General features: G+C 36.5%; 1 protein-coding gene, 1 non-coding gene and 1 pseudogene across 2 annotated transcripts; 2 read left to right on the top strand and 1 right to left on the bottom strand.

The window, feature by feature from the left end:
- The first annotated feature begins 30,361 nt into the window (after positions 1-30,361).
- CATSPERB (cation channel sperm associated auxiliary subunit beta) lies at positions 30,362-130,758 on the top strand. The gene is made up of 26 exons (XM_069493087.1): positions 30,362-30,440; positions 38,363-38,451; positions 40,346-40,486; positions 47,025-47,085; positions 52,902-52,997; positions 58,539-58,688; positions 65,333-65,428; positions 65,576-65,694; positions 66,930-66,962; positions 69,307-69,373; positions 69,712-69,758; positions 70,523-70,675; positions 72,720-72,878; positions 79,563-79,707; positions 90,915-91,069; positions 100,559-100,713; positions 114,530-114,720; positions 116,679-117,008; positions 119,847-119,986; positions 121,711-121,908; positions 123,735-123,845; positions 124,876-124,986; positions 126,273-126,408; positions 127,809-127,909; positions 128,664-128,738; positions 130,555-130,758. The coding sequence occupies exons 1-26, from the start codon at positions 30,362-30,364 to the stop codon at positions 130,756-130,758; spliced, it is 3,342 nt and encodes a 1,113-aa protein (XP_069349188.1).
- Positions 50,725-52,527, bottom strand: LOC138380921 (pyruvate dehydrogenase (acetyl-transferring) kinase isozyme 3, mitochondrial pseudogene; annotated as a pseudogene).
- LOC138380980 (U6 spliceosomal RNA) lies at positions 67,794-67,900 on the top strand. Its single transcript, XR_011232938.1, has one exon. It is a non-coding gene; the product is annotated as a U6 spliceosomal RNA (small nuclear RNA).
- Positions 130,759-135,767: the final 5,009 nt, after the last annotated feature.

Below are 135,767 nucleotides of genomic sequence, written 5' to 3'. Positions count from 1 at the left end.
GGAAACTCTTAAGAAACTTCAGAAATAGAAAACTACATTTGGCAGGAATAAATGAAAACACCAGAAGTTTGGAGTTTAATTGGAAACCCAGAATATACATATTTTGCTGTTTTGTTCCCTCGAATATTTTACTCTTTGTTTTATTTGGAGTTGAAATAAGAGTATCATCCATATGGTCCATCCTAATTAGTAGAATTAAATGAGCTTAAGTAGAAAATTCAATCTTTTATGATAATCACTCCCTTGTTTTTAGTTTTTAAAATTTAAATTATTCTAGAATCCATAGTGTTTTAATATTTTCCCACATTTTTTCACAACTATACCTGATAACACTGTGTAACAAATAAATATTTTGTATTCCAGCTTTTTGTTCAGGTACTTATTAGAACTCAGTATATGGAGATAATTTCCAGCTTAGTTAGCCATAAGAGCTGTGGCCAAAAAGAGCAGCTCTTTGGAGAAACAAATGGCCCATCTCTGATCTTGAAAATTTGACTTTATTTTTGCCAGTAAGTAGACAGAGTGCTGTGTGTTCTAGGTTTTCCATTTTTCTTGCTTTATTACTTTGTCCCATACATGCCAAGAGATAGGTGGTGATATTTTAGGCCAGAAGTATATAACTTGCTATAACCTAAGCATGCTCTCTTCATTCCAGTTTCTATGTTCTATATATCTCATTAAAATTTTCCCAAATAAACACTTAATTCTCATTTTCCTGGGTACCATTTCCTCAAGCTACAAAATGTACATATTTTACATCCCCTTTGTTTCTATTGCCTAGATTTTATGGTATCAGTGGAGTTGACAAGTACTTCTTCCACTGGACATTTTAAAGTATTTTTGTTTTAGATTTGTTAAAAGTGGCATATTGGCCCAGGCGCTGTGGCTCACGCCTGTAATCCTAGCGCTTTGGAAGGCCAAGGTAGGAGGATTGCTTGAACTTAGGAGTTTATGACCAGCCTGGGCAAGAGTGAGACCCTGTCTCTACCAAAAATAGAAAAAAATTAGCTGGGCGTGGTGGTGCACACCTGTAGTCCCAGCTACTCGGGAGGCTGAGGCAGAAGAATCGCTTGAGCCTAGGAATTTGAGGTTGCAGTAAGCTGTGATAACACCACTATACTCTATCCCGGGTGACAGAGGGAGTCTCTGTCTCAAAAAAAAAAAAAAAAAAAGCATACTGTTCAGTACTCACATGGACTTCTAATAGAAATCATCTTATGTGATAATGTTTTGAATCTTTGAGACAAATGCAACTATTTTTTTTTTTTAGTTGTTTGACTTTTTAAAAAAAAGTAGATTTTATTTTTTAGAGCAGTTTTAGGTTCACAGCAAAATTGAGAAGGTATGGAAACTTTCTATATACCACCCTCCTCCCAACACATGCACAGCCTCCTGCACTATTAACATTTTGCACCAGAGTGGTACATTTACTAAAATCAGTAAACCTATGTTGACATATCATTATCACACAAAATTCATAGTTTACAGTAGAGTTTCCTCTTGGTGTTATGCATCCTCTAGGTTTTGGCAAATGTATGACATGTAACCACCTTTGTAATGTAGTGTAGAGTAGTTTCACTGCCCTAAAAGTCCTCTGCAAATGCAACTACGTTAATATAGATACCAAAGAAGTAAATGTATTTACTGGCTTTTGGATAATAAATAACAGGCTTTTTAAAAAAACTAGAATTTTATTTTAGCAGTTTTCAGTGTTCTATTAATGCTTTCAATTCCTAAATTTATTATGTAGTCATGTATATAACTCAGTTTTTAATTATTTTATTTAATTTTCAATATTCTTACAATATGTATATAATGTGTAATTTGAGGGAAAGCTGTGACTTCTTGGTTTCTTAGAATCCTAGGTAAATAAAATAATAAAAAGAAAATCTTTTCATTTAAGAGACTTTTCAGGTAGAGAAGTATTGATACAACTAAGATCCCAAATGTTTTAATTCTATGATCCCTAACCCCCAGGCCATGGACTGGTACCTCTCCGTGGCCTGTTAGGAACTGAACCACACAGCAGGAGGTGAGTGAAGCTTCATCTCTTTTTACAGCTGCTCCCCATTGCTGAAATTAGATTCTCATAGGAGCTTGAAATCCTCCTGTAAAGTGTGCATGTAAGGGATCTAGGTTACACGTTCCTCATGGGAATCTAATGCCTGATGATCTGAGGTGGAGCTGAGGCGTGATGCTAGCACTGGGGAGCAGCTGCAAATACAGATTATTGTTAGCAGAGAGGTTTGACTGCATGATAAAATGTAATGTGCTTGAATCATCCCCAGACCATCTATCATCTCCCAACCACCCCCTGTCCCCCTACCCTCCCCCCCACCCCCCCAGTCTATGGAAAAATTGTCTTCCAGAACTGGTCTCTGGTGCCAAAAATGTTGGGGACCATTGTTTTAATTAGTGTTTACTTAAGCTTTTTTCAGGTGAAGGGGTAATGAACACAGCTGATATGCTGGTTGTTTCCTTGAAGCTTTATATGGAAATATAAATAGATATACACACTTATGTTAATAGGTACTCATATTGTGAGAAAAACATTAGGAGCTGGTAATAAAAAATGAGATACTATGCCAATATCATTTCTTTTTATATTTGCTTAAGCATTTCTTGACTTTTACCCACTTATAACAAGGAGAACAGAGCCAAAATGATACTGGGTGACCAGAGGAAACCATGGAAGAGTTCACATTAATAGCTGATAGTTTGCACAGTGCTAATCTCTAACAGTGCATTTATTTATAAGCTTTCAGATGAACACAATTAAATAACTGCAGCTTATGTCAAACTATAATGCCACTCTCTGGCTTTCATTTTGTTTTGCATGACTTTTTAAGGCAGAACTCCTAGAGAAATGACCAGCGAAGTATATCAGTTCCAGCTCTTATCAGACTGTTAAGAAGGAACGGTGGGATTTGGAACATCTGTTATGTGATTATAGTCTGAAAATAACCTGAACTGAAATTCTGTTTGACTATAGTTATGTGAATTTCTCTGATACTAATGTACTGAACAGCCAGGTGGAAACTGTATTTCCCAGCAAAAATTTCCATTGCTTGTTTAATCAAATATTTGCTTATTTATGAAGGATTTCAGAAATTTACAATAAATTTCAACTTTTCATATCATGGCAGTAACAGATATTTCAAAAATATATATTTCCTTTCCATGTATGGTTGAGTATACTGACGAAAGTAGCAGATAAAATTTCTATGTCTTCGATATTTAATGAGGACACTTTCTAATGTTCTCTTGAAGCATAAGCTGTAATTTTTTTTCAGAATTAAATTTCAAATGTTTGCAGTTTTGGCTGAAACATTGAGTTGAAAGGAAGTGGCCCATATGAAGTACGGTGTCCATTTTGAAATACAGATTTAAGATTTAAAAAGATATTAAAAGAGTTAATGTAGCCCTTCCAAAATTGGATTTTATTTTGTGGGTAATGCATTATCTTAAGATGAATGCTGGCTACAGTTTTAGTAATTTCCTAGGGTACGTTTTTTTTAAAACTTGGTTACTTTTTGGTTTTAAATTTCTTCATCTGTAGAAAATATCTCTAAAAACAATGATTGCAATCAATGATTATGTTAAGCCATAGGACTCTGATAATGACAGTAGATGTCTGGAAAGAAAGTTCTATATGTCTTTTCAGATGGTTAAAAGCTATCTGATTCTAAGCTGAACTAAATCACTGAATGAGATACGTCATTAAAATAATACTGATGTTTATTTGGTATTGATTTTCATATCCTCATATTGTGGGATTTGTTTCTGGGTCACCATTCTTTAGTTCTGAGTTTAATCTCTACTGATTAAAATAATTGCTCTTCATAATAGGATTAAATTTATTTTAGCAGAAATAAATCTTGTTGACTATGCTCTAAATTGTCTTTTAGTTTAATTTCTGAGTCTTTCATCTTTCTTGATTAATGTATAGATTCTTAATCTTGAAAGAAGTAAATTTTTAAATTAGCCAATTTATATGATATATTTAATAAATGAAAAAATATGTAGTATTTCATGCAAAGAACTGTACTGGGTGCTTTTAGGGATGCAGGATGAATAATCCTTCATTGTTTACCTTGAGGTCTTATATTTTAGTGGGGAAATAAAACAATATAAAGCAAGGTTGTAGTAAAAACAGGATTTGAGGTATGGACAAATTGCTTGAGGCTCAAATAAAGAAAGAATTAAATGGAGCTGAAGGAATTAGGAAAGGTTTGGTAGATCTCTGACTTGAAAAGCACAAAATCAAGCAGATCAGTATTACTATTATTCATGATCACTGACTCTGCCTACCTAGCAATCTTTCTTCATTTGTTGTGCCATCTGATCACTGTGAAAATACTTCCTTCTGCTCTCTTCTGACCTTTAACCCACCTGCTCCTTTCTTTGCTCTTAGTAGATCTTATTTCATGAATCACAAAGAAAATAGTTAGGTGTTCCTTCAACTTCCTACCACCAAATCCACAAACTTGTTTTTACCCATATCCATCCTCTCTTCCATTATGTTAGAAAGCCAGTCCTTCCTTGTGAATTTGGAATCCATCCTCTCTGCTTTTTCTTTTTCTTTTTTTTTTTTTTTTTTTCTGAGACAGTCTTGCTTTATTGGCCGGGCTATAGTGCAGTGGCATCATCATAGCTCACAGCAACCCCAAACTCCTGAGCTCAGGCGATCCACCCACCTTGGCTTCTGAGAGTGCTAAGCTTGAGCCACCAGGCCCGGCCTCTCTCTACTTTTTATGGGATTCATTCCAATTTTTTTGCCCATTCTTTCCTATTCCTTGAGCCTCTCCTGCTCTACAGGATTCTTTGTTTCATCATTCAACCTCCTTGGGGCATGGCTGTCTCAAAATTGGTGGGTGATGTGTTTGATGGAAAGAATTCTACAAACATAATTTTGAGGGTTAGGTTTTTATTAATATATTGATGAAGGAACCTATGAAAACTGCAATGGGCCTAAGGTTTATGTGCCCCCAAAATTTGTATGTTGAAATCTTAATCCCCAAAGTGATGATTTTAGAAGGCGGGGGCTTTGAGAAGTGATTCAGTCATTAGGGCATTAAGGGATTAGTTCTCTTATAAAAATGACCCCAAAGAGATCCCTTGCCCCTTCCATCAGGTGAGGTTACAGTGAGAAGATGGCTGTCTATGAGGAAGAGGGCCCGCACCCCAAACCGAATCTGCTGGCACCTTGATATTGAACTTCCCAGCCTCGAGAACTGTGAGGAATGTTTGTTTTTTATAAGCTACTCAGTTTATGGCATTTTGTTATATCAACCTGAACTAAGAAACACTACATAAAGCAGGAGACAATGCAGCATGCTCCCATAGAGGTGTGTCTTTCCAGGTCCCCAAAGTTTCCCCTGGGTTGTGTTACCGTATTACCGTGGATGAGTCTGCATTTAGCCAGTGAAGATTCCCTTTGGCACCAGAAGCTCTTTTTTAGTTCTTTACAGGGGTTTTTATTCTTTCCTCACTTTCCTTCTTCCACCTAACTATTCCCAAGCATAACTTTCATATCTGCTTGCTCTACAGGCGTTAGTAATTGGTAGAAAACAATCCCACCAAATTCCTGAGTAATTACTATGAGTTTAAGTGTGCCCAGCCTATATCACAGCTTGGAACTCATGCTCTCTTATCTCCCATACTCAATCACCCTATTCAGGATATGCATCCTAAATAGACGTAGTAGAATCCACCCACTTGTTCATCTCTACTGTAACTTCTCTTGTCAAAGGCAGTCTCATTTCCCACCTGTTGTACCGTACTCTCCCCATAATTGGTCTTTCTGCCTCCTTTTTCCCTTCCTGTCCCTTCTCCACCCAGCAGCCAGAGTGATACTTTTAAAATCTGATTGTCGTACCTTAGTTCCCGTTGCTGTTGGTGTGAAGTCCAAAATCCATAACACAGTCTGCAAGGCCCTTGTTAGGGAAGAAAAACTTTTCCTCTACTCTCTTATGTTCAATAAATGGGGGCCTGTGAATTAAAATAACAAATGATAGATTAACACGAGAAAAGGCACACAATTTTAATTAATATTTACATGCAGGAGAGTTCACAGAAAAGTGAAACTCAGAGGTAATTAGACTCGGGTTTATGTACCCTTTTAGTAAAAGAAAGGAGATTTGGGCTCCAAGGGATGATAAATTGTGGAGAAGTGAGAGGAAATATGTAGGAGAACTAATAGAAGATAAAGGTTATTTTAGTTAGGTCTGTTTATCTAAACTCATCTCTGTGTCAACTCTCCTCTGGTGATAACAGTCACTGCTCTTCCTGGTCTGGGGGCTGGAGGGAACACCTCTCAAAGAGCAATTTATGCCCTGCTTTTAGGCAGATACGGGAAGGCAGAAAGCTCTTTCTACATCTATTGATTCTCAATTGTATTCAGCTCAAAATAATCCTTATGCCAAAGTGGCATATTTTAAGGCGGCATATCCTGATCTCCTTTAGCCTATTGTGTTGTGGGGACTAATTATGTCACTTAAAATGGTTTTGTTTTGTTTTGATGATCAGTCAAATGTGGACATGGAAAAACACCATGGAGAGGCATGTGAAAATGTAAGAGATTTTTTATATTCACAGGTCCTAGAAGAGAGAGGCATAGCATGCCATGCAGGGGGCCATATGGAAGGAATGCCCAGGGAGTGGGCTCAACTGAGCAGAGGAGGAGCAGAGGGAGAGAGGGTGAGGGGGGAACCCATGGGAAAGTGCCTTCATTGGGGTCAGGGTGGAGTACACAAGTAAATGACATGAAGGGATTTCATTGGAGTGTTTGAGTATCACTAGGTCACGGTCATGATGGCAAAAAAGGGGAACCTGTGGCAGGAACCGTCCTTACCACACTGGTGCGCCTGGTTGCCTGGGCAGGGTGTTCATAGCTTGTTCATGGGGATGTTAAGGCATCAGGCACATAAAAAGTTTTACAAATTTACAATACCCCTGCATAATCTGAGCTCTGTCTTTTACTCCAGCCTCATTTTGAGCTATTCTCTTTTGTCTGACTGATCTGTTTTCAGTTCTTAGAAGACAGTACACACCTAACTTCCTCAGGATCTTTGCATATATGGTTTCATCTACATGGAACAGTTTCCCTCTTCACTCTTCCCTTGTTAAATCCTGTTCTTAGGTGCTAGCTTAAGTGTCTGTTCCTGAGAAAAGTCTTTGACTTTTCAAGCAATATTAGATGCTATTTCCATATACTTTATGATTTTCCTTTATAGCCTTTTTCACAAGTACGGTTAAATAGTTAACTTGCATAATTTTTGTTTAATGTCTTTCCTTCTACACTGCAATTTCCATGAAAGCAGGGTCTTTTTTATTGCTGCATTCCTGAGCCTAGCACAATACCTGGCCTGTAGGAGGTACATAGTCAATATTTGCTCATACATTCATTTAACTGATAGGCAGTGTTTTGGGTGTCAGGGATATAACAGTAAACAAACAGAGAAAAATGAATCAACACATAGAGTCAGGTTTTATGGCTCAGTAAAGTGATCGTTAAAGGCCAATATCTTCTTCCTGAGAGAGATAATGCTATAGTATACATTATTACCCTATTTACTTTTAAAATCCATTGTTGCATTTCCTAAGCATAGAGAAGTGAAATATGGTAGCCTTAAATCTTTTTAACTTATATTATCAAGGCTTAGAAGAAAATAATTTTTGAAATTCTAAAGTGTTTATAATACATAATTATTGCTAATTTAGTAGATTGCTCAGATAATCATCAGGCTTTACCTTTTAGCAGCTTAATATGTATCATTACTAAGCACAAAAATTGCATTAATTTATTTAAAACATTTATTTTTTTACAGGGAATGAGTTAAATTTGATTTCTGTATAAAGTAGGAAGGATGCTTATATCATGTCCAGCTTTGAAAATTTCCTATAAGATGTAAATAACTATTAGAATTTAAAAGACCTAAATAAACAAGTACTGTAGTTATTATTTACTGACATAAACAAGATTCATAAGACTTCTGTATGAAAGAAGACTAGTTAAGTTTGGTTAGATGATACTTATACTCGTGGAGGAATAGAATGAGAATTTTGGAGACCTTTCCTGATATAATTTAAGAAAGGGATTCAGGGAAGAGGCTGTAAGAGAAGCAATTCTAACCCCATATACATTTCATTACTAAGGACAATTTCCTCTTCCTCTCCTTATGTAGGGGGGACAGATAATAAGTCTGGAGATAAGGAAGCTGGAGAGGATTGCTGAGTAATGTTTTCTTAACTCATAGTGAAAAAGGAACCATGGGAACAACAGATTGACAGAGAGAGGCCTTTAAGAGAAAGGAAAGTTTATGGAGAACAGTTGAGGATGGAAAAATAAGAAGGTAAGGGTACAGTTGTACAGTGAACCTATATGCTTTCTAAATACTATATACTTTTCTTTTTACATAATACACCTTGTTATATTTCAGATTTCCTTCAGAGGAATGTAAACAAAATTCTTATGTTGTCTTTCCCTCTCCTCCTTTCTCCCATCCTTCCTGCCCTCCTCCTCCCTCTCTCTTCCCTCTTCCTGCTATTTGCTAAAATTCCTGCTGAATTTTTGCATTTCTAATTGACATCTGAAAACTAGTTTGGTCTATGATAATAAAATCATTGGCTCTTGTGCCCCGAACAACCTTAACAGTCTTGTAGTGTAAATGCCTAGCTAACTAGAACATAGGGATATTTATTTAACAAATATTTATTGGGTAGCTACCTTGTACTACACATTTCAGCACTAAACAAGATAGACCTAATAAATCTGCCCTCATAGGGCTTGTATTGTAGTGAATATATCAAAATATATAGAATAAGTCCAAGTAAAATTTAATGGATTTCATGCAATGAATAAGCAAATAGAAGATCAGAAAATCTGTTCCTGGTCTTTTCTTCTGTAGGACTGTTTTATATGTTAATCCTCATCATTTAATCTTCCTCTGTTTTACTTCAAATACTTGTGTTAATAATGTATTAATGGGTTATCCAGATTTTTTTAAATAAACGATACATTTAATGATATTTTCCTTGAACTAAAACACTAAATACATATATTAATATTTTATGTATTCAATCAAGCGATCATTTGATTGAAAAGAATCACCTCAGGATTCTCAACCTAGGGATGTATTGTGATGGTTTTAAGAACAAATCATTTGTAAATCAATTTTTATCTGGGTTACTTGTGTTTCAGTTTTTCTGGCTTTAAAAGATGGTAGAGATGAGGTTGATTTTTTTAAATGTTATTTTGTTTTTATTGACTTTGGATAAAAGAAGACAATGGACATCTGTGTATTGTAGGAGATTATTTTTAGAGTATCTGGGAAGGCTAAAGAGAGAAAATGTTGAATTTTCTGCATTGACTTCCTTCCCTGTGCTTGTGTGTACATATTTATACTCCCCAATGTAGTCGCATATGTTAATCTTTTTCTGTCTTTTAAGGTGGGAGTGAAAGGAAAGAAAGGTAACAGGGATCAGAAGCATTTTCTTATAATGTTAACACTAGATTATTCATTAACCAAATACAGTTTCTTCTCTAGTATACTGAAGTCTTTTCTGAAAACATGTTATTTCTTTTTTTCTTTAAAGGCATTTTGATTTTTTGAAACGTGGGCAAGGTAAAAGGAAGGGTGAAAAGTAAACCAACGAGATTTGAAGCATCTACTCTTCAAGATGCCTAAAGATACTAGAAGTTTACAGGGAAATGGTGGCATCAAAGGTCAAGAAAATTACAATAGGTGGTAGAATTTGGCTTATGATAATGTGTGTGTATGTGTGTATGTGTGTGCTTGCGTGTGTGGGTACATACACAGCACATGTGCCCTTTATCTTGTAGAATTAGAAAAACGACATCTGTTTTCTTGAAAGTGAGGGAAATAAATGATTAACAGGGTTGGAAGTGTGACCGAAACATTATGACAGATTTGATCACAGTCAAATTTGTTTCTTTTCCTAGTCCAGAAAAAAATAAGCTTGAGAAGTAACAAAGGGGAAAAATTTTCCCTTTTCTAGTTCAGAAGAAAGTAAGTTTTAGAAACAACAAAACAGTAAATTGTTTGGAATGATGCCATTTGTTTTTTTGGCTTAGATTATATATGGTTCTACAGGGTAAGATCTGCCCATTGTGTCTAGCACTCTACCTCTGCTCTGTAGATATAAATAATAAATGTTCTAGGAGTTTCTATTTCTGCTTTCCTTCTTGAAATCTGAAAAGGTTTAAAGAATTCTTTTTGAACCTATGGTTTTGTCTGGGTATATGAAACAAAGTAGTGCTTGACCTTTTTTCTTCCCCAACATATCTGAGGGAGTTTAAGACACTTCTATCGCTAATAGTCATAGTAGCAATAATTTGCACCCAGGTTGTGCATCTTGAAAAAATCCCCCTAGGTGATTTTGTCATATCTCTTATGGAACTATTAGATAGGAGGTAAACTACAGTGAAATTTATACACATGCTTAGGCTATATAGTTTTATCTTTAGGCAGTGCACACATTAAAATGTAATTAATTATTTGGAATTTCTTGATCACTTTTTCCTGATTTCTATTATTGCTTAGATATTTTCCATGTCCCAGGAGTGAGGACAATGAGCTAGGTATATTTAGTTTATTCTTAAAATCAGGATATTGGAAGATGTTAATCTTTTAATCTTTGGACCACAGTTGGAAAACATTGGTTTAATCAAACTAGTCTTTTGTAAAGCAGAAATAATGATTCTTTTCAGGACCCTGTGTGATTGTTGTTTCTTGCCATAAGACAGTAGATAAATGATAAACTTGGTTGTTGTTTGAGAAGGGAGGTGGAAATAACTTGGGGAGACCAAGACTACTGAGGATGGCTCCAACTGAGTGAAGTCATTGAGTGCAGGGTCTGGGCCTACAATTTTTCAAGCCTTGAATTTTAATTTCATCAGGATGCTAATAAATTACAGGAATTGCTTCAGCTAATAAAACTTCCCAAAATCTGATGTGCAAACTATAATACCAATTTACTAATTTATGAAGGGAAGATAGTCCATTCCAATGACAGAAATATTTATGTCTGCTTTCACAACACCTCTGTTTTGTGTCAGGGCATACATGAAATTGAATTTTAGAAGCCAGGCTATTGTTTGGGGAGTGAAATCAAAGCAGCGGGAAGTGGACTATAGACAGAGGGACGTATTATCCAGCCTACCGTGTGGCCAGTGGAACATACTGCCCCAAGCGGGAGTCTGCTGAAGATCCTTACTGTCAGATGCCCAAATTTACTGTCTTTCTCCTGGAAAGTACGAGACTCACGCTGTTTATTCTTTCTTTGACCTTCCCTTTTGCTATATTTCATTTTAACCATCTCCACCTGTTTACAGAATCTTTGGCCAGGCAAGTTATCCTTTAACTGATGAGATTTCAGCTTACTAAATTATAATCCTATTTTATGATGTCTCCCAGACATTATACCCAGGTCATCCTAAGTACAGTTTTAAGAAGTCTCTCCACTCTTTGATAATAAATAAATGTATGTCTAAAGTCTCTAGGTTTGTAATTTTTGATCTAGCAATAACATTTAAAGTATTTGACATAGTTTATTATTCCTTCCTGAATACTTTTTTTCACATCTAAGAAACTTTTTTTTTCGGGGAGTGGTTTCTTTTATTACTGCATTAGCTGGGATGGAAAATATAACATTGTCATCCAAAGGGTAAGCTAGCTAGGCAGGGTTTTATATTGTGGTTGGTTGGTAAGCTTCATACCACAAGGAAGGCAAGAGAAAATTATTAATATAGAATCCCTCTCTGGCTTGTTAAAGAATATCTCAGGTCATCATCATAGTCATGTGAATCTGCATCCCAAGAATATGTCAGTTTGGAATTTGGATGACTGGAGTTGAGAGTTTCCAAATAGTGATCTGTTTCTAGAGACACAGGGAAATTGTTGTTACAAAATACCTGTTTCTGTCTTTGTGTGTTCCTCACACACTCTCATAACTTTTTCATTTTTATTGCAGGATCACTTGAAAGTGTTGTAAGTATATTTATGATACAATCTGACATCTTAATGTATTTATCTGAAAGTGACAATGTTTGATCATTTTTCCAGCTTAGGAAGAAAATGATAAGAAACAGATTTTTCATTCCAAGTGTGGTATATGGCTGTTTTGAAAGAAATGTAGTTTTATATCAGTATTATGTTTTAAAGATTTACTAATATTCTCTGTACTGTTACAATATTTTCTGCAAGTTTCAGAAGTAGAGTTTCTTCATTATGAGATTCATAATGTTCATAATGTTACCTAAAATTTAAAGATTCTTTCAGTCAGTGCTGTCTTTTCACCTTTTGTGGGGCTGATGGTGCTAAAAAGTTCTAAAAGTAACTCATCATCTTCATTTTTAACCGAAGTGGCAGAATGATTGTCATCAATTCAGCATATATTACAACAGTATTTGCTAGAGAAAGTTAAAAGTTCTTAGAGCTAAAGCTGCTGAGGAATTTACTTAATCTGAGATTAACCTTTTTACTTTCTGTCTCTAGGATATAATCACAATGACAGAAACCATTAATAATGGGGTTTTGGGGGGGGCAGGAGAGGTTAACATTCTGTTCTCATATAGAAAACAACTGGATGTTTACATTTATGGAAAAGGGTATATATATTAACATCCCAAATAATTTTGTCATAGAGGTGGAAGTAATAAGGAGGAAACCAGTATGGACAAAGTTCAAGTTTCCAGGCAAAAAAATAAGAGTAAAATATCATTTCTCATCACCAAGTCAATTGGTCATAAGTAAAATCATGTCCATTTGAAGATATTAATTTAATGTCTATACCCAAAGACAATAATAAGCACATGAGAAATGATAAGTGACTTAAAATTAATCCAGCCTAGATACAGCTTTCAAATCAACCAATGCATATTGGATGTCTGTTATGTATGGAGTCCAGAGAAGACTGTATTTTTGTATTTTTTTGTTTTATGATTAAGTCTATGATTCAGTCAGTGTCCATTATCAACCTTACTATCATATCAAGCTGTGCCAGTCATTGAAAATTTTTAGTTTTTCATTTATTCAGCATGTATTGCCTCACATACATGTCCATGAGAAAGTGGTGGGAAAAAACTCTCAGCTGATTCTTGTGTAACTGAATGACTATTGGTGGTTGAGAATCTTCCAAATTCAATCTTACTCAAGTTAAGTAGCAAGTTAATGTTAACCAAGAGAGATTAATTACCTGCCAGAAATCTTTTGAAATAATCTATCGTGAGAAAAAGAGAAGTAATTTGATGACATGTAAATTCATGTTCTTTGGGAATTCTTATTTCTTCTCCTTTTCTCAGGATACAGAATAAGAGACAGACTCTGATAAAATCTCAGTATCTGGTATCATTAGCTTTGGGTCTTGGAATTTATATCTGGGTGCCTCATATGCATTCTTGCCTTTTGGGGCTATGCTGCTGTTATTTCCATTACCTAAAACACTTTTGTCAATGCTTTCCTCTTTCTTCCCCTCTTCCTCCGCTTCACCTACCTAATTTCTACATATTGTAAGAGCGTCAGCTTACAATCACTTCCTCCAGGAAACCTCTGTATTAGTGTTCTCTAGACAGAACCAATAGGAGATATATATGTGTATATATACGTATACATATATATATGTGTATATGCATATATATATGTGTATATATATTTTTTCAAAATGTATTTATATACTGCCTCATATGCATGTCTGTGATAAAGTGGTAGGAAAAATATATATTTATCTCCTATTTGTTCTCTCTCTTTCATGGTAATCTGACTAGTTCATAGCACTTGCAACAAGTTATGATTGCCAAAAATGTCTCCAAACATTGCCAAATGTTCTCTAGAGGACAGAACTGCCCTTGTTTGAGAAACACTACTCTAACACATCATAAGATGTTAGAAAAAGACCTTAGTGATTCCCTGATTTTTATTTTCTTATTTTCCATGTGGCCATGATTCACTTTTAGGTCTTATGGCTTCTTAATCACAGAGGTGAGACTGGAACATAGGTTTCCTAACTTTCCAGTTAGTTGTTTTCCTACCTCACCATGCTTTCTTGGTTTGAGTTTAAGATACCCTGAGCCTCTACTTATAGGCTTGTCCAGCTACATAAGTTCTATTGTAGCATAGGCAATCATTCGGTAACCCACTCCATGCTATGTACATAAAGTCTGTAGTTCTCCTTAAGTATCCACTTGTACATGTTGTTTTCAATTATTTTCCCCAGAAGCAACCCTAAAGTGAAGATTTATATAAAAGTGGTTTATTAGGAAATATTCTCAGGAAAAATTGGTAGGGAACTAGGGAAGTAGATGGAAAGGAGAAGGAAACCAAACAAGGGTACAATGTTAGAGAGCTCTGGAGATAGTATATATCATATCTAAGAACTATCCCGATTAGGTACAAGAGAAAAAAACTGGACTATTTATACTTCCTTGCCCATCAATCATCATTTAAGATAGAGTTTCTGAACTTTGATACTATTGACATTTTGGGGGCAGTTCTTTGACCTTTGTTTTGGGTTCAGAGAAAGATTTATTATAAGGAATTGGCATGTGTGATTATGGTGATTGGAAAGTGCAAAAATCTGCAGTGTGGACTGACAGGCCCAAGACCCAGGAGAGCTGGTGGTACAGTTCCGCTCTGAAGGAAGTCTGCTGGAGAATTTCCTCTTGCTCAGGGAGGTTAGTCTTTTCATTCTGTTCAGGCCTTCAACTGTTTGGATGAAGTGGACCCACATTGTGGAAGGCAATCTTCTTCACCCAAAGTTTATCGATTTAATGTTAATCTCGGCCGGGCGCGGTGGCTCACGCCTGTAATCCTAGCACTCTGGGAGGCCGAGGTGGGCGGATCGTTTGCGCTCAGGAGTTCGAGACCAGCCTGAGCAAGAGCGAGACCCCATCTCTACTAAAAATAGAAAGAAATTATATGGACAGCTAAAAATATATATAGAAAAAATTAGCCGGGCATGGTGGCGCATGCCTGTAGTCCCAGCTACTCGGGAGGCTGAGACAGGAGGATCGCTTGAGCTCAGGAGTTTGAGGTTGCTGTGAGCTAGGCTAACGCCACGGCACTCACTCTAGCCTGGGCAACAGAGTGAGACTCTGTCTCAAAAAAAAAAAAAAAAAAAAAAAAATAATGTTAATCTCATCTAAAACACCCTCCAAGTTGACATATAAAATTAACCACACACCTTTCTTTATCTTACCTAAGTTTGGGTTAAGGGGTATGAATGCCTGAATTAATATTGTCACTTTTGCTTTTAGAGAAACATTAGAAATAACTTATTTTATAAAATTAGGAAATCATGGTGTTTCTGGTTTGCAGTCATACTGAGTATTCTAGATGTGATCTGACCAGTTCGTAGCACTTGCAATAAAATTATTCTCTTCTAGATACTGGCTACTATATTTCGAATAATATGACCCAAGTTTTCATCCATTTTATCCCAGTCTTATTATCCTTTGAACTTTACAATTTAACTACTGAGTCTTTTTCTCTACATGAATTATCGTTAGGCCAATTTTCTTTCTCCTCTTCCAGTCCCATTTTTCAGTAGTTGATGGCATTTAACATAAAGTGTAGACTTTTATATTCTAATTCCTATTATAAAATATTATTAGTTATTTAGCCCATATTACTGATTTTAGAACCATAGAACCTTAAAGCCAAAATGGACATTTTATCACAAAAAACTAGGTCCAAAATGTATGACTTTCAGAGGTTTATCAGGTAATTAATGACAGAGCTGGGTGAAGGATTCATATTTCCTGATGTCTAGTTTAGTTTAGCGATCTTTGATTCTACAGACATCAAGTACCTGATACATCTAGAGGTAATGTGTTAAATGCAATATTTTGGTTAAAATCATTTTAGAACTTTATGTCACTACCCATTTCAGTTGGAGAAGAAGAAATATAGAAATATCAAATGCTCTCCAGATAATAGGCATATTGTTTTATATAATTAAAAATTTAGTAATTATTTTGTTCTTTGCCTTAGTTATTGATAAAATTGTTAAAGAAGCCCATGTAAGAATGTTGCTCTACTGCTTGCTCCTAGAAGCTATTCCTTAAAAAGTACATTTTGGATATCATTTGTCTAACAATTTTTTAACTAATTGGAAATCCAGTTGAGTTACATTCATTGCCTATCTCTTCTTTTTGAGTAATGAAATAAGGTTATTTTGATATCACTAGAAAGGAAACATATGTTACTATAAGAGTATGCAAGCTTTTGTTGTCTTAAACCAAATAAAGATTGACATGTCAAATTGTGGAGAAAAATGTAAATCTTGTTTTTATAGGCTTATTTTTTAAATACCATAAGTGGCAGTAAAATAGCTTTCATTTAAATTGGTACCTTCATTTGGCCCCTGTCCCCCACTTCAAGAATAAATGTGTTTTACTTAAACATATTGGAAAATTTGGGAGTAGAGTCTCAGTAAGTGTTAATTCCATTTCCTTTCATGATATACCAGTGTCCCATGAGATGAAAAGCATGATAATATAGGTAAAAATATCATTGCTATTTAGTTTTTTAAATTTTGCATTTAGTGACTATGCAGTATGAATCAGCTTAAAGTATATGCCTTGCTACACTGATCATCAAACTAGCAGTATTATCAAGAGCAAATACTCAGCTTTGAGACCTTGGATCTGAAAAGTCAAAACTTGATGTTTCTATTAAACATGTATTGGGGCCGGGCGCGGTGGCTCACGCCTGTAATCCTAGCACTCTGGGAGGCCGAGGCGGGTGGATCGCTCGAGGTCAGGAGTTCGAGACCAGCCTGAGCAAGAGTGAGACCCCGTCTCTACTAAAAATAGAAAGAAATTATCTGGCCAACTAAAATATATATATACAAAAAATTAGCCGGGCATGGTGGCACATGCCTGTAGTCCCAGCTACTCGGGAGGCTGAGGCAGTAGGATCGCTTAAGCCCAGGAGTCTGAGGTTGCTGTGAGCTAGACTGACGCCACGGCACTCACTCTAGCCCGGGCAACAGAGCGAGACTCTGTCTCAGAAAAAAAAAAAAAAAAAAAAACATGTATTGGTTTGGCAGTTGACAGCAGGTGGTTCAGAGTACCTTGTGGTGGAAGTTGTAGTAGGTGGTTTCTAGGTCCTTCTCCTAATGAGGGAGTCTAACAGATGGCAGGGAGAGGAGAAGGTGCCTCTCCTTGCCTGATTCCTGATGAGCAAGACTTTGCAAAGTACAGGATACGAGCCTCTGCTCGGTCCATCCATCTCAGGCAAATTGCCCAGAAGAAAACCCTGGGGTCTGTCTCAGCTGTCACCCTGCCTTTCAAGTGACAGCAGCTAGTCTTTCAAAGTTTGAAGCACCTTAGAAGATTTTCTGATGTCCATTTTAAAATATTATCAAAGATGAAAGAGGATTCATTGTGTCAGACTTCAAAAATTTTAAGTTTGTTCTTAAATCACTTTCAGAGAAATCAACAATCTAAGAATAAATCTTTTCATTTTAGTCTACCTATTGTGGTTACTGGAACAAGACACCTTTCTGATAATGCAACGGAAAGCTTTTCATTCCTGGAATTTCCTGTTGGGAGTGTAGAGTTTTCTGAGCAGTATGTAACATTGGCTAGTTAGGCAGTATGTTGGAGTTTACTGCTAGCTCTTTGTTTAAAAAGGGTGTGAGAGGTTTTAACCGACAGGAATGTAAAGTCAAAGTTAAGTATGACATCATCTTATTAATACCACCTGTCACATGAATACCCCCGGATTCATAAGCAAATACGTTGTACATTTAAATGTTTTTATCAACTCAGATAAACTGGCTATAAAATAGTTTTCTCTTAGCCTTATGTGTATATGATTTGAGGAAACATTATCTTTTTCCTTCTAGGAAAATGTTAGAGGAGAAAAATTTGTCCCCAAAGTTGTATACAAAGGTTAATGGACGTGTAAGGAAGGTTTCTTCAGTGATTACAGGGGAGCAGGGTGGATCTGGATATATACTCATAGCATATTTAAATCCCAAAACATGGGTGAAAATCAATTCTGAGGAATTTTGTCAAACCTGCTAAAATTCAAGCCCCTGCTCTCTACTCTGTCTTTATCTGCTTGGACAGGTCCTTATTCTTCCATGTACCATTTCATGATCTGTTTAGAATAAACCCTTCCAAAATCTTATACGGGAAAGCATCTGTAGTCTATGCCGTTTTTAAGGATATATTTAGAGACTATGTTTTAGTTTCCTTCAATAACTTATGCCTATTTTTAATAATCTTAATCATCAGGAAGTTCTTAAGTTAATATCTAATCTATCTCTATAAGACAGGGTTTCTCAACCCTGACACTATTGACATTTAGGTTGGATAATTCTTTGTTGACGGGGAGCAGGGGACTTGCCTGTACTTTGTGGGATGTTTAGCAGCTTCCCTGGCCATTGCTAGATGTCAGGAGCATCCTGCCCCCAGTTAATGATGTCTCCAAACATTGCCAAATATTCCGTGGTGGGTAGAATTGCCCTTGTTTGAGAACCACTGCTGTAAGACATCATAGGATGTTAGAGAAAAGACTTAGCAATTATGTCATTTTTATTTTCTCATTTTTCCATATGACTATGATTTACTCAAGATCTCATGGCTCCTTAGTCACAGAGGTTAAACTGGAACTTGGTTTTCTGACTTTCCAGTTAGTTTTTTTCCTACCACACCATGCTTTCTTGGTTTGAGTTTAAGATACCCTGAGCCTCTACTTAGGAGCTTGTCTAACTATGTGAGTTCTGTTTTAATATAGCCAATTATTTAGTAATCTACTCCATACTATGTACATAAAGTCTGTAGTTCTCCTTAAGTATCCACTTGTACATATTGTTTTGGGTTATTTTCCCCAGAAGCAAGCCTGAGATGAGGATTTATATAAAAGTGGTTTATTGGGAAGTGTTCTCAGGAAAGATTGGCAGGGGAGTGGGGAAGTGGAGGAGAAGATGACCAAACAAGGCTACAGTGTCAGACAAACTTCAAGCGAGTAATTTCAGCTCAGTCCCACAGGAGCATTCTGGAGATAGTGTATATCATATCTCAGAACTATCAAGTACAAGAGGAAAAAATGGAGTATTTATACTTCCCTGCCCAGCAGTCATTGTTTAAGGCAGAGTTTCTTAACCTTGATACTGTTGACATTTTAGGGGTGTTTCTTTGTTCTTTGTTGTGGAAGTCTGTCCTGCACATTTTAGGGTGTCTAGCAGCATCTCTTGGCTTCTACCTGCTATGCCTGTAGCATTCCAAACCCCCTTTCCCTGCCCAGTTATGACAACCAAAAATGTCTCTAGACACTTTGAATCCTGGTGGTCAAACTCACCTCCTCACTGAGGACCATTGGTTTTAGAGTTGCCCCTGGGGAGATGTAAGTTCTCAGGAACTTTAGACTATTCAGGCAAAGTGGTCTTGGGAAGCTTAAGAGCAGCCCTCTGACAGAGACATAGGTTCTGGCTGTGAGGGTGAAAGCACACCAGGAGCTTATCTGCATGAAAAGGTTAATGAATCCCAGCGGATATGGGTGGAACACTGACATCATTTGCTACCTGGATATTAACTTATTAAATTTCTCCTTTTCAACCATATGAGCAGTACAAGACTATCTAATATAAAGGCACAGTGTTCTTTAAAGGGCTTTTACTGGACTGACTCAACCAACTGTGCCCCATTTTATAGTCAGTACCACTAGAGCAGTATCTGAATCATCCTACTGTTGCTACTGTATGCCCAAAATACCTCTCCACTGGGGCTAATCTTCATCTCTGTGGAATTGGTTTGATCAGAAATAAGATTTGAGAAAGAATTTAAAAACTTGGAACCATTTCTGCAAGACTGGAGTTCTTGATTTTTGTTTCACTTTAATGACAGAAAAACCACTGTGTTTTGGCTGTGTTTTTCTCATCTTGGGTCTATGTTTGTTGAACCCCTCCCCATCCACTAGTCTTTCATTCAAAAAGTGTTTATTGGGTCCCTAATATGTGCTCAGCCCTTTGCTAGATAATAGGAAGCAACAGGGGACAAAAAAAGGTATGGTTTCTGTGTTAATGGAGCTTCCAGTCTAATAAGGGAGAAAGATAAGAAATTAGTTGTAGTTCAAGGAGCAGGATTGTCTGAAAATGGCCATGAGTTCTCACTGTGGGTTTCCTAGACAATGAGAACTGGGAGGTCCTCTTTTCCCCCATAGGAGGAGCTGTGCCCAATTCTTATGGAACTGGTGCTTTTGTCTTCCTAGTAGAAGTGATTACAACTTTGCAGGGAAGCTGACATTCTTAATGCCAGTAAATAGCCTGCCTGGCTGCCAAAATCAGGTTGTCTGGCATCAAGTGTATTTCTCTAATGTTAAAGCTGTATAAACAGGAAGAATAATAGAGGGGCCATTGTCTCTCTCCTAAAAGCTAATCTTAGTAGTAAGTTGGTTCCTGGAGGAGGAGGATGGGATACCCATATCTTTTGTCTCTCACCAGCCTTGGCCTTACTTGCAGGTTTTTTCTTTAGCCAATAAAGCATGTATTTAACCTATATCATATAATGTGAAATTTTTCTTTAAACCTACATAATAAATGCTGCAAAGAAAAAAGCAGATTTAAAGGAGGTGCAGTGTACTTTGGATTATTTGAGTGATCAAAAAGGCCCGTCTGAGAAAGTAACATTTGTGCTGAGATCTGAGCACTGAGAAAGTAAATCATGTAAAGAAGAGCCTTCTAGGCAGAGGAAGAATACGGAAGATCCTTAAGGTGGATGAGAACTTGATGTGTTTAAGGAACTAAAAGAAGAGTAGTTTGGGTGGCTGGAGCATAGAGATTGAGGGAGGGAAGAATGAAAGTGACATGAGATGAAGTTGGAGAAGTTCAAAATACAGTAGGGGCCAGACTATAATAAATGGCCTCACTGGCCATGGTGAGGAATTCTTACTTTATCCTAAGTGCAATCAGAAGCCACTGAAGAAACCTTCAAGTTTCTGGTTCAGATTTAGGTTTTTAAAAGATATTTAATAATTGTCATTCCTGCATTTAGAATGTTTAGAATGAGAGGAGAAAAATAAAAAAACTGTTGTAGTAGTCTATTTGACAGATGGTGATAGCTTTGGGTAGGGTGGCAACATTGTAAGTAGAAACAAGTAAGAGAGTGAGATAAATTTTGGAAACACAGTCAACCGTACAAATTAGCCAACAGGAAAGAGGGGTGAGAGAAAGAAAAGAATCAAGAGTGACTCCCAAGATTTTGACTTATGCTATTGGGTAGGTATAAGATGAGGGAAATGCTGAGTTTTGTTGTGGTAGAGGGACAGGATGAAGACCTCAATTTTGATCATACTAAACTTGAAATGTGAGACATCCAAATAGATTCAAGAGGGCAACTGGATATATATGAGTTAGAAGTTCAGAGACCAAGTCTGGGCTAGAAATGTAAATGTTGGAGTCCTTGGTATGCGCATAATATTCAAAACCAGAGCCTGGATGGACTTGCTTAAGGAATGAATCTGAATAGGGAGGAGTAGCAAGGCCTGATCCCTGAGGTTCTCCAATAAAAAGAGGTTAGAGAGATAAGGAAAAACCAGAAAAGGGTATTCAGATGATGGGCTATCTCCTTTGCTTTTGGTTAATGTAACAAAAGTTAAAATTGAGGGTTGGGAGAGGAATACTGTGAATTGTTCTTTATATTCAGGCTTGAAACTATAAGGAAAGTTAAAACAAGCACAAAGATCATGAACACATACTTGGGCAATAGAATTGTATGGTAGTCTTTGGTTATCTAGTTATCCAAATGATACAGAAAATGATTATGTTTGTTTTTAAAGATTTTTATAGAAACGAAAACACAAAATTTAAGCATTCTAGGAAGCTTTCCCTATTCTGACAAGACCATTTTTATGCTTCTCCTATGTACTCGTATTACACATATCCTTATCCTAACTACCTTGAAATACTAAATTCTATGATGGGAAAGAATCAGTAGGAATTCATGTACTGTTCCCTCTGCCCTCCACAACCACCTCCTTCATTGCCACCCTTAAGTACACAACTCTTCTGAAGCCCTCACAATCTACCTCTTGTCAATTTGGTACCCATACACATTTGCTTATATCATACTTAATGTCCAAATGAAGACAATAACAAAGTCATAATTCTGCCTAACATGATACAACTATCTGTGCACAGCTGAAATAGGCTAACCCTTTCCTGAAAACTGGATACAAAATCCTTGGGTGATGTTGAGTCTTCTTTGATATCTTGTAACATAAATGCTGTGAGACAAAGTAACAAACATAAGAAGCCAAGTTAACTTATTTCTCTTTGCCAGCATAATTTCACAAAGCCCTTGACTGTGACAATGTGCAGCTCTCTAGAAGGCTGCTTTGAAGACAAAACAGGATGAACACAAGCCCCTCCCACCCCATGTCTCTTGCCTGAGTCACTATATTCCTTAAAAGATAAATGTCCCTAGTCCTTGCCTTTTCCTACACTTAAGATAACATCTGATGGGGTTCGTGATTATGCCTCATAATCTATAACCAGATATACTCTTATATGCAAACCTTGATGTAATTCTGCTTTAATAGAACTTCTAAACAAGTTTGATGTGATTTTACATGCAGTAAGCCTCCACGACTCATATAAACTGTGAGCTAAAACACTGTTTCAGAGGAATCTTATAGAACCTCTCTGAAAGAATTCTCCTGGGCTGTAGTCTTCAGGCTATGATCCTCAGTAAGACCCCTAAATAAAATTAACTTTAATTCTTTAAAAACTTGATTTTTTTCTTTAGTTAATAAGACTGTGATATAAAATTAACTATTATTAACACATGTTAGATAATAAGGGCATGAAAGAGGGAAAACCACAAAAATATTTGGTTTATATATAGAAACATAATCATATTAAAATAAGGAGGAAATACGATTATTTAAGTCTTCACTTCTACAACTGGTAGAATTATTGCTGGTATTTATAACTATCTCCTTCTACAACCCATTCCATATTTTCTTTGTCCTCAGCATGCGCCTTAGCTGGTTGTAGTTTTTTTGTATAGTGGTATGACTCATGCCTTCATTCTTGAAAGGTCTAGAGGCTATTAGCCATCCTTCCTGAATTATATTGTTATAATTTTCCATTGACTTTAATCATAGGAATAAAAGGTGCCCTAGGGGATTCTCCTGTATTCCATACATACTCCTGCCTACTCATATTGTGTAGTACCAACCCAGTTGCCCCTTGGTAGTCAAGATCAATTACCCCAGCCAGTGTAGTAACTCCCTTTGCTGATTCAGAGACATACGAGAGACCAAAGTGACCAGGTAGCAGTTTCAACTTGCAATTCAATAAAATCATTGTTGTGATCCATACTAGCTCTCCATTACTGCATGACGAATTAACATACACTTAGTGACTTAAAATAACGCAGATTTATCATGACCCACAGTTTCCACAGGGCAGGAGTCCAGACACAGGTTAGCTGGTTCTCTGTTCAGAGCCTCACAAGGCTGCAGTCAAGGTGTGGGCTAGGCTGCTTTTTCATCTGAAGGCTCAACTAGGGAAGAATTCACTTCTAAGCTCAGATTGTTAGCAGAATTTATTTCTTAGTGGCTGTGTAATTGAGGACCCCAGATTCTTACTAACTGGAGTCTACTGCCAGCTCCTAGAAGCTGCCGGTAGTTCCCTGCCATATGGCTCTCTTCATAGGCGATTCACAGCATGGATTTTTGCTTCTTCAAAGCCAGTGGGAGAATCTTTCCAGTCTGTTATGTTTTCTTATAGAATGAAACATAATTACAGTAGCAACGTTACATCATCTTTGTCATATAATATAACCTAATCAAAGGAGTGACATCTCATCATCTTGTCTTATTGGTTAGAAGCAAGTGACACTCAAAGTGGGGGGGATTATACAAGGACATGAATCATTGCAGGTCATCTTATATTATGTCTGCCACACTGACTGTGTACATACTGTTCATATCCAGGCCAAATAGTGTTCCAGGATTATATTTTCTTCTGTGGCTCCAATGTCATGACCTCCAGGCCATCAAAAAGAAAATGTTCCTAGCATCAAAATCAAATGGATTTCTTTATTACCCTCTTAGTCTGTTTGTGCTGCTTTAATGAAATACATGAGACTCAGTAATTTACAAAAAACCAAAAATTTATTTCTCATAGTTGTGGAGACTGGGAAGTTCAAGATCAAGTCTTGATCAAGGTTGTCTGGTGAGGGCTGCTCACTGCTTCCAAAATGTCACCTTGCTGCTGCATCCTCCCCAGAGGGGAGGAACTATGTACCCTCACAGGTGGAAGAAGGACAAGGGAGGAGAACACTGCATGAAGTCTTTTTAATAAGGGCTTTAATCCCATTTTGAGGAAGCAGCTCTCATGACCTAATCGCCTCTTAAAGGCACCACATCTTAATATTATCACATTGCCCATTAAGTTTCAATGCCTGAAATTTGGAGGGGATACATTGCAACTGTACAACCCTCCATCAATGGTTTAAATTCATGACACATTTAGGATTTCTGTTTATTGGTTTTAAAAACACATGTTTATTCTCACTCCTTCTGAACTAAACACTAAAGGTAGTTTTTAAGTGACATAAACTCATAAGGACAGAGAAAATTGGAGAATTGACAGTAGGAACACAATTTAGAAAGCTGGAGAGCAGATGGACAAGTGATAACTATTAATAATTTAGTAGACCTAGGAAAGCCAAAACCTAAACTGGTATTGGGGAAAGATTAGAAGCAATGTGATTTGTACTATAGGACTCCCAAAGGGCTTAGGACTTGGCAGCATGAAGTACCTCTTGAAGGGGAGATGAAAGTGGGACTATAGGTGCGTTGTTTGGCTAGCCATATAAGAAATATTTAGCTCTTCTCCCCAGTACTCTATAGCCCACAGGTGCCCTTCCCCCTCTCAGGCAGGATTTGGAAGTTTTCATCTTGGGAAAGGTTAAAACAGGGGGTCTCTCACCTGGTGGGTGTCAAGCATATTTGAGAAAGGGAGTGCCATATTGAAAGCTGAGGAATGGGATGAATACTTACATACTAACATCACAGAATGCTAGCAGCCAAATCTCTACTCTTTAGGAAGGATATGGAAGACATAGGGAGTTTGAGACTGAAAAACTTTGTGATTGTTCCCCAGTGAAACAACTTGTCCAGAATGTGCTACAATGAAACCCACAGTTGATAGGCCTCTCTCAGATCCAGAGCCTCAAATAAGCTTCTTGGTACCTGCTTTTAAATCTGAGTAGACAACTAAGGATCACGAGAAATACTGAAAAAGTCTCAAAGTTGAAAGACTGAGACCAGAAAAAAATAAAAGGAAAAAAAATGACTCAGCGGAATCAAAATATTCAAAATTAAAACAAAAGCAATAAAAACAACAACAAAAACCCTATCATTAATAGTCAAGCAAACTTTGAAAAGATGAGTGTCAAAAATTAGATACTTTGAACATCAATAAGGATAATAACTGTAATGATAGAAGCACATTAAATATATTTAAATTGAGACCTATGAGTTCATAATAATACCGAAAAACATACCTTATCGGTTGCCTCTATGAGGATACTAGGGAATTGATTCATTAATTTCAAAACTGGTAAGTGAAGGAAAAGAATGAAGCTTTTTTTCCCCCTTAGGAATTGTACCTTTGGATAACGAAACTGTTGATGAAGGAAAAGTTATCTTTATAAAAGTATTCCAGCTAATAAGTGATGAATATACCACCATATCACAACCTCTAATGGATTTAACATTTAACAGATCTAGGCAATAAGTAATGGCTGCTACATCATGAAAAGAGAGCAAACCAGACATTATGTGCCTCCTGATGGGAAGTACTCAACACCACCTATGAAGTGTTCTTGACAAAAAAATTAAACCTGAATCTGATCAAGCCTCTAAATCTACTTAACGATTTACAGGAAAAAAAAAGTGACAAAAAAGATACCACAATGATGCAATCAGCAAAATCCAAACTGGGCCATCAGCAAAATCCAGACTGTGGGAAACACATTAAAACTATTCATATTTCTTCAGCTAATAAGTTGCAAGGAAAACACGAGAGAAAATGATGAGGGGGTGTGGGTGAAAGGAAAGTTACTTATAGATTTTAAAATTTCAGAGATACATCAACCAATGGCAAAGTTGGGACCTTATTGGATCCTCATTCGTACAACTATAAAAAATTTTGAGAATGAGATAACTAGGGAAATATAAACAGTCACTGGGTAGATATCCAGGAATCATTATTATTTTTAAATACGAAATGGTATTGTGGTTTTCTTTAATTTAAAAAGAAGTAATTTTTCTCTTAGAAATACATATTAAAATATATAAGATGTCTAGGATGTCTTCAAAATAATCCTGGAGGAGGAAGGTGAGTAGTGGGAGTGTAGATGAAATAAGACATGTTGGGTGATGAATACAAAGTGAGTAATTGTATCACTCTCTACTTTTTCCAATGTAGTACTCCATGGTATACATATAGCACATTTTATTAATCCACTCATGTTTTATTGCCTGTTTTAAACGTCATTATATGTAGTTGGCATAACCTTTTAGCATTTGTGTTGTTCCTCAGGTACGCAATAGTCACATGGTGATTGAAGTATTTTGTAGATAATTACATGTAGGTGTCTGAACCTTCCTAGATGAATGCTATATTAAAGATATTAGGTTTAGACAGACTCCACCTCTCACAGATTTGTAGAGAAAATGACCTTTGGTGCTCTGAAGGAGGCAGTTAGTTGGAAATTCCAACTGCCTGCCCTTTAGATTTTCTAAGCATGCTTTTGTTCTTGGTAGCAGCTGATTGGCTGTTACCAGAGGTACATCGACTGCCAAACCAGTCAACTGTGAAAACTCAGCTCCTGATTTTGGGTCTTCTTTCTCAGTCTACATGAAAGAAAACTTGGGGAAAATGTGAAAAATAAAAGCACAACTAGTCAGGCATCCCATTAAGAGGTAATTACAGTAAGAAATGATAAAATAAGGACTCTGCCAGAGTATCAATTTATAATAATTGCTATTCCATGATCATGGAGTAATTATAAATGAACCAGCTAGGGGATGAGGTAGATTACTTCTTTGGAGCAATTCTTAATGTTTATTTGATGGCAGAGAAGAGAAAATGCCCAGATATGTGTCTTGTATCTGACAATTATGTACAACCCATAATAATTAAATGGGAATGATAACGGGGCTGGGGTGGTTTAGATGCTGAGCGGGTTAGTAGGGGAGTGTGGGTTAGTAGGGGAGTGTGATGAGGATAAAGAAGTCGCTACCATGCATGAAGATACGGATTCAGATGTAATGTTTATCAAGTGCTTAGTCTGTGCAAAGTAACTGTTAGATGTTTTAAGTATTTTTCATTTAATTCTCACAATGACTGTCAGTGGCTGTTATCTTCATTTGATCAAATAAAAAATGGTCTCAAAGAAGTTAAGTAAATTGCTGAAGGTCAAACATTTCAACGGCTAGGGCTTATCTTAGGCTAACATCTGTGCCTTTTCACTAACCATGAGATGATTTTTGAAAGAAGATAGTATCAAATTGAAAAAAGCTGTAATGTTGAAGGAAAAATTAGAAGAATGAGACTTCTAATTGTGGAGTATATGTGAAGAATAATGATGGACAAATTTAGCAGTTTTGGTGATAGGTCAAATCTAATATATACATAATGTCTATTAGTTTTTAAATTTTAATTTTGTGGCATCTTTGCTTACCTGTCAATAAGGTCTTCGCTATTTTTTTAAGTCCCACTCTTCCTTCAAGACTCAGTTATGAAGCTCTCTTTGACAGATTGCCTTTTTTTAAACCTCATTGTATGACGTTGTCATGATCTTTTAGTGTTTATGTATTTTCCGCAGGCACTCAATAATCTAGTATGCCAACTAGATTTATTGAATCAGGAGACCTTGGTTCTAAACCCTATTCTGTCAAAAGCTATTAATAGTAATAGACTTTGAACATGTTACTTAATGTCTCATATAACAACCTTAAAGTATATTCCATCTCTAAATTTAAAAAACAAATATAGGCTGAACTACTAGCATAAGGAGACATGTAACTAGTAGAAAAGCCATAGAGAGTACAAAGATCACTCCTTGGCTCTCTTTCCCTTGAATTAGCACTCTTAGGTTTCTTTTCCTTAATGAAAGTATTTTAAAGTCTTTCAAAGTAAGTTTTTCTTACTTTCTTTGGTCAAAGATAGATAAAACAAAGTCCAATTAAATGAAATTAGAGATCTTATATTTATTTGAAAGAACCGAATTGGAGCAACTTTGAGCATAACTCAATAATAGATCATCTAAACCAGAGACCTGGAGCTTAACATATTTCAGTCAAAGGGATGAGAAAAACTGATAGGTTCCAATAATGGTCTTATGTCATTTAATCTGAATTGTTCAGGAAAGTAATACAAGGTTTTTCTGGCAAGGGCGCTATTTTCAAAGTTTAACTGTGATAACATCTCCAGTTAATGGAAAGTCATTCTTGCACCAAAAATATAATTGAGTATAGCACCATGCTGATATAGTTTTAATGTACTGTTTCCTCTTCCCTTGTGAAAATAAGTCGTTTCCTCAGATGACTAAAATATGAATAAAAAATTTTAAAAAAACCAATTCTGCCTTGGTAGTGTGATAAGAATGATGAATTTAAAATTCCAACAAATATTCGAGGTTTTTATTGTCAATTATATGTATTTAATAAACAAACCAATTTTGAGGGGGGAAAAAAACATCAGTTAAATTTAATTTACTCAGTTTTTAGGAACTACACAAAGATCTGAGATTTTACTGTGCTTACATTTGGCAAGTTAGTCTGTTCTTGTTTTCTTGAATGCTAGCAAAAGGCAGAAGACTCCTAGGTCGGAGACAAAGGACCTTATTATTCACTGCAAAAGCATCAGCCAGAGTGTCAGCATGATGCTCACTTCAGTTCCCCCTGGCCCTCAAGTTCCACAGAGGCAAAATCCATCATGGATGCTGTATTATTTTGCTTCCATAACAAAGTACTATACATTAGGTGGGCTCAAACAACAGAAATTCATTTTCTCACAATTCTGGAGGCTAGAAGTCTCAAATCAAGGTATTGGTAGGGTTGGTTCCTTCAGAGGGCAATGAAGGAAGAATCAGTTCCATGCCTTTCTCCTTGGCTTATAGATGGCCATCTTCTCCCTGTGTCTTCACTTTGTCTTGCCTCTGAATGTGTTCGTGGCCATATTTCTCCTTCTTATAAGGACACCAGTCTTATTGGGTGAGGGCCTATCCTAATGACCTCATTTTAACTTCATCACCTCTTTATAGACCCTATCTTCAAATATGATCACATTCTGAGGTACTGGGGATTAGTACTTCAGCATATGAATTTGGGGGGTACAAAATTCAGCCCATAACAGATGCTTATACACATAGTGGGGCACATTACAGGAGAGGAACACTGAGATTAGGAGATTCACCATGGGAACAAGCCTGCTATTGTCCAGGGTGCCTTACCTCATCCCTCAAGGCTGGTGGTTGCAAACACAACTCTGAGAAAAGGCCTGGATAAGGAGTGGCCGGAGACTTGCATCCTTGGCATAGTCAGCAAGAATGTGCAGGGATGCTCAGGATCATGTGGATTCTCTCCCCCAAAAGAAATGCACTCAAAATACTAGATTAAGTTACAGCTGTATCATCCTTGAAGTCTTTATTAATTTGGGTTCTGTTTTATGTAGCTGTATTATTGATCTCACCTCTCCAACTGTTATCTACGTTGAAGAAAAGCCTGAGCCACATCTGTTTCCCAGGTTGCAATAATTTTACTTAAAAATGTATCTTTGGCCGGGCGCGGTGGCTCACGCCTGTAATCCTAGCACTCTGGGAGGCCGAGGTGGGCGGATCGTTTGAGCTCAGGAGTTCGAGACCAGCCTGAGCAAGAGCGAGACCCCATCTCTACTAAAAATAGAAAGAAATTATATGGACAGCTAAAAATATATATAGAAAAAATTAGCCGGGCATGGTGGTGCATGCCTGTAGTCCCAGCTACTCGGGAGGCTGAGACAGGAGGATCCCTTGAGCTCAGGAGTTTGAGGTTGCTGTGAGCTAGGCTGACGCCACGGCACTCACTCTAGCCTGGGCAACAGAGTGAGACTCTGTCTCAAAAAAAAAAAAAAAAAAAAAATGTATCTTTAATACCAATTAGGGAGTAAATTTAGAGCTTACTTAACTGTTACATTGTCTGCTTTTGTCACATAATGCAAAATATTTTTAAGTTGGAGAGATTTCTTTACTACTTCGTAGATGTTTATAGCAAATAGACTCAAAAATATGTTCAGAATAATTGAATGGAAGTAATTCTTATTTTTTTAACAGATGGAATCATCACTTACATATGTTATAATTTTACTTTTGAAGATATTTGAATTTTCATCAGGAGTAGTATATAATAAAGGTAAGTTTCAGACTCAGTCTCTGTTTCCTCTCAGGAGTTCTCATTGCTATCTTTTCTTCATTTAGAGTTAAAATGTTTTTCTATTAGTATTTTTTCTTTACATTACCTTCCAGTTGTTTCCCAGTATTATCTATTATACTGTGGTCTAGAGGTTTCTAATAATATCACTTTGAACCTATTATTATTAAGTTGTATACATAAAGACTTTTCTCTTTTCTTAATATTTCATCACTTAGAAGTCATAGAATATTTAAAGTTTAATTTTATATTTTCAAAACTTTAAGTATTTGAACAGACATTTTAAAATTCTTTCCTCCATGAATGGTTGTGGGTAGTATGAATTGTAAACCAAATTACAACATTAGTGGATTGAGATTGGAGAGAATTTTCTGAAAGTAATACAGAGATTTAATTAGTCAATAGGACTTTTATGGTGATAAGAAGGATACAGGGAGGGCACCTTTTTCATGGGAAATTTATGTCCTGCTTTAGGTAGAAGGGGGAATGGCAGAAAGCCCTTTTTGCATCTGCTATTTCTCAGTTGCCTTCAGCTCAAAGTAATCATTGTGCCAAAGTGGCACATTTGGGGGTGGCATGTTCTGATCTCCTACAGCAATATTATGTAAAATAGATTAGTGGAGAGAGAGATAGAAGGCACTCTTGCTGCCTCTGGCTTCAATTTCATTGCTGTACAGTAGTCCCCCCTCACCAGCAGGAGATACATTCCAAGACCCCCTGTGGATAACTGAAACCGTAGATATTACCAAACCTTATATATACTGTTATTTTCTGTTACATAAATACCTATGATGAAGTTTAATTTATAAATTAGACACAGTAAGAGATTAATAATAATTAATAATAAACTAGAACAAATATAACAACATACTATAAAAAAGTTATATGAATGTGGTCTCTCTCTGTGCCTCAAAATATCTTATTGTACTGTACTCACCCTTCTTGTGATGATGTGAGATGATACAATGCCTATGTGATGAGATGAAGTGATGAGATGAAGTGAGGTAAATGACACAGGCATTGTCCATCTTTCTGATACAAACCATTTTAAGGGGTGTGAGATCAAAACCACAATGCAATTGTGTTGTGGTTTAGATTTGCATTTCTCTGGTGATTAATGATGTTGTACATTGTTTGTAAACCTTTTGGGCATTCATATGACTTCTTTTGAGAAATGCTGTTCAGATCTTTTGCTTATTTTAAAATTAGTTTATAATTATTATTTTTGCTATTGAGTAGTTTGAGCTCCTTATATATTTTGGTAATTAATCCCTTTTCAGATGGATAGTTTGCAAATATTTTCTCCAAATCTGTGGGTTGTCTCTTTACTTTGTTGATTATTTCGCCTCCTATGCAGAAGCTTTTTAGCATTATGTGATCCCACTTTTCTATTTTTTGCTTTGGTTGCCTGTGCTTTTGAGGTCTTACACCAGAAATCTTTGCCCAGACCAATGTCCTGGAGCATTTCCCTAATGTTTTCTTCCAGTAGTTTCGTAATTTCAGGTCTTAGATTCAAGTCATTAATCCATTTTGATTTGATTTTGTGTATGGTGAAAGATAGGGGTCCAGTTTCATTCTTCTGCATATAATTATCCAATTTTCCTAGCACAATTTATTGAAAAGACTGTCCTTTTCCCACTGTAAGTTCTTGGCACCTTCATCAAAGATGAGTTGGTTGTAAATGTGTGGATTTATATTTGGGTTGTCTATTCTGTTCCATTGATCCATGTGTCTGTTTTTATGCCAACACCATGCTGTTTGGGTTACTATAACTTTGTAATAAATTTTGAACTCAGGTAGTGTGATGCTTCCAGCTTTGTTCTTTTTGCTCAGGATTGCTTTGGATATTTGGGGTCTTTTGTGGTTACGTATAAATTTTAGGATTTATTTTCTGTTTCTGTGAAGAATGTCATTGGAGTTTTGATAGGGATTGCATTGAATTTGTAAATTTCTTTGGGCAGTAGTGTCACTTTAACAATATTAATCTTCCAATCCATGAACATGGAATATCTTTCCATTTTTTATGTCTTCTTCTATTTCTTTTTCTGAGTTGTATAGTTTTCCTTGTATAGATCTTTCGTTTCTTTGGTTAAATTGAGTCCTAGGTATTTAATATATTTTTGTAGCTATTGTAAATGGGATTGCTCTTTCAATTTCTTTTTCAGATTATTTGCTGTTGACATATATAAATGCTACTGATTTTGTATACTGCAACTTTACTGAATTTGTTTATCAGTTCTAACAGTTTTTTGGTGGAGTCTTCAGGTTTTTATAGTTATAAGATCATGTCATCAGCAAACAAGGCTAATTTGACTTCTCCCTTTCCAATCTGGATGCCATTTATTTCCTTCTCTTGCCTAATTGCTCTGGCCAGGACTTCCAGTATTATGGTGAATAATGGCAGTGAAAATGGGCAACCTTGTCTTCTTCTAATCTTTAAAGAAAAGGCCTTCAGTTTTTCCCCATTTAGTAAATGTTAGCCATGGGTTTGTCACAGATGGCCTTTATTATTTTGAGGTATGTTCCTTCTATACCCATTTTGATGAAGGTTTTATCATAAAGGGATGTTGAATTATCAAATGATTTTTTCACATTTATTGAAATAATCTTATGGTTTTTGTTCTTGATTCTGTTAATGTGGTGTATTACATTTATTGATTTGTATATGTTGAACCAGCATTGCATCATTGGAATGAATCCCACTTGATCATAGTGAATTATCTTTTTAATATATTGTTGGATTCAGTTTGCTAGTATTTTGTTGAGGATATTTGCATCTATATTCATTGGGGATATTGACCTATAATTTTCTTTTTTTGTTGCGTCCTTGTTTGGTTTTGGTATCAGGGTAATGCTAGCCTTGTAGAACAACTTTGGAAGTATTCTCTCCTCTTTAATTTTTTTTTTTAAGTATTCGAGTAGGATTGGTATTAGTTCTTCTTGAAATCTTTGGCAGAATTCAGCAGTGAAAGCAGCAGGTTCTGGGCTTTTCTTTGATGGGGGACTTTTTATTACAGCCCCAATATCATTATTCATTTTTGATTTGTTGAGGTTTTCTATTTCTTCATGGTTCAATATTGGTAGGTTGTATGTGTCGAGGAATTTATCCATTTCTTCTAGGTTTTCCAATTTTTTTGGCATATAGTTCATAATAGTCTCTAATAATTCTTTGTATTTCTGTGGTGTCAATTGTTAAGTCTCCTTTTCCATTTCAGATTTTGTTTGGGCTTCTCTCTTTTTTTTCTTAGTATAGCTAAAGGTTTGTTGATCTTGTTTATCTTTTTTAAAAACAACTTTTTGTTTCATGGGTCTTCTGTATTTTTATCTGAATTTTACTTATTTCTGCTTTGATCTTTATTATTTCTTCCACCAATTTTGAGTTTGGTTTGTTCTTGCTTTTCTAGTTCCTTGAGGTGTATCACTAGGCTGTTAATTTGGAGTCTTTCTACTTTTTTGATATAGGCATTTATTGCTATAGACTTCCCTCTGAGTACTGCTTTTTATGTATCCCATAGATTTTGGTGCATTGTATTTTTATTTTCATTTGTTTCAAGAATTTTTAAAATTTCCTTCTTATTTTCTTCATTGACTCATTGTTCTTTCTGGATCATGTTGTTTAATTTCCATGTGTTTGTGTATTTTGTGACATTCCTCTTGTTATTGACTTCTAGTTTTACTCCATTGTGGTCAGAGAAGATACTTGATAAGATTTCTGTTTTTTAAAATTTGTACTGACTTGTTCTGTGGCCTGAGATATGGACTATACTGCAAAATGTTCCATGTGCTGATGAAAAGTATGTGTATTCTGTAGCAGTTGGGTGAAATGCTCTGTAGATGTCAGTTAGGCCTATTAGATCTAATAGCTGGTGTTTCTTTGTTAATTTTCTGTCTGGATGATCTATCCATAACTAAGCATGGGGTGATAAAGTCTACTGCTCTGATTGTATTAAAGTTTATCTCTCCATTTAGGTCTATTAATATTTGCTTTATACATTTGGGAGCTCCAGTTTGGAGTACGTAGATAATGTTATATCCTTTTGCTGAATTTACTCATTTATCATTATATAGTGACCTTGTCTTTTTTTTAAATAGCCTTTGATTTGTAGTCTATTTTATCTGATAAGAGTATAGCTACTCCTGCTCTTTTTTGGTTTCCAGTTGCATATATTAATAATATCTTTTTCCACCCCTTCACTTTCAGTCTATGTGTGTTTTTATAATTGAAGTGGGCTTTTTGAAGGCAGCTTATATTTAGATCTTGTTTCTTTATCTATTCATCCACTGTATGCCTTTTAACTGGAGAATTGAGACCATTTACATTCATTGTTATTATTGATAAGTATGGACTTACTACTGCTATCATATTGCTTGTTTTCTGGTTGTTTTGAGACTCCTCTCTTCCTTTCTTCCTGTCTCCCTTTGCAGTTAAGTGAATATATCTGGTAGTATGTTTTAATTTGTTGCTTTTTATTTTTAGTGAATCTATTATAGGTTTTTTATTATCATAAGGCTTACAAAAGCATTTTATAGATATAGCAAGTTATATTAAAGAGATGACAACTTATCTTACAATACAAATAAAAGAATAGAAATAAACAAAAACAAAAAACACAAAAAATTCTATACTTTAACTCCATCTTTCCCCACTTTGACTCTTAGTTGTCTCAATTTACATATTTTTAAATTATGAATACCTTTGTCTTAACAGGTTGCTGTAGCTATTATTCTTTCTCAAAGATTTATCTTTTAGGCTTCATGCTAAAGTTATGGGTGGATTGCACATCACAAATATAGTACAGTATTCTGGATTTGTCCATGTACTTAATTTTACCAGTGGATTTTATACCTTAAAAATTTTTCTTTTGCACATTAGTATTTTTTTCTTTCAGATGGAAGAGTTTCCTTTAGGATAATATTTCTTGGAAGATGGTCTAGTGGTGATGAATTCTCTCAGCTTTGTGTGTCTGTGAAAGTCTTTAGCTCTCCTTCAAATTTGCATGACAAATAGTCTTGGGTTGCAGTTCTATTCTTTGTGCACTTTGAAAATATTGTTCCACTCGGTCTTGGCCTGTAGAGTTTCTGTGGAGAAGTCTGTTGTCGGCTGAATTGCAGCACCTTTATTTGTTTTTTGCTTCTTATCTCTCACTGCTTTTAGGACCTTCTCTTTGTCCTTGACCTTTGAGAGTTTGATTATTAAATGCCTTGGGGTAGTCTTATTTGGGTTCAATCTGTTTGGTGATCTAAAAGCTTCCTATACATGGGTATCTATATCTTTCTCAAGTTTTAGAAAGTTTTCTGTTATTATTTCTTTAAATCTTTCTACTCCTTGTTCTTGTTCAGTTCCCTCTTGAACATTAATTATTCCTAGATATAATCTTTTGAGGTAACTTTCTATATTTTGTAGGTGTTCTTCATTTCTTTTCATTCTTTTTTCTGTTTTCTTCTCTGGATGTATATTTTCAAATAGCCAGTCTTTGAGCTAATTCTTTCCTGTGCTTGGTTCATCCTGCTGTTGAAAATCTCTTGAATTTTTCATTTCAGCAAATATTTTTCTTAGTTTCAAAATTTCTATTTTTTCCTATTATTTTAATTTCTTTGCTAAATTTCTGAATTGCTTTTCTGTGTTATGTTGGCAATCACTGAATTTTCTTAAAACTGCTATTTCAAATTCTTGGTCCAAGAGCTCACAAATTGCCATTTCATCATGGTGAGTCATTGAATTTTTGCTTTGTCCTTTTGGAGATGTCATGTTTTCCTGTTTGCTGTTGTTTCTTGTGAGTACAAATCTCTGCCTCTGCCTTGAAGGATTAGTTACTTATTCCAGTTTTCTCTGTCCAGCTTGTTTGTGTTTTCTTTGAATATATTTACTTAGCAAATCTTCACTGCTAGGTTGCTGCCTCCTTTTCTAGGTGGTACCTTAAGTGCAGGTTTGCCTTGGTTCTAGCAAATGATCAGAGCACTGCCTATCCCAAATGGGGGAGGTCCCAAAGGGATAATCCTGGCAGTGTGGGAAGGTTGGTTCTAGGGGTTCATAGGGAAAATACCTCCTATAGTCTCTCTTATTTGGAACATCTCCTTTGGCTGAGATAGAGAGTAGAGTTTACAGTCTGGGTCTGGTAGTCTCATCTCCTCTGTTTGTCTCTGCCTATCCCCAGAGATATTTCTACCTTCAGGCGGTCATGATGCTATCCATGGGTTAAAGCAAGGACAGGTCTCCTGACAGGCAATCCAAGAAGGTGGGGAAACTGCTTGACCATCTCAAGAGTTGAGGGGAGGTTTTCCACATGGTTGCTGCCTGGCAGAATGGGTAAGGGTGCTTCACAGATATGGAAGTCTGGATCTTCTATTGTCTGCTCAGAGTTTCTCCACTTCTCTGTGGCCCCAGGAACTGGCTCATCCACATACTTGAGCTCTGATTGTTGCTGGTGAAGATCTTGGTGCTGTATTTTTGTTTTTGTTTTTTTGTCAGGGGAATAGAAGACGACTTGCCTCATGCTGCCATTTTGGAACCAGCAAGTAATTTTATTTTTATCTCTAATTTAAATCCAATCTTTGACATTGTTCTTCCTCTGTCCCTAGATGTATATTTGGGCTGGCTTCAAGACTTACTTGGTTATAAGTAGGTGATTCAAGTGGTTGGTTCTCCAAGCATTTCAGATTTCAAAAAACAGCTTTGCATTGTAATTGTTGTAAAATGTCCAAGCTCATGTAACAGTTAAAACTTAATTCTTGTTTTATATTTGAAGTGTCCTCCCTTCATCCTGTTTGGGCTTCTGTTGGTGGGAAACCTGTAGTTAAAGAAGAAAGGTTAAGATCAGCTTTTCCTTTTCTCCACTTAGTGTTTAGGTTCCTTTTCACTGTCTTGCTAACTTTAGGTTTGACCTTTACTGCTCCAGGGCTGTAGCCAGGGAGGGGTAAGTGGAGGCAGTAGTATAGTTCCGACCTAACTGGTTCTGATGTGACCATCTGACACCTGCACCTTCTGATTCCAGCAGAGGTGTAAAACTGACCTCAGTCTCTGGTCACTTGAGTGAGTTCTTCACAGCCTCCTCCCTTTCATTATGTTATCAGGAATCTCTTATCTACAGTTCTTCTAACAAAGGCAAACTTCTCCATTCTCACTGGTCATTTATTCCTTTGTCAGCTCCTAAAACTCCAGCTTTGCCTTTAAATTCTTTCTGTTGAGATCCAGTTGCCACTAGGAGACACCTGTGAGGACAGGATCCTAGATGACCCCAAACTAGTTCCTTCTCACAAGTGGCCTACATATGGCCACAGGAAGCTTTTGCCCTAGCAAATTTTGGTTGTGCAGGATTCCCAACACAGCCATCTCTTTTTTTTTTTTTTTTTTCAAACCATCTCCTTTTCTCTTCACCAAATCATCTCTTGTCTTTTAGATTTTCTAAGCAGGACTCTGAGTTTGTGTCCCAAACTGCAGGGATACATGTTATATTTTTGAGCGTGCCCTTGATAGCCTCTTTCCTCAGACCCAAGGTAAGGAAAAGCGATACTCTTTCCAACATCTTCATATCAGTAGCTCTCTCTCAAAACATAAATTCTCTCTGCAATCTCCAATTTCTCACCCTTCTATACCCTCATCAAGGGTGAGGAGTTGAAGTATCAAGAACTGGTATTTGTCTAACTCTAAGAATTTTGCATCCTCATCTAGCCTGTGGTATCTCAGTGCTTCAGCCAAGACTTTCTTTTTAGTGTCCTGATACCACATCTTTAAAAAGAAAAACAATGGTGGAAGATTTAAATTTTACCTAAAGTGGATTTAAAGTATATAATTATAATTCCTATTCTTTAAAAATATTTTTTCAGTTCTAAAAATATGATGCTTTTAATGGAAATTCTTCTTATCAGTGACCTAAAAATATATATGTATATATTTTATTATTTAGATGTTACGGAGAAACGCTTTGCTTGTTCTAGCAAAGGGTTCCCCAAAGTGAATGAAATAATCAAGTTGTATCTTTCCTCAGAAAACTTGGTAAGTTCCACTCATAGCATGTATTATGACCCTTCACATTCCTTTGAAGTCCATATGTAAAACTAATTGGGGAGGTGAAACTCTATATAAATAATAATCTTTTCTACCTTGCTATTCCACATCCACTTGGATTAGGTAAAATATTTCATTTAGCCCTGCCTTGGGTGCTTTTGCATTCTTTTTTTTTTTTTTTTAAATGCCTCCTCCCTCCTTTTTTAAAAGATTGGCTATAACAGTCATTTTTTATGGGGTTGATTTGTCCTTTTGAAGTTTGACAGATGTAGCCTATTAGAGAAAAGAAAGTCACCTCACATGACCTTGAGAAAGAATCTTTTCCTTGTATAACAAGTGCCACATTGCAGTTGTCTTTTTGGATAAGGGATGATATGATCCTTTGGTTAAAATAATGGAGATTTCTTCAAGAAACACAGAAGAAAATAAAATAAAGCATACTGTTAACATAGCCATGATAGCAAAACCATAAGTTAATAAAAAATGTATAGATTACCTAAAAATCTATGATAAATATAACAAAAACAAAGAAAAACTCCCCATGAGAACAAATGCATTTATCCCTAAGTCTGCTTTGACTTAGATCCCAATTCTTTCTTGATATGCCAAATATATATTTAAGGTTTGTACTTGCAACTATTATGAAGTGCAAGCCCTTTGAGTCAAAAATGCCATGGTTATTTGTGGTTATATATTGTGGAAAAAGAATGGGCTTTGAATAAAGACAGACTTACAGAGCTGGTGTCAGATCTTGGTCCAGCCATTTATGTTCTGTGTGCCTTGGGGCAGGTTACCTAACCTCTCTGAACATCATTTTTTTCCTCTTAAAAGAGAATTATAACCTATGTTTTGGATAGTTGTGGTGTGATAGTTCTAGTAGTAGTAGCATTAGAAATATTATTAATAGCTAACATTTACAAAGTATGTATATCAAGCATTTTTCAAAGTGTTTTATGTTCATTATGACACTTAATCTTCATATTTAATCTTCCTTGAGGTAAGTACATTGTCCTTTTACTTGATAACACTGTTGAAAATTGTACTCCCCTCCTAAACTCCTATACTTTCAAACTGCCTTCCCTGCTTTATTCTTATAATTTATTCTGCATTTATTTTACTTGTTCTATTTTCTCCTTCGTTCATCTACTAACCATCCACCAATCCATCCATCCTGTTTGTCTCCTTGCCAATCCACATTCAAATGTAAATTCCCCAAGGGTCTGTTTTAGTCACTTCCTATGCCTATCACCTATAACACTGGCAATTCATAGTAAGGACCCAGTAGATATTTTTGGAATGAATGTGTTTCCTTATATTTTAGATAGGGAAACTGAAACTCAGATAGAGAACTTGTCCAAAGTGATCATTACTACTAGGAGAACTAATGGAAATAAAGCTTTTAGTATGTGTTTCATGTTAGTTTTCAGTAAAATCCACTATTTGTGATTGCTACATTTTCACATACCTTCTCAAAATTAGGAAATAGTCCGTAAAAATGAAGTAAGATGAGCTTTGCTTCCTTTTTAATTTATACACAAAATAATATTTTAATAAAATTCAAATTTCTATATGTGATAGCATGTGGCTTTGAGTCTGTGTTTACTTCACATATTATAATAACTATTACCATCTCTATTATCAAAAAGGTTATTATAAGGATGAAACCTTTATGACACTAGCATAATAGGTTACTGAGTTCTGAAAGTATACTTTTAAAATTAGATATTTTTTTCCTAGCTACAGATGGGAATTACTAAAGGTAGCAGTCTTTAGCAGCATCTACTTTTCACAGAGTAGTGTCTTAATTTAAAAGTTTTACTTTTAAATTAATATAATATGTGTCTATCAAATTATTATTACATTTTTTCTCTCTTTCCTAAAGAAAATCCAGTGTTTTTTCCAAACTGAAAATGAGATTTCTTCAAAGGGAATGCTGAGTGTGTTCACATCAGGAGGACTTGCTCCCAGCTTGGGAATCATGAATAGTACATATAATGGCATCTTCCACTTTAATTTATCATTGGTAATTATATTTTATTTTATTCTGTGATATGTTAGTAGCAAGAATCATACTCTTCTTCCTTATAGGATGTTTTCTTAAAAAATAGGTAGTTCGGTAATACTACAACTATGTATGTTTTAAACCCAATAATACAGTGTTATACTTTTTACCTTATATAGTCGTATATTTTTATAGAAATTAAAAGAAGAAAAAATATTTTTTGTCTCGTTTACCTACACATTACTATTTATACTGTTCTTCATTCTTTTCTGTAGCTACAAGTTGCCATCTGGTGTCACTTTCCTTCAACTTGAAGAACTTCTTTTATCATTTTGTACAGTACAGATCTGCTGGCAATGAATTCTCTGGGCTTTTTTCCACCTTGAAAGTGTATTTATGTTTTTGAACAACTTTATTAAGATATAATTCATGTACCATACAATTCACCTATTTAAAGTATAAAATTAAGTGATTTTAGTATATTCATAGAGTTGTGCAACCATCACTATTATCTAATTCCAGAACATTTTAATCACCCTGAAAAGACAGCCCATAACTATTAACAGTCACTCCCCATTGTCTCCTCTACTTCCCAGCCCTAGGAGACCACTGATCTTCTATCTCTATAGATTTGCTTATTCTGAACATTTTATGTAAATGAAATATAATATGTAGTGTTTGTGACTGGCTTCTTTCAGTTGCATAATGTGTTCAAGATCCATCCCTGCTGTGGCATATATCAGTACTGCATTCCTTTTTATGGCCGAGTAATATCACATTGTATAGATAACACATTTTGTTTATCCATTTATCAGTTGAACATTTGGGTTGTTCCATTTTTTGGCTATTTTGAGTAATGTTGCTATGAACATTTATGTAAAGGTTTTTGTGTGAAAATATGTTTTCATTTCTCCTAGATACATAGCTAGGAATGGAATTGCAAAGTCATATGGTAACTCCATCTTTAACTTTTTGAGGAACTACCAGACTGTTCTCTAAAGTGGTTGTGCTATTTTACATTTCCACCAGCAGTTTATTAGGGTTTCAATTTCTCCACATCCTCACCAACACTTTTTTCATCTGTCTTTTTTTTAATAGCCATATCCTAGTATGGATATTAGTAGGTATAAAGTGCTATCTCATTATGGTTTTGATTTCCATTTTCCTAATGACTAATGATGTTGAGTATCTTTTCATGTACTTACTGGCCACTTGAATATCTTTGGGGGAATACCAATTTGGATTCTTTGCCCATTTTTAAAAGGGTCATTTGTCTTTTTATTATTGAGTTGTAAAAGTCCTTTATATAGTCTAGATAGAAGTCCCTTATCAGACATGATTTACAAATATTCTCTCCCATTTTGTGGGTTGTCTTTTCACTTTCTTGATAGTGTCCTTTGATGCATGAAATTTTTTTGATGGAAGTCCATTGCATCTATTTTTAATTCTGTTTCTTGTGCTTTTGGTGTCATACATAGAAAACCATTGCCTGATCCAAGGTCATAAAAATTTATCGCTATGTTTTCTTCTAGGAGGCTTATAATTTTAGCTTTTACATTTAAGTCTTTGATGCATTTTGAGTTCATTTTTGTATAGGATGTGAGGTAGAAGTCCATATTCCTTCTCTTGCATGTGGATATTCAGATGTCCTAGCACCATTTATAGAAAAGACTGTTAATCTTTTTCAATTGAACCATTTTGGCACTTTTGTTCAAAATAAGTTGACCATAAATGTGTGAGTTTATTTCTGGATTCTCAGTTCTATTGCATTGATCCACATGTCTATTGTTCTGCTAGTATCGTGTTGACTTGATATTGTTACTTTGTACTAAGTTTTTTTTTTTTTTTCAGCATATTATGGGGGTACAAATGTTTAGATTACGTATATTGCCCTTGCCCCACCCAAGTCAGAGCTTCAAGTGTGTGCCCCCCTTAGATGATGTGCACCGCACTCATTATGTGTGTTTATACCTATCCCCTCCTCCCCCGTCCCATCTGCCCAACACCTGATGAATGTTATTACTATATGTGCACTTAAGTGTTGATCAGTTAAAACGAATTTCATGGTGAGTACATGTGGTGCTTGTTTTTCCGTTCTTGGGATACTTCACTTAGTAGAATGGGTTCCAGCTCTATCCAGGATAATACAAGAGATGCTATATCACCATTGTTTTTTGAGGCTGAATAGAACCCCATGGTATACATATACCACATTTTCTTAATCCACTCATGTATTGATGAAAACTTGGGTTGTTTCCATAGCTTTGCAATTGTGAATTGTGCTGCTATAAACATTCAAGTGCAGATGTCTCTTTAATAGAATGTCTTTTGTTCTTTTGGGTAGATGCCCAGTAATGGGATTGCTGGATCAAATGGTGTGTATTAAGTTTTGAAATCAGGAAGCATAAGTCCTCCAACTTTGTTCTTTTTTCCCCAAGATTGCGTTTGCTAGTGTGGGTCCCATGAGTTTCTTTATGGATTTTAGGATAAGCTTATCAATTTCTACAAAGTAGCCATCTGGAATTCTGTTAGGGGGATTGTGTTGAATCTGTAGATAAATCTGGGTGATATTATCATCCTAATTATATATATCTATTTATTTTAGCATATTACGGGGGTATAAATTTTTGGTTACATATATTCCCTTTGCCCCGCCCAAGTCAGAGCTACAAGCATGTCCATCTCCCAGATGGTGCACACCACACACATTAGGGGTGAATATACTTATCCCCTCCTTCCCCTCAACCTGCCTGACACCCAATGAATGCTACTACTATATATGCACGTGAGTGTTGATCAATTAATACCAATGTGGTGGTAAGTACAGGTGGTGCTTGTTTTTCCATTCTTGTAATACTTCACTTAGTAGAATGGGCTCCAGCTCTATCCAGGATAGTACAAGAGGTGCTATGTCATCATTGTTTTTTGTGGCTGAGTAGTATTCCATGGTATACCTATACCACATTTCATTAATCCATTCATGTATTGATGGGCACCTGGTTGTTTCCACATCTTTGCAGTTGTGAATTGTGCTGCTACAAACATTCGAGTGCAGATGTCTTTTTTTCCCTTTGGCTAGATGCCCAGTAATGGGGTTTCTGGATCAAATTGTAGTTCTACTTTTAGCTCTTTGAGGTATCTCCATATTTCTTTCCATAGAGGTTGTACTAATTTACAGCCCCACCAGCAGTGTATGAGTGTTCCTATCTCTCTGCATCTATGCCAACATTTGCTGTTTTGGGGACTTTTTGACAAAAGCCATTCTCACTGGACTTAAGTAATACCTCATTGTGGTTCTGATCTGCATTTCCCTGATGATGAGAGATGTTGAGCATTTTTTCATATGTTTGTTGGCCATTAGTCTGTCTTCTTTTGAAAAGTTTCTGTTCATGTCCTTTGCCCACTTTTTGATAGGGTTGCTTGATTTTTTTCTTGCTGATTTTCCTGAGTTCTATATAGATTCTAGTTATCAGCCTTTTATCGGATGTGTAACATGCAAATATTTTCTCCCATTCTGTAGGTTGTCTGTTTGCTCTTGTAATAGTTTCCTTGGCTGTGCAGAAGCTTTTTAATTTGATCAGGTCCCATTTATTTATTTCTGTTGTTGCTGTGATTGCCTTTGGGGTCTTCTTCATAAATTCTTTCCCTAGGCCGATGTCTATAAGAGTTTTTCCAACATTTTCTTCTAGAATTCTTATAGTTTCATGCCTTAGGTTTAAGTCTGTTATCCATCATGAGTTTTTTAAGTCTGTTATCCATCATGAGTTGATTATTTTGCGAGGTGAGAGGTGTGGTGGATCCTGTTTCAGTCTTCTACATGTGGCTATCCAATTTTCCCAGAACCATTTATTGAATAAGGATTCTTTTCCCCAGTGTATGTTTTTGTCTGCTTTGACAAAGATCAGATGGCTATATGAGGATGGTTTTATATCTGGGTTGTCAGTTCTCTTCCATTGATCTATGTCTCTGTTCTTGTGTGCCATCTTAATAATGTTATGTGTCCCAATGTATGAACATTTATTCCCATTTATTTAGATCTTTAATTTCTTTCAATAATGTTTTACATTTTCAGAATATAAGTTTTGTACTTCTTTTGTTAATTTTGTTTCTCACATTTTATTCTTTTTGGTGCTGTTGTAAAGGGAATTGCTTTCTTAATTTCATTTCCAGATTGTGCAGTGCAAATGTATAGAGATACAATTGATTTTTTTCATATTAATCTTGTATCCTGAAAACTTGCTGTACTTTTTATAAGTTCTAATAGGTTTTCAGTGGTCTCCTGAATTTTGTTTCTGAATGAGAAGTCAGCTGTTAATTTTATTATTGTTTCCTGTGCATAATGTGTCATTTTTCTCTGGATGCTTTTAAGATTTTCTCTTTGTAAGGTCATTCTGTAACAAAGGCACATGTACCCAAATGTTTATAGCAGCACAATTCACAATAGCAAAGATGTGGAAACAACCCAAATGCCCATCAATACATGATTGGATTAGTAAACTGTGGTATATGTATACCATGGAATATTACTCAGCTATAAGGAATGATGAAGATACGACATCTCTATGGTTCTCCTGGAGAGAGTTGGAACCCATTATATTAAGTGAAGTATCCCAAGAATGGAAAAACATGCATCACATGTACTCACCAGAAAATTGGTTTCCCTGATCATCACCTAAATACAAATCTGGGAACGACACTAATTGGACATCAGACTGAGGTGGGGGGGTGGGGGAGGGGATGGGGGTATGCCTACACAATGAGTGCATTGCGCACTGTTTGGGGAGTGGTAACACTTGAAGGTGCTGACTCGGGAAAGGGGGGGTGGGGAAAAAATATGAAACTATTGTTTTTAACTTGCACTGTTCACTTAATAATTTATCATGAATAAAATAAATAAATAAATAAATAAATAAATAAAAAATTTAAAAAAAATTAAAAAAAAAGATTTTCTCTTTGTATTTACCCAGTTAAGGTTATCTGGTCTTCTTGAAGTATAAGTTTACCAGATTTGGAAAGTTTCTGCCATTATTTCTCCAAAAATTTTTTCTTCCCTTTTCTCCATTTCTTTTCCTGCTAGGACTCCAATTATGCACATTTTGGAACACATGACATTGTCCTAGAGGTCTCTAAGACTGTTCATTTTTTTAAATCATTTCCTTCTTTTTCATATCAGATAATTTCAATTGCTGTATCTCTGAATTCACTTATTCATTCTTTTGCCATCTCTAACTTGCCATTGAATTTGCTTAGTAAATATTTCACTTCAGTTATTATGCTTTTCAGCCTCATTATTGCCATTTGGTTTTATTATTATATTTTTCATTTCTGTGTTGAGATTCTCTATCCATTCCCATGTAATGACAATATTTTCCTTAAATCTATGTATGTATTTGCAATACTCCTTTGAAGTCTTTGTCTGCTATCTGGACTCACTCTGAGTCAGTTTATTGTCTACCTTTTTTTTTTTCCTGAATATGTTACACTTTCTTGTTTCTTTTCATGTCTTGTTTTTGGTTGAAAACTGACATTGAAGATAATAAGCTGTAGCAACTCTGTGTTCTCTTATGTTATTCTGAAAAATTGCTGTTCTTATTGTTATTCTAAAGGGCAGATAACTTTCCTTGGTAAAAATTGCAAACTATCTTACCTGTGATTTTGACAGCTGATATCTCTCTTCTTTTAGTTCCCACAGCTGATTTTTAAAAACTGGTCTTCTAGGAATGTCCTCTGCACCTTTATTTCCCAAGTATTTGGGCAGAGTTTATATTTAAATCTTGGAACTCATCATTCTTGCAGTTTCCTTACTCCTGGGATTTTCCTCTTAACTTCCCAAATCCTCTGCCAACTCCAAGCTCTGTCTCTGACACTTTATTTTTTTATTTTTTTTTTTTGAGACAGAGTCTCACTCTGTTGCCCAGGCTAGAGTGAGTGCCGTGGCGTCAGCCTAGCTCACAGCAACCTCAAACTCCTGAGCTCAAGCGATCCTCCTGTCTCAGCCTCCCGAGTAGCTGGGACTACAGGCATGCACAACCATGCCCGGCTAATTTTTTCTATATATATATATATATTTTTAGCTGTCCATATAATTTCTTTCTATTTTTAGTAGAGATGGGGTCTCGCTCTTGCTCAGGCTGGTCTCGAACTCCTGAGCTCAAACGATCCGCCCACCTCGGCCTCCCAGAGTGCTAGGATTACAGGCGTGAGCCACCGCGCCCGGCCAGTCTCTGACACTTTAGACCAGTAATACTTCAACTTTGTGCTACCTGACCTTGGTTGTATGGTATTCCATTATGTGGCTATGTTATTATGGATAACTCATGAACATTTTCATTATTTCCAATCTTCTGCTATTATAAACAATGATACAAAAATATCCATGAATATATTTTATTGCATACATATGTGAGTATACTGTAGGAAAAATTCCTGACAGTGAAGTTGCTAGGTAAAGGGTATATGCTTTTTGTTTAATTTTTTACAAGATAGAATAGAATATGAAAATATAAGTGTTGCTATTAACATTGTAAAACATTGTTTTCTGTTGTCTTCTTTATTCAAGTTTAGTGACCGGGTTTTCTGGTTGATTGATATTCCTAGAGAAAACATCACACAAAACACAGGTAAGAGTGATCTGAATTCGTGCTTTTACTCATAGGTCTGAATTAATAAATTTAGCAAATAAAAAATATTTACTGTATTAAAAATTATTTTTTATCCTATGTAAATGTTCCACGTGGTATTGGTGACATGCTTACCAAAATTTATTTGTAATTCAAATTCAAATTTAATTTGGCTTCTTGTAATTTATCTAACAATCCTATTATAGATTGTTCTGACATACATAACATTAACATTATCCTTTATTTAAAGTAAACTTATTTTCTAGAACTTGGAAATTATAGTATTGAGAAGTTTGGACACTAATTAATTTTGCTGAAAAAGAATCAATCTTAAGGCTGTATATATAACATGTTATTTTCTTATGGAGTCTACTATTAAGTGTTATGTGGCAGTGTAGCTTTATATGCTACTGTATATACACAGATGAAAAGAGGAGAAAAATCAAATTCCAAGAGCTGTGAGTATTGATCTATTAATAGTAAAATGAGCTAGTAGATCTTCAGGCAAATGACACATTCCCATAGGTTAAGAATGGTGAAAGCTTTGTTGTTTTAATATGGTAAGTGCAAGAAACAAAAGCCAACTTTACTTCCACTTAAGGAAAAAGAAAAAAATTTATTTTAGAAAACTCTTATAGACTTTGGCCTACACAAAGAATTTATGAAGAAGACCCCAAAGGCAATCACAGCAACAACAAAAATAAATAAATGGGACCTGATTGAATTAAAAAGCTTCTGCACAGCCAAGGAAACTATTACAAGAAGAAACAGACAGCCTACAGAATGGGAGAAAATATTTGCATGTTACACATCCGATAAACGGCTGATAACTAGAATCTATATAGAACTCAGGAAAATCAGCAAGAAAAAAAATCAAGCAACCCTATCAAAAAGTGGGCAAAGGACATGAACAGAAACTTTTCAAAAGGAGATAGACTAATGGCTAATAAATATATGAAAAAATGCTCAACATCTCTAATCATCATGGAAATATAAATCAAAACCACAATGAGATATCACTTATACCTAGTGAGAATGGCGTTTATCAAAATGTCCCCAAACAATAAATGTTGGCATGGATGCAGAGAGATGGGAACACTCATACACTGCTGGTGGGACTGCAAACTAGTGCAACCTCTATGGAAAGCAATATGGAGATACCCCAAAGAGCTAAAAGTAGAACTACAATTTGATCCAGCAATCCCATTACTGGGCATCTAGCCAAAGGGAAAAAAGACATTTTATAAAAAAGACATCTGCACTCGAATGTTTATAGCAGCACAATTCACAATTGCAAAGATTTAGAAACAACCCAAGTGCCCATCAACACATGAGTGAATTAAGAAAATGTGGTATATGTATACCATGGAGTACTACTCAGCCTCAAAAAACAATGGTGATATAGCATCTCTTGTATTATCCTGGATAGAGCTGGAACCCATTCTACTAAGTGAAGTATCCCAAGAACGGAAAAATAAGCACCACATGTACTCACCATCAAATTTGTTTTAACTGATCAACACTTATATAAGATATAATTTACATTCAGTAAAACATACCCTTTTTGGTGTCCAGTCCTATGAGTTTTCACAAATTTATTCAACTGTGTAATCACTACAATCAAGATATAGAACAGCTCTATCACCTAATAAAATTATTCAACCTGTAGTCAATCCCTCTCCCTCTCCCAGGCCAGCCACCACTGGTCTCTTTTCTGTGCGTATTGTTTTATCTATTCCAGGGTCATATAAATGAAATCATAGAATATATAGCCTTTGAGTCTGGCTTCTTTCACCTAGCATAATTCATTGGAGATTTGGCTATGATGTAGTTTCTTCCATTTTCTTACCAGGTAGTATTTCTTATATGGATGTACCATAGTTAATTTTGTTGAAGGGCATTTCGGTTTTTCCAGTTTGGGGCAATTACGAATAAAGCTACTATAAGCAATCTCATACAGGTTTTTGTATGAACATAAATTTTTGTTGCATTTAGCTAATATCAAGTAGTAGGATTATTGAGTTATATGGTAAGGGTAAGCTTAACTTTATAAGAAAAACTGTCAAACTGTTTTCCAAAGTGGCTGTATCATTTTGCATTCTGACCACCAGGTGATCTGCATCCGTGCCAGCACTTAGTATATATAAATGTGTGTGTATAATTGTATATATGTATATGTTTATATATATATATATATATATATATATTTAACTTTAGCCATTCTATTATAATAGATATGTAGTAGCATTTAATTGTGGTTTTAATCTGTATTTTCCTAGTAAGTGATCTTCCCACCTTGGCTACCCAAGTAGTTGAGACTACAGGCACATGCCACCACACTTGGCTAATTTTTCTATTTTTTGTAGAAACAGGGTCTTGCTATGTTGCTCAGGCTGGTCTCGAACTTCTGCCCTCAAGTGATCCTCTTGCCTTGGCCTCCCAAAGTGCTAATATTGCAGGCATGAGCCACTGCACCCAGCCTACTGCTATATATTTCTTTCTAAGCATTGCTTTATCTGCATCCCAAAAATTTTAGTATGTTGTGTTTTCATTTTCTTTCAATTAAAAATATTTTCTAATTCCTCATGGCACTTTATCTTTGACATATGGTTACTTAGAATTGTGTTGTGAAATGTTCAAATATTTGGGGATTTTCCAGATATCTCTTTGTTATTAATTTTTCTGGCTTAATTCCATTATGCTTAGAGAGTATATTTCATATAACAAATTTCTTTAACTTGTGTTTTATGACTTATTTGATAAATGTTCCATGTGCACTTGAATCAACTTTTGATTTATGTATTTTGAAGCTCTATTATTAGGTGTGTCCACATTTAGGGTTCTCATATCTTTTCAATGAATTGATTCCTTTACCATATGTATTTCCCCTCTTTATTCTTATGTTGATCTGAAATTTCCTTTGTCAGATATTGATATAGCCACTGCAGCTTTCTTCTGATTATTGCTCACATGCCACGTAATTTTTGTCCTCTTACCTTTTTTCTGACAACTTTTGGAAGACTTTCATCAACAGAAGTATTCAAATGAATTTTAAAATAATACCAATGCCTCAATGAGTAAGATCTAACATGAAAGCACCAATGCCTCATGTTGAGAATATAATCAGGTGGAGGAAGGCAAAAGTCCAAGTCAGAGAGTGGAGGGATGCATATAAGAAAGGAAAGACCCTGGGACTGAATTATCAAGATGGACTCTGCTGATGCCTTTAGTTCCAGATACCCTGAGCCCTGATCATTGGTTTGAGAAAAGCACGATATTTGGTCACAGTAGGTATATGCTGTGTCTTGAATGGGGAAGAAGTCCAGAATCCTGTGGAGATTATAGATACTCAACTCTATAATAATGAGGTGAAGGATATGAGGGCACTGGAGATCTAGGGAGGCTCTGTGCTCCTCTGTGTCACTAACAACACTGAGGCAAGGTATGATGAAAAATTATTCGAGTAACTACTTTAATGGGAGACTATAGAAAGGGATCCATGGAAATACCCAGCTGACATGAAGAAAATAAATATTAAAGCACTGGGATCACTATGGTGGCACCTTGCTCAAGAGTTCGTAGAGGAAAGGAGTTTTCTCTGATTGACTTGTAAAAGACAATCTTTCTTCACAGAGAGTATTAGAAATTTCTATCAGTCTTTATCTTTTCCTGCTTAGTCTTGTATTTTGACGCGTCTCTGTGTTTACTGCTAGGATTGCACCAGTCCTCTCGCCAACTTCAGATGTGGTTTTGTAATGGTGCCAAACAGACTTACTAAAAACTGGAAGTCTTTCTTCCAAGTCACTGCAAAGATCTAAAAAGAAAAAAAAAAAAGTAAAAAGATTGGAAGTCTCTCAAATGAATCACTTAAAAGTGCCTTTAAATAAATGATAGCATCAGTACCCATTCATTCTATCAAATAGTTTTAGATCTCCTTGAAAATATCTAGCATACAGATGAAAAATGGCAAATTCTAACCAAATCCAGCTAAGGGGTAGATCTTACAGGCTCAAGGCTATGTCTATGTGAAATTGAATACATGTGATTTTAAAAAGATACCTTTTCAAAGTGAGACACCATCATCTTGGTCACTTATCTTAGTGTATAAATGCTTTTTACCCAAAGTAACAAGGGTTTTAACAGCCAAATATCTCTCCTATCTGTCTCCATGTAGTGCTACTGTTGTTCTCACTGAATTCTTAAATAGCATATGAAACAGATGTCTAGTCACATAAACTACCTGAGTAGGTTTGTCTGGAGCTTTGACATTGAACTCTTCAGTTTCCAGCCCTGGAGCTACCAGTTAAATACTGTTCACACAGCCTCTGGGCTGTTTCATATACATCTTTCATGACATCAGCCACATTACATGTGAGATCAATGCTTCCTATGTATTTAGGATGAGCAAGGATAGTGTCACTACCAAACAAAAGTGTGTGCTGATTAATAAGCATGTGGGAAGAAATACAGCTGGTATAAAACCAGTCCAGAAAATATTGGATGTTATCACTAATGAAAGGATCAAACACATAGTTTTCCTTATATTTAATCATTCTATGTACCACTGTGGGAACCACATCATTGCTTTTATTTCTGACTTAAAACAGAACTTACAGAAAGTTATCCAAGATCTGTGGATCCTCAGGGCTCTTATTTTCATATTCTAAAAGTTCAAGACAGTTCTGCATATACCAACTTTGCGCCAGTCCCACTGAAGGCCAGTTAAGCAAATTATCTGGCAGAAAACTGACTTCTCTCACTGTGTTAGCCAGTTGCACAGAAATCTCCTTTTGTAGAATCATATATGATGTTCTCTCTCACCATTATCTCTCCCAAATTCCAGAAACTGCTTGATGGAGAACAGTGACAGCAGGAGGCACAAATAGCACCTGGTCTACTTGGGTACCAGCTGTTTCACTAGCCACCAGTATAGCCATGGCCTCACCAGGACAGTGCATAGATCCGCCTACATGTCTGGGTGGACATGAAGACCTGTGCAGTCAAACCATGTTCTTCATGAGTGCACTCCAGTTTCAGTTTCAGCCTCAGCTTTGGCCTGTAGGTGCAGCCACTTCAGCAGTTCCCAGGCTAAAGCTGTGCTGTGCTGCCAATGGCTTCCCCAGGCCCCACCCATTCTTTTTCTTATAACTCATCTATGTTCTCATATTTAAAGTGGGTTTGTTAAAAATAGCATATAGTTCAGTCTTGATTTTTACATCTAATCTAGATATCTGTCTTTTTGGTTGATATTTTCAGACCATTTACATTTAATGTAATTGTTCATATTTGGTTGTAATGAAATCTTCCCCCTTGCAGGTTGTTTTCTATTTGTTCCATCTCTTCTATTTTACTTTTTTTCTCTTTTTTGTCTTCATTCATATTAATTAATTTTATGATTCCATTTTATCTCCACTATTGGCTTATTATTTATACCTTAAACATTTTTTTAGAGTTCACCCTAGGGTTTACACTATATATTTTAATTAATCATAGTCTACTTTTCAATAATATTATCCCACTTCCCAAGAAGTATCAGAATTTACTTTCTATCATGCTACAACAGTTCTAGGAGAAAAATTATGATCTAAAATATTGGCATTCATTGCTATAGTGGTGAGATCACTTCATAATTCATTTTTCATTATTTTATCAGCAAAATGTTTATAGGGATAACACAGCAAACCTGACATACATATGCAGTCAAAATGATTGGAAAAGAAAAGATTATCATTGTTGGTAATGTTCATATATCCTTAAATTTCACCAACATGACATATGAAAAAATAGTTGATTATTTGTCTTTTGTTTTCAAACAGATATTGCAGCTGTAGAAGAATGGTTAGTAAGGATCACTTTACATCATGGATTAAATATGTATGCTACTGAAGGAACCCTATTGGATAGTGTTAGAGGTAAATGCCAGTAGACAAAAGTAAAATGAAATTCATATATTCTTTCAAAAACCTTTGACATCTATACGCCAGACTATGTACTAAGTCCTAGAGATAAAAATATAAATAAATAAGAGATAATCATGACCCTTAATGGGGCAGAAAAAGAATGAAATACATGTAGGTAATCGTTAATAGAGGTCTGTAAAGAGTGCTATAGAAATACGGCAATATCTCTTTTACTGTGGCCATATTGGGGGTCATTAACAATGGCTTTATGAAGTTAGTTTTTGTATCTTAGATGCATCTTAGTTAGATATTGTTCATTGCATCACAGTCTTCTTTATGAGGACCACCAGTAAAAATCCTTGCCTAGTCTTAGTAATAACACTTGGATTCTTCTTATTAAAAATTAGTTGTTTTAAGTTTATAAACACAGAGTAATATAACTAATAGGCTTCTCTTTTTCAGTTTTCTGATAGGAAATATATAGCCCAATTTTTTACTCATCTATAGAACTGTAGTATAAAGTTTATTTTAATCCTCAGTTCTGGGTCTTGTATTTATCCTTACTTTCCTCACCTTCCTTTTTGCTTTTATTGTTTTAGTCCCACTTGAATATGACGCTATATAAAATGCACAGCAAAAATAAATAAATATTACATTTTATGGAAATAATCACCTGGAGAGCTTTAAAAAATGTAAGGATGTCTCAACTCTACTGTACACCACTTAAAATCTCATCTCTATAAGTAGGGCCAGGCATCTGTAGTTTTGGAAAATCTTTTCAGGTGATTCTGATATATAGTGAGGAGTGAGAACTTCCCTAAAGGAATATGATTGTATATGTGCCTAACAGACATGTACACACCTCTTTCATGCAGCATTGTTTGTAATAAAAAAAGAACTGAAAACAACTTAAATGTCTATAAATAAGGGAAAAGGAAAATATATGTTGGTATATTCTGGGTTTTTTCCCCAAGGAATAAGATATTTTATTGTATAACTATAGTATTCTAACCAAGATCAAGGCATTTAGCATTGAAATAATACTATAACCTAACATGTAGTTCATATTTAAAGTTAGGGAATAGTCTCAACAATGACTTCTATGGCTATAATTTTCTTGCCAGAATCTAATCCAGAATCAAAATGCATTTAATTTTCATGTCTCTTTAGTCTTCTTAAATTTTTAAAAGCTCTTCAGCCTTTCTTTTGCATTCTTGACAGTGAAATTTTTGAACAACATAGACTGTTTATTGTATAGAATTTCTATCATTTGGGTTTCTTTATTTTAGCTGTTTCAATCTATTATGTCTTTATTATGTCAATAGATTTAAGGGGTACAAATACTTTTTTTCTGTTACATGGATGAATTGTGTAGTGGTGAAGTCAGGGCTTTTAGTGTACCTGGCACCCAAATAGTGTACATTATACCCAATAGATAATTTTTCATCTCTCACCACCCTCCTACCCTGCCCCCGCTTCTGAGTATCTTCTTTGAGCCTTTGTTCATCTGATTCTTTTTTCTTTATATTGGACTGGCTGGACTAATTCGAAAGACTTGTCTTCAAAGCTCTGAAATTCTTTCTTCTGGTTGGTCTAGTGTATTCTTAAAACTTTATACTTTATTTTGTATTTCCCTAAATGAATTCTTCATTTCCAGAAGTTCTGTTTGGTTTTATAAAAATCTGTCTATCTATTTAATACGTTTTTCATTCATTTCCTGAATTATTTTTCTGGGTTTTTTTAGTTGATTTTCTCTTGGATCTTATTGAGCTTCCTTACAATCTATATTTTGAATATTTTATCTGTCATTTCAGCATTTTTATTTTGGTTGTGATCCATTCATTGCTAGAAAGCTGATGTGATCCTTTTGGAGGGGTCATTACATTCTATTTTTTCACTTCTAGGGTTCTTGCACTGATTCCTTCTCATCTGGAGAGGCTGTCACTTCTTATTTTTGAATTTTCTTTTGTTTAGATGGAACTTTTTCCCTTCCTGCTTAAGGGTATGACTGTAGCATATATTGGGTATGGACCTTTGGCTTTCCTTATGGGTACTTTTAGGGGGAGCTAGGTTCTGAATGAGTACTTTGGTTATAGACAGCCTTAGTGTGGTTTTTTTCTCACTTTTTCTCACTTGCTAGTATTTGTAGGCTGTAGCAGTTGTATACTATGTGTGTGGGTAGATTCCTGGCCTCCTACCTAGAAGGGGAGATGGAGATCTCTGAAATCTTCTCTCTTTTCATAGCCCTGTATACTTCTAACAGTATGAATTATATTGGCATATCCAGTTTAACATCCAGGTCAGTAGGTAGCACTTGCAGGTAAGAGTCAGCCAAGCCCCCTTCCCTGGATCTAGATCCAAGGGCCACTGAAGGCTCTCAGTGGCCCTGTGCTAGAAGTCTAGTTTCTACCTTCACCCTCAGAGTCTCCCTGTCACCTCTCTGGTATCTGCAACCATTTTTTCTCTGACAATCTATTTGAAATATGGGTATTTGATGAATATCCTGATTGCTCTCTGAAGAAGAGATGAACACTAGCTGCCTTTAGTCAACCATCTTGAAAACTCATGCATTCTATTAAAATTAAGGGAATGGAACCATATGTATCATCAAAAACATGGAGTGAAAAGCCAAGTTACATTCTGATTCAAGCAGCTGAGACAGAAATAAAAGAAAAGAAAAATCAAGTTGCAGAATAGAGTAAGAGAGTATTTATCTAAAATTCAGAAAGTGCACAAAACAATGCTATATAGTCTTCATATATACATACATATTACAGAAAAATATAAAAACATATTAGAAATATACACAGCAAATTTACGCATTTGTGGAGACCTTGGGATGGAACTAGGGAGGGGAGCAGAGGAGTCTTCAGTTGTATCTGTATTGTCTTATTTCTTTAACCAAAATTAAAATATCTGAAACAAAAGGACAAAATGTACTTGCAGATTTTTTTCGTAGTTTCAAAAATTTTTTAAAGTGAGCCAATTATGCAATAGTAATTGCAATCCTGGCTTTGGGACTCTGATATTTTGACATCCTATGCTATTTTAAGTACTAAAATAACAATATAAAATTGTTATTTCAATTTTTTTAAAAAGTCTGAAATCTGAATCATTTACATATTGAGATATACCAACTATTATATGCTACATTAAGATATTAAATTATTTTTTTTTACAATATATAGAGGTATAATGGCAGCAAAGAGCTTCACAAATCTCTAGATCCTTGAAAGTTCCAGATGCAGCAATGAGACTGATCTGTTTGAGAAACTGAAAGGAGATCAGTGTTGCTGAAGCATAGTCAATGACAGACAGAGTGATGCATAGTGAGTTAGAGGCTGGCAGGGATCAGTGGTAAAAAGTGTGAACTTGATTGTAATTATAATTTAAAGCCCTTAGGGTGTTTTAAGCAGAAGAGTGTCAAACTATGATTTATCCTCTATAAAAAGATCACTTTTGCTGCTGTTTAGAGAACTGACGCTTGAGGAAGGTTAGCATGAATGAAATTGGTAGCAGCTGCTGCAATGTCCGCTGAGGAGATGGCCTGGAGTACTTGGACTGTGGTATTAGCAGTGGAGATGGGGAGAAGTAGAGCCTTCAGAATACATTTTGGAAGTAGAGCTGCTATGGAGTCGGGGAGGGGGAAGAAAACAGCAGTAGCAAATCAAGTGAAGGATGATATCATTCACTGAAATGCTGCAGACATGAGGAACAAGGATTGGGACATGGGAATCAAGGGTTAAGGCTAGAAGAAATCTTTATTCACTACTAGACTCAAAAGAGATGTTTGAAAATCTTGTCCCTACTTCTTTATCTTGCCCCAATCCTCACCCCAAACCACTCATCTGTTTCTGTCTCCTTCACTCCACTCAAACTGCCCGTCATCACAGGCACCAGTGACCTTCCTACTGATCACTTTTCTGTCTCCTTTTTGGCTTCTCAGTACCAGTCAAACTTGTAATCACTTCCTTGTTATTAAAACGCTTAAAATACAGTCACTGACTTTAAGGATCTTGTGCAGAAGTAAAGGGGCACTGTCAATTCAGTGCAGTCATGTCCCAGAGGTAAGCTCAGATCTTCCTGTTCTTTAAGATCTGGGTGTGAGTGGTCTTTAGACATGTACTACACCCTAAAAAGTCAGCTACTTTTCCCCAAATTTCTTTGCATTCCTGAGTGACTGAATTAGTTATAAATAATGTCTCGTTTCCTTTTTTGGTGTCCCTGCCCTACACTATGTCAACCCAGAGGTAAACTTAACTCCATTTCTTGCTTTGCACAAAGTGAAAAAAAAAATGACACAAAGTCTTTGGGTTTGTAGCAGATTTTATTGAAATTTTGGGGATACAGAGGAGATTTACATGGTACAGTGTAAATAGCTAAAGAACAGATTATTAAATATCTCTGTTCTTAAAAGTCCTTTGACTATTTTTAAAATTCAGACAGTAGTATTCTTTCAGACTGCCCTGGCTTACTTTCCGTGCTCTCTTTTCTCACTTTTCTTCAGCAGAAAAAAATCTTCCCATTTTTCACACATGAAAATTTGACTTTATCTAGCTCTAATCCTTTGCATATCCACAAATGGTATTTCACATTTTAAAATTTATGAACCCTTGTCTGATTAAATTCTTTCAAAAGGACCGTTATCTACCCCAGTCTCATGAGGAAGAATGTAGTTCTAGTCTTCTAGTTACAGTGAAGTGCAGAATATTGGAGCACCTGGGAGGAGAGCCTCACTCATTCTAGGGCTTCACGGAAGCTTCCCAGGGAGGGTGACATCCAAATGGAGGCATGAAAAAAGGGCTGGGAGAAAAACAGATACTCAAAGTCATGAGCTAGGTCCTAGAATGGGAGAGCAGTTCTGGCAAGAATTAAAGCTGAGGCATCAAAAGGACATCAAATCCTGGAAAGCCTGTTTCACTACGTGAAAGACCTTATTTGCCACTTGTGCTGTTCTTCTGCCTGTGCTGGGCCGGAGGTGCCTCACCACTGATTGGTTTTTCCTGTTAATCCCACTCCCAACTTCTTTCTGTCTTCCAGAAATCCCTCTAAGTCTCTTAGCCACTAATGATAACTTTTCCTGTTCTCCACTGCTACTCTGGATTTATTCTCATTTTTATATTAATATATCTACTGCTATTTTGATGGCATCGGGGAAGAGAAAAAAAAGTAAATATGTGGGCTCTTGATGCAGAAGTTGTTCTCTAAATTATAAATGTGCACATTCTGTGATCCAGAAATTCCATTTCTAGGGATAGATCCTGTGGCAAATGGTATTTTCCAAATACGGCCAAAGCAATATCTCCCATCCCATATGCTCTTCTGCAATGTGACCTTGTGGCCCCTGTCAAGGGGAATTAGGCTATATTCCTTCTACTCTGGAAAATGAGAATCGACCTATTTTTAACCAATGAAGAGTGAAGTAATATACCCTTTCTTGAACTATAGAATAGTTTCCTTACATAGTTCTTTAAAAACCTTTAAAGGAAGGTAGCAATGTTCCATTTTCAAGAGTGCTGCCACAACTTAAACACCTAAATTTGATTTCCACAGAACCTATTCTTCAGTGGGCTCTTGGGATTATGATTTCAGAAAGTGAGGTCAATAAATTATATCCACATGTGATAGGTCTCAGAGTGACAAAATGCCCCTGTGCCAATGATGTAGCACTACTAGGCTTCATTTTGAATACAACACTTGATGGTAAGTTTATAGCTTTATTAAATGTTGGAAGTGGCTTTCGTATTTTATAACAATGATGTTTAACTGGTAGCACAAACTAAATGCATAGACATAGTGGAGTAAAAATGCTTCTTAAAATCACTTTACTCTTCATCACTCCACATTGTCTACTTGCAAGTGTAATATACTAAGTATATTTTTTGCTGTAACTTTTTCCATGTTAATGGTGACTTTAGTGTCTCTCCTAATTTCATTTATCCTCTGCCCTCCATTAATGTTACTCCTCCCAGAGATTATTCATTGCTTCTAATCCATCTGCTATTCCTGCCATGTATAAATAGATATTGCTTTCCCAAGGTATCATATTATTTTATTTATTATGTATGCATTTTCCATTACTCCTGTAATATCTAATAGCAACTGTTTTTCTCTATATTCTCATTCACAACACTTCTGACACCAAATGTATGGATTCCACACCAAGTAATTCTCTAGTTCTCTGTGGACACCAAGTGGTGTCCTGTGATTTAATTCCACTCTGGCACTAGCTACCTGGAGTTAGCACAGCCCTCCCACCCCACATACACACAAATTAAAGACTCAGTCTCAGAAGACTGTCCCCCAATTCAGATGCCAGTCACAAGTCCCAGGTTGTGACCTGTATGTCTAACCAGCCACAAATCAGTGGTTCCCACAACCCTCTCCTTGGGTTTAATAATTTGCTAGAATACTCCACAGAACTCAGGGAAACATTTACTTACATTTACCAGTTGATTATAAAGGATATTACAAAGGATACAGACGAACAGCCAGATGATGAGGTTCATAGGGTGAGGTCCGGAGGGGTTCTAAGCATGGGGGCTTCTGTCCCCATGGAGTTGCAATATGCCACACTCCTGGCACATGGATGTGTTTACCAACCTGAAAGCGCTCCAAAGCCTGTACATTAGGGATTTTTATGGAGGCTTTATCACACAGGCATAATAGATTATTTACTCAATCTCTACCCCCTCTCCCCTTCCTGGAAGATGGGGTGGGAAAGTTCTAAGCTTCTAATCATGGTTTGCTTTATCTGGTGACCAACTCCCAACTAACCCTATCCAGGAGCCCATCAAGAGTTGCTTCCTTAGAAGAAAAGATTATCCTATCACCCAGGAAATTCTAAGGGTTTTATGGTCTCTGTGTCAGGAACTGGGGTCAAAGAACAAATATATATTTCTTAGTATATCACATTATCATAGCATCATTGCACATTCCAACTACTAATAGTATTATTCTAATTGTTTTTCCTAGATAATTGATGACCTCCTAGTCCCCAAATCCAATGTACATAAAGGGGGGAAAAGAAATAAAAAGATTAAAAATGAGAAAAAATGTATTACTCATAGATAATAGGTATATCTATGAAAATCCAAAAAGATCTACAGAGAAACTATCAGAACAAATGTGAGAGTACCACAAGGTTGTGGGATATACTAACAATATATAAAAACTACCCTACCAAAAACTAATTCAAAATTATAATTTTTAAGATCTTACTCATAAGGTAACAAATCCCAAATGTACCTAGGAATAATTTTAAAAAGGAGTTGCAAGACCTGTTGCGTAGAAATTATAAAATCTAATGAAGGCCATTAAAAAACAAAAATAAATAAGAGATTTTGTATTTATAAACAAAAACTTCTAGTATTATAAAGACATTAATTCTCTCCAAATTTATCAATTAATTCAATACAATTCCAAGAAAAATTACAGCAGTGTTTTAGTTTTTGTGGGGTTTTATTTTGGGGGGTATGGAAATGATAAGCCAATTCCAAAATTTATATGAACGAGTGAAGCACCATAAATAGCAAGCATAATTTTAGAGAAGAATAAAGAGAACAAAAACTTGCCCTACCATAACTTATTATAAAGTAAGAGATTAAAATAGTATGCATTGGTATAGGGATGGACAAATAGCCTTGCCCCAAATTTCTTTGACTTCTAAATAGCTTACAGTCTGCTTCTGTTGAATTTAGTTATAAATTGTATCTCTTTCCCCTCTCTGCTGTCCCTGTACTACACTATGTTAACCCAGATGGAAACAGCTCCTTTTCTTACTTTGTTCCATGAGTAGGAGGACCAGGCTAGGATCTCCTCCTCCTTCTCTTTGTCCAAACACCAATACCTGTGTTACTTCCATTAGCTACAGGAGAGGAGCTATTCTCAACTCCTCATACCTGATCCTGCCTTACAACTGAAAGTCACAGGAGAGAAGGGGCAGCCTTAACTCCTTGGGATTATACTCACCAGAACGCCTCAACCTCTCAAGAAAAGAAACCACTTCAGCAAGCAATTCTCGAGATGAAACCACTTTTTCCCCAGATGGCCACCACTGGACTGAAACAAAAAAGAAGTTTGCACAGTATCAAGCTGCCACTGCCTAAACTAGCAGTTCCTTTGTGAGGCTTTATTCTTCCCCCATCACCCCCAGTCTTCATACCACATGGAGCTAATAATGGGAACAGTTATCTAAGTAGCCCTATGTGCTCCTGTTTGGACTTACTACCCACCTTCCTCCTCTAGGATACTCTTAAAACATATCCTATCAGGCCTCCCACTAGTCAACCCAGAAACCTATGCCTCCCACATCATTTATGGTTACCCTATCCCACATACTGTTCTGAACTTCCTTTAATTTGATCCAAGCTTCTGTCCCTATCTATCCAGCCAGATCCTTTCGTTAGAATCTGTGATCTGTCATCAACAAACTGTCCCATACCAATATTTTTTTCTCTGAATGGTCCCTTAACTTTCTTGCCATAAAGAGTAGCCTAGTCATCCCTAGACAACATTCTTTCCTCTTAGTCCTCTCACATGTCATATATCTCAAAGCCAATGGGGGAGATTGGTCCTTAGGGCTATTACTGAATAATTACTCCTGTCCTCTCATTTGAAACTTTCAGCTCTTTTGAACTCAGACTTTGCCTCCCTCTAAGTCAGCTTGGTTGCCAGGATATGATAACCTCCTCGTCACTCACACTCATTGAAGAGTTTAGCCTCTGGGTCCCTCCCTTCCTCTCCACCCTGATTTTTGTCCCTATTTTTGGTGACTTCACCATCCATATGGATGACCTATGCAGTACCCAGTTTCAAGGCTTCCTTTCCTCCCATGATCTTTTCCCCATCTTCCTCCTATGGTCATATTCTTGACCTCATCATCTCTAATAATGTCATCATCTCCAAAATCTTCACCACAAGAATCTCACACTCTGTCCACTGCCCCCTAATCCTTCAGTCTATTCTAATACTCACACTCCAACATTTCTTTCATCTCATTGTGACTTTTATATATTGTGCATATCACCTTTTTCACCCAATATCCTTATTTTCCTCTTTTCTCACCTTAATTTTCATAGTTCATCGTTTTCAATACTTCCGTAACTTCCTTGCCCTTCTCTTTCCTCCTTGCCTGCATAACCCCCATTCTAGTTAAAACCACTTCTGCTCCTGCACTGGAAGAGCAGAATATTGCTAGGAAAAAAAAATTACATATTAGTATCACTTTAAAATTCCACTGACGGGTCTCATTCTAAATTCATGATCACAAATCTCAAGTGGGCACACAGCACTGCCCTAGAAATCTTATCACTCTCCCCTGGTATATTTATTTTCCCACTCTGCAAACTAAATTTACCACACCTCTTCCCACTCTTCAAACCCTCTACATCACATTCTTTCCCCTCTCATTCTCATCTGTGCCTGTATCTAATACTTCACACTGAAAATGAAGAGTGATTACAAGGAACTCCATTGATGTACCTGCAAATCTGTCATCCTACCTGCATTTGCATGCTTTGCCTTTTTGCCTGTGCACTGTAAGAAAATGTCTCTGCTGCATTCAAAGGCCACCCCTCAGCTCTTACATTCTAGATCCCATTCCTTACAGCCACCGAGGAACCTTGCTCCTGCATCTTTCCTGCAATTATCACCTTTCTCTCCAATGTCATCATGCTCTTTCTCCTTACTGGATTGTATCCATTAGTATACAAACATACCCTAATACCCCTCATCTTAAACAAAATCTTTATTTACCTCACTTTACTCCCACCCCCCATTTCTCTGTTCTCCTTCAAAGCAAAATTTATGGAAAGAATTCATTGTAGATGGTGCTATGTTTTCACCTCTCATTTTATCTTCATTCCACTACAAATGAGACTTTTGTTTCCACCACTCTACTAAAACAGTTCCTCTCAAGACCACCCACCATCTCCGTATTGCCAATTCCAGCAGCCAGTCCTTCATGCTCATTCTGCTTTCCCTCCCAGCAGCATTTAATGCAGTTGACCACTCTCCTCAAAACACTCTCTTGACTTTCTTGACACCACACCACCTTTGAGTCCTTTTATCTTCTTTGCTCATTGATCACTCCTTAGTTTTCTTTCTCTCTCTCTCTTTCTTTCTTTCTTTCCTTCTTTCAAGATAGTTTCTTGCTTTGTTACTCAGGCTGCAGTGCAGTAGTGTGATCACAGCTCACTGCAGCCTCAAACTCCTGGGCTCAAGCAATCCTCCTGCCTCATCCTCCCAAATGGCTGGGACTACAGGTGCACATCATCACACCGAGCTAATTTTTAATTTTTTGTAGAGATGGGATTTCACTGTGTTGCTCAGGCTGGTCTCAGACTCCTGGCCTCAAGCAGTCCTCCTGCCTTGGCCTCCCAAAATGCTGAGATTACAGGCATGAGACACCATATCTGGCCTCACTCCTTAGTTTTCTAGGAGGGCTCCTTTTTGGTGTGACCCCTAAATGTTGATGAACCTAGGGCTTTGTTCTTGACTCTCCTTCCTTAAGAAACCACATTCTCTCTCTGGAAGACTTAATCCAGGCTGATAGCAGTAATGCTACCTTCGGGCTGTTGATTCCCAAATCTATATTGCCGGTGCTGACCATTCCTTTAAGACCAAACCACTTCTACGTTCAGTTGTCTGTTTCGCATTTCCTCTTGATATCTAGTGAGCATCTCAAATATAAGAAGTCTAATCCAGAACTCTTGATTTATCTCCCTCTAAAATCTGTTCCTTTCCAGTATTTCTCATCCCAATTAGTATTAAATTAGTCAAAACTGAAATCTAGGACACATTCTTGACTACTCTCACTCTCACAATATTCCAGAACAGTGCTGTCTCCAGAGTCCATCCCCAATGTGATCACCTCTCTTCTCTGCTAAAATCTTATGTCAAGTCAACATTGTTTTTCTGTTAGACTAATTCATACCCTTTTAAGTTGTCTCCCTGTTTCTATTCTTGCCCAGTACAACCCACCCTCCATACAGCCACCAGAGTAATCTTCTCAAGTGTAAACCAGATTCCATCACTTCCCTGCTTCAAACACTCCAGTGGCTTCCCTTTGCCATTATAATAAAAGCCAAACTCTTTGCAATGGTCTACATCAGCTTCTGTAGCCTACAGTTGTGGACAGTTTGTCATAGGGAGTATGTAGGCCTATAACTTAATTTTAGTCTAAAAATGTTAGCCAATATAAAGTGTTTATTTTATTTCTTATTTCTCCATTAAGTACCCCTAAACTTTGAAGGAATCTGGTCATGTGATATCATGCTGAACACCTATAATCATTCCCACTTAGAATTTCCCACTGTTATCTGTAAAACTGGACTTAATGCTTAGAAAGGCAAAGCTCATCTTTAGTTTTCCTCTTCCTGGAAAAAGTAGACAATAATAAAACCCTTCTACATCTTTCCCTACACAGAGAAGAGCTGGAAGTTGCAACACACATTTCACAATACCACTTACCCTACTTTCTTCTTTTGGAAACAAAGTATAATGCATTAGATTGTTAAGTGTCTTTGGCCTCCCCAGATGCCCCCCCCCCCCAAGTAGTCATGCTTGTTGACAAAACTTCAGAAAAGGCACACAATTTTGTTAATATTTATGTGCATGACAGTTCACAGAAAAGAAATGAAACTCAAGTGGTTAAATTCAGGAACTTATTAATACATACCATTTTAACAAAGGAAAGGGATTTGGACTTCAAGGGACAATAAGTTGTAAGGAAGTTGTGACTAGAAAATATACGGAATTAATGGAAGGTAAGGGTTATTGTAGTAAAGTGTGTTTATGCAAACTTGTCTTGCTGTCTATTCCCCCATCTCCAGTGATAAAAATGCTCTTCTTTTTCTGGTACAAGGGGAAATTTATGCCCTGATTTTAGGCAGATAAAGGGAGGGCAGAGCCTGCATCTGTTGATTCTCAATTGCCTTCAGCTCAAAATAATCCTTAAGCCAAAGTAGCAAATTTTGGGCTGGTATATTTTTATTTCCTTCAATATAAAACAAAATACAGTGCAGCTTGGAAAATATTTTAATAGAATAAACCAATACATTAAGAGGATTTATTTTAAGGGCATATTATTTCCAGAGGTAATTATTCTAGGAGTCAGTCAGGTGGTTGGCTAAAATTCTGTGATATAACCTACAGTTACTTCATCTTTCCAATGCTTAGGGAAATGAAAATCAAACAGAGTGGAGGGAGCGTTGGGGTGGGAAGGGAGAATGGGTTGGAAGATAGAACAGATTCAGGCTCTTGCCTGGGAAGGCCTAGCCCTGTAGAATTGAGTGACTAGCTTTGTAGAGTTGCCTCGCCTTAATTTTCCTTTTCTTTCGTGGTAGGTGTTTACATAGGCCTAACCTTTTCGGGATTTTGGAATTATCGTGATACTACATGGTATAACTTGACAGATAGTATCTATTTTCACCTTCAAGAAGGTAATTCCTCCAACAGTGCCTTCATCTTCAGCATTTCACTTATATTAATATCAACACTTGATTGATATTTATAAAATGTCTTTGCTTTGCTGAGGAGTTCACTTTTTTTTCTTACTTTTTAACCAATGGTATCATCTCTTCTTTTAGAATATGCATACCTTTCAGTGGTGGATATGGTTTTAACAAATCATTTTTTAGTTATCCTCACAACTTTGGGTCTTTTTGTAAGTGAAGATCTTCGTTATCCATCACGCCAAGTCTTAATGGTATGTAAATTGCTTTGTAACTAATAGTTAACCTTAAATGTCTTCCATGACAGAAAAAGAAACATTTGATATTTGAGTTATGTGTGATATATCTTAGAATTAAAATACTCCTTCCTTTTAAAAAATGTAAAAGCATAATACAGTAAATTATTCCTTTGCCTTAAAGTATCGAATATATAATTTGGAAATGATGCTAGTTTTATTGCTGTATAAATTTTTAGTAAGTTTTAAACACACACGTAGAAAAGATTTACCCATATATTGATCAATTGATCAATATATTTATAGCTATATGTGATTCCAAAATAAGGTAATTTGTAAAGCTAAATATAGTATTACAAAGTAACATAAATTAAGCATAAGCATCGGGATTGAGAGATGTAAATATATGTCTAGGTGAGGATATGTAAGATGCATACCATGAAATTCTTAAACATGTTAATAAATATCTCTCAAAAATTACCACAATAGAGATGAGACCAGTAATGAAGACTTAGGAGCAGTAGAAGAAAAGATAAGGGGAAATAAGGAAGGGGCACTTGTATTGGTTAAGAAATACAACATGTATATTTCTTATTCATGGTAATTATTATCTTTCTTCAGGTATATGAATATTCACAGTTTTCCCCTCCTTCCTCACCATCTCTGAGAAAGTGCCTTTTATTGCTCAGATAACCCATAGATCTGGCCTTTTATATGTTTATTATGTAATTGCTAAAACAGAGAGTTGAAAAAGCCAGGAAGGCTGCAATGGCTTAAATTCAAAGTGCAGAGAAGCAGCCATGGACCATACATCATAAGTGCTGATCTCTGGGCTGCAGTGGGCTGGGCAGAAGAAACAGAGTGGCAAAGGAGAAAATAATAGGTTAAGGACATGTTTTCCTAAACCCAAGTAGGGTTTCCTAAACCAAGTAGGTGGCAGACTTAGTATCTTCCTGCACGTTTCTTAACTCCTCCATTTAAATCCTTAAAAGGTACGGTTTTCATCTCAAATCCTTTCTGTATTTACACTAAGTTATAAATAGATTAACAAAATGGTGAAACAAGGCAAAGACTGAAGGGGGAATCTCCAAGGTAGTGTGTAAACTACGTCAGAGGCTGAGCATTTTAGTGTATGACCATCCTTAACTGCTGGGATAGAAAAGCATAATTTCATTTGGTATAAATGAAATTGCTATGTTTTGTGATGCCTTCTGATATGCAAGCAAAAATTAAAGTTTCCTTTTTTCTTCTAGCTTTCAAGGGCAGACTTTTGTGGTTTTGAAAGGGTAAGAAGCTTTAAATTTCCCAGAGTTGGTTAGAAGATACATGTTTATTTGGTGACTTAAGAAATGAGATGCAAGGCAATAATTCACAATATGGATTATTCCTGTTGCTATAATATTCTTTACAGTTTGAACTAAAATATTATTTCTAGCAACCATTAAACAATGATCTCCTCTTCTGTTTCAAAGTAAGAAGTGCTCCTCCTTGTTTTAGAGGCTACCCCGTACCCCTTCTCATATTCTCTGTCCAGGCCTGCTATGGTTGTTCATGTTGCATTCTGCACAAGGGCACTTGATTGAAGACAGTGGAGGCTGGTCTCTGGCTGATGCTTTACTTTCCAATCCATATACCCTGTTGTAGGTCTGTGCCTACCTGGAGAAAGGGGTGCTTTTTCTAATTTGCACAAAAATGCTGTATTATATAGCCACAGCTCTGCTTCTGGCCTTTTTGGGGATTTTGTTCCATCAGTTATCTCCCCTCTCCATTACGAAGTCAGATTTTGACTGTGAGTCAGGCCTGGGTCCTGAGCTTATCCTTGGAATAAAGTAAGCTTGATTTGAATTACATTTTCCCCAGGATAATGTACCAGTTAGCTGTTACCAGTTTAATTCCAAGTAGGAAAAAAACAAGAAGGAATTGAAAGAGAAAGAAGAGGAATAGTTCAGGGCTCGATAAAGATATTAATTGGCCAGATATTATAATGTTAATTATAGTATCCTGCAAATCTGAACATTTATATGAGAACTGAAATGTTCATTTGATATAACATCTTAGCTTGAAGATACCACCATTCAAATGCATTGTTGTCCAGTCCATTTTAAAATGCTTTTTTAGTGCTCGCTTCGGCAGCACATATACTAAAATTGGAACGATACAGAGAAGATTAGCATGGCCCCTGCGCAAGGATGACACGCAAATTCGTGAAGCGTTCCATATTTTTTTCTGAAGATACAGATACTAACGGGGAAGAGGAAACACCACAGCCCCCACCCCAGGCCAGCCACCCCCCTGCCCACTTTCAGAGCCCTCCAACACCCTTCCTGCCCTTCGCCTCCACTCTGCCTTTGCCCTCAGCAACCCCCGGCCCCTCGGCACCTGACGCAGAGGACGAAGAGGATTATGACTCCTAGCACCCTCTGCCCCCCAGGCCGTACCCCCTTTTAGTTGGTTTTAGTTGTTCTGGGGGGAGGAGAGAAGATAGAATTGTTCTTAAATTTATTAATAAAACAGTAATAAAAGAGAAAAAAAATGCTTTTTTATTTATTTCTTTAGAAGTTTTATCAAGATGTAATTCACACAGCATAAACTTCACCCATTTAAAATGCACAGTTCAGTGGCCTTTAGTATAGTCACAGAGTTGTGTAACCATCACCACAATTCTGGAACATGTAAAAGGCTTCTATGCACAGATTATACAGATTTTATTACTGGTCTATAAAAATGTAAAAAGGTCTTCCTTATGTCTCAATAATTTGAAAGTCAGAAATTTTTGTATAACAAAACCATTTCAAATTGTTGCATTTAATTAATATCCAGGCCGGGCGTGGTGGCTCACACCTGTAATCCTAGCACTCTGGGAGGCCGAGGCGGGTGGATCGCTCAAGGTCAGGAGTTCGAGACCAGCCTGAGCAAGAGCGAGACCCCGTCTCTACTAAAAATAGGAAGAAATTATATGGACAACTAAAATATATATATAGAAAAAAAAAATTAGCCGGGTATGGTGGCACATGCCTGTAGTCCCAGCTACTCGGGAGGCTGAGGCAGTAGGATTGCTTGAGCCCAGGAGTTTGAGGTTGCTGTGAGCTAGGCTGACGCCATGGCACTCACTCTAGCCAGGGCAACAAAGCGACACTCTGTCTCAAAAAAAAAAAAATAATAAAAATAATTAATATCCAACATATACAATCTCATTTTCTCTGAAGCTTCTCTCTTACAATCAATTTTTAAAACCTTTTTCCTGTTGCTTCTTGCAACTATCTGGCTTCTGTGAAGGCTCCCTAAACCCAGTTGCAGCTAAAGAAGAATAAAAGATAAACATGTGACCCATTGTAACTGACAAAAGGCTAACGGCTTCTGGTAGCTTTAGAAAGATAGTTCATAGATGAGAGCATCTTCCGTTAACATATGCTGATTCCTGTGTAATTTCTGTTCTTTTTATTCCTTTTTTGTTTATTGTTCAAAATGTTTAGTCCTCATTCTACAACCTTTTATCTTATTTGTATACAATTTTTCTCTCTTTGCCTCACATTCTGAATTATCAAACTTTGAAACTTCTTAGTAAGTTTTTTCTGTTTTATATCTTAAGTCTACATATTGCCTAAATGACATTTTTATTTATTTATGTAGGTTGACTATGTCAAAGGAAAATTATGGTATAATGAAAGATGTTTTGCTAACAGAGAACACTTTGAAGGTAAACTTTAGTCAAAGATAGACTGTATTAAAAGGCATTTATGAATATAGATAACATATACAGATTTAACAAAATGACATAAAATGAAAATAGAATAAAATGTAAAGGTGTGTTTGTTTGTATAATTTAATGTCCTAAAATTGAGGAAAAAAATCTAATTTAAATCTGAGACAACAGACACACCTGCTATAAGTATAATAAAATTATATTTGAGTATATGTTAATTGATGATACATAACTGCTCTTATTTTTTATGAAGGCTATTTTGTTCGCACTAACCTTTCTTGTTTTAGAAATATAGATGCTCCTCATAATTTCTATACCTTTGTATTTTTCAGTTGATTATGTTACTGTCACCTTTGAGAGAAACAGGACCCTAAGTGAGGTATGACATTATATATTTTATAAGGTAAGAAATTTAGTTATGCATGATTTCACGAATTGTTATTAATCCAAAAACTGAAGATTCTATAGATCGAAAGGCTTAACAATCACTCTGTGCTCCCAGGGGTTTCTCTACTTGTGTTTAATGATAGTTACCTAATTATGTTAATCAATACCTACAGTGATTCTAAAAAAAACAATCCATACCAGCAAGAGATGCTTTGAAGTGTTTTCTGGACTCATATCCTGCAAAAGAGAGACATGGACATTAAAGATTTTTTAAAAGATTTGTGGTTGGCCGGGCGTGGTGGCTCACGCCTGTAATCCTAGCACTCTGGGAGGCCGAGGCGGGTGGATCGCTCAAGGTCAGGGGTTCGAGACCAGCCTGAGCAAGAGCGAGACCCCATCTCTACTAAAAATAGAAAGAAATTATATGGACAACTAAAAATATATATATAGAAAAATTAGCCGGGCATAGTGGCGCATGCCTGTAGTCCCAGCTACTCGGGAGGCTGAGGCAGGAGGATCGCTTGAGCCCAGGAGTTTGAGGTTGCTGTGAGCTAGGCTGACGCCACGGCACTCACTCTAGCCTGGGCAACAAAGTGAGACTCTGTCTCAAAAAAAAAAAAAAAAAGATTTGTGGTCAATCAGGACAACTCAATGGTTCATTAGTTTCTTTTCCTATGAGAACTAATTAGGACTTATAGTTCAAAAACAGCTTTTTCTTTTTCTTTCTCTTTTAACTTTTCCTTTCTTTTTTTGTAGTCAAGCTCTTGTTTTTATAGTAAAGAGCCATTTCTTGAATGGTTACCTTGCTTACCTTACGTTTTAAAAGGAAAGAAACATATTCCTCCAAGTGTGTTGACATTTCTTGTTGACCAAGAGCACAATACTGGAGTTTACCTCTTCTACAACCAGGTAGGCTGCGTATCCCAGAAGTGATTGCTCTGAACACTACAATAATGAAAATTTACCTTAGCAAAAGTTTTTTCCAAGTTCTTGTTATCTTTAGCAATAGAACCTGATAAAATTGACTACAACAAAATTATCTAAAATTAATAATGTAGTTTGACTCTAGAGATTTCTCGCCTTTGATTGTCATTCAGTTTGATAAAAATGGAAAATGTGATGCTGTTTGCGTAGTGACTCTCCCTTGCTAATTCTCCAGGAGAATATAAACTGAGTTTTTTCTATATAAATTTAAAGTTCCATAAAATCATTAGTTAAAATGAACAAAAAATAGAACTATTTGCCACAGATCTATATTTTCTATTCCAAAGGTCCTTACCCTAGCTGTGAATTAGAATTATTCTTAGAGCCATTAAAAAAATACATACATTAAAAAAATACATAAGATCAGCTTCTACCCTCAAGAAAAAATTTTTTCTCTACCCTCTTGTGTTCAATCACTGGTGCCTGAAAATTAAGCTGAAAAAAGACAGGCCAATAGGAGAAAAGAAAATAGTTTATTTATGAGTGCAGCGTGCATATACATGGGAAAAACTCAGTTCTGGGTAACTAAAAGGGGTGGTTAGAATTTGGGGGTTATATACCATCTTAATAGGTGAAGGGGAAGGGGAGAAAGGCACTTAAAGAAAAACAAATGACTTTTTTTAAAAAAGATAATTTGGTTTTCAGAAGAACAAACAGGAGATAATGTTTTTGATACTGTTTGTCGATACAAGTATGAGTGGTCTTTTCCCCTTCATGGTCAAAAAACCTCCCCTGGAAAACAGACTTGGGGTAGGTTTTATTTGCATTCTCCCTTCTCGGAGTAGATCTGCCCCAAGGAGGAGTTTCTGGCAGCCTCATGTCCCAGAAGTTGCCGCTTTCAGTCATGTTAACTGAAGAAAATGACAAGGTTCATAAATTTGGAAAGGAGGGCTTTATTTCTCATAAAGGGCTGCAGCCTGTGGGTGGCCACTCTGACAGGCGGGAAAGCAGAACCCCAGCCAGAAGCCAGGAACACGTGCTTTGAGGGACAAAGGAAACAGGAATTTATGCTGAGTCGGGTGGCCAAATATACATAGTTAATAAGCTATAGAAGCACCATGAATATTCATGAAAGGAGAAACATGCACATGCACAATCATGCTTTATGCCCCTTTACGGGGTCCAGGTTCAGAAAAGGCAGCCCTCTGATGTCAAAAGATGAAGCAAGGACATGAAACCCTCTCTGCACATCCTCTGTAGATAGGTTAAACCACTCCATGGTTGGTGGTCTCTTATCAGGAAAGAATGCTGGTTTGGATCATGAGATTGGTTTCTGTTTAGCCCTTAGGAAATAAACCTGATGGCTGTTAGCAAGGGAGGCAGTATAATGAGTCATGCTTGACCTCCTGTACCATTATGGCTGGGAACTCAGTTTTAAGATTTCCCTGGGGTCCCCTTGGCCAAGAGGGGATCCATTCAGTCAGTAGGGGGATTACGATTTTATTTTAGTTCATAGTCAGGTGAGAGAAGCTCCTAGAATTTTTTTTTTTCTCCTGCATCTGTTGGATCTCAAAAGTCTTCAGCTTAAAATTATCTTTTTACCAAAGTCATGTATTTGGGGGTGTCACATTCTGATCCCCTTCAAGATCAGGACTCAATAGAATTGTGGTGCAGCTCAGGCATCTGCACTTTTGGCATGATGGGTATGAGTGTGTGCATTGGAGTCTGTCTGCAGAGTTCCATAATGACTCTATAATAAAAGTCTCTTTGCTATTTATTATAGAACTTTGGACACATTATTTAATCTCCTTAACTTCATTTTCAACATCTATAAGATGGGTGTGTGGCAAGGGCGAGGGTAGTGGAGTGACAAGATAGCAATGATTGCTAATCCTTCAAATTCTATGCTGTGTTAATGGATGTGACCCTCTCTTAATAAAAATCCAAGTGACAAGAAAGCCTAAAACTTGTAACATGGACTAATAATAAGGGCAAAAGTCTTATGCTTGCTCTTGCTTTGTTTATCTAGCTCCAGAGAATTGCCAGTGCCTCTGTGAACCTCCTAGAGAATAACCAACCAAATTTACAACCAAAATTTCCACCTTTCCAATTTCCTTCATCGTTCTCTTCTCCTGTTGGAATGATATTTCATCCCCGAAGCCACTTTCTATATGCTTATGGCAATCAGGTGTGTACACATGAAATTTCACACTCTGGGTTACAGGTAAATCATCCACTCACTTCATGCTGAGTGGTTGTACCTTAAGAACAGAGCTGCTCTGATGACCTCAGAGGTGGAAGTGGGAGGGAAGACAATAAATGTTTGTTATTTATTGTGTGCTAAGCTTAGTGCATATTGTCAATTTTTACCTTTTGGTTAGTTCACGGGCTGACAAAAATGAGCCATGGGTACACTAGAGTTATCTTGAATTTTGCCAATCATGTTACATTTTTTTTCCAGCTCTGAGTGACTTGGATTTTGCCATTAACCCCTTAAAAGTGTGTTATATCTAGTTTTTCCAGCATTTAATGTTTGCCCTTTTTTATTTGACTTTATCAGAGCTTGACTTGCTGGCTCTTTGATTCTTCAAGCTCTTTCCAGTTGCATTTTCCACCCTCTGGCCTCTCCTTTAGTCAGTTAGTTGTGTATCAGCAGCCTGAAAGTTTGGTAAAGGAGCAGTACACCATCTATGGGGCATCCGCCAGTTTAAAAGTAAGGACCACAACATGTGTAAACATCAGAGCTAAGAAAACACTGCAGTGACTTCCACAGAAAGCAACTATTAATAATTCAGTTTCTCAGTTGTGTTTCTCAAACATCCATATTTTATACAAAATTTAGAGATTTATGAAGGTGATAACCCTGTTTCTAGGTGTTCTTGAAATTCCCATCCATATTTAAGTTTTCACACTAAATGTTCAAAAGCTCTAAGTTCAGGGGGATGGGAGGGTGGGGAGACCAAGATGGTGGAATGGTGGACTAGAAGCAGCCTGCACTTGCCGTTCTCAAGTGGAGGATCAAAGGTTGTTGGTAGAGGTTCACCCACAGATGGACCTCTCAGAGCATTGTGAATCATCAGAGAAGTGACTAGAGACACCCAGAGTTGGGAGAGGGAGGCAGGGTGATCCACTCAGCAAGATCGAAGGTACCTGGGGGAAGTGTACACAAATTGGGGAGGGTTAGGGGAGAGATCCAGGGAGTCCGCACTCCCCCAGTGGATACTGCAACCCAACCTGCAAGGGAAGTCCCCCACCACATCCGGCACTGCTTGGAGATGGTGTAGCAGCCTTGCACCGGAGAAGGAAACAATGGAGTCCCACCAGCTTCTGGTCCTAGGTTGCTGCAACAGATGCTATTCTGCACCCTCAGCCCCAGAATGACTGGTCTGCAGAGGGGTTGGCTCCACTGCAGATGCCTCCTCATTACCCCTGCCAGGCCAGGAAGGGAGCAGGGAGGGCGAGCACTCTCACTGCACTGTGACTGGGTACCATACACCCCTCATTCCCTTTCCACTGGCTGCCTCCCAGAGATCCGAGCACAGCAAGCACCCACTGGCCCTCAGCATCTGCCACCAGTGCCATTTTGTCACCTCGATAGCACCACTACTACCACCTGAATAGCACTGCAGCAACTGCCACAGTCAGACGTGGGCAGAGGGAGAGCCCCAGCCACCACAACTTCTCAAGCAGGGCACCACGTGTCTCCCTGGCCCTGCCAGCCAACAGTGGCCCAGCAGCTGTGACCTAATGGGCCGCCTCACCACTGGCTGCAGTCCCACAGCCTGTCCAGGCACTGACCAAGACTCCCTGACCTGTGCAGGAACCCACCAAGGTCCCACACCCTGCACAGGCACCTGCCAAGGTTCCATGACACATCCTGCTGCTGGCTGCAGTCTTGTGACACGCTCAGGCAGCCATGAAGTTCTCACGAACAGCCCAACAACCTGCTGCGGTCCTCCTGGGTGCCCAGGGACGTGCCCAGGGATGGACCAAGGTCTCATGATGCACACAGGCTCCCACCAAGATCCTGTGACCTGCCCCACTGCTGGCTGTGGTCTCACAACCTGCCCAGCACCAGCCAAGGTGCCCTGACCCATCTGGGTGCCCACCAAAGTCCCATGACTTGCCCAGGTACCTGCCAGGGTCCTGCAACCTACACAGGTACCTGCTAAGGTCTTGTGACCCACCTAGCACTGGCCAAGGTCCCATGACATGCCCAGGCACCCACCAAAGTCCCGTGACCTGCTCCACCACTGGCTGCATTCCCTTGATGTGCCCAGACACCCACCAAGGTCATGCCACCCGCCTCCATGGAGAAGGATTGCCCACCCCTCTGCCCAAGCTTCCAAAAGCAGCCTGGAGAACAACACATCAACCCAAATAAATATCCTCCAGCACTGGCTTGGATTGTGACAACCACTGGAATGGGACAATGCAGAATGGCTGCATTACAGGGTCTCAGTGCATCTGCTCCTTTCCCGCCAGGTCAGTCCTGCAAATTAAAACTACACACCTACTAGCATGGCCAAAATCCTGAACACTGACAACACTAAACACTAGTGAGGATTTGGAGCAATACTTATTCATTACTGGTGGGAATGCAGAATGGTACAGCCATTTTGGAAGATATTAATAGTTTGGTGGTTTCTCCAAAACTAAACATACTTTTACCATATCATCCAGCAATCATGCTCCTTGGTACTAACTGAAAGGAGTCAAGAACTTATATCCATACAAACCCCTGCACGTGAATGTTCATAGCAATTCGTAATTGCCAAAACTTGGAAGCAACCAAGATGTTTTTGAGTATGGGAATGAATAAATGAGCTGTGGTACATCCAGATGATGGAATATTATTCAGTGCTGAGAACAAATGAGCTATCAAGTTATGAAAAGACATAGGGGAAACTTAACTGCTTATTACTAAGGGAAAGAAATCAATCTGAAAAGGTTGCAAATTTATGATTCCAAATATATGACATTCTGGAAAAGGCAAAACTATGGAGACAGCTAAAAGATCAGTGGTTGTGAGGGATTTGAGGGCAGGGAGAGATTAACAGGCAGAGCACAGATGATTTTTAGGGCACTGAAAATATTCTGTATAATACTATAATGGTATATGTTATTATACATTTGTCCAAATCCATGGAGTGTACACCACCAAGAGTGATCCCTAAAGGACTCTGAGTGATAATGATGTGTCAATGTAGGTTCATCAGTTGTAACAAATGTACCACTCTAATGGGGAATGTTGGTATTTGGGGAGGCTATGCATGTGTGAAGGCAAGGGGTATATGGGAAATCTCTGTACCATCCACTCAATTTTGTTATGAACCTAAAACTGCTCTAAAAAATAAAGTTTATTTTTAAAAAGTTCTGGAAATCTGTTCCACTAACACGTAAATATACTTAACGCTACGGAACTGTACACATAATAATTATTAAGATGATAAAGCTTATATGCATTTTTACCTCAATTAAAAAATAGGTGGAAAAAATTATAAGGCACCTAATAATTAGATCACAGATCACTTTTGTAGTGTGACCCAGAAAATACCCACTGTCTCTTCACAAATTGAAAAGATCTAAATTAATTTTAATAATTTTGAGCACCATCCATATACAATAACACAATCAAGACAAAGGATACTTGCAAAGCAATTTGGCAATGACTTATAATTTGGGTCGTCAAACATTCAAAATAAAATATAATAAAGGAGATAGATACTGATCTGAAGTTACACTGGGAATATGCTCCAAAAGCTCATTTGAAAGTCAGCCATTTAGTGGTCAGGTTTCTCATTTGGTTAGGCCCCCAAGTCAGATCACAGAAGTCTCTTCACCTCACTTTACCTAAATAAAGTTCTCTGCATCCTCCCTAAAAAAAAAAATGAAAGAGGAAGAGGAGGAGGTGGGGAATAGAAAGAGGAAAAGGAAGAAGGAAGAGGAGGAGGAGAAAGAAGTAGGAAGAAAGAGGAGGAAGAAAGGAGGAGGAGACCTCTTCATTAAGGATATCTTAGGTAAAAATACAAACTGCAAACTGAGAGATGATATCTCTGACACATTTAACAGAAAGAATTAGAAGTAAGAATATGTAAAGAATTCCTACATGAAAAAGACAACCTAATAGCCAAAAGAACAAAAGACACAAATAGCCATATCACAGAAAAGGAAACATAAAATGGAATAAACATGTGAAGCAATGGAAAATGTGGATCAACCAGATCTCATATATTGCTGATGGGACCATAAATTACTACAACTATTTTGGAAAGCAATTTGGCATTATTATTATCCTGTAAATGTGAACCTTTGCAGCAATTTCTCTTTTCTGCAAGGAAAACACATATATGAGGAGATTCTTTAAAATGTTCATCATGGCACTGTTAGTAATAGCATTGAACAACTGAAAATAATCCAGATGCCTATTAATAGGAGAATGAATAAATAAATCAGAGTTTGTTCACATAATGAACTAGTATACAGCAATAAAAAAATGCACTGAACTATATGCAACATGTATGAATATAAGTGCATAATGTTGAGGGGAAGTAAGTTCTAAAAGACAACCCTTTTATAAAGAGTAAAATTAAGTAATATGTTATTTAAACATACATGTGTATGTGCTAAAATTTAAAAAGAAACCCAAAGGATTGAAAAACACAAAATTCAGAATATTGGCTATCTCTGAGAGGGAAGGCAGAGGGATAGTAATGGGGAGAAATATGTATGTAGATAGATGTAAATTACTAGCACTATACTAATTCTTAAGTTAGGCTGTCAGTTTATATATGTTCATTAATTATTAAATAATATAAGGAAATAAAAGTGAGCCATGTATGGATAAATAATTTAAAATATTTGGGGGAAAATGCAATGAGATGTTGTTTTTTTCATTCAGGTCATCAGTAAAAATTAACACATGGACTGCCACACTAGAAAAAAATTGTTTTCCGTGAGGCCATGGTGTTTTATTAAGAAAATAGAATAAAAACTTTGAAAACAAAACAATCTTTTCTAATTTAATGAAAATTTTATTTTTTATTGTTTTCTGTGGGTAAGTTACATGCAACTTGAAAAATAGTTCACGTGGCTCCAAGGTGAAGAGACATGTGAGTTACATATGCTTCATGAGGTCTCAGCCCAAAACTAGCATGAGTTAAATACAACTCACATGGCAGTTATTGTGTTAAGAATAAATTTTTGATAATATCAAGTATTGGTAAGGTTTGGAGAAATAGAAACTTTTGTACACTGTTGGTGGGAATATAATATGATTCAGTGAAATTGAAGCGCATTTTGGCAGTCTCTACTAAAAATGTAGAAATATGGATAGCATCTGACCCAGCAACTCAATTTTTCAGTATTTTCTCTAAAAATAACACTGTAACATTAATACCAATAGTTAGGCAAGTGAATGTTTACTGCAATATTGTTTATAGCTGAAGATTTGGGTACAACTTTTTAATGTTCATTAGCAGAAAAGTATTAATAGAAAGTATCAAGTATGGCATATTCATAAATTAGATACTATGTAGCAGTGTAGAAACAATGTGGAGATCCACATGAATGAACATAAAATGATCTGAGATAAATTGTTGAGTGGCAAATGTAATTTATAGAACAGGTACAGTAGGACACCATTTTGAGCACTCATACTGTTCAAAGCACTCTCCCCTACATATCTATCCACATCCTGCTCACCAGTAACAGTTGCAGGATACAAAGCAAGAGTGAAAATGGAGATCCACATACCATATGTTTGGAATTATGGATTGTGCTATGCCGGTAATAAGCACTGCATCCTGAGTCACAGAAGCACCCATATGTTATTCAGTACATTTTCTCTGTGTGTTTTTAATATTCAGGCCCACTAAGCATGCAATCCAAGGCAAGGGTACCTGCCTATGCCCAAGTCTAAATATGGACTGTACCCAGACATACCCTTCCTTTCCTCCCCACCGTAAAATGAATTCAGTACTGTACGTATTCTATCAGTATATACATATATATGTAGATGTGAATGTAAATGCATAGAATTTTCAAATTGATAAGTGATTACCTCTGGCAAGGAATAGAGGAGACAAGGATTATATCAATATCTGATGAGGTATAAAAGAAGAATTATTTGGATGGTAGTCTAAGATACTTCAGCCACATTTACAAAGTCTTAAATTTAAGAAACGCCTATAGCTTGTTATTAAAATTAATTTTAAAAAAGAAATTCAAACACCATAAATCCTCATTTGAATGACACTTAGGGTATTAAAAGAGGTAACAAGCAGGATTAATCCAATACATGATTAGTCTCTTTTATCCTCAAACGACACTGACCTAAAGATGAAGAAATAGAGAAATTTGTATTCTATATTGAGATTAGTGTTCTGAGGATTTACAAAGGTCCCAGGACACACCCCTTGCAAATGACAAGGGGCTCTTCCATGCAAAGTATGTTTGCAAATATACTTGCCAAATGTCTAGAACATGAAGTTTTATACTAATATGGGATAAACCCCTCCCTCATATCCAAATGTACCCAGCATTCCATACTTTTATGAACAAGGGATTTCCATTTAGGAGATGACAAGAGTAACTTTGTTCTTCTATAAATTCACCGTGCATACTGTGTAGACATTATATTCTGCCATAAACACTGTCATACAGAGTCTAGGTAGACCAAGTAGGTAAGGAGTCTGTACACCTGTGTGTGTGTGTGTGTGTGTGTGTGTGTGTGCGCGTGCGTGATGTCGGCATATGGGAAAAGACCATGCCACATGACTTTCCTTATGTAGAAAGATTAGGCTGATAGGTAATTGCTGACTATTATATAGTATCTCTTTAGTGAGTTAGTATTATCTTTTTATTCCTTTAGGTATGGCTTTCAGTTGATGGCGGCAACACCTTTGAATTATTAGCTGACTTTCATGATGATATTATAAAGAAGACTTTTCATAGTTTTTATTCTTCGGATATTACTTTTGTTTCCCAAAGTGGAAAGGTTTACTTGACAAAGGCAGGTAAGGAATTTGCTTTTATTGGTGTAAACACTACATGAGGTCAGTTATTAGAAGATATATGAAAAATGTGCCTTATTAATCAACTAATCCAAAAGTCTCAAAACTATTATGAGTGATGGATTTGTCAGATCTACAGAAGCAGGAGTCTATGAATAGCTTCAAAGAAGGGACACCCCAGATCACCATGCTATGTTCCCATTTACAATTTCAGTGATATTATATTTTACTTTCCCAAAAGCCAAATAATGATAGCTGCTACTTATCAATTGTGCTTCAGTTGTGCTCAGCGTGTTACAAATATCATCTCATTTAATATTCACAACATCCTTGCCAAAGTAGAAATATTAGCTTACTTTTGCTGATTGAATTGATGCAACTGAAAACAGACAACTAGTAAGAGGTAGAGTTGTTGTGAATGATATACTGCTCTCTGTCTCCTTGATTTGGTAATCTGGTGATTTACTCGATCAAGTCTACATAGCTTCCATGAGTTTTTGCACAGTGAAAGATACAGTTAATATTGATTGACCTTACTGACAGATGCTCACTCCTTTCCAACTCAGTTGAATTTTGCTAATGAACCTAGAATGATAAAGGGACAATGACTCTCAATTTATTTCTATATCTCCATGATCTGAATTTTCATTTTATTTTGTTATTCTGTCAGACAAAAATAAGGGGGTGGGGGGAGAATGAGCAAAGCCTTAGAGATGTCTGGGACTACATAAAGCAACCGAACTTACAAATTATTGGTATTCCCAAGGGAGAAGAGAAATCAAAAAGTTTAGAAAATCTATTTAAGGAAATAATCAATGAAAACTTCCTAAGACTAGCAAGAAAGTTAGTCAGATATTGGAGGCCCAATGATCCCCAGGCAAATAAATTGCAAAAAGGACTTCACCAGGGCATCTTATAATCAGAAGGACTAAAGTTGTAGTGAAAGAGAGAATTTTAAAATTAGCAAGAGAAATGCATCTAGTCACCTATAAAGAAAACCCCATCACAAAAGACCTCTCAGCAGAAACCTTACAAGCCAGAAGAGAATGGGATGGCATTTTCAAAGTGTTGAAAGAAAAAGCTGCCGGGCAAGAATTTTATATCCTGCCAGAAAAAGCTTCATAAATGAAGGAGTAAAGAAAGTCTTTCCCAGAGAAGCAAACACCGAGAGATTTTGTCACCACTAGACTAACTCTACAGGAAATGTTGAAATGAATCTTAAACATGGAAATGAAATGACAATATTAACCATCACAAAAACATTAATATAAAACTCATAGTTCTTATAAAACAATCACACACAGGAGAAAGCAATGACAACAAGACACAAGTTCAGCAAACCACAAAGACAAAAAGACAGAAAAAGAAAGAAAAAAAAATTATAAAACAACTAGAAATCAACTAAAAATATGACAAAAACAAAATCTCACATATCAATAATAACCTTGAACATAAATGAATTAAATGGTCCACTTAAAAGATATAGATTGGCGGAATGGATTTTTAAAATGATCCAAATATATGCTCTTTACAAGAAACTCACCTTACCCCTAGAGACACATAGATTGAAAGTAAAGGGGTGGAAAACATTCTATGCAGACAGAAACCAAAAATCAAGAAGGAGTAGCTATACTTTATCAGATAAAACAGACTTTAGATCAAAACAGTAAAAAAAGCAAAAGAAGGTCATTATATAATGATAAAGGAATCATCTTAGCAAGAGGATATAATGATTCAAAATATATATGCACCCAGATTCACCAAACAAATATTATTGGACCTAGAGAAAGAGATAGAGGCCGGGCGCAGTGGCTCACGCCTGTAATCCTAGCACTCTGGGAGGCTGAGGCGGGAGGATCATTTAAGCTCAGGAGTTCGAGACCAGCCTGAGCAAGAACAAGACCCTGGCCCTACTAAAAAAATAGAAAGAAATTAACTGGACAACTAAAAATATATAGAAAAAATTAGCCAGGCATGGTGGCACATGCCTGTAGTCCCAGCTACTCGGGAAGCTGAGGCAGTAGGATCACTTGAGCCCAGGAGTTTGAGGTTGCTGTGAGCTAGGCTGATACCATGGTACTCTAGCCCAGGCAACAGAGTGGGACTCTGTCTCAAAAAAAAAAAAAAAGAAAGAAAGAAAGAAAGAGAGAGACAGTGATACAATAATAGTGGGATACTACAACTCTCCACACATTAGTAGACAGATCATCAAGACAGAAAATCAACAACCATTAGACTTAAATTTGACTTTAGACCAAATGGACCTAACAGACATTTACAGAACATTCCACTCAACAACTACAGAACATACATTTTTTTCATCAATATATACAACATTCTCCAAGACTGACCACATTTTAGCCACAAAACAAGTCTGAACAAATTTTTAAAAATCAAAATCATATTAAGTATCTTCTCAGACCACAGTGGAACAAAGCTAGAAGTCAATATGAAGAGGAATTTCAGAAACCATACAAACACATGGAAGTTAAACAACATGCTTCTAAACAATCCCTGCATCAATGAAGAAATAAAGATGAAAATTAAAAATTTCTTGAATGAAATGAAAGCATAACATGCTAAAAACCTGTGGGATACAGCAAAAGTAGTGCTTAAAGGGAAGTTTATAGCATTAAATACCTACATCAAAAAAGTAGAAAGATCACAAATTAACAACCTAACATTGCACCTCAAGGAACTAGAAAAACAAGAACAAACCAAATCCATCATTAACAGAGGAAAAGAAGTAAAAAAGATCAGAGCAAAACTAAATGAAATAGAGACCAAAAAACAATACAAAGGATCAATAAAACAAAAAATTGGTTCTTCATAAAGATAAACAAAATTGATAAACTACTAGTTTCACTAACCAAGAAAAAAAGAGAGAAGTTCCAAATAAACACAATCAGACATGAAAAAGGAGACATTACAATTGATACCCCAGAAATACAAAAGATGATCAGAGACTATTATGAACAACCATATGCTCACAAACTAGAAAATCTAGAAGAAATGGATGAATTCCTGAAAATACACAACCTCCTGAGACTGAACCAGAAAAAAATGGAAACCCTGAGTAGACCAATGAGTAGCAAGATTGAATCAGTAATAAAAAATCTACCAATAAAAAAAGCTCAGGATCAGATGGATTCACAGTTTAATTCTTCCAGATGTACAAAGAACTGGTGCTGATTGTACTGCAACTGCCCTGAAAGATCAAGAAGGAGGGAACCCTCCCTATCTCATTTTATGAAGCCAGTATCACCCTGATACCAAAGCCAGGAAAGGATGCAACCAAAAAAGAAAACTACAAAACAATATCTCTGATGAACATAGATACAAAAATCCTCAAGAAAGTACTAGCAAACCAAATCCAACAGCACATCAAAAGGGTCATTCACTATGATCAAGTAGGTTTTATTCCAGGGATACAAGGATGATTTAACATCCACAAGTCAATAAATGAGATGCACCACACACAAACAGAATTTTAAACAACAACAAAAAAAGATCATCTCAATAGATATGGAAAAGCTTTCAATAAAATCCAATATCCCTTCATAATAAAAAACCCCCCAAAAAATTCAGCATAGAAGGAACCTACCTCAAAATAATAAAATCCTTATATGACAAACCCACAGCCAACCTCATACTGAATGGGGAAGAGTTGAAAGCATTCCCCCTGACTGGAACAATAAAAGAATGCCCACTTTCACCACTCATGTTCAACATAGTACTGAAAGTTCTAGTCAGAGCAATCAGGCAAGAGAAAGAAAACAAGGGCATCCAAATTGGAAAAGAAGAAGTCAAATTATCTCTGTTTGCTGATGAGATGATTTTATACCTAGGAAACCCTAAGGACTCCTCCAAAAGACTACTAAATTTCTTAAGTGAATTCAGCAAAGTCTTAGGTTATAAAATCAACATACAAAAATCAATACCATTTCTATACACCAACAACAACCACACTGAGAACTAAATCAAGAACTCAGTCCCATTTAAAATAGCTGCAAAAAATTAAAATACTTAGGAATAAATTTAACCAAGGAAGTGAAAGATCTCTATAAGGAGAACTACAAATCACTGATGAAAGAAAATGTAGAAGACACAAATGGAAAAACATTCCATGCTCATGGATCAGAAGAATCAGTATTGTTAAAATGACCGTAGTGTCCAAAGCCATCTACATATTAAATGCAATTCCTATCAAAACTCCAATGTCATTTTTCACAGAATTAGAAAAAAACAATTCTAAAATTCATATGGAACCAAAAAAGAGCCTGAATAGCCAAAGCAATCTTAAGCAAAAAGAACAAAACTGGAGGCATCAGATTACCTGACTTCAAATTATACTACAAGCCTGTAATAACCAAAATAGCATGGTATTGGCATAAAAGTAGACACATAAATCAATGGAACATAGTAAAGAACTCAGACATAAAGCCATATACCTACAACCAACCAATCTTCTACAAAGCAGACAAAAAAACATACACTGGGGAAAGGATACACTACTCAGTAATCAGTGCTGGGAAAATAGGATAGCCTTATGCAGAAGAATTAAACTGAATCTCTATCTCTCACCATATATAAAAATTAACTCAAGATAGATAAAGGCTTAAATGTAATACCTGAAATCATAAAATTCCTAGAAGAAAACCCAGGAAAAACTCTTCTGGACATTAGCCTAGATATAGAATTTATAACTAAGACCACAGAAGTAAATGAAATAAAAACAAAAATAAACAAATGGGACTTAATTAAACTAAAAAGCTTCCACATAGCAAAAGAAATCAAAAGAGTAAATAGCCTACAGAATGGGAGAAAATATTCGTAAACTATGTGTCTTACAAAGACACATCCAGTGGCCGGGCACAGTGGCTGATGCCTATAATCCTAGCACTCTGAGGGCCAAGGTGGGAGGATTGCTTGAGCAAGAACGAGACCCCATCTCTACTAAAAATAGAAAAAATTAGCTGGGCATGGTGGCATGTGCCTGTAGTCCCAACTGCTCGGGAGACTGAGGCAGGAGGATTGGTTGAGCCCAGGAATGGAATTGCAGTGAGCTATGATGACACCACTGCACTCTCGGGGTAACGGAGTGAGATTTTATCTCAAAAAAAAGAAAGAAAACTAATATCCAAAATCTAACAAACAACCCCCATTATAAAGTGGGAAAAAGTCATGAGCAGGCATTTTTCAAAAGAAGGTATTTAAATGGCCAGCAACATATGAAAATATGCTCAACATCACTAATCATCAGGGAAATGCAAGTTAAAACAACAAGATACCATTTTACTCTAATTAGAACAGCCATTATTAAAAAGTCAAAAAACAATAGATGTTGGCACATATGCAGTGAAAAGGGAACACCCATACACCATTGATGGGCATGTAAATTAGTATAATCTCTATGGAGACCAGTACACACACACACACACACACACACACACGGGAGTATTACTCAGCAATAAGAAAGAATGAAGTATGTCTTTTCCAGCAACTTGGAAGGAACTAGAGGCCATTATCCTAACTGAAGTAACTCAGGAACAGAAAAATAATGCCACATGTTCTCACTTATAAGTGGGAGCTAAACTATGGCTATACCAGGTCACCAGAGTAGTATAATGGACATTGGAGACTAACAAGGAGGAAGGACAAGAGGGGTGAGGGATGAAAAATTATCTATGGGATACAATGTGCACTACTCAGGTGATGGGCATACCAAAAACCCAGACTCTACCACTATACGATATATGTACATATAATAGAATGCAACTTGTACTTCCTAAAACTAGTTTTTCCTAAATCTATAAATATTAAAATTTTTTAAAAAGAAAAAGGAAAAAAAAGATTTACTAACAGCAAAAAACACAAATCAAGTCAGCCTTAAGTTCTCCTGCTGCAGCAATGCCTGTCACATATTCTTCTATAGAATCTTCAAAGAAAAATACTATTGCCTAAGAATTGAAAACCAACTCAACTCATTAATCGTATGCAAAACCAACAGAAGGATGTTGTAAACACTATATTTTATCAAGATTCCATTGATTATAAGATGCACTTTTTTCTATTAACACAAAGAAAGAAAAACCCTTCTAATTAAATTTTAACACAGTTAACAGTGGTCCTGAGTGATACATGAATTGCTCTGACATTATTTCTCCTGCTGTGGTGGCATTGGTTGGTGTGTGATAAGGCAATCAATTTGCATATATCTTAGTAGTAAAACACAATGCAATTTTCACCTAGAATGGGTTGCTTCCTTTCTTAGGTCCTATAAAGTACCTGATGGTTTTCTACAAGAAAATGTGAAACTGTGGTGATTCCTCCAGTGACATTGGCTTTATTGATTAGTGTATGCCCTGTTGCTTTGATTTCTTCGCTTGCTGCACCCACAATAACTTTGTTTCAATGCCAAATTATAATGGAATATTTTTGAAGTCATTTTAGCAGTAATAAACTTCAACATGATTCAGGAAAGTCAGTTAAAGTGATGACAGTATAAACAACTGAGACAAGAGTTCATGCATGTGCAGGCAATTGACCACTATGGTGTGAGTGCCCCCTGGCGGACAATGATTGTAAAGCACATCAATTATAAGGTGTCACGATTTTCAAGACGTTGAAATGTAAAACAAGTATATCTTACTGTGTTTATCAATGAAATATGGTATACTGAACCTTAGCAATTATATAAGCAAAGTTATGCTTTTGAAAAGCTTACTGGACAATAAGAAAAACCTTACTATATATGTTTCTGAGGAAATAACTATGAATATTATTGACACCAAAAATTAAAATGTGGGTGAGTCTCTCAGAACCTCATGAAAGACAATCAAGAATTTAAAAGATCAGGTGAAGAATAAAAAGTTAAGGCCAAAAAACCCCAAGGTTTTGCCATCCCTAAAAGGTAGTCCAAAACACTATTTCCTTATCTGAATATAAATATACATGGAATTAGGAATTTTTTGGAAGCCTTTATTGTGATCATCAATAGAATTTTTAAAAATGTGTTTGCAGTTCAAATTGTTTTTAAAAGCCAAAGTAAACAGAATGGCCATACAAAGCAGACATGAAGAAGAGGAAAGAAGACAAAGCAGAAAATTTATAAAGCACAAAATAGAATAGCCAAAAGTAGACCTGGTCTACAGTTGTCACCATAAATGTGATTATTCACTTATTCAACGGCATTTATTGAGCACCTCTTACATGACACGTACTGTTCTAGTCACTAGGGCTATAGCAGTTCCCTTTCTTGTGGAGCTTACACACTTGTCAGGAGAAACTGATAATTAACAAAAAACAGGCTGTGTGTAAGATAAATGCTACAGTGGGGTAGGGGGTGGGGAAGAAGGGTAAGGCAAATAGCAAGTACCAGGTGTGTTGCCGTAGTGTGGTGAAGTGTGTGTTGAGGTCAGGGTGAGCAGATCTGAAGGAAATGAGGCAGTGAGCCCTGCAGATATCCAAGTATGATCTACGTTTCTCCATTAAAGAGAGGGTCTCCCTTTGGATTTTAAAATCCTGAAATATGATGGCAGGAGAGAAAAACTTAAAGCAAAGGTGGAGAGAAAGAATATAAATAAGGACTTGAACAAACATGCCAAATAGACTTGGAGAGAAGGCATAGGTGGTAATGCTAATAGTCACACAAAGCAAGATTTTTATTTAATAAACAAAATCATTCTTTGTGTGATAAAATATCAGTAGTAAACATATGTCACTACTGAGTCAATGCTCTAAAAAAATACAAGATATATAAATACACAAAATTCAACTGTAAGGAACACTAGAAGAAATCAATTGAAGTGCTAATGTAGAAGAAATTTTAAATTGACAGTGTTAAATATTTAATACATAAAGATCAAGGTAAGAGTATAGTGGAACATTCTATGTAGAGGAATTAAGACGTAGTGTTGAAATATATGGCACATATACTATAGTATACTGTAGCTAAAATATGTCTCCTACGGGTAACTCATTGACAATGAGACCATGAAGGTAAACTGAACCCAGTTGTCCATTTGAGTCAAGCTAAAGAATTTCTTCATGTTACCAAAAGATTGATTATTAACCTAATTATATTTGTATTTTAGAAAGATAACATGGGGAATATATGGGAAAATGTGAGATTTGGGGCAAAGTGATATGTTTATAGGCTATTTTAAAAGTTTAGGAGAGATGATGAGGCTCTGGATTAGAAAAGTGGCCACAGGTATGGAGAAGACAGTGGCTGATTATGACTGAATCAATGGGAGTCGGTGAAAGATTGGATATGAAATAGGGGGAGGAAGGTAAAGTTAAGAGTTACACGGAGGACAACTGATGAGTAATGACACAGTGAGCATTATCCATAGAACCAGCATCTAGGGGACTTCCACTTCCAGTTATGGCATAACTTTGCTGCTGAGAATAACTAAAATAGTTAGATAAATTATTTTTTAAATTGAAAACCTGAAAAGATAATAGAAACAGCCAGGCCAAAATCTAAGGGAAAACAGAAACCTGGAGACGTAAATAGGACACACAATTCCCAAATCCTCCTGCCCTGAAGGGATTTACAAATTCCTGCCAATTTAGGCTTTGAGCATGGTGGATTAATGAAGAGATATGACCCTGAGTCCACCTGATGTGGTGAGCATGGTGGATGGCATGCCCCACCATGAGCCAGAACCCCAGAGGGTTGTTAGGATAAGGATGGACTGGAAGTAAATCCATACACACTCTCACATATGTCCACAAGGAATGCAGCAAAATTGTCTTGTTGTTAGGTGAGTAGGAAAAAAGAAGAAGAGAAAAAGCCTGTCTGAGAGGTTGTGGCCCTTGGAAGGCCGCAGTAAGATTTGCAGCCCTGATTCGCGTTGTCTGGGTGGTCCAGTGACTCTCAGGCTGAGATTTGTTCCTGTAGTACCTCAGGCAACTGGAAAAAGCACATGCAGATACTCACCAGAGGAAGACATCATCCCAGGCCTCAGAAATGCCCCCAAATTTTCTTCAAAGGTAATGACATGTATACAGTAAAAAGTTACCAACAAAAAAGGAAACTAAGCTTCGAGACTGAGATAGCTCAGTAAAGATATTAATACACAGGAAAAGCAGACCAAAAAAAATCACCTGCTGGTACTACAAGAAAGAAGTTTTTTAAAAAAGATTGTATTTACTGTGTCTCACAGAATAAAAGACAACTTGACAATATGTGCAGGGAATTATTATAAAAAACTGTAAAAAGTGACCTGTTAAAAATATGAAATGGATCTTTTGTTAATGAAAAATATCATACCAAAACCAAATCATTAATCAAAAAGTTTAACAACCCTTAGAACATTGATGCAAAAATCCTATATATAAAAAGAAAAGAATATTATATCATGACCTTGTTGGATTTATACTAGGATTCCATGATAGTTTAGCATTAGAAAGTTAATCAGTACAGCAATATTAAAGATTACAGGAGAAAAAAAGAATCCCATGATCATCTCAATAGGTGGAGGAAAAAAATCTGATAAAACTCAATATTCATTTGTGGTTTTTATAAAAATACCTTAGTAAGCCAAGAACGGAGTATCTAGAGGGGAAAAAAAAAACTAAAGCAAATATTCAATCAGATTTTATAGTAACACATTAAAAGCTTTTGTTTGTAATCAGGAACAAGACAAAGAAGCATGCTACTATCACTTATGTTCATCATTGTATTGGGGGAGCCAAATTAGCCTAGAAAGGCAAGAACAATATTTAAAAAGTGTGAGCTTGGAGAGAAAGAAACATAGCTGTCCCTGTACAGATGATATAATCGTGGACATAGATAACCTGAGGCTTGTGTGGCTGGAGCCCCGTAAGCAGCACAGACAGTAATAGGAGATAAGGTCAGAGAGGGACCAGAATCCAGGTCATAGTAGCCCCTGGGGGGCACTGCAAAGACTTTGGCTTTTACTTGGAGAGGTTGAAGCCACTGAGAGTTTTGATTAGGGGAGTAAAGTGACTCAACATTTTTAAAGTGTTATGTTGGTTGTTCTTTTGAGAATAGACTCAAGGGGGCTATAGGCAGAATCGTGGAGACCAATTAGGAGCTGCAAGAGAGATGATGGTGGCTTGTCCAGGATGATAGTGGTGACAGTAGTGAGAAGTGGTTGGATTCTATACATGTTTTGAGACTAACATCAATAGGCCTTACCAGTGGATTAGATATAGAGTATAAGAGAAAGAGAGGAATTAAGAATGACACCAAGGTTTTTGCACTAAACAACAGGAATAATGCAGTTGCCATTAACGAAGGTGAGGAAGGCTGAGGATGGGGGAGGTTTGTGTGAGGATTAGGAGCTCAGTTTAGGATGAGTTGTTTGAGATGCTTAACGGACATTGATCTGAACCTGGTAGCAGGCAGTTAGATATATCAGTCTGGACCTCAGAGAAGAGAACCAGATGAGCGATTTAAATTTGAGAATCATCTAAATAAAGATGGATTTAAAATCCTAAAACTGGATGAGATCTCCAAAGACAGTGGGAGAAGAAATTTAAGAACTGAGTCCTGGGGCACTCCACATTTAGGGGCCAGGGACAGGAGAATGAACCAGAAAAGCCTGAGCTAACTGAGTGGGATTGGATGGGGGTGTGGGGATGGGAATAGTGATGTGCAGAAATCAGCCTCTCTCATCCTGAGTCACAAGCTTTCACTGAAGGTCCATCCAGGCGAGGAGACTCTTTCTCCAGATCAGTGTCTTTTTGGCTGAGTGAGTGCTGCTGTACTACCAGATTACTGACAGGACCTCTCAACGTAGTGCCCTAAGACATGAGAGAACCACAAGACACACAGTTTGGTTCTCCTGGTATAACTGATGACCCAGTATCCTCTACTGGTAATTTCCCTTCCCATTGTCGGGTTGTTTTTTCACTGCCTTTCACCTACACAGGAATCTGACTTGCTGGTATTGGAAAGAGAAATCACCACCAGAGGGAGCTAACCTCTTCTCCTCTAGATGGCTTAATTAAACATCCTCTCACTCTGTTCTGTTCTTCACCTACTTCAGTGAGCAGGTTCTATGATGTGGAGCCTGGTTTTCCAGGGGCTAGCATGTATTTTCTAATTCAGGAGTGTCTCACAGCCCTAATTTCACCCCTTAGTTTAAATGAAGACATTTGTATGAGGCATGATACTAAAAGTTTTCTAGTTGTAGTATATCATTATCAAGAGACTTCTGTTTATTTCCTAATAGGATTAGGAAGATATAGTGAAATTGGAGATATTACTGATAAAGTTTTCACATTATACTATGACCACTTGGGATTCATACATAAACTGACTCCAAATCACTTTGAAGCTGGTGGACCACCTGCAGCCTTTGGAAATTCTAGAAGTATTTTTGGTCAGGTCAGTGATATAATATATTGAAACAGTTTGCCTTATTTTAAGAACAGATGCCTCTATTTTAAGAATAGATTCAATACACGAATAATGGGAAAATGGGAAAGTATTTTCCTTGGGATAAACTCTTATTAATGTACTTTGCTCTATTTAACTAAATATAACTCCATATACGAAGGAACATTTCCAAAACCTTCTTCCAAGTCCCACTCAGGGTTAAATAGCTTCAACTACACCTAGGATTTGAATATTCAGGCAAATATCTTCATGGTAGAACACCATGAGATATTCTAAGTTAGATCCATTGCTCCAAATGCAAGCCTTGGTAGGGTTGATTCTCCACCATCCAAGGTTTGCCCTGAAGAACATGTGTTCTGGTCTACCTTTCTTCTTTCATATTAACCCTGCCCCCTAGTTTTTTCTTTTTTCTAAGGCCAACATAGAAAGGTGTTATCTTCTTCACAGATGACATTAGATACAGATTTTTATAATAATTTTAATGTGTAATATGCTACTTGTGAAGGCACATATGCCTAAGAACTCATCATTGGGTACACAGTTATGAAAATGAATACTCATCAATCAATTTCTCAGCCAACAATCAAACATTTTTTGCTGAGGTTCAATAAAACCTGACCTTCAGCTTAAAGGAAATAGAACAAAGAAGGAATCTAGTTTTAAAAGATCATGCTAATTACCACACCAAAACTGCAGTTGAGAGGATGGTGTTTTAGCTTCCCCTGTCTGAGATATGTACAGAGAGTAAGGGTGGGAACTTCCACAGGAGAGTGAGATGCCACCACATGACTCCCCGTGTGTTTGCCTGAGTCGGGGGTGTGGGTTCTTCATATGTACAAGGTGGATGATGTGACCAGGAGGGTAGAGCTAACCACAAAAGCAGTTAGCTCAATTTTTCACTAACTTCACGATTTATAGAAAATGTCTTAGTTTTCTTATGTGAAAGTATAAATTATTAAGATAAAAAAACTATAGAGATTTTTATACTCGGGACAAGTCTGAAGAACTCACACTCAACAATATCACCCCTCTCTCCACAAACTATGCATGCATCCTCACTGGAGAAATATAATCACTAGCTTTTACTGTGTGCCAGACACTGTTGTGAACTCTCAATCTTTATAACAACTCTTTATCCCAATTTTACCTATGATGAAAGTGAGGCTGAGAGAGGCTAAATAATTTACCTAAGATTACACAACTGGTTAGCTATTGGAATCAGGCATCTATTCCAGTAAAACTGGCTCCAGGACCTATGCTTTCAGCCACCCTACAGCCTTTCATTGGACTTGTGTACACCTTTCATGGGATACTCTTGTTGCTCCCAGGCTAGAATGTCATACAGAATTCTGAATAATTTTTAGCCATTTTAGTAATTTTCAAGAGTCCTTAAGCTATTTGTTCAGTCCCACATTTATTTTCCTTGAATCTATTTCCTACTCTTTCCCCTTCTCGGTGGGTTCCCAAAAGTCAGAGAAAACAGGTCTTGGAGGCGTTATTTGATGGTTGTGCTCCCAAAAAGTCTGCACTACCTACCGCCCACACAACAAGAAGGTCAACTCCAACATCCCCTTTGAGGCTGGACCTCACCTCTCTTCTCACCCCTAAAAGTCTTCAAGCTGGACCAGATGAGGACTGGAGAAGGGTGTGTTGAAAACAAAGATCTACACATCAGAAATCTATACTGAAATGCCTATGTTGACAGCAAGAGAAAGTCTGTGAGTCAGAGGAAATAAGAAAGGCATATGCTACCAGTTGGGAGACTCAGACAGTACCTGTGCAGAGTCTCTAGCATGAAACAGGGAATAGCAGCTTTCAAGTGAGAAGAGGTATTCACAGTCCCTTTCCTAAATAAAAGCTCCAAATAAGAATGCAGTTCTAAAATCTGCACCCACGCACACAATGGAAGTCAAGTTTCTGTGTGCCCTTCCACTCCAGCCACTGACTCTTAGTCATCAGAATTTCTTTGTATCTTCAACAGAAAAATACATTTTCCCTTGCACACACATGGATATTCCAACAGAACATGTTGAAATATTACTCCAAATGATAAGTAAAACAGTATTGTTTTGATGTGAACTGAAAATAAATCTGGGAGGAAGAAGATGGCTGACTAGAAACATCAGTTGCCAGATCGTCTCAGAAAAAAGGAAAAGTTTTAGATGATGTGGAGGGACATTCCACCTGCTTGAGCACTCCATAGGCAACTCAGGACCAGCACACTTCTCCCTGGCACAGTAAGGATTGAACTTCAAGGACCAGGGGACAGGCCCACAGGCCAGATCCCATACCCTCAGGACTCAATCGTGTTGCTCAGAGGCACAGAAGGGAGATTTGTGAACTAATCCCAAGAAATGAGGGAGCCCACATGGGCAGAACTGAAAGGAGAGTGCAGTACGGGTCTGAGCTGCAGGACACTCACAGAACACTCTTCCCCATACAGGAAAGCCATGTGTTCAGTCCGGGGGCAGAATCCTAGACAGGGAAACTCCCAGCCCACAGCACCATTGCTGGTGAGCTCAGCTAGTTTGAGCTCCTGCCTGCAGCCAGATGCTGGAAGGAGACCTTGGGGCAGAGGAGGAAGGAGAAGAACAAAACCCATTTCCAATAGCCAGACCATGAATCTCAGATGGCCCTTCCCCCATGAGCAGACTTTCTGGCTTGGTGGGGATGCTTCAGCCCCTCCCTGGTGGCATTTTCCCGTGGCCTGGGAGCAGACCCTTGATCTCTGCTGAGACAGCTCTTGTGCCTGCCTTTGCAGAACCTGAAGGCAGGCTCATCTGACCCAGCCCTGCCCAGCCTCACTCCTCCACACACTTCTGCTGTGATGGAGAATAAGGAGTCCCCTGGGAATTCTAGTGCCCTCCCACCACCTGGGGCATTTGAGTGCTTCTCCTAAGGGCCTAGAACCAGTCACAGTTCCCAAAAAACACTACAGTTGGCTCTTTCTGGCACATACCACCTACTGGCAGGGAGGACAACTTGTACAGCCAGTGACAACATTTACTGACTCAATCATACAGGGTATGGCTGATTCTTACACATAAGCACTGTCTCAGAGATTAAACTGGGTGCCCCAATATAATTCATACTGTTAAGAGGACCACAGGGCTGGCAAAAGAGAAAGAATTTCAAATACCTCCATCTTCTCTTGTCAACAAGAGACAGGGAATCTGCCCACACACAGTACACCACCACTACAGCCTACCAATAACTAGCAACTGAGGAAAAACACCACACTAATGATATGTATCACCAAGGCATCCATCCAGAAGCTAGACCCCCATCAAAGTCACCCACAAAGAAAGCCAAAGGTTCTTATCCAACATATGCTACAGACACACTCTACAGAGTGAGGAAGGGGAAAAAAAGCCCCATCTAATCAAAAGAAAATCCCAATACAAGAGGTGACAGCTACTCCAGATGAAAGCAATCAGCACAAGAACTCCAGAAGTATGAAAAATGATAGTGAAGGGACACCCTCAGAGGAGCACACCAGTTCTCTAGCAATGAATCCCAACCAAAATGAAAATATCAAAATGACAGATAAAGAATTCCAAATATGGATTGTAAGAAAGCTCAATGAAATCCAAGAGAAAATGGAAAACCAACTCAAAGAAACCAGAGAAACAATTCAGAAAATAAATGAAAAATTTACTAAAGAGATAAACATGTTTTAGAAAAAAACAAATAGAACTTCTTGAAATGAAAAATTCATTTAAGGTAATACAAAACACAGTGGAAAACTTTAAGAATAGACTAGACTAGGCAGAAGAAAGAATTTTAGAGCTTTAAAACAACTCTTTTGATTTAACCCAGTCAGTCAAAAATAAAGAGCAAAGACTCATGAGGAACAAACAAAGCCAATGAGAGATATGGGATTATGTAAAATAGCCAAATATAAGAATCATGGGCATCCCTGAGGGTGAAGAAGAAAAAGCATAAGGTCTGGAAAACCTATGTGAGGGAATAATTGAGGAAAACTTCCCTGGTCTTGCTAGAGATTTAGACATCCAGATACAAGAAGCTCAACGAACACCTGTGAGATTCATTGCAAAGAGGGAATCACCAAGACATGTAGTCACAGACTGGCCATAAAGTCAACATGAAAGAGGAACTCCTACCAGCTGTGAGGTGAAAACATCAAGTAACTTTCAAAGGAAAACTAATCAGGCTAACTGCAGACTTCTCATTAGAGATCTTACAAGCCAGAAGGGATTTGGACCCCCATCTTTAGTCTTCTTAAACAGAACAACTGCCAGCCTAGAATTTTTTATCCTGAAAAACTAAGTTTCATATATGAAGGAGAAATAAAGACTTTTCCAGATAAGCAAACACTGAGGGAATTTCTTATGACTAGACCTGTCCTACAGAAAATACTCAGAACTACATTATACATGGATCAGCACAATAGATACCCAAAAGTGTAAAATTATCCAAAAGCTAAAGCTCACAGTTCATATAAAACAATAGCACAAGAGGGAAAAACAAAGCAATAAGGTACTACCCAATATGATGAACAGAACAGCATCTCACGTATCAATTCTATCACTCAATGTTAACAGTCTGAATGCTCCACTCAAAAGACATGGGCTGGCTGAATGGATGATAAAACACAACCCAACTATCTTCTGCCTCCAGGAAACACATCTAACCCACAAGGACTCATACAGACTCAAGGTAAAGGTATGGAAAAAAAATATTCGACACAAATGGAAACCAAAAGAGGGCAGATGTAGTCATTCTCATATCAGATAAAGTTGACTTTAAATCAACAATGGTAAATAAAGACAAAGATGGTCATTATATAATGGTAAAGGTAGCAATTCAAGAAAAAGACATAACAATCCTAAGTATATATGCATCCAACACAGGAGCACCTAGATTCATAAAGCAAATTATACTAGATATAAGAAAAGAGATAAATAATAGCATCATAATTGCCTAAGACTTCAATATCCCACTGATAGAGCTGGACAGGTCATTGAAGCAAAAAGTAAACACTGGACTTAAATGAGAGTCTAGAACAAATGGACCTAACAAGCATTTACAGAACATTCTACCCCAAAACTACTGAATATACATTCTTCTTATCAGTACATGAGATTTTCTCCATGACTGATTATATCTTAGGCCAGAAAACATGTCTCAACAAATTCAAAAAAATCAAAATCATACCATGTATCTTCTCAGACCACAGTGGAATAAAACTAGAAATCAATTCCAAGAGAAACAGTCAAATCTACACAAAGTCATGGAAATTAAACAACCTGCTGCTGAATGATTATTGGATCCATAATGAAATTAAGATGGATACAAAAGATTTCCCAAACTGTATGACAAAGGAAACACAAGCCTTCAAAATCTATGGGATTCAGCAAAAGCAGTTCTAGGGGAAAATTCATAGTCTTAAATGCCTACATCAAAAAGACAGAAAGATCACAAATTCACAACCTAATGTCACATTTCAAGGAAAGGAAGATGAAACTGAACCCAAAGCCAGCAGAGGAAAAGAAATAACAAAAGTCAGAGCAGAACTCAATGAAATGGAAAAAAAAAAAAAATTACAAAGGATCAATGAAACAAAATGTTGGTTCTTTAAAAAGATAAAAAAAAAATCAATAGAACTTTTGCTAGATTAACCAGGAACAGAAAAAAAGGACCCAAATGAACTCAATGGGAAATGAAAAAGGAGATAGTACAACAGACACCACAGACATACAAAATATTATCCATGAATACTACAAAAATCTCTACACATATAAACGAGAAAATCTAGAGAAATGGACAAATTCCTGGGAACACACAACCTCACAAGATTCTATCACGAAGAAATATAACTCCTAAACAGACCAATAATGAGTAGTGAGATTGACGCAGTAATAAAAAAAAAAAATCTTTCACAAAAAATCGCCCTGGACCAGGTGGATTCACAGCCAAATTCTATGAGACCTACAGAGAAGAGCTGGTACTCATACTGCAGAAATTACTCCATAACATTGAGAAAGAGGAAATCCTCCCCAAATTATTCTATGAAGCCAATATCACCTTGATATCAAAGCCAGGAAAGAACCAAACAAAAAAAGAAAACTACAAACCAATATCCCTAATGAATATAGATGCAATAATCTTTGGTAAAATACTAACAAACTGGATTCCAAAGCACATCAAAAAAATAATCCATCATGACCAAGTTGGGTTCATCTCTGGGATACAAGCATGGTTCAACATATATAGATCAATAAATGTGATTTCACCATATAAACAGAAGCAAAAATGAAGACCATATGATCATCTCAATAGATGCAGAAAAAGCGTTCAACAAAATCCAGCACCCTTTCATGATAGAAACCCTCAACAAACTAAGCATAGAAGGAACATAGCTCAAAGTTATAAAAGCCATATATGACAAATCCACAGCCAACATCATACTGAATGGGGAAAAGTTGAAAACATTCCCCCTAAGAACTGGAACAAGACAAGGGTGCCCACTGTCATCACTTTTATTTAACATAGTGCTGGAAGTCCTAGCCAGAGCAATCAGGTCGGAGAAAGAAATAAAGGGCATCCAAATTGGGAAAGAGGAGATCAAACTATCACTTTTCACTGATAATATGATCTTGTATCTAGAAAATACTGAAGACCCCACCAAGAGACTCCTGGAATTGACAAATAAATTATTAGGAAAGTCTCAGGTTACAAAATCAATGTACACAAATCAGTAGCATTTCTATATACCGATAACAGTCAAGCTGACAGTCAAATCAAGGACTCAATACCATTCAAAATAACTACAAAGAAAATAAAATTCTTAGAAATATATTTAACCATGGAGGTGAAAGATCTCTATAGGGAGAACTATGAAACACTGATGAAAGAAATTTCAGGTGACACAAACAAATGGAAAAACATACCATGTTCATGGCTCAGTACAACCAACATTGTTAAAATGTCCATACTGCCCAAAATGATTTACAGATTCAAGGCAATCCTCATCACAAAGGCAACACCATATTTTACAGATCTAGAATAAATAATTCTACACTTTGTTTGGAACCAAAAAAGAGCCTGAATAGCCAAAGCAATCTTAAGCAAAAAGAACAATTCTCGAAGCATCACATTACCTGACTTCAAACTATACTACAAAGCTATAGTAATCAAAACAGCATGGTATTGGTATAAAAATAGACATAGACCAATGGAACAGAACAGAGAACCCAGATATAAAACCATCTATCTACAGCCAACTGATCTTTAACAAAGCAGGCAACAACATAAGTGGGGAAAGGAAGCCCTATTCAATAAATGGTGCTGGGAAAATTGGATAGCCATGTGCAGAAGAATGAAACAGAGCCCCTATCTCTCACCACTTACAAAAATTAATTCAAGATGGATAAAAGACTTAAATGTAAGGCATAAAACCATAAGAATTCTAGAAGAAAATATAGGAAAAACTCTTCTAGACATCGGCCTAGGCAAAGAACTTGACTAAGACCCCAAAGGCTTACAGCAACAACAAAATTAAATAAAGGGACTTGATTAGTTTAAAAATTTTCTGCACAGCAAAGGAAATAATCAACAGAGTAAATAGACAACCTACTGAATGGGAGAAAATATTTGCAAACTATACATCTGATAAAGGGCTAATATCTAGAATCTACAAAGAACTCAAACAAATCACCAAGAAAAAAACAAACGACCCTATCAAAAAGTGGGCAAAAGAGATGAAAAGAAACTTTTCAAAAGATAGACAAATGGTGAAAAAACATATGAAAAAATGCTCAACATCTCTAATCATCAGGGAAATGCAAATTAAAACCACAATGAGATATCACCTTACCCCTGTTAGAATGGCTTTCATTAAAAAGTCCAAAAGCAATAGATGCTGGTGTAGATGCATGGAGAAAGGAACATTTATACACTGTTGATGGGACTGCAAATTAGTACAACCTCTATGGAAAACAGTATGGAGATTCCTCAAAGAACTAAAAGTAGACCATTGCATCCAGCAATCCCACTACTGGCTATCTGCCCAAAGGAAAAGAAGTCATTTTATCAAAAAAGAAACCTGCACTCAAATGTTTATTGCAGCACAATTCACAATTGCAAAGATGTGGAATCAACCTAAGTGCCCATCAATTCATGAGTGTATTAACAAAATGTGGTATATATATACATGGAGTACTACTCAGCCATAAAAAGAAATTAATTAACGTCTTTTGCAGCAATTTGAATGCAACTGGAGACCAGTATGCTAAGTGAATTATCTCGAGAATGGAAAACCAAACACCACATGTACCCTCTAATAATTTGTAACTAATCAATGGGCACAGAGAGAAGTAAAAGTCACCTGAAATCAAGAAGGGGGAGGAGGAAGGAGGAGAGGGATAAAAACCTACCTAATAGATACAGTGAACACAATTCAGGTGATGGGCACAGTCATAGCCCGATTTAAGCATTATAAAAGCTATCCATGTAACAAAAACATTTGTATCCCCTTAATATTTTGAAATTTAAAAAAGAAAGAAACAAAATGAGCCAGACAAGCTGGGTTCACATTCAGGCTCCACCACTGACCAGCCACATGACCTTGAGGAAGTTTCTTGACTTTGCCAAGTCTCAATTTCCTCACCTATAAATTTGAGATATTTATGGCAGCTTCCTCATGAGGCTGCTTGGGAGGATTAAACAGTGCTTAGCATCATGGCAGGCACATTGTCCCTGCTCAATAAATGGAGGCTGTCATTATACCTCCCTACCTGACAGTCATTACTGCCAGATACAGAAAGAGGTGCCCATCGGGGCCCAGGAGTGTGTGGCTCATGTGGTGAGAATCAGATGCCAAGAAGAATAAGAGGCACAATCACACTCTAAGTGAAGACCCTCTCGCTACCCCCAGCACTCTTCACTGGGTCTTCTAGAAGCTCATTGAATCAAAAGTCCCAGCTCAGACATGTGGCCACATGGCTGAGTTCTAAATCCTAGCTGTGCCATGGGACCTTAAGCAGGATTTGAGGCCTCTCTGGGTCCCAGTTTCCTCCTCTATGAAATGGTGCCAATCACAGTTATCTCACAAGGACTGAATAACGTGACACAGCGATGCATGAGAGAGTGGTTTATAAACTGTAGAGCACAGGATGGTATTATTAGAGTTCTGTTTGGTGGAGCGGGCTCATTGTTTGTTAGGATTTTTGTTGGGCCAGGACTAGGGGAAAAGGGGAAAATTCTTATGTTTTCTCCAATTCTGCTTGGGGGCCTTTCAAATCAGACTTCTCTTGAACACCAAGTTCATTACGGTTTTAACAACTAATTCATTCAACACATGTTCATTGAGGGCCTCCAGTGTGCTGGGTTTTCTGAGTGCTGGGGCTATATCAATAAAAAAAAAAGAAAAAGAAAAGAAATCTGTTACTTGAATTTTGTCTAATTAAAGTATAAAATAGTTTAAATACAATCTTTTCTTTTTTCTGATTCTAGGCTCCTGATATGGGCTTCGGGACTGCACTTGCTCCACAGTTTATCTCCTTAAATGAAATGATCTTTTTTGCATATGTACCTGAAAGTGAACCTCAGGAAACCTTATACACCAAGAAATTCAACAATATGCATTATGGAAAAGTGATAAACTCCGGGTAGTTAGTGATTTGCCTCACATTTGTTCAGATTGTATACTGGTTTTTAGATTCTAAATTTTTGAGCCTACTTTTTTTAGTAACTTTCTTGGTCAAATAGAATAACTCTTTTTATGATACCCTGCAAAGCCAAATACATTTATCAACTCTAAGTTGTCTGACATGATGCCTCAATTTTAGAAACATAGGACAATTTGTAACCATCAGGCCAAGTTATAGAAATGTGTGTTTCTTATCCTGAGTATCAAAAATGTTGTAGGCTACACTGAATACTGCTTATACACAGAGTTCACTCACATGACAATTTTTGTATGTTCTAGATACCAGCACAACAATGTAGTGAAGGCTGTCTTTCATGAAGTATTGTATGACAGGGTATATAAACTCTCAGGAATACTTACTTCTAAGATATCAATAAGAGCCACCTTTAAGGCCTAAAACCTCTTTTTTAAGAACAATATAAATTCTATAACCCCCAAATCTAACAACCAAAAAGAAACAATTTCAGATTACCAGAAACCCACTGCTATGTTCCGGACGTTTGTGTCCTCCCAAAATTCATTTGAGATCCTAATCTCCAAGGTGATGGTATTAAGAAGTAGAGGCTTTGAGAGGTGATTAGGTCATGAGGATGAGGGCCTTGCCATTATGAGTGGGATCATGCCCTTATAGAAGAGACCCCAGAGAGCTAGCTAGACTCTTTCACCATGGAAGGACACACACAGAAGACACCATCTATGAACAAGAAAACGGACCCTTTCCAGACACCGAATCTGCTGTCACCTTGATCTTGAACTTCCTGGCCTCCAGAACTGTAAGAAATACGTGTCGGTTGTTTATAGGCTACCTGGTTTATGGTGTTTTGTTATAGAAGCCTGAATGGTCTAAGACACTCACCTGTCTCAAAGTGGTGGACCCTATTCTTCTACCAGGTTGAATTCTGTATATTACATGTGTATTGGACTGTCAATGTACATCTTGCCCCACAGGCTCCCTAGCCAACAACATCATGCACCATGAGGCAACTCATTTGGAGGTGGGGATGAAGATAGGAATCAGATATAATATAACAAATACTGGCAGTACTTTTTTTCATAAGGATTGTAGAAATTTTTTTCTCTATGAAAAGTATCAGTGATCTCTAGAATTATTTTTTGTTTTAGATGGATTTTGTATGTGTGATGTTCTGGATCCGTTTGTGTTTTTAAAGATTAACATGATTAATATCACCTCAATGTTAATATTAATTTATTATATTCTAATTATTTTTGAAAGCATATAATAATTCTCCTAAGGATCAGAATATTTAAAACCAGAACAGCACAATCTGTGATAAGATTCAATAACTTTGCTCTGTTTGCACAGAAACTAGGGAATAAATAGCTCCAAGGCAGGAAATATGAGCAAAGAGCCAGGATCAGTGACCAGGAGAGCAAATGGAACTTCAACTGGGCAGATCAAGGATTTGGGAGCCTCATGTTATGAGGTCAACAATAGGTCAAAGGCAGATATCTAGGGAGTCCAGGGTGAAGCAGGGGGAGCCATTCATTCATTTACTCCACAAATTGTGATTTAACACTAACTACAAGCGAGGCACTATGGTAGGTGCTGTGACAGAGTGGCGAACAAGATATCCCTGCACTCCTTGAGCTTGCATTCTAGCCCAAGAAGCAGACAAATACGTGATTACAATTGATGTAAGTCTGTAAGAGAGGAACGAACAGCATTGAGGGAATATTTTCCTGAGGCCTGAGCCCTTATTTGGAGAATCTTGGAAGGTTTCTCTTGGAATGACATCCAAGTTCCTTACTGGGATTAAAAGGCCCTAGCTGACCTGGCTCCTTTCTTGAATGACTTCTCTTCTTCATTCACTACACTCTGGTTTTCTTTTGGTTTCTCTAACACATCCTGCTCCTTTTGGCCTGGGGGCCTTTTAACATCTCTTCTCTCAGCCTGGAACCTTTCCCCCACCATCGCTCTCTTCCTTCATCCTCATTCTTCTGATCTTTTCTTAAGCATCAGAGTTTGGATAAAAGAACAGACAGAGGTGAGGCCAAGGGGCAAGAGGTCCTTTTGATTGAGCCCTCCAGAGTCATGTGCCATGGGCAACGCCACCCTTCCAGCTAGTGACAACTACACCCATCACCTCTGGGCCTCTGGAATTCTTCCACTTCACCCTTTGGCAGTCCTTCTGGGCATCGTTTCTTTTCTTTCTGCCTCTCCTCCACCCCCAACACTACCCTCTTCTCCCAGGGGTAAGCATTGTCTTTAATTTTGTGTTAACATTTTTTAAAGTTTTGCTTTATAGCTTTAACACACACATGTATATCAAAATACGTTACTTAGCTTTGTGAAATGTATTATTTAGCTATGTGTATCTTCTTCTGTGTTCTGCCTGCCTTTTTCATATGACATTTTGCTTTTTACATTGCTCTGTATATTTTTTAAATTACTCCATATCAATGTGTGTATCTGTAACTCATTCACATGAATATACCACAATTTATTTAGCTATTCTCGTATATTGTCTTGTAATAGTTTTAAACTTTTGCTTTTCATTTTTAAGGTTTTCATCTATCTAGAATTTATGTTGTGTGTAGTGTGAAGTGGGAATTAGATTTTTTTCCTTTTTGTTAATATGGATAATCAATTTTCCATACAAGTCCCTCCTTTCCCCTGCAGATCTGCAGCACCACCCCTGTGATATGTCGCTGTTCCATATATGCATCAGTCTGTTTCTCTTCTCTCCTCTACTTCACTGGTGGACTTGTCTTCTCTGTGACACACTGAAATAAATTACTCTGTGTGACACATATGAATGACCCCCTCCCCCAGCTTTTGGGGCTTTTGTTCTTCCACTTAAATGTTAGACTCAGCTTGTCAAGTTCCATTAATAAAAACAAAAACCAAAAAACTGTTACTAGAAATTACCTCTTGCAGCCAAATTCTCCCCTATATATCTGCAGTTAGAAAATCTTAGGTGGGAATTTCCGGCTCTTCTCCTAGCAGTAAGATAATTCTACTTAGTTCTCTTGGAATTTTATGACCAAGACAGCTTCCTGACTCCCCTTAAGAGACAGAGAGTTATTATATAATATAACATGGAGCATAATATTACATTATATATTATATTCTCCCTCCTTCCTCTATAACATATCTTTTCTTGTGCCCTGAGGATGAGTAGTACCTTTGCTTCTTCTCTAGCAGTTGCTAAAAGCTTTTGCTGTATAGGGGAGCAGGGCGAGGGAGGGAGGAAGGCAGGGCTTCTGTGCCAGCACCTTCCACATCCCCACCACCCCCAGCCCCTGGTCAAAGCTCTTTTGAAGCCTGTGTGCAAGAGCGTCTAATGCCTGACCTCTTGTGGTTTAATTTGGGGCTTTTCTTCCTATGAAAGAAGGTTCAGAGAAGTAGGTGAGGCTTCAGGCCTCTTTCCTCCCATTCTCTCATCCCCGCAAGCTGCCTGCACCACCAGTGGGGCTATCTCTTGTCTATTTCCCTGCCCCAACCTTCATCTTCAGCCTTCAAGGAAAGCCCATGGAGTTTGCAGGTGAGTGCAGACTGTCATTTGCCAGGTGCAGCACATTTCCACACTCACAGGCTAGCACATACTTGGCCTTTGGCACTTTTTTACAACTTTAGCTAATTCCTACTTCCTTGTGTTGTGGCCAGCTCTGTGTTTCTTCTTCCCATGCTATTCCATAGGTGAGACTGTCCTGGTGTTCACTCTCTCCTTGGTTGGCTTCTTACTCTGGATTTCAGGTTAGCTGGTTATCTTGTGACCTTAGTTCTCTGATGGGCAAAGGAGAAGTGATGACTGCAAACTTTTATTTATGTTTGTTTTGTTTTGTTTTTTTCTTGTTAGGTTGTATCTTTCTGCATCCAAAATAAAAGCAAAAGTCTTATAAGTGTCTTTAATATAATTATCTTATATTTGTCAAATTTGCTAAATTCTTTTAATAATGCCAGTACTTTTTCTACATATTCTTTTGGGTTTTCTGAGTGGAGGTAAACATTTTTTCTAAATAGATAATCATATTACCTGTAAATACAGTTGACCCTTAAACAACACACTTTTGTACTGTGTGGGTCCACTTATATGCTGATTTTCTTTGGCCTCTGCCATCCCTGAGACAGCAGGACCAACCCCTCTTCTTCCTCCTCTCCCTCAGCCTGTACAACATGAACATGAGAATGAAGATCTTTATGATGATCTACTTCCACTTAAGGAATAGTAAATATATTTTCTCTTCCTTATGATTTTCTTAATAACATTTTCTTTTCTTTAGTTTACTATATTGTAAGAATACAGTATATACTACCTATACAAAATATGTGTTAATGGATGGTTTATACTATTGGTAAGACTTCTGGTCAACAGTAGCCTATTAGTAGTTAAATTTTGGGGGAGTCAAAAGTTATATATGAATTTTCAACTGTGCAGGGGGTTGGCATCCCTAAACCCCTCCCTCACCCATTATTCAAAGGTCAACTGTAATTTGTTTTGTTTCTTCCTTAACATTTCTTAGCACATTATGGCTTTTTCCTTTTACAGTGTAGTGTCTAGGACCTCCGATACCTTATTAAATAGAAAATAGTGGGCTTCCTTGCTGTTCTTGTCTTTAAAAAAAATACTTTAAACATTTAACCCTCATGTGATCTTTTCCAGTTTTTTTTTTAAACCCTTTATCATTTAAAGGAAATTTTTTTTTTTCTAGTTTAGGAGATTTGAGGGTTTTGGTTTTAAATTAAATGTTTCTCCTGCATCTATTGAGTTTATCTATAGAATTTTTCCCCTTGGCTTTTTATTTAATATTATCAATTATATTATAGACTTAATGTTGAACCAGCCTTAAAGCCCTGAAATAAACCAATTTTTGTCATTGTGTATTATCTATTTTTATACACTTCTGGACCCAGCTTACTAACATTTAGGATTTTAGCGTCTATATCATGAGTGAAGTTTGCCTGTAATTTCCCTTTGTCATATTGTTCTTCTGTGGTCTTAACAAGATTATACTAACCTAATAAACAAATTTTTTATTTTTTGGAAGAGTTTGTGTAAGATTGTAATTTTTTGTTCCTTGAAAGTTTGTTTTTTGAAATTAGTTTAAAGTTACTCTTTGGCCTAGGACTAGGCCATTCATTATGGTCAATTTTTGTAAATATTTTATAAAGGAAGAAAAATTTTACCTCTACCCTCTTAGGGATTTTTGGCTGGGCCTGAGAATTAAACTGACATAAGACAGATGAACAGGAGAAAAGTATACACATTTATTTAGTGTAAGTTTTATGTGACATGAGAACCCTCATTAAGGCTCATGAAGACCCCAAAGAAGCAGTTAAACTTGAACACTTATATGCTGGGCTGAATAAAGTAGTGAATTGTGAAAACATGACAAGGCAAGGGGGCCTGGGCTAGGGTCGTTAACTGTGAAGTGACTAGGAAGGTAAGGGTTAGTTTAACAAGATTTGTTTGTACGGATTTCTCCCAGTGTCAACATCCCGTCTCCAGTGATAAAAATGTCTTTCTCCAGGTGTAGGAAGGACAGAGTGTCCTTCCTGCATTGGCTCTTCTGGTTCTTTAGTGTCTTTAACTCAAAACAATCAACATGCCAAAAAATGGCATGTTGAGCTGTAGTGTTCTGAACTCCTTCCTGTTGTTGGGTGCAATGTTAACATTTATTTCTTAGATTCATCTTGTTCATTGTGATGTTGCAATTTTCTGTATCCTTACTGATTTTTTTTTCTGCTTGATCTATTATTGAGAGAGTTGTGTTAAAATTTCCTGCTGTGATATTGGATTTCTCAAGTTTTTATTGTAGTTCTGTTAATTTTGCCTTATATATTTTGAAGTTGTTATTAGATACAAGTTTAGAATTGTTGTATCTTCCTGATCAGTTTAACATTTTATTGATATTTAGTGACTATTTTTTATCTGTATAATGCTTTTTTGCATTACAGTGCATTTGTTATTGTGCTAAATTTATGTAGCATAAAATTTGCCATTTTAATCAGTTTTAAGTGTACAATTCTGTGGCATTAAGTTCATTCACATTGTTGTACAACCATCATCACCCTCTATCTCCACAATTTTTCATCTTCCCCAACTGGAGCTCTATACCCATTGAACAATAACTCCTCATTCTTCCCTCCCCCTGGCAACCACCACTCTATTTTTTGTCTCTATGAATTTGACTGCTCTAGGTATCTCCTATAAGTGGAATCATGCAATATTTGTCCTCTTGTGACTAGTTTACTTCACTTAGCATTATGTATGCAAGGTTTATCCATGGTGTAGCATGTGACAGGATTTTCTTCTTTTTAAGGCTGAGTAATATTCCATTATTCATATATATGTGTATATGTACGCATATCCCCTACATCCCACATTTTGTTTATCCATTCATCTATTGATTCACACTTGGGATGCTTCCACATTTTAGATATTATGAATAATTCTGCTTATGGACGTGGGTATATAAATATCTGTTTGAGTTCCTGCTTTCAATTCTTTTGAGTATATCACCAGAAGTGGAGTTGCTGGATCATGTAATTCTATGTTTAATATTTTGAGGATCCACTATACCATTTGCTATAGCAGCTGTGCCATGTTACATTCTTACCAGCAATATATAAGGGTTCAAATTTCTTCAAGTGTTCCTGGACAACACTGGCTATTTTCTGTTCTTTTTTTTTTAAAATAATAATCATCTAACTGGTGTGAGGTTGTATCTCATTGTGGTTTTGATTTCTATTTCCCTAATGATTAGTGATGTTGTTCATCTTTTCTTGTGCTTATTGGCCATTCATGTATCTTCTTTGGAGAAATATCTATTTAGGTCCTTTACCCATTTTTTAATCAGGTTGTTTGTGTTTTTGTTAATGAGTTTCAGTGTTTATTGTTTTGATGTTGTTTTGGTCTGTTATTAATATATGTCACTAGCCTTCTTCGGATAATATTTTCCTGGTATATTATCTCAATCCTTTTATTTCCACCTGCCTTATATATCCCTCATAGAAGACATATATGGATTTTGTGGTTTTAGTCAATCTAACAATTTCTGTCTTTTAATTGGAGAGTTTAGTCCAATTACACTTATTACTTTTACTAATATATTTTAATTCATTCATACTATCTTTTGTACTTTCTATTTATCCCACTCTTTCTATGTTTTGTGTTTGCTCTTTCTTCTTCTTTACCTTATTTTGAGATTCTTTTTTCTCCTTATTCCATTTTTTCTTTCTTTTACTGGATTGGGACTTTTACACTCTGTATTTTTTTTTTTTTTTTTTTTTGCACTACCTAAGACTTTTACCTGTGTGTTAACTTAAAGTTTAAAGTTAATTGATATCTTTATCTCTTTCCCACTGCATATGTAACCATTAAACTCTAGGTGTCTAACCAGTATCTACCCTTCATATTTCTCAAGAATGAGTCCGATTCTGGTCCCTCAGTCCCTCAAACCTAAGAAGACATATTGCCACTTCTGAAATGATCCCCTTAAAGTCCTTCTTGGCTTATGGTAAGAGAGAAGCACATCTCCTTCTCCACGTAAGGTGGCATGGAGATGAGAGGTGGAACGCACGTACATCATTACTACTGCCTTCTGTAAACTCCGAACCTCTCATTACCTTAAATGATCTGGTTTCTTTTAAAATACCAGTCTGGTTGTGATGTGGAGAATGAATTGGAGGTAACAATTATGGATGCACTTAGCACGGTTAGAAGGCTTTTGCAGTAGGCTAGGCCAAAATTTTTGGTGTTTTAGTATAAGATGTTGACAGTAGACATGGAGAGGAATGGTTGAATTTGAGAAATATTTGGGAAATAGACTCACCAGGCAAATGGAGCCACAGCAATGTCCATTACTTTGCTCCATTGTCTGGCTCTTTGCCTTATAAAACACATCTGTGCTTGTCTTCTGTGTGCTGCATCCAGCTACATGTGGTCTTATTGTTGTGATCTATGGCTCTCATATTGTACTTAAGATGGGTACCTGATGTAGAAAGACTATGGGTGAGGGATCAGGCAGTATGGAAATGACAAATGATAGGCTTATAATTCAGAAGAGAGTTTGAGGAATAAAAGTCAGGTACTAAGGTTAGATGGTAGAAAAGAAAGGATTCAGAACATTACTAAGAAATCTAGATCATTGTGGCCAAAAGCCTTGCATAATCTTAACAAAGATATAAGGTATCATCCACAATGAGATGTTAAGTACTCAATCAAAATCCTTTCTGTAGCAGGAATTGATTAAACAACTGTAAATAAAATACCATATCTGGTTGATAACAGCCAAAGTATAGTCATTCCATAAATGGTGAAGTATTTGAAAAGGAACTCCTCTCATCTCCTAACAAGGTCAGTTGTTCTTAAAAATTTTTGAAGAATCCTACAAGGGTTAACTTAATGTCCATGTTTCTACTACATTGCTCAGAAGGAAATCATCATCAACACACAAAGTGTTTAGTAAAGGTATTCATTAATTCAATGAATATTTATTGAGTGCCTATTATAAATCAAGTCTTATCCTAGGCCCCGGGGATATAGTGGTGAACAAGATAGACAAGGCCTTTGGCCGCATGGAGATGACATAATGAACAGACACAGGTGATAAACAGGGAAACAAAAAAAATTAATGATTTTATATCTAATACATGCTATGAAGAAAGTAAATATGGTAACAAGGGGAATGAGTAGGATAAGCAAAGACCTGAGAACAAAGAGGAAAAAGCCAAGGAAAAAGCTTTCTAGGCAAAAGAAATTGCAAGTGAAAAATGCAGTGAGGCAAGACAAAACTGGGGTATATTTAATAAATAGGACGGAGGGCAGTGTTAGATGGCTCATAGTGAGATGGCATGGTGGGAAGGTCAGGGAGGAAGTCAACAAGTGCTAGATAGATCATATAAAGTATTATAGGCCGCATGAGGAGTTTAAATTTTTTTCTTGGTATCAGCAGAAACCATTAGAGAATTTTATGTAGGACAATAAAATAATCTAATTTATATATTTGAAAGATCACTCTGACTGCTGATAAAAGTATGAGATAGGGCAAGAGTAGAAGCTGCCAGGCCCCTTAGAAAGCTATTGAAGTAACACAGGTGAGGGAGGATGGTGTTGGAGCAGGTGCACTTGGGAGAAGACAGGATTTGATGATGGGTTGCCTGTTGGGGGTATGAGCAAGAACGTAATCAAGAATTATCTAGGTTTGTGGCTTGCAGCTAGGTGAATGATGCTGCCATTTTCTGAAATGAAGAGTGTAGGTATTAGGCAGGGTAATTGAGAGTTCTGTTAGAGTTCCACGTTAGAAATGTTCAGTTTGAAATTTCTCTTAGGTGCGTAAGTGAAGATATGAAGTTGACAGTTGGATGTATGAATTCATAGCTCAGAAAAGTCCAAGCAGGAGCTTGGAATTTGATAGTTGTTCATACATAGATGGGTGATTTTACCTGCAGGAGAGGGTATATGTAGAGAACAAAAGCCCTGGGACATGCCAGGAAGAGAGATTGGGATGAGAAGGAGCAACCAGTAAGGTAGGAGCAGCCAGTAAGGGAGGGGAAAAAATAGGGAAATTGGGTCCATAAAAAGCAAGAGAGGGTGTTTCAGAAAGTATGGAGTGAACAACTGTGATGCATGCTGCTGAGAGACTGAGTAAAATAAGATCAAAGAAGTGACCTTCGAATTTGGCACCATTCCAAGCTGTTGTAACCTTGATGAACACAGTTTCATGGCCATGGGACCGAGGGACTGGGCTGGGGAAACAGCACAGGCATTGGAATGAGAGCTTAGAATTTACAGGTGGTTTAGTTTGATGATGTTTGTCATATTGCAGTGTTTCCACCGTGCAACAGTTGTTCTTCTCCACCTGTGGAACTCATTGACTTCTAAATTTAAGTCCATTCTTTATTGCCCAAATCACCTTTCCTTCTCCTTTTAAGGCTGACTTCTCTTCTCTCCTGGAACAGCAGAGATTACTCACCCCCAAGGGCAATCCTATACTTGAATGCAAGACTCATTTACTTCTCCAGCAATGTGGGGAGACAGGTTCAGGAATTAAGGTGGCTGCCTGGCCATTGACCATTAACTGCAGAGAGGTTAACTTTTTAAAATTAGTACACTTTTTTTTTATTAATTACAGTTTTACAGCAAAATTAAGCGGTTTTATAGCAAAATTGAGCAGAAAGTACATGGAGTTCTCATATACCCCTTGTCCTCCCCAACACACACACACACAAAACCTCCCCTACCATGCACATCCAGCACAAGTGTGGTAAATTTGTTACAATTGATGAACCTATATTAACACATCATTATCACTCAGCCCATAGTTTACATTAGGGCTGTGGTCCCCAACCCCCAGGCCGTGGACCGGTACCCATCTGTGGCTGTTAGGAACTGGGCTGCACAGCAGGAGGTGAGCAGCTGGTGAGTGAGCGAAGCTTCATCTGTATTTACAGCTGCTCCCCATTGCTCACATCACCACCTGAACTCTGCCTCCTGTCAGATAAGCAGCAGCATTAGATTCTCATAGGAGCGTGAACCCTACTGTAAACTGTGCATGCGAGGGATCTAGGTCACGTGCTGCTTATGAGAGGACTCTAATGCCTGGTGATCTGATGTAGAGCTGAGGTGGTGATGCTAGCCCTGGGGAGTGGCTGCAAATATCATTAGCAGAGAGGGCCAATGCACAGAGACCATAATCAATCACTTGCAGACTCTATCAAAACCCTACCAGTGAGTGGTGAGTGACAATGTAATAATAATAGAAATAAAATGCGCAGTAAATGTAATGCACTTGAATCATCCTGAAACCTTCCCCCACCCCCACTCCCTGGTCTGTGGAAAAATTGTCTTCCATGAAATTGGTCCCTGGTGCCAAAAATGTTGGGGACCACTGCATTAGAGTTTACTCTTGGTGTTGTGCATTCTATGGGTTTGGACAAATGTTTAGTGACATGTATCCATCATTATAGTATCACACAGAAGAGTTTCACTGCCCTAAAAATCCTCTGTGCTTTGCCCTTTCATCCCTGTCTCCCTTCAACCCTGGCAACCAATGATCTTTTTGTGTCTCCATAGTTTTTCCTTTTCCAGAATGTCTTACAGTTGGAATCACACAGTATGTAGCCTTTTCAGATTGGCTTCTTTCACTTAATAGTACACACTTAAGTTTCCTCCATGTCCTTTCATGGCTTGATAGCTCATTTCTTTTTTAATGCTGAGTAATATTCCATCATCTGGATACATCAGAGTTTATTTATCCATTCACCTACTGAAGGACATCTTGGTTTCTTCTGTTAATGAGTTTTGGCAATTATAAATAAAGCTACTATAAATATCCATGTGCAGGTTTTTGTGTGGACATAAGTTTTTGACTCATTTGGGTAAATACCAAGGCATATTGCTAGATCATATGATAAGGGTATGCTTAGTTTTATAACAAATGGCCACACTGACTATATCATTTTGCATTTCTATCAGCAATAACTGAGAGTTCCTGTTACTCCACATACTCACCAGCATTAAGTATTGTCACTATTTTGGATTTTTGCCATTCTCATCTGTCTGTAGTGGTATCTCATTGTTATTAATAATTTGCATTTCCCTGGTGACATATGATGTGAAATACCTTTTCATATACTTATTTGCATCTGTATATCTTCTTTGGTGAGGTATCTGTTAAGGTATTTGGCTCATTTTTAATCAAGTTTTTGTTTTCTTATTGTTGTATTTTAAGAGTTGTTTGACTTGTAGGGGGATCAAAATATGCCATCCCCAAATATACCATCTTGGCATAGGGGTTATTTTGAGCTAAAGGCTATTGAGAAGAAGAAAATACATGAAAAATCCTTTTCCCTGTTCACCAAAATGGGCAGGATGATTTTTAATCACTTGAGACAAATCTAGACTCTTAATCAGCCCAAAGACTCAGAGAGGAATCCACATACTAAAACCTTACCAAAGTAACTTTATCTTTCATTAGTTTCCCCCATTTATTTACCTTCCCACACTTTGCTGACTGGAAAAAAATCTAAACTCATTTCCCTTTGCCTTGTCACTTCTCTAAAAAGTTATTGTTTTTTGTTAAGAAGTTATGTAAGCCCCAAGTTCTAACCACCCCTTTTAGTAATTCATTGCTAACATTTCTCACATATGTAAGCACAATGCACGCAAAGCACATATTAGCAAGCTCTGCCTGTTTTTCTCTTGTTAATCTATCTTTTCTCAGTATGATTTTCAGGGTTCCAGTCACAGAACCTAGGAGGGTAGAGAAAAAAAGAGGGTTTTTTCCCCTCTGCCCTACAGTTTATTTTGGATAACAGCCCTTTATAAGATATGTCTTTTGCAAATATTTTCTCCTAGTATGTGGTTTATCTTCTAATTCTCTTGACAGGGTCTTTTACAGAGAAGTTTTTAATTTTAATAAAGTACAGCCTATCAATTTTCTCTTTTATGGATTATCTTTGGTGTGATATTAACAAATCATTGCATTAAGATGGCAAATTTTGTTATGTGTATTGTCTTAGTCTGTTTTGTGTTGCTATAACAGAATATCACAGACTGGTTAATTTGTAAAGAAAATGAATTTATTGCTTACAGTTCAGGATGCTGGGAAGTCCCAGGTTGAGGGGCCCACATCTGAGGAGGGCCTTCTTGCTGTGTCACCCCATGGCAGAAGGTAGAAATGCAAGCCCATGAGGGGTAGGGGGAAGGGGCCTAACTCATCCTTTTGTCAGGAACCCACTCTTGCAATAAGTGCATTAATCTATTCAAGAAGGCATAGCCCTCGTGACCGAATCACCTCATAAAGATCCCACCCCTCAACACTGTGGCATTGGAACTCTGGGGGACATGTTCAAACATAGCACACATTTTAACACCATTTTTTTAATTTGGGAAAAAAGTAATTGTCATACTCAAGGTCATCTAGATTTTTCCTATGTTATTAATATCTTATAGTAACTTTGTAGTTCTGCATTCTATATTTAAGTCTGTGATCCATTTCAAGTTAATTTTTGTGAAGGCTATGAAGTCTGGATCTAAATTAATTTTTTTTGCATGTGGATATCCAAGGCTAACATTTTAAAAATAGGTTATAAAGTTAATATATGCTCATTACAAAAATTTCCTAAAAGGCAGACAAATATAAAAAAGAAAATTGAAATCATGACTGTTTTTAACACTTTGATGTATTACATGCATTTTAACATTTTTACCATGCTTTTTTCATTTGAATATTATATGATCATTTTCCTTATATAATTAAAAGCTCTTTGTAAACTCCACTTTAATACTTGCATTTACTCTAAATATGTCATGTGTTATCATTTACTTAGTTTTCCTATTGTTGGCAATTCTTATTTCTAATTTTTACCATAATGCTGTGATGAATATCTTTGTATAGAATGCTTTTCCCTGTGTTTTAGGTTATTTCCTTACAATCAAGCCATATTGATAGAATTATAGAATCAGAGGGGAAAAAATAATGGTCGAGCTCTTAATGCATAATGTCAAATTGCTTTCTTGGAAGCTTGTACAATTTATAATGCCATCAGTAGTGGATGAGTTCCTATCTCCACTGAATTCTCACCACTACTGAACCCTATCATTTAAAAATCTTTACTAATTTTAGAGGTAAAAATTATATCCCATTGTTGTAATTGCTATTTTATTGACTATTAGTGAGGTTGAACAAATGTTAATCAAATGTTCATTAGTTAGTTATTTAGGGGTTTGTAAATTATTTGTTCATAAAGTGGCTTATTTAGGCCACTGTTTTATCCAAATTGTGTAACAGTTGTTGTTTGTTTTTAGGAAAACTGGGAAAGCTTACATAAGAAAGGTACTGCAACATGACACTCCTAAAGGATTTTTGTCCTCGGCTATTGCAGAAATGATAGAGCCTTTTGCAATAGAAGAAGCAAATGAGAGCTCTTGTTTGTCTAGTTCCCTTTCTGTTAGTTATGCTGGAAATTCCTTCTATAAACTTACTCTTGATTTACAAAGTAAGTGTAATCATATAACATCTCTGATGACTAGAAAAAATATCTTTTGAGAAGATTTTTTATGCTCATTTATAGAGCAATAGATTTCAAATTTTAGTCCGATTGGCAAACTACCTAAGTTTACATATACTTAGGTTCTGAGAGAGTTTATTTTTTTCTAATATAATAAAACCTAGTTATAACTTTATTGATATCTCATCAATAGTAGTGCCTATCATTCCTATAAGTTTATTCCTATAAGTTTATTTTGTCTTAAACAATGCTCAGAAGCAGTGAGAGAAAATAGGAAGTTCACACAGACTTTGCCCCACATAATAAAATAATTTTGATTCACTGTTATGTAGGATATTTCTATTTAAAAGGATAAGCTGATAGATACATAGCAAAAGTAAATATAGTTTATTCTAATAATTTGGGTTTTACTATGAGTAAACAAGAAGCTATTGGAGGGTTTGGAAGAGAAAGTGACATGATCTGACTTATGATTTAACAAGATCACTTTGGAGACTGTGCTGAAAACAGACTGGGCAGGTGATGGAGAGAAGGCAAGGAGGAAAGCAGGGAAATAAGCATGGAGACTGTTGGAATAATCAGGTGAGAGGTCATGTTAAACTTAAGATGCCTGTTACTCACCCATCAGAGGAATAAGATGGGCCTTTAGGAATACAAGTCTGGAAGTTCAGTGAAGAGGTCTGGACTGGAGATATAAATCTGAGAGTTGTCAGCATATGTATTAATGTGATAGTGCTATGAGACCAAATGAGAACACCTGGAAAATGAGGGAGCTATAGAAAGGAAGAAGTTTGAGGTCTAATCCTGGGCATGCCAACCTTTAGCATCCAGGGAAATGGGGGAGAATCTGTAAAGAAGATTGAATGGTTTGGTCAGAGACGAACTAAGACAGAGTTTGTCTCAGAAGCCAAGTGAGGAAGAAGTGCTTCTGTGTTACATGCAACCAATAGGTCAGGTAAGGTGAGGAATGAAAACTGGCCAGTGGATCTGTGCGAAAGTTATTTGTAACCTTGGCAAAAGCTGTTGACTGGAGTAGTGGACAAAAGTCTGATTGGAATGAGTTCAAAAACTATGAGAAGAACTGAAGACAGTGAATAAAGGTAATGTTTTCAGGGAGTTTCACTATAAAGGGGAGGGGAGAAGTTATATTGTAGTTGGGGGGGATGTTGGAAAGGATTCTTGTTGGTTTGTTTAAATTGGGAGAAATTAGAGCAAGTGTGCATAATTAAGGAAATTATGAGGCTTGCTTCTATTTTTATTTTTATTTTTATTTTTAGAGTTAAGAGAGTATTGCTGATGTGTTTCATGACCTATCAAAAATATGTTGATAGTGATGACCTCTGTCTCCTTGAAACAGCCTTCCTTTGGCTTCATTGATAACTTCTCCAGTGGATTTTCTCCAGTCGTTTGTCTCCTTGAGGGGATCTTTTTCCCTTCCCATTCTTTAAATGATGGTGTTCCTGAAGGTCCCACCCTGGTTTTTCTTCTAAATCTTCATGTTCTCCTTGAACAATTATTCATCCATTCAACAAATATTTATTGAGCTCCTTTTATGTAATACGCACACCTTCGAGCACTGGGAAACACTGACTACCTTATCCTTCTCTTGTATAATCACAATAAATATTACCAGGTTATTAAGTCTGTTTGCAGTTCCATAGTAAAGAAATCAGCTTTCTTTACTTAGCCCTACATGGTTTTATTTTCTGCTGAGAATTTTATAGAATGGTTTCATAGTAAACATTAAAGTATAGGTGCGTGACATATTCATGATAAATTTTCTGTAATACAATTTGAATTATAACTTGAAATGTGGCAAATGTGTTGTCTGGTTAAGATAATAATGTAAAAGCTCAAATAGTGTATTTGTTAGTTATGTACACCACTATGCTTGGTGAACATTGGCTGTTTTATTTTATACCACATCTTTTCTGTTTTATCTCCAGTTGCTAATGCCTTATTTGAAGACACAGATATAGAGAAAACTGTGGTGATTCCTGGTCACAGCAGCTTCCTGATCACAAGCATTGTAGATAATAAGAATGCATTAGCTATTGCTACAATGCCTAAGAGAGTATCCAGCAATGTGACCTTTCTACAGAACTCTTGGTTTTTATACAATTTTGGGCAAAGGAATGGACGAACATGGACTATATATTCAAAACCGTGTAATTATTGGTTTCAACATGATGAGTCACTATCCATCAACGTCGTGAAATACATCGATCTGGGAAACTCTCAGGTTTTAAAAGTTAAAATCATACCTAATGCAAAAGGTAAGTTTGTTTTTATTGGGAAATATCAAAAGGAGATGTTATTCTTTTCATGAATGTGAAATATACTCTTTAATATTTACTTTATCTTTGGTTCCCGTAATTGTTGGCATTCTACTGATAACAATATTAGCTTCTAGTTATTGAGCACTTACTATGTGCTAGGCTCTAGATTAAATGATTTTTATACCTTATGTTATGTAACGTGTATAATGACCCTAAAGACATAGATTATGCTCCTCATTTTACAAATGAGGTTAAGTTGCCAGCCCAAGTTTAGTTTAGATTTCAGTTTAGATTTTTGTCGTCCTCTGAAATGAAAACCTTTTAATTACTTTTGTATGCTTATATTTATTTCACGTACAGCTGACCTTTGAACAACACTGGTTTGAACTGCATGGATCCACTTGTACGTGGATATTTTCAACAAGTGGCTAGAAAATACAGTATTTGTGGGAGGTGAAACCCACATACACAGAGGGGCTGACTTTTCCTATATGTGGGTTCTGCAGGGCCCACTGTAGGACTTGCGTATGAGTGGACTTTGGTATACACAGGGGTCCTGGAACCAATCCCCTATGTATACCAAAGGACAACTGTATTTGTTTTAAGCCAAAAAATGGCTTTTAAATAGAATCCTATATTCTTCTGCATTTCTCTAGGTATTTATTTATTTCAAAAGTAATATAAAACTTATTAAAGATGCTGGTGAAATGTTATACTGGAAAAATAAAGCAAAAAATTTTAGTAAACAACTGAACTAGAAAGAGAGGAAGGAAAGATGGAAGGGAGGTAGTAAGGGAGAAAGGGAGGAAAGGAGAAGAAAATCTTGTCACCAGAAATGAGGAGGGGACTCAAAGCCAAAGAAATTAGCTAATGTCTGGCTCCCTGAAGGATGTGGTGTTCAGATACAGGCCATATAGGCAGTGTGATGGATTTTAATGCCTAAGTATTGACCAAACATTTGATCTGGGGCCTTCTTACTTTGTGGTAGGAAGTTGGAACTGAGACTGTTAAAGAAAGCTGTGGCCATCAGACCATGAAGAGAGGGGATTAGGAAAACTCTACACACTGACCCAAAGAAGCAGTAAGGGGTATTATCATCTCCATGGGGCTCGGAGTGGGTTAAAAAGAATCTCCTGTGAAAAACCCAAACTCCAAGACTGTGTCACATCCAGGGACCACCTGCCAGATGCAGGAATCACAAGCTGAGAAATAATAACAACACATGGCCCCAGCATAAGCACACACAGAAACCCTCTGTGGAAATACTTTCATAACCCAGGTATTGTGGGCTCCTATGGAAAAATCACTCTCCATTGAACATGAACTGAGAAAAGAATTTTAAAATTATGTAAGGAAATGACCCAACATCAGAGAGAGCCAACAGGCATAGGGAAACAGAAAAATTTAAACTCCAAGAACTTGAGATAATAGAAAAATAAGAAACACACTATAAAATAAGTATGCATAAAACTCTTAGAGTAAAAGAAGATATAGGAGCCATAATGAAAGGACAAAAGGCAATTTTTTAAAAAGTCTTATTTGAAAAAAGGAACCAAGTAAAACTTATATAAATGAAAATTATAGGCTTTGAAAAAAATTTTGAGAACATGTATTTCCATCATTATGTGCTAAATATCCTGAAAAACTTCCTTCTGTTTGAAACCCTTATAAATTCTTTCTTATTGTTTATATGACTAATTGTCTATGTTCCCTTCAAATAATTTGAGTTTTAATTTTATGGTTTTAATTTTCTATTTAATTCTCTAAGCTATCTGAATTTTGTTTTGGTGTATTGTAGATGGTTAGCTAGTTGTTCCAACAATAGTCCTTTTTCTTCACTGATTTCAAAATGTAATTTTATCTTAGTATACAATTTACCTACTATTTTGACCATTTCTGGGTTTTAAAAATCTATTCTATTGTAATCTCTTTATTATTCTGGCACTGATACCACAATGTTCTATAAAATAATTATTTTAGCTTTAAAATATACCTAATTAGTTGTTAAAGGGCTCAACCATTTATATTTGTTCAGTTTGATGGAAGCAAATAATAATCAGCAAATCAACTCAGTTGTCTCTTTCTGTAGAAAAGCATAGTCCATGCTCCTCAAGAGTGGTCCCTGGACCCACATTAGCACCACCAGGGCCCTTGCTAGAAATGTAGAATCCCAGCCTGCACTCCAGACCTGCTCAATCTGCATTTTAACAAAATCCTCAGTTAAAGGTTAGGAAGCCCTGGCCAGATAGATCATTTTGGTTTAAGGGAAACAGCTACAGATGAGACCTCAGGCAAAGCATTTACTACTTCTCAACTCTGGTTTATTGGTTATGAAAGATGGCAATTAGACTATGTGGTATTTCAAGTCTCATTTTCCATTAAAGTTCTCAGCATGGAAAGGTTGCAAACTGATGACCTGCAGGCAGAAATTGGCCTGGTGTCATATTTTGTCTGAAGCGCCCAAGAGTTTTCTCTTGGCAAGTAATTGACTGGCAGCCCTTTAAATTGAGGACGTACTCTTCATTTTTTTCTACTAAATCAACTAACTCAGTATAACTAGTATTATCCAAGAGACCTTGATATGCATTTGAGAACCTGGCAGAGGAATGACGGGTAGAAGGGAGCAATATTTTTCTGAGAAAATATTTGTAAAGATAAATTTCCCTAAGAACTATTAAAGTTGAATCTACGTAAATTGCTAACTGTTTGTGTAGCCATTATGCAGCCTTAATAATAGATTCTGTAGATGTTCTAAAATCCTGATTAGCCAATCATTATTAAATTGAGTTTACAATTTTCAGTATATAATGTTAACTGTTGACCTTGTTTCCATAGGTCTTCGAATGCTTGAAGTACCACTACTGAAAGTGTTAGTTGGAAACCCAACTTTGTTGGAAGTTAAGGCTCACGGCACTTTTGATGATACTGATAGTTATCTAATGAAAATTTCTGTAGCTAGCAAAGCTTTACATCAAGTAAGATTTTCTTTAATTATAAAAAGTCTATTAAGCATAGAAAAAAATTTTAAAGCAACTATTACTGACACTTGAGCATTATTTTAAATACCTGTTTATAAGTACACATATAAGAATATATAGTTAGAAGGATGAATAGATTGAAGGAAAATGGTAATAATTTTATAAAAATAGATTTATGCTCTGCATATTTCTTAAATGTTATGCATATATATTTACCCAACTTAACAAAAGAAAAATTGAAATGACACTAAAGGAAATTGTACATTTCAGATAAAATACTTTTTCACCACAAAAATACTAAGTTGAGCTATATGAAATTACCCTTCTGTAGACCAAACACGGTAGAATATTGGTTTTATATGGTTCAATCTATAATTTTTACAAATATCCCTTTAAAAGTTGTACTATTAGATGTCCAGCATTCTGGATTTTTCTGTTTGCTTTCTTGTATCTTACTTAACTTATATCTTTAGTCCCCTGTATTTCCCTTAACAGTAGAACTCTGCTTAGATTCAGGGTCGATATGTTTGGCAAAAGAACATAAAAATACATCATTTGTAATGGCTGCAGATTATAGGAGCTAGGGCAGAACTACCACCACCAGAATCTACTACCTCACTACAGTTATTAGCATCTATACATTTTTAAAGTTCCAAAAATACTTAAAAATTTCAAATGATTTATCAAATGTTATTGAATTTTAATATTTTCAAGGATAAAATATATTTACTGTGCATAAATTCTACCAAAACCTTATCTTTATGGTACAGTGATTGCTACGTGAATAATTATTTTCAAAATGTATAACAATCAAAGTTATTTTATTCATATCATCAAAGCAAATAATGGTATTAATAAGTCCTTTTGAAAAATATTTTTAAATAAATTTTATTACACATATTTAAGGTATACAGCTTGATTTTATAAGGTACATATATGTAGTAAAATAATTACTATGGTGGAACAAATATCTCACATACGTCCCCATGCATCATCTCATATAGGTACATATTTTTCCCCGCTGTGACAAGAGCAGCCATAATCTACTCATTTAGCAAAAACACTCAATATAATTCACTGTTGTTAATTACAGTCCTCATGTTCTTGATCCTTGCTTATTTTAAAATATTTCCCAAAACCACTTAGATTGGAATATATTTCTTCCTAGAAAACAATATGATTTATTCTCAAGTAGATCTTTATGGTCAAACTTTCTCTATTTCTATTATCAGTCTATTTCTTTTCTTTTTCTACATTCTTTAGTTGGTTACTATATTAATTTTCCAGGTCTGCCACAACAAGATGGCATCGACTTGGTGACTTACACAACACAAATTTATTTTCTCACAGTTCTAGAGGCTGCCAGATATTGGCAGGGTTGGTTTCTTTTGAGGCCCCTTTTCTTGGCATGTAGATGGCCGTCTTCTTGCTGTGTCCTCATGTGATCACCACTCAGTCTTTGTGTTGTCTATTTCCTAATCTCCTCTTCCTATAAGAAGAGAAAATATCTGTCCTTCTGATAAAGACACCAGGAATATTGGACTAAGGCCCACCTGAATGACCTTCCTTTACTTTAATTACCTCTTATAAAGGCCCTGTCTCCAAATACAGTCACATTCTCAGGTCCTGGGGGTTAGGACTTCAACATATGAATTTTGGGTGGACACAGTTAGTGTATAACAGTTACTTTAAATAACCTTTATTTATTTGGATATTTCCAGGGTTCAACTTCACTGGCATTTATTGTCTGGGGAGCATCTGCTGAGTGCTTTGTTACAACAATTGTGCCAACGTTGAAAAGCAGCTGTAGTTATCTCAGATCTATGTACCACATTCCTAGCACATTTATCCCACTTGAAGACTGGATTAGTGGAGTTCACAGAGACAGTCAGGGTTTTAACCTAATCAAAACTTTGCCGGTAAAAGATCTAAGTATATTAGTTTTAAGAGTACCAGTGCTATATGTCTTTTCTATGATTGCATGGCCATTAATTTTTAGCATTTCTTTTCTGAGATGTTCAAAATGCTTCACACTATTTTTCAATCCTCATGTCATTTTGAGTATGTTATCATTATTTCTAAAATATAAAAACTTTCTGAAATAATGACTTTTCTTGGTAACTTAGCCTCATTATTAATATCATTTTATACTATATTATGTGGTATCATCTTGAGCTTCTGTGATATATACAGCTATTTGCCCTTTCACTGACTTGTCCTAAACTGATACAATTGACCCTTGAACAACATGGGTTTTAATTGTGTGGGTCCACTACACTTGGATTTTTTTTCAATAAATATACTAGAAAATTTTTTGGAGGTTTTTGACAATTTAAAAAAATTTGCAAATGAACCTCATAGCTTAGAAATATCAAAAAATTATGAAAAAGATATGTCATGAATGCATAAAATATAGGTAGATTCTCATCTATTTCATCATTTACTACCATAAACTGTACTAAATATATTGTAAAAGTTAAAATTTATCAAACCTTACACAAACATTTATAGACTGTTCATAGCACCATTTGCAGTCAAGAGGAATGTAAGCAAATGTAAAGATGCAGTGTTAAATCATAACTGCATAAAATTAACTATAGTACATACAGTAATACTGTAATAATTTCGTAGCCGCCTCCTCTTGCTCTTGCAGTGAGCTCAGGTGTCTCCAGTAGTCACTTAAAATGCTGTGTGATGCTAATCATCTCCACGTGAGCAGTTGTCTCTCCAGTAAATTGCATATCGCAGTAAAAAGTGAGCTCTCACGGATCTCAAGTAGTATTTTTCGTTGTGTTTAGTGCAATACTGTGAAGCTTGAATAACACCATGGGACCCATACAAAGAGCTGCTAGTGATGCTGGAAGTTCTCCGAAGAAGCAGAGAAAAGTCATGACATTAAAAGAAAAAGTTATATTGCTTGATATGTACCATAGACTGAGGTCTGCAGTCATGGTAGCCTGCCATTTCAGACAGTTTCTCTTGTAAACAGATGGTATAAATTTATGATATTCATAATTACAGTTCAGTATTGTAAATGTATTTTCTCTTCTTATGATTTTCTTAATAATATTTCCTTTTCTCTAGCTTACTTTATTGTAAGAATACAGTACATGCTACATACAACATACAAAATATGTGTTAATCAACTGTTTATATTATTAAGTCTTCCGGTCAACAGGAGGCTATTAGTGGTTAAGTTTTAGGGGAGTCAAAAGTTATATGCGAATTTTTTACTTCGCCGGGGTCGGTGCCACTAACTCTCGCATTGTTCAAGTGTCAACTATATATCTCACTGGTCCCATTTTGATGTAATAATTTTAACTGTAGCCTTCTCAGAGTCTGCAACTCTTTTTAAAATATGAATTATTACTCTTTGTCAACTGATTACTTATAATTTTCTTTGTAACAAAAAGCAAATAACCAAACTTGAAGAATTATTTTCTAACTACATCACTAAGGTTCTTTCATAAAGTGTTTAAACTTTATTGCACTGACTTTATGGCAACTATTTTAGGTACTAAAAGTATTTTTCACTTATTTCCAAGTTCCAAGTTACATTACCATGGGTTGAAATAGTTGAAATTTGGGAAAATGAAGGGCAGGAATACTGGGGAAGAGAAATTTAATACAAGAGCTAACACTGGAATTTTTGCATTGATTGGTTTTCTGAAAAATCAAGCTATTTAAATTAAAGACTTAGTAAATAATAGTGAATTATACATTTTCTTTGTTTAATCACTTGCAGATAAACTACAGGCCTCCATCTAATATGGGAATTGCTATTCCACTCACAGATAATTTTTATCATGCAGATCCTAGCAAACCCATACCAAGAAATCTATTTTACAAGTCAAAGGTAAATAATTTTTCTACAAATAAACTAGCATTTATTCAGCCATAAAAAGGAAAAAAGTACTGATGCATGCTACAGCATGGATGAAACTCAAAAATAATATACTAAGTGGAAGAAGCCAGACACAAAAGGCTACATATTGAATATTTCCATTTATGTGATATGTCCAGATAGGGAAATCCACAGAGATAAAAAATAAATTAGTGGTTGCCATTGGCTAGGGGAAGAGGAGAATGGAGAGTGACTGCTAATGGATACAGAGTTTCTTTTGGGAGTGATGAAAATGTTCTGGAAGTAGACTGTGGTGATGGCCGACTAACATTGTGTATACACTAAAACCCAATGAATTGTACACTTTAAAATGATTAAAAAGGTGAATTTTTTTTTCAATAAAAAGAAGAAAAAACGCTAGGAGAGAAATAGTAATCCTAAAGATGGTTGAAGGAAGGATATTATTTTTTTTAAATAGAGTAGATTATCAAAATCAAAAGCCAATTTAAAAATAATAATAATAAGATAAACCAATGTCTGGCAACAGTGATCAAGTAAAAAGGAATGACAAATGAACAGACAGTGGAGATTTTAGGTATCATTAATGAATGCTATGAATAAAGACAAGCATGAAATAGTATGTTTGGGGAGTGTGCTGTAGAGTCTGCAGCCCCATACTATCAAGTCTGTTCCTTGCAGTCTCCGTTTGTATGCCTGTGATGGGAGGGGCCAGGGCAGTTAGCTGGTGTCCTGACATGCGGAAACTCAGAATGAGGCCGGCTTTCCAGGTCCTGTGCAACCACGTGGAGCTGAACTGGAAAGCCCCTGAGTGAAACCAGGGTTCAAAGCACCAAGTACCAAGCAAGGAGACAATTAAAATTCAGAAATATTGTACTTGTTCTCTTAATTAATGTATTTTTCTCCCTTTTAACTTCTTGGGAATTTTATTTATTCAGGGAACAAATATTTATTGAATATTTACTCAGTTTACAGAAATCCTGCCGTACAAAAAAGCAAGTCAACCTGTTACTTCTATTTGCAGAAAGCTGGTAAATTCAAACAGTGTGCTAATGTTTCTACTCGGGAGGAGTGTAACTGCACAAATGATCAGAAGTTTTCACACGCTGTTGCTTTCTCAGATTGCAGGGAAAAGGTGAGATAATTTTTAATTTCATATTAACAAGATTTGGAAATGAGCCTTTTGGTTAAACATGAAAACTAAGACATAGAAATAATATCATGTTATGACAGAACTAAATATGACACAGAGCTAGAAAGATCTGGATTTAAATGTACTAGACAAATTAATGAACCTCATGTGTAAAATAAAATAATACCTACATCGCTCTGTCTATTTCTTAATAAGATACACACACACACACACACACACACCCCTATCTATATGAAAGCAATCTGTAGTCTGTAAAACACTATATTAGATTATAGTAAATATTGATTCATTCAAAAAAATTTTAAATATCTAATATGTATCAGATTCTTAGAATATAGACATCAAAGTCCTTGTAATCAAGGAGCTCAGTCTGGTGGTAGCAACAAATAAAAGACATTATAAGAGGATGGTTAAGAGAATGGGTTCTGTGTCAAATAATATTTCATTCTGTTAGTATCAAAATACTCAAAGGCATATCAAGTTAATGTTGGTGCTCATATTAGCAGAGTCAAATGTGCAGTTGGTATAATGTTTAAGCAGATCCATTTCAAAGTCTTTGTAAGACTGTACAGAGAGAGACACTATATATTATATAGACTATATGTAAGACTATACATGATACATAGACTGTCTTATAGAGAGACTATATATTGTAGTCCTATATATTATATGTTGGGCATAGAGTCAGCATTCAGTAAATTATGAGGGTTGTTATTGTATACCCCCTTGCTGAACTAAAATAATATTTCTTGAGCATTTGTTATCTACTAAATGCTGCTCTAAGCCTTCTCCATGATTTGTCTCATTTAATTTGAGTCACAGAGAAGTCAGGCAATTTGCCAAAGACCTCACTGTTAACATACATTGGGGCTGGATTTGAACTCCAGAGGCTGCGTTTCCAGATTATGCCTAAAAGACTGTGACTGGCCAGAAGAGTGGTGAAAGGGAGATGGGTGAGACCCAGTCCATGCAGGGCCTCACAGGATATGGTTTGGCCAAAACAAGTTTGAATGACATCATAATAATTTCCCGTGAAAAAGGCAAATAGAAGTTACGAGCTTTGTGACGACCGTGTTTACTGTCTTTGGAGTGCACGTTGATTCTCCTGAAGGCAAGAATTTTTCGTGCCTGAAAAGACAAAAACCCTAAGAAGCACATTTCATTAAAAAGCCAAACTATTGAGCATGTATCCACTCATTCTTTACCAGGAAATGAAGTTACTATTGAATTTTCCAAATTTACATTCATTCTTGGAATTTATATTTTAGGTTCCTCGTTTTAAGTTTCCAGTTACACAATATCCGATTTCTTTGGAAATTTTTAATGAGAATGGACGTGTCCCAGTGAAATCTCCATATCTGGTTACTGTGACTGAAGTGAATATGAGGAAAAACTGGAAACTAAGTAGGGTTTGCTTTCTTCTAGAATCATTTCATTTTATAAGTAATGTTATTACTGGTTTACAAAGGTCAGTGGTTTACAAAGCCTGTCTACACAAGCGGTAGCCAGGAGTTCTTTAGAAAATGATTCAAATCAGTTGGCACATTGCTGTTTACTTCTATTGCTTTCCTCTTATTTCATCATCACTTCCAGTGACCTGCCTTCTATGGCATAAAAGCATTTTTGAGGAACTTAAACTGCAAAAAATTTGAAAGCCATTTTGTGGATTAGTAGCAACAATGATTGATTGAATTTGTGCTACATGCTGGTCTAGTGTCTCCTTTCACTGTTTATTCAGTGTTACAGAGGAGGTTACACAAGGTGTTGCCAGTAATCTTTAGGATCTATCTTCTAATTATGTGAGTAAACTTTTTTAAAGATTTTTATGGTAAAATAATTGAAAAGATGCAGAAATATCTTTAAATAAGGTATTTACCTCAATCCAATTTTACCTCAAATATATAACTTTCTGTTTCACATGGTGTGTTTGTTCATATATGAATACTTTGAGGAGATAGATAGATAGATAGATAGATAGAATTAACTAAATAGAAATTTTTATCAATCATTAGTATGGTACTAAATATCCAGACATTTGGTAGTCAGTGAGCTTTTCTCTAACAAATATGCATTTTTGAAATGAAAAACCTAGCAAAGTAAAACTACTAAATATTTTGCTTTAACTAACATTCTAATTTTCTGTGGTGTACTAGAGGCTGCTCTTACCAGATTTGGAGTACTGATTGTTAAATATTGAAGCATTTTACAAGCTGGTTGGTAAACCATTGAAATTGGCCATGGAAAGAGTATTTACACCATGGAAATTGGCAAATGCTACAATCAGAGCTTTTTTTTTTCCCTTCATATCCTGTGTACCATTACACCACTGCAATTTCTAAACCCTACACTACCTATCTGGTTTTAGAGAGGATGATAGGAAAGGCAAGAGTAACTGATCACTTGTTTTGGAAAAGATTTAAGTAATCCTATTGCAAAACTTCACTGCTGCCTTATTGAAAATCATTTACCCACCACTAAGGAGGTCCTGAGATGATCTTACTGCCAAAAACATAAGGGATGTGCAAATCAGGCCAGGTCATGAGCATGGAGCTAGGAGGAAAAGGTCAGCTTAAAAGTGGTCAGAAGTCTTGTCCTTCTTGAGGATACCCTCAAAGGCAATGTGAGATATCGAGCTTAATTTCCCTTAAATTTATCTTTTACAAAGTCAACAAGAACCAAAAGTACAGGATAATTTAGTCATGTTATAGAATGGAATCTTTCATTGTACCTTAATGTATGTAACAGATTTTATGCAAAATGAGAAAATAACATGTGTGCTTAAAATATATTTCATGCATTTTTAGAACATACTGTACCAGACAATGTTCAAAAACTGAGAGATTATTTAGAACCAATTCTTCATGCTTCAGTGTATAATCCTTTAGGTCTCAATTTAAGTATAAAGGTAAGTTGACAGCATTTTTGTTTTTACTATGTTGAGTTTAGATAAGACTTATATGCCTAAACTAACATTGGTTTTAGTTTTAAAGCATAGGTATCCATGAATGGTGGGAATAGCAACTTTAAAGTATATGGAGAGGGTTTATTTTTCCTCGATTTCCCTTGGTGTTATAAATTCTAAAGGTGTCTGAAAGTTGAACTTAACATTAACTTACTGGTTTTTAAGCTGATAAGCAAGACAGATTATCTAGTAAAATGGAACAGAAAAGTTAGAGGGAAGAAATGGGCTCATTATTTCACCTAGATATAAACAGACACATGTCTTCTAGTTCCAGCTGCCCATAAGAACACATGAAGTTGATATAATCCAGGTAATTGTGAAAACCAATCAAAATTAGAGGACATATCAAAACCACAAACATGAGGATTAGCCCAAGTGCTCATCAAGGTCAAGCTAGGTTTTCTGTTTTTATTTTTGTTTTATGTTTTTGTTTCTTCATTCTAATATATATATATATTTTATCATATATATCATATATAATATATATTATATATAATATGTATATATATCAGCTATTGAATCCATCTGTTTCAATCCCTCTTTTTATTTTGATACATGATGTGTTTGTCCAAGAGCCTTAGGAAAGGGATGGGAATTTCTTATGCAACATCTATAGGGAAAGTGGCCCTGGGGTATATTTTTACTTAAAGGAATATACCATTGATCCTGCTAATGACTGGGTGTGTTTTTTCCACAGGGCTCTGAGCTTTTTCACTTTCGAGTGACTGTTATTCCAGGGGTCACTTTTTGCAACTTAGTTGAAGAATTTCAGGTATAGTGAATCTACAAGATATCAAGTGGGGTGATGGTTGGGGAAACAACATGACAAGCATCAATCCAAGAGCCTGAAGAGAAAAAAATTGGCAGAATTTGTGTGATGGACAAGGCTTAGAGACAGGGGATTCTGGAGACTGGCAATGACATTGTCACTAGTGGTAAAGCCAGGGTGCATGACAGGTGCCAGCACTGACTGATGCTAGGAGAATTTTAATAAGTGACTGTATTTGGTTTTGTTCCCTTGCCACTTTCCATGTTTATCTTGGCTTTCTGACTTTTGATACTCTTCCTGTCACCCCTGCTTCTCCACAGGACATATGTCTGTAACATTTTAGTTTCCAGTATAGTCCTTCTTTTGGTTATTTGAGTCCTAGTAGTAGGGTCTTAAATATTCCAAAGGCTTTCGAGATCCAAAAGAATTGGGAACCAAAATCAGTTACCCCAAATCATCACACAAAAGCAACAACTTGTTTTTGCCTATTCATATAATGACAAATGCTGCCTGTGAGGCATGGGAAGGAATGAAGATTTGATAAAAATTGATTAATGACTCATTCATTGTCAAATACTGATGCCACATTAACATTCTCTCTCTCTCTCTCTCTCTCTCTCCCTCTCCTCTGTCTTACCCCCACCCCCACCTTCTCTCCCTCTCCCCTCCCTTCTGTCCTGGCCCTGCTCCAAGGCCAGCCCCAATAATGACTCTGCACTACTACAGTGGTGGGTGGCCATGGCAGCAGTGCAAATATCTAAAACCCTGAGAGAATATCTATCCCACTAGATAGAGGAACTAGGAAAAGATACACCTGTCCCATGAGGAGAGTGAGAGAAAATCCGTTACTTTTTTCTCCCTTTTCTCACCGCTTTTCCCAAAGGCAGCCCCAGTTGTGGGAATAGCACAATAGCACAGGGGACTAAAATTCTCATATAATCTCAGCTTTCTTCCAAGAAAACTAGAGAAAAGGGCCTCCAGGAGAGGAGAGTGTGGGGAGAATCCCTAAGAGAGCTAAAGAAGGGGATTCCTGATTCTGTACCTAAACTAGCACAAGCACCCAGATGCACATGAGCAGAACACACCTAAAGAAGCATCGCAAAGGGTTTGAAATAAAACTTCAATATAAACACCATCTAATTCCAGAACAACTCCTGAGTGGCACATGAACTAGGAAGACACAAATAACATAGCAATAGCTTAGAAAACTGAGCTGACATTGGAACTACCATGCACAGAAGGTGAGGCATAACTTGTGATCTGAATTCAACCAGTGCAATTGACTGCCAAAACAAACACATAAACAATCAACATTTTCCAGAGAATTTTTAACAAGAACCAGAGTCTCACAGCATAATATCCAAAATTTCTAGGATATAATCCAAAATTACTCACTATACCAAGAACTAAGAAAATATAATCAATTCTGAAGAAAAATATGATCAAGAAATGACAACAAATGTGCATTCCCTAAGTGCCCTAGGCAGGTAGTATTCCCCCTTCGCATTCCCACAGTATTTGCCCATTTCTGCATGACTGAATACAGAACGTTCTCCTGCTGTGTAAGTGTCCTATCTGCCTTCCTCTGCCAATAAAGACAAGGTTACAGCAGAGGATAACTGAAAGAATTCTTACTTCCTATTTATTGTGTGCAAGTTATTACCTGTCAGATTGTTACGAAACTGTTTCGTGGATGCTGAATATCTGTATAACTCTAGGCAGAATTTTGCTAGGTGATTAGTTGTGGGAATCACGTAATGGTCAGTATTTTGCATTACTAGATTCAGAAAGCGTAAAGATTTTGCTTTTTATGTTGCAGATTTATGTTGATGAAGTACCATTGCCATTTCCAGGACACACTCTTATTGCTGTCGCAACTGCGGTAGTGCTAGGTGGATTAATTTTTACAACATTTATGTTTCACATACGTGGCATCTACCTATGGAAGACATTCCAAAAATGGCTTAGAGGAAACAAAGTGGACTCATCAGATATTTCTATCAGTGAAATTATTGATAGCTGAAAATCTGAATAGTAAACAAGTGATAATTATAATTTCTCTTTATTTTCTAGTTTTATCAAACAATTCCTAGAACAATATATTTAAATGTTAAATACATGAATCGAAAATGAAATAAAATAAATATACAAACTAGATAAAATGCTACAGAATTACCATTATAATTCAAATTGCTATTTGTCAATATATTTACCACTCCATTTTCTTATTTGGAATACATAGAAAATTTCTTTTTTTTTATTTCAGCATATTACGGGGGTATAAATGTTTAGGTTACATATATAGCATTTGCCCCACCCGAGTCAGAGTTTCAAGCGTGTCCATCCCCCAGACAGTGCTCGCCACACCCATTAAATGTGAACATACCCATCCCCTCCTCTCCCCTCCCACCTGCCCGACACCCCATGAATGTTACTACTATATATGTGCACCTAAGTGTTGACCAGTTGATACCAATTTGACAATGAGTACATGTGGTGCTTGTTTTTCCATTCTTGTGATACTTCTCTTAGTAGAATGGGCTCCAGCTCTATCCAGGATAATACAAGACGTGCGGCATCACCATTGCTTTTTGAGGCTGAGTAGAACTCCACGGTATACATAGACCACATTTTATTAATCCACTCATGTATTGACGGAACAGCCCTTGTGACCTAATCACCTCCTGAAGGCCCTATCTCTTAAAACTATAGCATGGGAGATTAAATTTCAACATGAATTTTGGAGAGAAAAAAACATTTAAGCCATAGCAAATAATACTCCATGGAGTGGATTTTTTTTTAACCATTCACTTATAAAGGAATATAAGGGATGTTTGCAGTTTTGGGCTGTTATGAATAAACTGTTAGAAACATTTATGTGCAGGTTTTTTTGTGAAGTTTTTATTTCTCTAAGATAAATGCCCAGGAATGCAATTGCTGAGTCATGTTTAGTTTCAGTTTTTTAAGAAACTGACAAACTATTTTCCACCAGTAAGTTATGAGTGATCCTGTTGCTCTGCATCCTCCCCAGCATTTGGTATTGTCAATATTTTTTATTTTAGCCATTGTTAGGTGTGTAGTGATATCTCATTATGGATTGAATTTGCATGTCCCTAAAGGCTAATGATGCTGAACATCTTTTCATGTGTGTATTTGCCATCAGTGTATTCTCTTTGTTCATATCTTTGGCCACTTTCTAATTCTAATTGGATTGTGTGTTTTTTACTGTTGAATATTGAGCATTCTTTATATATTCTAGAAAAAATACTTTGTCAGATATGTGATTTGCAAATCTATTCTCCCGGAATGTAGATTATCTTTTCATCCTATTAACGAAACAGGAACTATCACAGAGGAAATTTTTAAATTTGCTAAAGTTTAATAAATCAGGTTTTCTTTTTATGGAGTTTGCTTTTAGTGTCAAGTCCAAAAATTCTTTTCCTACTCCTAAGTCCCAAAGAATTTCTGCAAGAATTTTTGCTAAAATGTTATGGCTTTACATTTTACCTTTAAGAGTCCTGCTGTGTCACCCAGGCTGGAGTGCAGTGGCACAACTGCAGCTCACTGCAACCTTGAATCCCCAGGCTCAAGTGAGTAGCTGGGACTACAGGTGCACACCACCACACTTGGCCAATTTTTTTTATTTTTTATAGAGACAGGGTCTCGCTATGCTGCTCGGGCTGGTCTCCAACTCCCGGCTTCAATTGATCCTCCCAACTCATCCTCCCAAATTGCTGGGATTTCAGGCATGAGCCACCACGCCTAGCCTGAGTTAATTTTTTATAAGGTGTGAGACTTAGGTCAAGGTTCATTTGTGTGTATGCATATGCATGTCCAAATACTCCAGCACTATTTGTTGAAAAGGCTATCCTTCCTCCATTGAATTGTTTTTGCACTTTTGTAAACTATCAGTTGAGGATATTTGTGTGGCTCTATTTCTGGGTTCTCTATTCTGTTTCATGGATCTCCATATCTATCTCTTCACAAATACCTCATAGTCTTCATTACTGTGGCTATATGTAGTAGGCTGAATGGTGGCTCCCAAAAAAAGATATGTCCATATCCTAATTCTACAGAACTATGAATGTCACCTTATATGGCAAAAGAGTGACTATCAGCTTACATGGCAAAAGATGTAATTAAGTTAAGGACCTTGAGAGGAGGTTTCCAGTGAAATTATCTGGGCCTGAAGATTTCTTTTTGAGGAGATTTGTAATTACAAATTCATAGGGCATTATAGTCATGAGGCTATTCAGATTATCTGTTTCATATTGGGTGAGTTGTGGTAGTTTGTGTTTTTGAGGAATTAGGACATTTCATCTGGGTTGTCAGATTTACATGTATAGTTCTTCAAAGTAGTTATTATCCTTTTGACGCCTACAGGGTCTGTAATGATATCCTATTTCATTTCTGATATTACTCATTTGTATCTTCTTACTTTTCTTTTTCATTTGTTAGTTTTTTTAAGATTTATCAATTTTCTTTATCTTTTAAAAAAAAACAGCTCTTTGTTTCATTGATTTCCTCTATTGCTTTTCTATTTTCATTTTCATTGATTTCTGCTCTAATCTTCTTTATTTCTTCTTTCTTGCATGTTATACTTTTATTTTGTTCTTCTTTTTCTAGGTTCTTGAGAGGAGAGTTTAGATTATTCACTGAGACTTTTTCATTTTTCTAATATATGATTATAAATTTCCCCTCAACACTGCCTCAACTGTATCCTATAAATTTCAATGTTGTATTTTTATTTTCATTCAGTTCAATTTTTTAAAATTTCCCTTGATAATTCCTCTTTAATGCACAGGTTATTTATAAGTGTGTTGTCTAGTTTCTCTGTGTTGGAGACTTTCCTGTTATTTTTCTGTTATTGACTTCTAGTTTGATTCCATTGTGATTGGAAAATACATTCTGTATGATTTCAGCTATTTTAAATTTACTGAGATTTGTTTTATGGCCAGGATATGGTCTATCATGATATATGTTTTGTGGGCATTTAAAAAAAAAAGGTTATTTTCTGCAAAAAAAAAAAAAAAATACCTTGGAATAACCTTAACCAAGAAGGTAAAAGACCTCTACAAGGAGAACTATAAAACACTGATGAAAGAAACCATAAATGGCAAAAACAAATGGAAAAGCATCCCATGCTCATGGATTGGAAGAATTAATATTGTTAAAATGTCCATACTGCCCAAAGTAATCTACAGATGCAATTTCTATCAAAATACCAACATCATTTTTCACGGAATTAGAAAAAACCCTAAATTGCATATGGAACCAAAAAAGAACATGAATAGCCAAAGCAATCCTAAGCAAAAAGAATAAATCTGGAGGCATTACATTATCCTACTTCAAATTATACTACAAGACAATAGTAACCACAACAGCAAGGTACTGGTATAAAAGTAAACACATAGGCCAATGGAACAGAATAAAGAACCCAGAAATAAAGCCACTGATCTTTGACAAAGCAGAGGAAAGCATACACTGGGGAAAGGACACCTTTTCAATAAATGGTGCTAGGAAATTGGATATCCTCATGTAGAAGAATAAAACTGAATCCCTATCTTTCATCATATGTGAAAATAACAAGCTGGGTTAAGGACTTAAATAAAAGACCTGAAACATAAAAATTTCTAGAAGAAAACCTAGGAAAAACTATTGTCAACATTTGCCTAGGTAAAGAATTTATGACTAAGACCCCCAAAACAAATACAACAAAACCAAAAATAAATAAATGGGACTTAATTAAAAAGCTTCTGCACAACAAAAGATATAATAAACAGAGTAAATGGACAACCTATGGAATGGGAGAAAATATTCACAAGCTATATATCTGACAAAGGCCTAATATCCATAATCTATATGGAACTCAAACAAATCAGCAAGAAAAAAAAAACCATTAAAAAGTGGGCAAAATACATGAACAGATATTTTTCAAAAGAAGAGAAATAAATGGCCAATAAATGTGTAAAAATGTTCAACATCACTAATCATTAGGGAAATGCAAATTAAACCACAATGAGATATCACCTTACCCCTGTCAGAATGGCCATTATTAATAAGTCAGAAAACAATAGATGTTGGTGCAGATGCGGTGAAAAGGGAATGCTTATACACTGTTGGTGGGAATGTAAATCAGTAAAACTTCTATGGAAAACAGTATGGAGATTTCTCAAAGAATTAAAAGTAGATCTACAATTCGATCCAGCAATTCCACTACTGGGGATCTACCCAAAGGAAAAGAAGTCATTTTACAAAAAAGATACCTGCATCCTATGTTTATCAGCACAATTCACAATCGCAAAGATATGAAATCAACCTAAGTGCCCAACAATGGATGACTATCCAAAGAAAATGTAGTGTATATATACCACAGAATACTACTCAGCCATCAAAAAGAATGAAATAATTGTCTTTTACAGCAACTTGGATGGAACTGGAGCCCATTATCCTAAGTGAAGTAACCCAGGAACAAAGAACCAAATGCCACATGTCCTCACTTATAAGTGGGAGCCAAGCAATGGGAATGCATGGTTATACAGAATGACAATGAACATTGAACAGAATGGGAAGGGTGGGAAGAGGAGCTGGGGGATGAAAAATTACCTATTGGGCACAATGTACACTATTCAGGTGACAGGTATATTAAAAGCCTAGACTTCTCCACAAAGAAAAGAAAAGAGAAAAGAAAAGAAATTTTTTTTAAGAAGAAAAGGAAAAGAAAGGTTATTCTGCTCTCTGTAAATTCTATAATATATTCTATATATTCTATAAATGGTGATTAAATGCTGTTGATTGATGATGTTGAGTTATTTTGTATTCTTGCTGATTTTCTGTCTAGTTGTTTTAACAATTTTGAGAGGAGTGTTGAAGTCTCCAGCTCTAATTGTTGTCCACTTCTCTTTACAGTTCTATTTACATATTTTGCAGCTCTGTTGCTTGATTCACACACATTTAGGATTGCTATGTCTTCTTGACAGATGATCCTTTTTTCTTCTTCTTTTTTTTTTTTTTTTTGGAGACAGAGTCTCA

The sequence above is a fragment of the Eulemur rufifrons genome, chromosome 2 (assembly GCF_041146395.1).
Source record: "Eulemur rufifrons isolate Redbay chromosome 2, OSU_ERuf_1, whole genome shotgun sequence".
NCBI lineage: Eukaryota > Metazoa > Chordata > Mammalia > Primates > Lemuridae > Eulemur > Eulemur rufifrons.
This window is presented reverse-complemented; position numbering and strand designations above follow the sequence as displayed.

Coding starts and splice junctions, on each gene's coding strand:
- CATSPERB (XM_069493087.1), top strand. CDS start 30,362: ATGGAATCATCACTTACATATGTTATAATTTTACTTTTGAAGATATTT. Junction 65,429..65,575: donor CTATTTTCACCTTCAAGAAG/GTAATTCCTCCA, acceptor CTCTTCTTTTAG/AATATGCATACCTTTCAGTG. Junction 70,676..72,719: donor TTTACCTCTTCTACAACCAG/GTAGGCTGCGTA, acceptor TTGTTTATCTAG/CTCCAGAGAATTGCCAGTGC.